Source organism: Microplitis mediator, chromosome 2 (genome assembly GCF_029852145.1).
Source record: "Microplitis mediator isolate UGA2020A chromosome 2, iyMicMedi2.1, whole genome shotgun sequence".
NCBI lineage: Eukaryota > Metazoa > Arthropoda > Insecta > Hymenoptera > Braconidae > Microplitis > Microplitis mediator.
In genome coordinates, this window is record NC_079970.1 from 15,162,908 (window position 1) to 15,284,990 (window position 122,083).

Here is a 122,083-nt window from a genome sequence, read left to right on the forward strand (position 1 = left end):
ACAAAAATTTGAAACACTGTTTACTTATTAACTAATAAAATTTTTCAAAGTCAAAACAATAAAAAAACTATTTTGAACTCGAAAATACTACGCTCGATGGCAGTGTGGTTTTGGCATCGACCCGCAGAATCAACCGTTTTCCAGAATTTTTTTTTCACTTAAACTCCAGTTGAATCTAGATATCCTCAGCTTAGGGTTTTCGAATGTATATAGATCCATCTCAGTGTTTACCTTTGTTACATCTGATGATACTCGAAATCCGATTTCACAAATTAAATATTACTATGTCATGATATTAATTTCAATTAAAAATTCGTGGATAAATTATCATTGATTGAGTAACAAATTAACTGGGGAACATACGATTTTATTTTATCAATCTAAACAAATAATAAAAAGTCGTGTAAAGAAATAAGTATTTTTCTACAGCAGTTAATTTATTCTGTTGATTATAAGGTTAATCAATTATTTTTCTTTGAACTTGCAATATATAAAGTATCGACCTATCTCATCACATTATGTTGTATATAAGACTACATTTTCACGGTCGAGTACCGACAACATCCAGTCGTGCGTACACCAATAGCACATCTCCATCATGACGTAATCCATTCATTCATTCATTCATTCATTCATTAAAGTTGAACCGATATTTACAGGAGTGAGCGTGAATAAGTGGCGTTAAGTATTAAATGGGCTCTAAAGAGTCTAGAAACATGACTGACGTCTTACATTCTCCTAAATTCTTTTACCTTAACCCTATGGCTATTTGCCAAAACATTTTAATCTTGTTTATTTTTTTTCTCAGTTTTTTTGTCTTTCTGCTTGCTCTTATGAAAAATTTCATCAAACCAAACTTTTTTACAGACGTACAAGACAATAAATAAAAAAAATGCTAAATAGGTCTTAAAAAAAAAATTTTTGTAGAGACCCCTCGTTGACCTTTTCAGAATTAGGTAGTTGAGTTTGTACTGTACATCGGCTGCCGCCATACTATGAAAAGAATTAGTGGCGTTGTAAAATGTCGAGCGCTAAACCTGATTTCGGGATGTGGACCAATCATCGGTTCTTCAAGAATTTAGTCGGGAGGGGCCTTTTCTTATCCCTCTGTTTCTGATCCTTCTTTGCCCAACAGTGTCTGTATGATCACTAATTGCACAGACTCTTTTATTTTTTTTTTAAATTTCATTAATTTAATAAATAATTTATTTTTATATATTCTTCATCAGAAAAATCTGCAACCAAATGTTCTTCAAGTTTTTTTTAACAGTTTCAACGATAAAATAAAATTAGCTTAGAAAATTGTCAATCAAGTTTGAACATCAGAGCTTCAGTTAATTGAAAGAAACTTGATTGATGCTTTAAAGAATAAATGTTGAAAATTAATTTTGGAAAAAATTATTTCTATCAACACTTTTTATTTTCTCGTTTAATAATAGTCACTATTGATATTAATTTTTTAATTGTACTAACATATGCGTTTAGAACTAATCAAAATAAACATATATTATATTCTATTTACTATATTTTATAAAAATACATAATAGATTGTTGTTGAAACCGGTTCATCCGTTCAAAAGTTACAGAATAGGTACTACGTACGTACATACACACATACATACACTTGGACATCATCTTGAAATTAGTCAGAATAGATTCATAGGACCTCAAAACGCCAAGATTTGATAGAAATTCGATTTTCGAAAATCGAACCGAAACCAATAACTTCTCGAATTTTTGAAAATTTTTAATTTTCTTAGCGGGAAGTTAAAAAAGTTTGGGTAACTTTATTTAATGAAAAGAAAAAAAAAACATCAAAAATAAAACATTTGAAAATTTTTTAATATTTCTACGGAGTATATTAAAATACGTGAATGTAAGTTTTGTCATAGTTCTGGGAGAAAGGAAATCCAGGTATATTCTAGGCACTAGCAAACGCCGCTAAATTATGTGATTATTCAAACTCATTGCGGATGGCTTTTATATACTTTCGTGACTAGACTAACATCAATTATATTGAATTGTCGGAAGAAGACGTAACGCCACAACTCTGTAATTTTGTATGTGTATACAGTCATAAAAAATATGTTTGTTAATATTCACACATTATCTCTTCAAGTTTTTTTTTTTCATATAAAGTTATTTAAAAAATATATACACATATATATCGTTATGAAAGAAAGAGCGACGACATTCAAGGCTATTCTACATGACTATACGTACTGTTTCCTGCCAATTTTTAATTTGTAGATTTATTTTAGTGTTACTTTCGCGCCATTCGAACATGTTGATATGAATTCTCATTGAAAGTATTTTTAATTTTTCGTTGTAAAAATAAATATTTTTCATCAAAAAAGAAATTCAATTATTTTTTATCTTTTTTTTAAACTTCGTTGAAGAAACGGCATTCAAGAAGATTCACCAAGACTTGAACCTAATTAGCTTTTAAAATTAATTTCTTAAGTTATCTTTTGATCCAATTAATTATAAATTTTACTCAGATATGAGTGTTGACTAATCTTATCAACTACTTCAAGATTCATTTAGATTAAATTAATAGTTTACGAAATGTTTCAGACATTTTTTTTTTAATAAAATTAAAAAAAAAAAAAAAAAAATCTGAAAACGGTTGACCCTGTGAGCCAACCTCAACCTCAATCACAATAAAAACCAAGCAACTAAGATGTAAAATAAAAAAAAAGTTAATTTATTTTTGAAAATATGCAAAGCAAAAAAAATTGAATAACTGGGATGTTGTCAAATTGAAAAACGAATTTTTTGATAATATTGAAAAATGAAAATAAAATTATTGAACTTACTTGGAGTGCGCTATTGAGATCTTAAAAGATCTGAACCGATAAAATAATATATTTTTTTCGTTCAATGATTTTCTTTTCATTTTTCAATATTATCGAAAAAATTTGATTTTAATTTGACAATATCCCAGTTACCCAATTTTTCATGCTTTCCATATTTTTAAAAATAATTTTTTTTAACATATGGTGCATGGCCAATAGCTTCCTCGGACCTCGAAACATTGGGATCTGAAAAAATTCGATTTCCTAAAATCGGACTAAAACCAATAACTTTTATTTTTTTGAAAATTTTGAATTTTTATAGCGGAAAGTCAAATAATTCTGTAAAATCTTGTGATTAGCACAAGAATACCGTGGATAAGAAGTAAACTAAAATTATTTTTTATTCATTCATTATTACGAGCAACCTGTAATCATTACGTGACTGCCTAAATATCACTACTAAATTTATAAAATACTCAGAAAAAAAGGATTTCTTGCCGCAATAAAATTTCAATTTGCACCATGAAATTTTATGCATTATAAATTAAATACAAAAATTGTCTTGGGGCAAGAAAAGATCTTTTGGGTCAAGAAATAATTTCTTGCACCAAGTAATTTTTTCTAGTTCTAAATAAATTTTTGTTTTCAATTCACGATGCAAAGTATTTCTTGGGGTAAGTAAAAATTTCTTTAGGCGAGTAAAGATTTTTTGTGTCAATGAATCCTTTTTTTTTTCTATGCACACTTTTTTGGCATTGAGAAGCTTCCTAAAACCAGAAAGAAGCATAAAAATCTGTCATTTTGAAGCTATATATATTCAATAACATTCAGTCATATTTAGTGACAGAATAATTAAAGTATTAATTTATTAAAAGAAAATAAATACGATCGTCTTTTTTCTCGCGTAATTTAAATGTTTAATCGAATGATATAGATAAATCTATTTATTTCAATACTTAGCAAGTAAAAAGAGTTTAAACTATGAAAAGGCACAAATTCAAGTGAAGACCTATCTAATGATACCAATTTCAATAACATTAACTAATTCTATCATATAGATATGGCGGGAACAAAATTTTCCTTATTCTCCTAATAATATAGATTATGTTGATATTCAAGAATTTAAAAATGACAAATTCATAAAAATTACTTTTGAGCACGAAAATTTGTTCATCCAATCACTTGTTAATGAAATTAACCGTTCAGTGTAGTAAATCCAACTCCACGTATAAAGTAACGTTAATAATAAAAAAAAAATTGTTTCTGTTTTAGATGAAGAAATTGATGTTGTTACGTTCGAGAAGCCAGCAGCTTTACCTACTCTTCCAAGTACAGTAGATCACAAAGTCTTTCAGTCAACAGTGAATACTGTTCTGAATGACAAACCTGTGCCAAGACCACGAGGTAGACCACCGAATGTCAATCGTAAACGTCCGGCACAAAGTCAGGCACAAGAGCAAAGACCCGCAAAACGGATAGCAGTGCAAAGATCGTGTCAAAAGAAACCTCTGAAAGTATCCAAAAATAGCCCTCTACCCTCAACATCTACAGATATAGTGAAGTATACACCACCATCGATAGGTACCTCTGATGACGATGAACCTGACACTGATAAAAGAAATCTTCATAACAACATGGAACGGCAAAGAAGAATAGAACTGAGAAATGCATTTGATGATTTAAGATGTTTAGTACCAGAGCTTAAAATTAAAGAAAAAGCACCAAAAGTTGCAATTTTACGTCAAGGAGGGAAATTTTGTATTAAAATAAGAGAACTCGAAGAAGAATTGATTGCAGAAAAAATAGAGTTGAAAAAACGTCAAGACAAATTACGGACAAAATTAAGTTATTTAAGAAGATGTTTAGCAAAGAAACGTTAAAAATTTAGTACTGTAAAATATTTTCAATGGTTGATAAATATCTATAACGATAAATATTTAAATTAATTACTTGGTATTTATAGTAGTTAACATCAATTTAAAATTTTGATAGAAAAGTAGGGTTGAAAGAATTTAAAAACTTTCATATCCGATCTTAGTTCTTTGGTACTTTACTGGTTTTTGGTAACTTTTTAAATCTTATCATAAAGTTTTTAAATATAAAAGAACCGATAACAAATACGCTTTTGAAATATAATTTTTTTTAAATTTATAAAATAGTAATAACGATTCTGATAATTTTTCTTGGAATTGTTATACTATATTTTTAAACTCAGGGATCCAAAGACTCTATTAATGAAAGCGAGCTCGGATCAACGATTAATTGGCTATCATTGTTAACATAAGTAACTTTTGGTATACGAGCATTTATTGTGGTTGTACAGTGTAAAAATATTCTATTTAGATGAGTGTTTTAAATTGATAGGTAGTTTTTTTGTCGTAACTATCAATTTTTCAGGTCTGTTATAACTTAATAATAATGAATAGCTCAAAATTGGGGGTTTATATGCCACATATAATTAAGATCATAAAACTAATTTACAACTTAGTAAGATAAATCTCAATTTATGTCCTCCAATTGATAAAAAATGTTATTTAGATTTTTACAAACCTTTTATAATCCAAAAATTATAAGAATATAATTATTTGCGACTGATTTGAAGTATGAAATGTTTACTTTTTTTTATTAATAATTAAAAAGGGACACTTTGTAAAACCCCAATATATGAAACGATTAATTATATTTATAGTTAAAAATAAAATGTGGTTGAGCCACCTTTTATAATAGTTAGATATTTCATACATTTTTGTTTTCTTTTTCTGTTTATTCATTAAACGACAGTCGCTGTGCGATGTTGTGGCAGCGAATGGTAGTTAGATATTGACAGGCTAGCCAATAATATATATTTTATATGAAACAAAATACTACGCTTTGAATATCAGAATTTATTTTTTTCTATAAATGGAAATGAATGAAAAAAGAAAGTGGTCAAAGAGTTTTTAAAAAGTAAACTCAACAATGAGTTAATTTTTGTCTTGTTAATCTCGGTCTCTTGTTATTAATTTTTTTTATTTTTTATATACTATATATATATATGTATATATATATATATATATATATATATATATATATATATATATATAATCACATATATCATGGCCATATTTTTTAGTTTTTCTTCTTTTCTATTAAAGCTTTATTTGTTTTTAAAATATTTCACTGTTTTTAAAATTCAAATAAAATTTAATCTTAAGATTATTACATAAATTAATTAATCTAAGTACAATTGTCTGGTTAATTCAGTTTTAAACATTCACAAATCGACTTTCTCTAATTATTTTTGATAATTGAACTGGAAAGTGTGAAATATTAAAAAAGAGTTTTCAGTTCAGTCTACTTTTATAATGTTTGATTGCCTATAGCAAAATAAGTCACTAATCATTAATTTTTCACAATTTCCATCTATTTTTCATATATGACTCAACGCATTGTCTTATTAGTATAAAGTTTCATAAATATGTGAGAAAATTTTCTGATGAACCCTTATATGACCTCATATTAATCGTCCATATCTGGTTTAATATAAAAATTTGCCAGATCTGGTCTTAAACGGACCATATACGAGCATAAATTATATGGGCACATTGGAAAATTTTTTTACAGCAACAGATTTACACAATAAGATCTTTACTGAATAACTATCGGTAGAATTGACTTAGCAATTTTATAATCATTGCTATGTTACAACATTTTATTCCTCATTTTTTTAGTTTTATAATTTTATATTATTATTATTATTATTATTATTATTATTATTATTATTATTATTATTATTATTATTATTATTATTATTATTGTTATTATTATTATCCTTATTTTTAATAATATTATTGTCTTTATTGATGTTATTATTATGGCATTTATTCATATGCAAAGTTCATTTATTGCAATATACTAGCAATTGACTAATATTTATAAACACTAAATTTTGTTTTGAGATTTTTATAAAATTATTATTTTATATTGATTTCTTTAACTTAATTTTGATATATTTTTATATACATACATCTATATATATTTCAATTTTGCTTTTAATTATAATTATATAAGTAAAAAATAATTGGTAGATATTAGGACGAAAGAAAAAAATAAAAATGTGTTCAAAAAATTTTGATTTAGCAGTATTCACTTTTAATATACTTTTAAATTGTTGAAAAAGTTCCTATAGAATTTGAAGATTACAAATTAATTATATATACATATATATATATATATATATATATATATATATATATATATATAATTATTTTAAAAAAATAATAACAGAAAATGGAAAAACTTATTATGTGAATGACGAACTGAAAATTTTTTTTCAATACTATATTTAATTGAAATCAATAGATCAATAACTGGAAATATGTGTGAGAAGTCTGCATTGTATAAACAAGTGAGAAATGTAATTTATAGTGATAATAAGTGTTTATATGAAATAAGTTAGATAGTTTTTAAGAATGTTTGAATATAATAAAAGCGTAATTTCTATTACCATTATAGTGGAGTAAACTATAAGATAATTAATAAAGAATTAAATAATACTAGAAAACCTGAATTTAAACTTATGTGCTTCACATACAATTAGTATTCACTGGATGAAATGTAGATTGTTATTGAATTTACAAAATTTAATTTGTAGGTATGTCAACTATTTTATATTCAAAACTTAATGGAAATTGTATGAAAGTCACAAAAATTCTTTAATACTAAGTCTACGTAAGAAGAATGTGCTTTTTTCTCATTATTATTATTATTATTATTATTATTATTATTATCATTATTATATTTATATATAGTTGAAAAGTATTTCGAAAATCCTATATTTATGATTTTTTACTTGATAAAAAGATCGATACTGATATAAAGCTCATTAATACTGTAATCACACCTTGTCAATACCCTAAAGTAATGGTATCCCTTGCTGATACGAATTACGGTACATTAGGGTAATTACCGTAATTTACGGTGTTCTACGGTAAAAGTACGGTATTTCCCAGCAAAATTCTGGTACTTTTTCCGTAAAATTGCCTTAAGAAAACGGTAATTTACCTGAAAATTACAGCATGCCTGTGGCATTTCACCGTAAAGTAAAGTATTGCACTGTTAAAACTACACGAAGAGAAATTTATGGTAACCGTTCCTAGTACGTTTATGAAATATCATTCCATACCGTTATGGTAATGATTACTTGAAATTATGGGATATCGGCCCATTCTTCTAGGAAAAGTTTCCATAAGTATGGAAACAATTCTCATCATTATGGTAACAGTTCTCATTTCGCATGTGAAAGAATTATGGTAATGATTATCATAATATTATAGTAATGATAACTATAATATATATGGGTGCCGTTCCTATAATCAACATTAAAAAAAAACCGGTTACCATGCATTATGGGAACCATTCCAATAATATATTTTAATTGTTACCATAAATTTCTTTCCGTGTATAAATAAAAAAACATACGGTACTTACGGTAAAAATGCCGCAAATTACAGTGAATTGCCGTATTTTTTATCGCAATTCACTGTAAAATACAGTATATTACTGTAAATTGCGGCAAATTTGCCATAGAAATATCGTATTTTACGGTAAATTACGGTGAAATTCGGTAAGTTACCGTAATTCGGATTCACCAGGGATACTTTAAACTTATTTTATTTTTACAGTATGAGTTGATAAATTGATAACTTTTCAACCTTGTGCCTTGTATAATAATCACGCTGATATATTTTTGAAACTTTTTAAAACTTCGCGGGAGTTTTTAATTTTACTGGTTTGTTTGATTGTGCCAACAAATAGTTAAGAGAAAGAGAACAAGACTTCACATACTTAATTTTCTTATTATGTCGATTTATATGTTTGATCGTGTATGTGTAAGACCACTAATCTTTTTTCTTTATTCAATCATCATATAAATTTTATTAAATTTTACATAGTCGCGACAAGATGATTATTTTTTAAAAATTTATAATGTTCAAGCTAAACTTTGTTTGGTTAACAATCATAATTAATATTTTTAGTTTTACTTTTATATTAAAATTAAATATTTTTACTTTCACATTTTTTATTATCATAAGCTGAAATTCGTTAATTACATCGATAGCTAAGCCACATAATGGTCATGAAAATAGAAAGATTTTTAAAATTTAACTGATAAGAATTTCAATTAGATGTAAAGGACGAGGCGCTGTTCCTTTTCTTTTGAGAGTGCAAACGTACCTGTATAGCCACATAGACATGAATATTATTCATAATTATTACATAAATTATAACGTACTATGAATTAATAAAAATAAATAATTGATAATGATTTACTCAAAAGCAAAATCACGACCATTTTTTAGCTTACAACGCAAAGTTTTTTATTATATTATTGTTATACATAAGGACTTATAATCATTTAATTAATCAGCTAAGAAATAATATACATGATAGAAGCGGGTAAAGTAAATAATTAAATATTATAAATTGTTACAGTTTTTAAGATTTTGCGTTATGACTTTGTGATTTTGTCTATAAATATTTTTTTTTTTTTTCTTTTAAATAAAAATTTCATAATTATTGAGTTGTAAATATTATAGGCATTTAGGAAACAAAGTTTGGATTAAATATATAACATTAATGTTTTTTTTTTTCAATTTTTTGACTAAAAATTTCATTATACTCAATTCATTATTTGGTTCATACGTAAGATGAACCACATAAATGATTTGAAAAATTTTTATAAAATATAATTATCTTAAGTTTTGCAAACTCCAATTAGATAACAATTTATATATTTAATGAATAGAAATTGAATTGCTTAAATCTATTAATAGATCGTTAATATTTATCTATATACACATGATATATTCCATGATAATTAAAAAATTCTGTTATTAAAAGCGAATCCATATTTTTATTATTATATACAGTATAGAAATAAATGATAAAAAAGTGACAATCGCTTCATTAAAAAGTGACACTATTTCATTTATAATTTTTTTACATCGAAATATTGTAATTTTTTAATAAGTGAATCAAATTGTAGAGACAGCTTTAAAAAGAAAAGTTAAAATAAGATGCCTAATGACTATATATGTAAATATAAATACATATATATTTATAAACCATTTTTCATTTTGATCTTTACCGAATACTTGATGAGTTTTCAAATCAATCAGTAAACTCCCTAAATTTATTATACATAGAAGTGCATAGTAGACTATCTTGACGATTATGAAAATTAAACTGTGTTTTGACAATTCGAAAATAAAATTCATATTATATATTTCAATTTTTTTACACTTTGAAAGCTTTGATAAACGTGCTTATAAATTTTAACTATATTTATAAGAAATTTAATTCGTGTTTCTTATTTAAAATTAGTTATTATTTTTTCGATAAATTTTTTCATTGGAAATTATATTATTGTATGTGTGCATTTTCTTTTGCCATTAAATAGTATATTTTACACCGAGGGCAGTTAAGTAAGAAATGTCTCAGGTCAACAAACATGTGATCTGAGGCTTTCTAATTTACTGCCCAAGGTGTCAATACTATTTTTCTCCTCGACGGAGGCGGAAAGCGGAAACTTTGTTTCGCACAGCGGGAGAAAAGTTGACGCTTTTCGCCCGGAGGGGAGACAAATACATATTTTACTGATTTGAAAATATTTACTTTTTTTCTTTCAAAAATTATACGGAAAATATTGTTCGAGATGACGAAAAAAAATACTGTCAAAGTTTGAGTTCTCAATAGTAACGACCGCCTCATAAAAATTTCCGATTTCCCCTTTGAATAACATGGGAAATATTTTTTTTAAAGTTTGGAATTTTATCACTCATTAGCGAATCAAAGCATCGGAAAAATCAATAGACATTTTTGTTGAAAATTGAACGCTCTACAAAAAAGGTCGTTATCTTTTTTCGAAAAATTTAATTTTTCCAAAGTTGTTCAAGGTCAAAGTTGGATTCATAGTAAATTTTAGTATTATTCGACTTTGTCGGCAAAACTATCAAACTTATCTTGAAGTGTTATAAGACTTTTTTTGTAGATTATTTCATTTCCTACAAATCATTTTATACAAAGTTTTCTAAATTCCTGAAAGCCCTTTAGTTATTTGCATTTAAATGTCAAATTGTTCGAAAAAATCGTATTCTGTTGGATTTTATTTGCTTGCTTTCAAACGCAAATAACTAAAGAACTTTCGAAAACTTAGTTATAGATAATTAGTGGGAAATAAAATGGTCTACAATAAAGGTCCTATAATATTTTACGATAAGTCTGATAATTTCGTCGGAAAAGTCAAATAATACTAAAATTTACTATGAATTGAACTTTGTCCTTGAATCCTTGGTGGAAATTTTTCGGAATTTTCTCTGAAAAACTCAGTTCTAAAGTTCTAAAGACTTTTTCAGAGAAAAGTCCGAAAAATTTCCACCAGGGATAATCTTTGAAAAATCAAATTTTCGAAAAATAATAAAAGACCTTCTTTGTAGAGTGTTTAATTTTCAACAAGAATACCTCTTGTTTTTTCTATAACACTGATTCTCTGGTGAATGATAAAATGCCAAACTTTTAAAAAAATTTTCCCCATGTTGATGAATTGGAAAATCGAAAATTGTGATAAGGTTCTTATTAATATTAATATTAAGAGCTCAAACGTTTACATTATTTTTTTTATTTTTCGTTATCTCAAACAATATTTTCCGTACAATTTAAAAAAAAAAAATAGTCGATTTTTTGTAATCAGCCCAATATATATATATATATATACACTAATGCAAAAAATTAAAGGAGCAGAAAAATTTTATAAATTTTTTAGTGATTTTTGGAAGGCTGTAACTTGGTGAAAAAAAATCGTATCGAAAATTTAAAAAAAGCATTTTATAGCTTGAAATCTCTAGTTTAGGTGTATTTTTTTCAAAATTTTTTAAAAGCTCCGATTATTGCGCAAACATGAGAAATACCGCGAGCCAAAAAATTTCTAAATTTTTTTTTTTTTTCCGAAGAGCCTACGGACCGCGGAAAAATTCTTTCAACTAAACGAATGCATACATCGTTTAGCAAATTTATTCAGCTTCAATTTGGTTTTTTTTTTAACCTCGTAGGACGATTTGTCGCAGAGATATCAGCCTTCAAACAGAAAATGATCCTTTTGGCTTTGATCTTCGATATTTCAGGTACCAATGATCGCACAGAAAGTTGAAGGGCGGCGTTGAAAACTTGAATAAATTCCCTACAAGACCCTGTCATCATTTTTTAAAAAAAAAAATTTTTTTTATTTTTAATATCCATTAGAAGAAAGTACAGAAAAATGACTTTTTCTGGTTTTTTAGTAAATCAACCGCTACTCTGCAAATATCGATAAAAAAAATAATGTTGCCAGGGACTTTTTTAGCTTAATGTACCCCCAAGACCCCTGTAAATTTTTAAATTGATCTATCGAACCGTTTTTTGGGAATCATCGATCAAAGTTTAGCTAAACAATTAAAGGAGCAAGTTTTGTTCCTTTAATTGTGTAATCATAATCAAAATGAAAAAATTTTTTTTTTTCGACTTTTCTCAAATTTTTGCGTTGGTAACTCAGCAAATGCAAGGAAATGACAAAAAAAATAAAAAATTTCCAAAAAATGTCAAAAAAAATCAAAGAAAAAAAAAAATTGAAACTCGTTTTTTGTGTTCTAAATTTTTTTTTTGACATTTTTTGGAAATTTTCTATTTTTTTTGTCATTTCCTTGCATTTGCTGAGTTACCAACGCAAAAATTTGAGAAAAGTCGAAAAAAAAAAATTTTTTCATTTTGATTATGATTACACAATTAAAGGAACAAAACTTGCTCCTTTAATTGTTTAGCTAAACTTTGATCGATGATTCCCAAAAAACGGTTCGATAGATCAATTTAAAAATTTACAGGGGTCTTGGGGGTACATTAAGCTAAAAAAGTCCCTGGCAACATTATTTTTTTTATCGATATTTGCAGAGTAGCGGTTGATTTACTAAAAAACCAGAAAAAGTCATTTTTCTGTACTTTCTTCTAATGGATATTAAAAATAAAAAAAATTTTTTTTTTTAAAAAATGATGACAGGGTCTTGTAGGGAATTTATTCAAGTTTTCAACGCCGCCCTTCAACTTTCTGTGCGATCATTGGTACCTGAAATATCGAAGATCAAAGCCAAAAGGATCATTTTCTGTTTGAAGGCTGATATCTCTGCGACAAATCGTCCTACGAGGTTAAAAAAAAAACCAAATTGAAGCTGAATAAATTTGCTAAACGATGTATGCATTCGTTTAGTTGAAAGAATTTTTCCGCGGTCCGTAGGCTCTTCGGAAAAAAAAAAAAAATTTAGAAATTTTTTGGCTCGCGGTATTTCTCATGTTTGCGCAATAATCGGAGCTTTTAAAAAATTTTGAAAAAAATACACCTAAACTAGAGATTTCAAGCTATAAAATGCTTTTTTTAAATTTTCGATACGATTTTTTTTCACCAAGTTACAGCCTTCCAAAAATCACTAAAAAATTTATAAAATTTTTCTGCTCCTTTAATTTTTTGCATTAGTGTATATATATATATATATATATATATATATATTAGGGTGCTTCGTTTGAACCGACTATTTTTTTCTTTTCGCTCCCATCCCGAAATTTTGTTGGAAGTACTCCAAAAAAAATTTCCTGAGAGTTTGAGCCCTTAAAATTGATATTAAGTACTTGAACACAGCGTGTGAAGATTTCCCATTTAAAATACACGTAAACTTTGGTTTTCATTTTTTAAACTTCTATAATTCCGCGGCATTTTATGATATCATCTCGCCCAAAGTCGGGATTTTCTCAGAATTAAATGTACTACAAAAGTGCCCAGTGTCGCGAATTCGTAACTTATACGAGTGGGGAGTACGGACCGCTAAACCGAATTTTTTCATAGAATTCTTGTTTTTTCTCTCATTATCTCATAAACAACAAGACCTACAGAAAAAATGCAAATGACAATTTTATAGGAAATTCAATTTCCTACAAAAAAAGGTCTTTAGCACCGAATCACTCAGATTGATATTTTCTGAGATATTAGTCAAATAAAAAATCAATATTTTCTAAGATTTGATTTGACATTTTATGGGAATTCAATGCTACTTAAACTTCAATAATTAACATCTCAGAAAATATCAATCTGAGTGATTCGGTGCTAAGGACTTTTTTTGTAGGAAATTGAATTTCCTATAAAATTGTCATTTGTATTTTTTCTGTAGGTCTTGTTGTTTATGAGATAATGAGAGAAAAAACAAGAATTCTATGAAAAAATTCGGTTTAGCGGTCCGTACTCCCCACTCGTATAAGTTACGAATTCGCGACACTGGGCACTTTTGTAGTACATTTAATTCTGAGAAAATCCCGACTTTGGGTGAGATGATATCAGAAAATGCCGCGGAATTATAGAAGTTTAAAAAATGAAAACCAAAGTTTACGTGTATTTTAAATGGGAAATCTTCACACGCTGTGTTCAAGTACTTAATATTAATTTTAAGGGCTCAAACTCTCAGGGAATTTTTTTTGGAGTACTTCCAACAAAATTTCGGGATGGGAGCGAAAAAAAAAATAGTCGGTTCAAACGAAGCACCCTAATATATATATATATAAATATATATATATATATATATATCCTCATTTAATTCAAAATAATACAGATAAAATCTGATGTAAGATGTATGAATGATGAACGCTTTTTATTATGAAATTTTTAAGAGTGTAACTTTTTGCAACCAAGTCGTAGTATAATTGTGTATGTACGATATAAGTGTATGAAAAAAAATATATATATATTGTAAAAGGATAATTCATTTTATTGCTTGCCGAGCACATAAAAATCTAAAAAAGAACTAAAATAGAGTGAATATTGAAAAATAAACCAATAACTTTTTTTACTGTACTTAACGTATTGTGCATCACTACAAATCAATAACAATATAAAATTACATGTAAAACTAAATTGTCATGACGAATTGTGGTTTTGAGTTTTTTTTTTTATAAGTAAATAAATATCGATCATTTTTCTAGTAATGAAGAAAAAATAATTTTTCTTTACATTTATATTTAAAAGTATCATAATAAAATTTTACTGCACTAAACCGGTATACTTATTCCTCCTACTGCAATACACTTTACTACCTAGATATTTAATAATATTATTTTAAGTACTCTGAAACTTTGTTATTTACATTGCAATAAAGCAATAAATTTATCAATATGTAGTGACGAAGCGTTTTTCAATTTCATGTGCAAATTTTTAATTACATTAAAATTTTTAAGTACATTGAAATTTTTTTTATTTAATTTTTTTTTGGACATTTTATGAAAATGTTTTCCATGATTTTAAATGATATTTTGCGTACTTGGTATTTTTTTGGTTTGATTTTTATTTTTATTTTGTAAAAATAATTTTTTTTACTTGTAAAAAGTTTTAAGTGTGTACTTTTGGCACGATTTTATGGAGAGAATATGTTTTTAGTAGGATGTGATTTCTTTTCTTTTGTATTAATACAAATATTACATATTATAATATTTCAGAAAATCGCACCTATATTTTTTTAAATTTTCTAATCGTGTATATTTTTAGTTTTTCAAATTAAATTGTTGAAAAAATAAAAAAAATCCGAAAATTTTGAATTGTCTGCTAACTCCAGGATCATGCTAAATCGACCACTTAGTCTCGAAAGTTTAAAAATCGAAAAATAAGAAAATACGCGTGTAAGTTTCGAAAAATGTTAAATACATGGAGCAGCTTTTTATTTTTGTATTAATCTATAACGAAAAAAATAAATGATTGAATTAATAATTTTCAAATTATAACTCAAAAATATATATTTTTTTATAACTGAAAATTTACTCGTTTAAATTACTGAACTTTCAGCTCGTGTAACTGTTGACTACAAGTTGTCTACAAGTTGCTCAGAAACTTTGCGACAGATTGCGGCAGTAGATTGTCGCCAAGTTTCTGAGCAACTTGTGGCCAACTTGTAGTCAACAGTTACACAAGCTGAAAGTTGTCGACAACTTATCGTCAAGTTGGTCGCAACTCATGTACACCAACTTTCTGATCAAAAACTCTGGCTATCAGGGTTGAAAAGAAAAATTTGCGGTTAATTTTTCATCAATTTAGAAGTAACTTATTTTTACGATAAAAAAAAGTCGGTAATGTTCTTTCTTACCATTTCAGAAGGTAAGCAACTTTATACATAAAAATGTCAACTATTTGACGGTAAAAAAATACTTTACAATTTTTCAAGTCAAATTAACAATAAATTGATGTAAAAATTTGCCCGAAAATTCACGAAAATTTTTTTCTAGTCAACTGTTGAAGCGAATTTGCATTCTAATTCGGGTAGTAAATTAACGTTAAATTTTATAGCAAGTTGTACATAAATTGTCGTCAAAAACGGAAAAGTCCGAAGTTGACCGACATTTGATGAAAAATTCAAGGAAACTTTTGCTAAAGCAAACTGTGCTATTAGGGTCCCTAATAGATTGATTTCCTGCAGTTTTACGGCGGATTAGCCGTATTCTACAGTGGATTTACCTGTTGTCTTATGATGGTTTTTTTATATTTCACACTGGATTTCCCAACTGTTTTATGGTCGATTTACCATATTCTGCGGTGAATTTGTTGTATTTTACGAGTTTTGACGGTTTAAATTTTGCAGTGAATCCACGGTAAACTTTACTAAAAACAGGTAAATTGCCGTACATGTGCGGTAAATTAGGTCCGCTAGGGTGATTGCGTTGAAAATACGCCCTAATAGCACAGTTTGATTTAGCAAAAGTTTCCTTGAATTTTTCGTCAAATTTCCGTCAACTTTAGGCTTTACCGTTTTTGACAACAATTTGTATGCAACTTGCTATTGAATTTGACGTAAATTTACTGCCTGAATTAGAATGCAAATTCACTTCAAAAGTTGACGAGAAAAAAGTTGTCTTTATTTTTCAGGCAAATTTAATGTCAATCTATCGTTAATTTAACTTGATAAATTGTTAAGTATATTTTTACCCTCAAATTGTAGACAATTTTAAGTATAAATTTGCTTACCTTCTGAAATGGTAAGAATGAACATTACCGACTGTTTTTTTTCGTAAAAAGTTACCTTCAAATTAAAGAAAAGTTAACCGCTAATTTTTATTTTCAACTTTTGCTGTGAAATTGTTTTCAAATTTGGGCAGCCGATTTCAGGTAATTTCAACATCAAATTACCGTCAATTTCAAGTAAAGTGGCTATTAGGGTGCTTACCTTCTGAAATGGTAAGAAAGAACATTACCGACTTTTTTTTATCGTAAAAAGTTCCCTCTAAATTGAAGAAATATTAACCGCAAATTTTTCTTATCAACTTGTGCTGTGAAATTGTCGGCAAATTCGGGCAGCATATTTCAGGCAATTTCAACATCAAATTACTGTTAATTTCAAGCTAAAGTGGCTATTAGGGGAACTTAAAACATGCGTCGTTGAGCTTATATGTATATATATATATAGTGGCGCATGCTCCACACTGTTCTTTTTCTCATGTCTCAGTAAGTCAGTACATTTTTCGTATACCGTATTTTTATGAAATAATAGCAAACATTTAAGTTTTTGACATGTCGCGAGTGCCTATTCTCGTTATTTTAGGTTCAACGGGTACGGGAAAATCCCGTTTGAGTATAGAATTAGCCCAAAAATTTTCTGGGGAAATTATTTCTGCAGATAGTATGCAGGTAAGATGCTAAGCAATTGCTAAATTTAAAAAATATCCATGTGCTTCAGTTTTAAGGTTAAAGGTTATAATTCAGTAATGCGTTACTGTAGATATTTATTTACTTTTTTTGTTTACAAATATAAAAACATTAATGTATTTTATAAATTAAATATTAACAACCTTGATTGTAGTTGATCTAAAATTAAATTAGAATGTTTATTGTGCTTAAAGAGACATCACGTGTTTCTGATGTTGTTTGTTTTTGTTATTTTATTTCTGAGTGTGAATGTGGCAGACATCAGACAAATATAAAATTATAAATAAATGGAGTAAATAATTAATAAAATACAATTTTGAAAAAATGCGCACTTAAAAAATTTAAAAATTAATAAGAGCATAATTAATAAAAATATTTTTTTTTAAATTATTTACTTTATTTATTTATAATTTTAAATTTGTCTGATGGCTACTACATTCACGCTCGTAATTTATTTGAATACTCGAAAAAATATCATTTATTCAATTCATAATTAAAATATGCTAGTGAATTTGATCAAAAATATTTAAGGTAGTACTACCGTTACCACAGGTGTCAAATTAGTGCTATGTGTAATTTGGCTAGAGTAGTATTTTTATTTGGCAACGCCGCATAAAAACTAAAGAGACAGAAATACATTCTGTTTCACTCAACATATGAGTTTATGCGAGGAAATCTATTGCGCATACATTTGTTTATTTTTACACTAATTATCAGTTGCGTATGTTTATTATCAAAAATGTCGGAGTTAAATTTAATAAACTGCACAAAAAAAGTATTTCGTTGGAAAGGTAAAAGAGTTACCGCAAAGGTATATAAAAAAAAAAAATTATCATATGTTTTTTAAAAATCTGTATAACACTGATATTCTCACATACCGCATTGGTGCATGTTTGAATTTCGCGCGCGTCCTAACCTTTTCTGCGGCGTTGCCACATTTAAGTCGACTAGTACTTTTTTCTCAATCATTTATTAATTGTTCTTATCACAGGCTCTGAGTTTATGGTTTTATTTGCACATAATATTCAATAAATTTTTCTCTTTCTATTGATACCAAAATTATAGAAATCTCAACGTCCAGTTTTGTGAAATAAAATAAAGTCTGTGATTTCCCATAAGGATCAATGTTAAACGCAAAAATTTGTAAATATTAATATCTTTTTTTCAGTGCTCTGTAGGCCTCCAAAAATTTAACTGCTTAATTATGATATTATAAAGTACCAATATGCCAAGTTTCATTAAATTCTGAACGTCAATTCTAAAACCGGTAGTACTACCTTAACAATGCTTCAGATTGTTCGTAATATGTAATTTATTGTACGAACGTTTACTGAGTATTTAAATAGAAATTAAAATTAAATGTCATTGTGATATTATGGGCTTGACGTCATAAAATAAACAAATTTGTTGTGAGACCCCATGAAAAAAAATTATAAAAGAATATATGTTAAAATATTTACAAAATGTATGAATTATGTATGAAAAATATATTTTTAATAGCTAACTTTTGACCGATTTTCGTATATATTTTAAATATACTTAAAGTATATCTTAGAATACATAAAAAATACATTTCTGAAAATAAAAAAAAAAAAGTTAGGAAAATCCAAAAGTGCACACCTCGAACGCTCATGTTGCAATGAAATATATAAATTATTAATTTTCTTTTTAATTACAAAATTTTTTAATAAATATCTAGAAAGAAATTCGTCGTTTTTTTTTTTAATTTAGTTAATTATATGACAGTTGGTAATAAAAAAAAAAATTATTTGATGGTAAAGTAGAACCTTATGATATCAGCAAAGTTCGATGATAAAAAAAAAATTCCCGATAAAATAAAAAAATGGCACTGTAGTGTGTGTTTGTTTACATGGAATAGTGCCGGTTTTAACAGAAATGATCTATTTAAAAAAAAACGAGAGGGTCTACAGTAGCGATTTCCATTTTGTCAAGCCGTTCACGAAATATCCGTGCCACAGACTTTTTTTGGACTGCAGACTAACTGACGTCCACGATACATATTTCTTATTGAACTTTTTTTTATTATAATACGTATCGGATAACTTAATGAAAGTATCAGTCTTATTAATTAGTGTTTCCTCTTTAGGTTTATGTGCTTTTTATAACGTGTGAGTGTGACATAAAAATAATATATACAGTTTAATGAGGAAAAGTCGAGTGACAGGTCCGTTATAAAGCACAACCTCGCCGCTTCGCGTTCGAGGCGTGCAAAATATATTTTTATTTTATTTTACATTTTTTTCTGTCATACCGATATATTTTTCATAATCTTACGTGTAATTTTAATGTATTTTTAGAAATATTTTTTATACATATTTTATATAAGGTAAAAGACCCAGTTATTGACCCTGGCCCAGTTTCTGAACTTTTCAACTTTTGCATGCCTTAAGCGCGAGCGTAGGTATGCTCTACTCTCGCCTAAAAATTAAAAACTGGGTTCCGTCAGAGTTTTTTTCAAATAAATAATAATAAAGTGGTTAAAGTAGGTCAGCCTTCATACCACAATTAAAGAAAACATCAATGGTCATTTTTCTAAACAATAAACAGCTGGTCCAACCCACAATTTAGATAAAAAATGAATTTTTTAGAAAAAAATCCTGTAAAATACATGTAACACTCTTCTTGTAATCACCATAACTTTCGAAAAACAAAACGAATTCTTTCAAATTTTATTTCAATATATCCGTAAATTCATTGTGACAAACTGATTAAAAATCCACATCTCTATCATTATTCGTTTAATTATAAAATAATAAAATGTGCACTGTCGAAGCTTAAAAATTTACATCTCAGGCTGCCATATATAAAAAAAATATATAAACAGAGTTAGTGAAGACCTGCTTCTTCTATCGGAGCGTGCTAGATGGCGTTAGCAAAGATTTCCATTCTATCCGCGGGAATTTTTTAATATTTTCTATAATAATTTTCTATTATAATAAATTAGTTTAATAGTTCCTAAAATGTAAGCAAAAAAAAAAAAAAGAAAAAAATAGGAGTCTTTATGAAAAAATTAACAAATCGTAACGTAAACATTTAATCTAAATAATTCGTGTATGACACGACCGCTTAAGGCATGCTCATTTGGATTTTCCAAACTTTTTTCTTACTTACTTGAAAAACTATAATTAAAAAAAAAAATCAATTTTTTCTTAATTTATTGTAATTTATTCTGAGCCTAATTAATGGCAATTTAAAAAACATCGAAAATATTAACTGAATAAAAACATATAATTTAGCCATAAGTGGCTGAGGAAGCCATTTTTTAAGTAGAGTCTAAACAGTTTACGTTAGGAGGTACGGCGATTGACTGTACACTAATTATCATGTAAGTAAAAGAACTGAACTTGAAATAGATGGATACACTGTAAAAAATTCGCGGAGTGAATGCGGATTAAATCCGGAGTGAATGCGGAGTGAATGAATTTTTAATTATTCACTCCCCTCGGAGTGAAATTCACTCCGCAGGGGAGTTTTCGCGGAGTAGATAATTTTTTATTAATTTAATCCCTCCGGAGTGAAATTCACTCCGGAGCGGAGTTTTGTAAATATTATTAATAAAAAATAACTCCACTCAATAAAATCGAAGTAAAAACTCACGTATTACATAATTGATCAGCTGATACGCACACACATATTTAGACACACACGCGCACACACACACACACACACACACATGCACGCACACATTTGCATACATACACACATTTGTACATACACGCACACATTTGCACACACGCCCACATTTGCACACACGCACACATTTGCCCACACGCACACACACACATTTACACACATGCACACATTTGCACACACGCGGACACACGCAGATATTTGCACACATCTGAACACACACACTCGCACACACACACACACACACACACATTGTTTAGCAGTTTAATATAAATTTATTTAAGTATCAAAACTCCGGACCGGAGTGAATTGGGAGTGAAATAAAATCCGCGTCACTCCGCAATCACTCCGCGAAAAAAACTCCCAATTCACTCCGCATGCGGAGTGATTTTTTTTAGAACTCCGGAACTCCGAGTGGCGGAGTGAATGCGGAGTGAATTCGGATTTTATTTCACTCCCAATTCACTCCGGATTTTTTACAGTGTAGATCAATATTTAATTGAAATTTATAAACCATATCAAAATGAGTTTTGTTGTTGAAATTTGGGGACCAATAACTAGGCTCAATGTTAAAGGTATGGTGGGGTTGTTGGTCCTAAAATTATAACTTACTGCGAGCGAGGTAATCTGTTTAATTATACATGTTTATAAAATGTAAAAATAACAATATTTATGATTTTTTAAAATTATTTTCTACTATTATTCAAAACACAGTGATAAATTAACATTTAATATTCATTTTTTAAAATAAAAGATCATAATTAGATCTTGAAAGTACATATTCTTGGAGTGATAAAATTATCGTAAAAATAATGTCAATTTCGATAGTATTTAAATTGTTATTATGACTATTTTAGTTGAACAATATTTTTATTATGACAAAATTCATTTTTTTATTGTTTTTTTATTCAGGAGTTTAAAAAAAGACAACGAGCTACGATTAAAAATAATGATAACAGGCGCTAGCTAAAGTGAATTTAATTATTTATATTTTAAATGATGAAAAATTATGTTTTTGTCATAACAAATATTTAATTTATTTATCTGAATAATAGTTTTAGTTTATTGAAATTTGGTAAGTACTTCATAACCGAATCATGGTCTGTGTAATTTTAATGTCAGAAACTGCGACCTGAAAAATTCTGAGGGTCAGAAACTAAGTCTCAGAATGTCAATTTTTAAAACGTTAATTTAAATTATAAATTCAATTCCAATAATTATTTTACACCCGGGACTTTATTTGACAAATCATAAACTAGTTAATAGAATTATTATTTTTCTCATTAAATTGTATCTTACACTAATTATATTATTATACTATAACCCCAACTGGCACTCTAAAAAGGTCAGAAACTGGACCTCTTACCTTATGTTTATATATTTTTTATATTTGAACACATTTTTTAAATAAATTTTTATCATGGGTAGAGTTTCTAACAATGGTAAAATACAATTTGTACTTAAAATTATTACCATGTCTTTGACAAGTAAGTTAGTGCATTTAACAATTAGTCATGATACTTATTTGTTCTATTTGTAGAATAGAGAAGTTGCATGTTTTTTAATTAAATTTTTTTTTGAAAATTAATGCAAGTTGTCAAAAAAAACTGAGAGAAAAGTTTTGTAGTAAATGATTTCTCGATTCATTTTTAAATTAAAAAATGTTTTTTAAAAATGTAAATTCAAACGCTAGTGACGTCATTATATCGGTTCCGACGCGCCATCGCACGGAGAGATGAAAAAATATCCTTGTTTACCCCATACAGAAGCTTCCTTGAAAGCTTTTGAAACGTTTCAAAGCTTTTTACGTGTTCTCATAAGTTTTTTTTCTAATTCCTTAATTTTGTTTATTAACTCGATGATTTTTTTATTGCTTTGAGTACATGATTTTGAACCAGAATCAGTAAAAGATGATGATGGTACTTCAAGTTGAGATATTTCAGAAGGATCTGCAATTGTTGTTGAATCAGAAGTAGATGGTTGTAGCGCTGAATGAAGTGCACTATTATTTGGAGAGATAATAGTCCTTTCGCCGCTATTCTTATGGCCGTATGCAAAATCAGGTCGATAAGATTTTTCAACGAGTATTTATGTAATTTGACACGAGGAAACCGATTTTGACACTTGAAAAGTTCTACGGTGGTTTAGTTTTTTGTTATAAACAATTTAATTGTTTAAACTTAAATTACAAGAAAACTATAATTGATAACTCTTCAATAATGACAAAATTAGGTTTTTGGCATCAAAATACACAAATAATGCTTGAATCATCTTTCGTCTATCTCTATTATTTATTAAGATATAGCGTTTTAAAAATTACAAATTTTTTGCCAGCTCCGTTTAGGTAAAAATTGTGCGCACATCCACAGCGAGTGAAGCGCGCATGCGTCTAAATTCAACTGTCGTCCACTCTGCTTACGTTTATTATTTGAATAAAGTGTAAAATCCTTCCATTAAATAATAATATTAGTAGTAAATAATAACAATAACAATAATAATAATAATAATAAAAATGGGTAATACTGATGATATCAATTTGATTTTTACTCACCACATAAATTATAAATATTCAAAATTTTTAAATTTAACATCAGTTAGATTTATTTAGAAGATTTAAAAATTTTATTGTAATAATTACATAAAATATTTCTAAAAATCAACTTTAATATTCTCTTACACAAAGGTAATTCTGCAAAGGTAATAATTTGAATGAAATATCAATGCAATAAATATATTAAAAAATATAAAGAAAAATCAAAATCATATTTAAAACCTCGACATAATTTACTTCGGGTTCCACGAATTTTTACAAGTATTAGTTTTTTGGCATGTACAACAACTAGTACAAGATAAATTATATTTAAAACAACGACAATCTTTAGTACTGCATTTCAGACAATTACAACACGGTACAAGTTCATCAATCGGAGGATATAAATTTTGGATTTTTTTAGGGACTAAAATGTTGTCAATCATTTTATACCCGAAAAGCAAAGGATTTAATTTTTCTCCATCAAATTCGTCAACTAAATGAGTTTGTTCATATGTAACGTCCATGCCCGTAAAATGTGTTGGCGTATTGTCGCACTTGTTGGTGGTAAGTCGGACGCATTAAAAGTACTGCCGTGATGGTATTCTTGGTACCTGAGTTGATTGAAAGTTTCGCAAGTAGTACTTTTTTTCACTACTTTAACTAAAAAAACTTCTGCATTGGCGATTGCGGTAGTTAATTCAATATCTAAATTAACAATTGCATTAATAACAGAATATATTTCACGAGAAAAAATTAACTGCTTACCGCTACCAAAAGTTGAGAGATATTTTTTTGGGTTATTATTTAAAGCCGCTTGTTTTGTGCCGATTTTACTCGTAAAAATTGAACCGGTCAAATTGCGCATGGATGGTATAACTTGAAGTAATGCGTCATCATAATATTTAGCTAGAACATGAATTGCAACGATTTTGTTGACGACTCCACTAGGGTATTCGAACCATAATTCCTATAAAACAAAAATGAAATTTCAATTTAACGCTTTACATTGATACTTCATGATATTGATGCTTTTGAAGAAGTTAAAATGACAGGTGAATAAAACGTTGTAGTAGACAAATCACACTGAAAAAAAAACTTTGCTACCGTAACAAAAGTTAAGATTACGCAGCTATTTGTTAAGAAAACAAATTCATCTTGGTCAACGCAACGAAGTGATATTTGTTGTGGCAAGTTAAGTGAAGTTGCCGTTGTAATAAATGACATGTGTTGAGCAAAATGTTATTTATTTGTTCACAATTCTTATCTGGAAAATAACTGTCTGTTTAAATTAAGCTAAGTATCACGTTTACAACTATGACCAATACTGACTATCAGCCTTAGCAATGTATTAGATGAAAAAAATTCTATGCGTATTCGAAAAGTTTTCCTCAACACATATTATTTGTTAAAACAGCAACTTCACTTTACTCAGCACAACAAATGTCACTTCGTTGCGTTAACCAAGATAGTTTTGTTATCATAACATCTGAATATTCTTCAGCATGACATCGATGAACTTTATAACTGGTGCGTAACGAATAAGCTTAACCTAAACAGGAATAAATGTGTCACACTATGTCTTTCTCGCTCAAACCTCCAGCACCCACCAAAATATAATCTCGATCATCACCAACTAACAGAAGTTTCTTCAGCGAAAGATCTCGTTGTAGTTGTCGATAACAAATTTAACTTTACTGAGCATATAAGTAAAATAACATCAAAAGCGTTTAAATCGCTTGGATTTATACTGAGAACAGGTCGGGAATTCAGCGATGTACGCACAATTCTCCACCTATCTGCCTCCCTTGTTCGCCCTATCCTGGAGTACTGCAGCATAATATGGTCACCTCATACCCAGGCACAAGTTGATAGAGTGGAAAAAATCCAAAGGAAATTTTGTAAATTTATAACGTACTATATGTACACACAGGGTTCTCATATGAGTACCGAAGATGTCTACAATCACTTCAAAATTGATAGTCTACTCTGTCGGCGCCAAGTTGCTGATATAACATTCTTTTATAAAGTAATTAACGGCCTAATACTATCACCAGAAATAAATGAACAATTTATGTTCAACAAACCAAGGCTAGGGTTAAGAAACACCAGGCTCTTAGTCACAGCTAATATTTCTAAGAGCTATGTCCACCATGGGCCTAAAAATAGAATCTCCAATCTAGTCAACGATCACTGCTCTGTTATCAACTTCTTAGAGGACTCTCTGCAAACTTTCAACTCGAAACTTAAAAATATAAAATTAAATAATTAACACAAACATAATCACCAAATCACCACTAGTATTTATTGTCTCTAAATCTTATTCATTACCCTGTGGAAAAATCCTGATAGATCCAAATAAAATACGATGTTCGATTGGAAGTTATGATAAACTATTGTGTTTTTGAAACAGCAATTCCGGATACTTACAGATTGACGAAAAAAATCATGGATTCATTGGATTCTATCTGGTACAGGAACAACAAATTGGATTGTATCAGTATTTCCAATTAATTATGATCCAGAATTGCGATACTAGAATTTACTGATAGAGTTATCGAAGTTGTATCAGCAAATTACAAATGTTTGTTGTATAGTTTTCCATGGGATTATGATGAGAAAAATGGATAGAAAAGCAAACTAAAGTATTGGCAGTTCCGACTTATTGTTTAGATAAAGAGATTACTGATAGGTCCATAACGTTTTTTATGAGAATTTATCAGTTAAATATGCATTATGTACTTTTCAGTATTTTTCCATTCTGACAGTATATCAAACTCTATCGGATAATCCGAATCAGAAGACGATCAGATTGTATGGGGTTGATCGAAATACAGATTTTTCATTCGCGTGTACAGTTTACAAACAGCAATTGCGGATAAAGTTAATCATTTTTTAATATTTATATATAGGTTTTATTAAATAGAAAATAACGTAGTTTATAAAAATCTACGAGAACCTATTAGCAATATCTGGTAAGTCTTTTAATGTACTATTCTATTTTAATATTACATTAGAGTTTTTCAGGCAATTGATAGTAGAAAACGATCAGATTGAATGAGCTTGATCCAAATACATTTTTTATATCCACGTACTGTTTATAAACAGTAATTACGGATAATTTTTATCTTTTTTTAATGTTTATTTATATGTATTTTCCTAAACCAAAAATATTACAGCTTATAAAAATTTATGAGAAAGTATCAGCAATATCTGTATAGCATTTTAACGCATTATTCCATTTCAGTATTAGAGTAAAATTGATCAGATAATCCAAATAAGAAAACGATCATATTGTATGGGGTTGATCCCAATACATTTTCTTCAGTAACATACTGTGTGAAAACAGTATTTGCGAATAAATTTTATCTTTTGTATAGTTATATATATGTATTTCACCAAATAAAAAATTAATATTGTTGATAAGAATTTATAAGAATATATTAGCAATGTTATAATAGTCTTTGAATGTACTGTTCCATCTTGACGTTGAATTAAAATTTATCAGATATTCCAAATTAGAAAATGATCAGATGGTATGGGGTTGATCACAATACATCTTCTTCATTCACTTACTATTCGGAAACAGTAAATTAGAATAAATTTGATCTTTTTTTAAATAATTACTTATATGTATCATACTTAAACCAAAATACTAAAACTTCAAGGAATGTATAAAAATTTATTTTCGATAGTATCTTTAGTTAACAGTCATCAACATAATTAGCAATAAATTTTATTAGCAATAATTGTACTCTGTTATATTACTTGACTATATTTATTATTCCAAAAATTAAGGATAGATAAAAAAAAGTTTAGTTATCGCCATTTTTATCGCTACTAGTTTCACTTTCAAAATTGGTACTTTCTTCACCAGAACTGCTATTGGCACTGCTACTGTCACCGGAGCTAGAAACTTCTATCTGTTTCATACCTTTTCCCTTTTTCATTGTTCCATTACTCTCTTTTACTACTTTATCAGACTTTCCCTCAGTTTCTATAACATACGAACATTGATGTACTGAAAATTAAATTTGAGGCAGTAAAATGTTTAGATTTAATTTTCATCTAAAAAATGTCACTCATACATGCTCACGGGACTCTACGATTTGCGCTCTCCCCATTAGTCTCACACGGAGACGTTTCGAGATCCTCTGACTCTAAAGGGTTAAAAACTCAGATTGAAATCAATAAATCCCGATTGAATCCGATTGGTTCCGATTGAAATCCGATAGACTTTCAATCGGAATTCATTGGTTTCAAACGGAGTTTTTAATCAGGGTTATGCTGATTTTATAGGTATATTTTCAGAATCCATTAAAATTATAATTGGTAATTGATTGTTGGCAGACAATAATATAATAAAAAGAAAAACAAACCCACCCAAACATATAGCTTATAACTTTTTAATGGAATCTACGGGATTCTATTTATAAAACTGGAGATTCCGATACAATCCTATCAATCACGACACTTGTTCAAACAAATTTATCATCTCAGTTATAAACTCTCTTATTATCTCTTTAATCAATAATTAAATTATTGGTTCAATCGTAAGTGAAACAAATAATTCAAAACATCTCTTAAATATTGATGCGCATTAAAAAAATCACTTGGTAATTTTTTACAATGTAAGCTGAAATTTAAAATTGCTTTGCAATGTTTCAAGTAAACACTGCAGTGCCTAATGTTTGAAAAACACTGACAAAGTTAAACAATAATTATTAAAAAGTTAAAAATTGATTATTAAATTAAGAAGTTTTTAATTATCCAAGATTATTTTTATAAATTATCAATGCGATCATATTTAGTTTTTCGAAAAACTAAAATTAAGAACAAAATTAAAAATAGAAGTCTTTCGAAACTAATCAACTTTATCTTATTTCTTATAAAATCAATAAAATCAAAATTAAATAATCAGTACTTACATAGTCTGGTGTAGATGGATTATTGGGGGTTATATTTGGTAAACACAGAACGCACATACAATGTCACTAAGATTTTTGTCGATATAGCACGATTAACGGCCAAGAAACAACTGACAGACAACGTGACTACCCTGTGGAAAAATCCTGATAGATCCAAATAAAATACGATGTTCGATTGGAAGTTATGATAAACTATTGTGTTTTTGAAACAGCAATTCCGGATACTTACAGATTGACGAAAAAAATCATGGATTCATTGGATTCTATCTGGTACAGGAACAACAAATTGGATTGTATCAGTATTTCCAATTAATTATGATCCAGAATTGCGATACTAGAATTTACTGATAGAGTTATCGAAGTTGTATCAGCAAATTACAAATGTTTGTTGTATAGTTTTCCATGGGATTATGATGAGAAAAATGGATAGAAAAGCAAACTAAAGTATTGGCAGTTCCGACTTATTGTTTAGATAAAGAGATTACTGATAGGTCCATAACGTTTTTTATGAGAATTTATCAGTTAAATATGCATTATGTACTTTTCAGTATTTTTCCATTCTGACAGTATATCAAACTCTATCGGATAATCCGAATCAGAAGACGATCAGATTGTATGGGGTTGATCGAAATACAGATTTTTCATTCGCGTGTACAGTTTACAAACAGCAATTGCGGATAAAGTTAATCATTTTTTAATATTTATATATAGGTTTTATTAAATAGAAAATAACGTAGTTTATAAAAATCTACGAGAACCTATTAGCAATATCTGGTAAGTCTTTTAATGTACTATTCTATTTTAATATTACATTAGAGTTTTTCAGGCAATTGATAGTAGAAAACGATCAGATTGAATGAGCTTGATCCAAATACATTTTTTATATCCACGTACTGTTTATAAACAGTAATTACGGATAATTTTTATCTTTTTTTAATGTTTATTTATATGTATTTTCCTAAACCAAAAATATTACAGCTTATAAAAATTTATGAGAAAGTATCAGCAATATCTGTATAGCATTTTAACGCATTATTCCATTTCAGTATTAGAGTAAAATTGATCAGATAATCCAAATAAGAAAACGATCATATTGTATGGGGTTGATCCCAATACATTTTCTTCAGTAACATACTGTGTGAAAACAGTATTTGCGAATAAATTTTATCTTTTGTATAGTTATATATATGTATTTCACCAAATAAAAAATTAATATTGTTGATAAGAATTTATAAGAATATATTAGCAATGTTATAATAGTCTTTGAATGTACTGTTCCATCTTGACGTTGAATTAAAATTTATCAGATATTCCAAATTAGAAAATGATCAGATGGTATGGGGTTGATCACAATACATCTTCTTCATTCACTTACTATTCGGAAACAGTAAATTAGAATAAATTTGATCTTTTTTTAAATAATTACTTATATGTATCATACTTAAACCAAAATACTAAAACTTCAAGGAATGTATAAAAATTTATTTTCGATAGTATCTTTAGTTAACAGTCATCAACATAATTAGCAATAAATTTTATTAGCAATAATTGTACTCTGTTATATTACTTGACTATATTTATTATTCCAAAAATTAAGGATAGATAAAAAAAAGTTTAGTTATCGCCATTTTTATCGCTACTAGTTTCACTTTCAAAATTGGTACTTTCTTCACCAGAACTGCTATTGGCACTGCTACTGTCACCGGAGCTAGAAACTTCTATCTGTTTCATACCTTTTCCCTTTTTCATTGTTCCATTACTCTCTTTTACTACTTTATCAGACTTTCCCTCAGTTTCTATAACATACGAACATTGATGTACTGAAAATTAAATTTGAGGCAGTAAAATGTTTAGATTTAATTTTCATCTAAAAAATGTCACTCATACATGCTCACGGGACTCTACGATTTGCGCTCTCCCCATTAGTCTCACACGGAGACGTTTCGAGATCCTCTGACTCTAAAGGGTTAAAAACTCAGATTGAAATCAATAAATCCCGATTGAATCCGATTGGTTCCGATTGAAATCCGATAGACTTTCAATCGGAATTCATTGGTTTCAAACGGAGTTTTTAATCAGGGTTATGCTGATTTTATAGGTATATTTTCAGAATCCATTAAAATTATAATTGGTAATTGATTGTTGGCAGACAATAATATAATAAAAAGAAAAACAAACCCACCCAAACATATAGCTTATAACTTTTTAATGGAATCTACGGGATTCTATTTATAAAACTGGAGATTCCGATACAATCCTATCAATCACGACACTTGTTCAAACAAATTTATCATCTCAGTTATAAACTCTCTTATTATCTCTTTAATCAATAATTAAATTATTGGTTCAATCGTAAGTGAAACAAATAATTCAAAACATCTCTTAAATATTGATGCGCATTAAAAAAATCACTTGGTAATTTTTTACAATGTAAGCTGAAATTTAAAATTGCTTTGCAATGTTTCAAGTAAACACTGCAGTGCCTAATGTTTGAAAAACACTGACAAAGTTAAACAATAATTATTAAAAAGTTAAAAATTGATTATTAAATTAAGAAGTTTTTAATTATCCAAGATTATTTTTATAAATTATCAATGCGATCATATTTAGTTTTTCGAAAAACTAAAATTAAGAACAAAATTAAAAATAGAAGTCTTTCGAAACTAATCAACTTTATCTTATTTCTTATAAAATCAATAAAATCAAAATTAAATAATCAGTACTTACATAGTCTGGTGTAGATGGATTATTGGGGGTTATATTTGGTAAACACAGAACGCACATACAATGTCACTAAGATTTTTGTCGATATAGCACGATTAACGGCCAAGAAACAACTGACAGACAACGTGACTACCGGCTTAACTTCGGCGGGCTCTAGTTATATATTTACAATGTGTCTAACTAATTCTTTACCCCTACCACCAGCATCGTCCACTACACACAATTTCCAATACAATACATTAACATATTTCACACACTATTGAAGAATATTTTCCACGAATTATTTTTCAGTATGCAAATACTCATTCTCCTGGTACTCGTCCTGTTTGTGAACGGATACTTTTAAAACATTGAACTAAAGTTTTATAATATTAAGAAACCACCACGATTATGTAATTTTGATGCTTAAAAATAGAGAAATGAAATGTTATTTTCTCATAGTAAATTAAAATGTGGATTATTAATGTAAGTTATTCTCGTTTTTTCAAATTATAAAACAAAATACAATTTCTCTAAAATGTCTAGTAACTTAAAAACAAAAATTTTTTTTTTCAAACGATTTTGAAGTATATTTAATTATTTGTTACAGTCATAACACTTAGTTTGATTTCGTTATTATTTTCCGATTTGAACCGATTCATTCCGATCAAAAATTTTGAATGGGATTCAATTGGTTTCAATCAGAAAATAATATATTTTTCGGAAATTTCCGATTCATTTCAATGGGATTCAATCGAAAATTCTCGATCAAATCCTATTGAAGTGAATTGGATTTTTCAATCAGGCATGTAAATCCCTATACGATCTGTTTAATGATAAAGATTTGTAACTGTTTTAATTCAACCGTAATTAGAATTAGAAAATTTATTTCTATACTTCAGTTAGAAATTATTAGAAAAGTTTTAAACGAATTGTAGCAATTGGTAAAGTGAAGAAAGTTAGGTGAAAATTTTTTCTTAATGGAATTAAGTATATTCTATTAGTACAACTGGAAATACATACAGTATCCTTTTTAATCCGATATTTTTCAACTGATAAAAACGTAGCTGTGATTAAAATAAAAATATATTATAAACATTTCATGAAATACCTCAATGCAAACAAATGACATGTAATTCTTAATTTGTAAAAATAATTAATTTAAAAATCAAAATCTTCTAAAACGTTGATGCCGAATAAAACAATTTATTTTTATTATTAGTTGTTATAAATAGCTGACTCAATCGGTACGGAAAAATTCGCGATAATAAGTAGGTTCAATCAGATTTATATTTTTAGTGAATCAAATCTTACGAAAAATATAGTCTTCTATAAATATGACCATAATGAAGATTTATAACTGTGTATTACATATAGAAAATCAAAAAACTATTGCCGTGATATCCGATAGAGATTGATTCTTACTACACAGAAAATTCTTATACCAACTTATGAATATCGAAATAACGTGTTAATTGTAACTACTACAAAAAAAAAAAAAAAAAAACTGCAATTGCTTGTAGTTACAATTACAATGCATTTAATGGAATGTCAGATTCAGTTATTGGAATCTAATGTGTTTTTGAAACAGAATTTTCTTATAAAAGTTCACAAAATAATCACATTTTTGTATTGTAAATACATTATTCTTAACGATAAAGATAAAAAAATTAGATGAACAATTACTGTTAGCTTCTGATAGGAAAATTGAGTTGATCATCCAGTGTAATACGGACACATTTATTAGCAGGAAAACCTGATACATATATAGCTTGTACAGCCTAAATGTATGTGCAGATAAAAAAATATAGCTTCTAGTAACTGCGTATACTTATAAGTTCAGTATTTTGATCTGGCCGTATTTAATCCAATAAATACTCTACCCGGTTATCTGAGTAAAATCCAATCAATGTAAAAAATAAAACAATCCTATAGATTACCATATGGAAAACACGTATAGATTTCAATTTTCGGTATCAACGGATAAGTTATGATAGAATTTCTATCTGCACATTTTTCGATCCAGATAGGCCTATCTGGAATTTTATTGGAACTTAACATTTTCTATCAGACTTTTTCCACAGGGTATGTACCTGGCCCACTTTCACTTTCTTTTAATACTCTTATAGTGCAATATCCATAATAATTAATGTATATTGACTTAGAGTCCCCATCAGCAATAGTTTATTATATTAATACATAATCATAATAATGTAAATAGCCGATTGGCGTTTGTCTATTAAATAAATAAATAAATAAATAACACATAGCTGCGTAATCTTGACTTTTGTTACGGTTGCAAATTTTTTTTTTCACTGCAATTATTGAAATTACCTGGAATCCAAATTGTTTTCGAATTCTCCAATAGAATAGCATCATTGCTATAAGATCACAGTTACCACCGATCGTTTTAATAATCAAATAATTCTTTTTTACGCAGTCGTCGATATGAATAATCTTCTTTTGATCTATTTGATAATTTTGATAGTTACCTGTTGCACTACCATCTCAATATCAGGTTTTATTAAATCGTTATTACTTATAATAAAATTGACGAGGTAGGATTGGAGTAATAAGCAATTTGCTGTCGATGACCAAAACTTTTTATCTTGCATTGGTAAATCTGTATCGTCTGTGATTTTATATAACAGAATAGATTCAGCTTCCAATCTACAAGTTGAAAAATTATAAAAACATGAAGATGAAATTATTTAAGCACGCGCATTATTAATAAGTCGGTGAATAATGGATTGCTAAATGTGAGTTCAAAAGAAAATAATAATTCTAAATTATACTTACGTTCTCTCGCTAAATCAATCATTCTTTGCGCGGATTTTCCTAATTTTAAATTCGAGTCAGACTTGTGTGTGGCCTGTGACTTTTTTGGCTTATCTACCAAACTTAATTTAACCTGTTTCATTGGCTCCGACAAACTTTTTCTATTTTTTTTTGGTGAAAAAACGCTCGTGACAAAAAGTTTTATACAATGCACAGCCTGTATCAAACACACAATTTACTGCAACCACTGTTTCGGACGGATATAACTCTTTGGTACAAATATTAATTAGTACATTCTCTCCTGGAGTGAATGAATTAACTTTGTCATTAAGAAATTTAATCATTTTTTCAAATAAATTTTCATTTTGATTCGTGATTGAAACAGACATTTCATGGTGCATATGTAACTCGTAGTTATCTTCGCGCAGGAATGTTACTTCTCTCAAAAAATTATCTTGGGAAGGAATGTCTTGTATTTCGTTAACTTTTGATAACTTTTCAGGTACTTTTGATATATCCATTCGACATAAAGCCCAGGTGAAATCTTCAATAGATATTTTATTATAATTATTATCACCAGAGCAAGGAAGTTTGCCCTGCTAAAAATAGCGCTAAATAAATTTTTATAACGACAATTTTTATTGGCTCATTTAATTTTTAAATTAAATCTAATTTAAAGAGAAAACAAAAGAACGATCTACATTGAAAACAGTTTTAAATATTAATAGTATATTTATAAGAGTTTTTATTTTATGTTTATTTTATAGGGAAAACCAGTGGACTCGGTCCAAGTATGACAGCTCGACCTCTTGGTACTCCAGCTTGTTCGTCCAACTACTCCAATTTTTTTTTGTTTTTTTTTTTTTTGGAGGAAAAACCAGTCTTGCTCGCGATCTTGTTAGCAATCTTGCTCGTGATCTTGCTCACAGTCTTGCTCGCGATCTTGTTGACAGTCTCGCTCGCGACTTTGCTGGCAACCTTGCTCGTGATCTTGCTGGCAATCGTGTTCGTGATCTTGCTCGTAATCTTGCTCGCAACTTGCTGGCGAGATTGCCGGCAAGATCGCGAGTGAGACTGTCAGCCAGATCGCGAGCAAAACTGTCAGCCAGATCGCGAGCAAAACTGTCAGCAAGATCACGAGCAAGGTTGTCAGCAAGATCACGAGCACGATTGCGGGCAAGATTGCTAGCAAGATCGCCAGCAAGACTGGTTCTTCCTCCAAATAAAAAAAAAATCATAAAGAAAAATTGGTGTAGTTGGACGGACAAGCTGGAGTACCAAGAGGTCGAGCTGTGAAACTAAGACCTAGTCAGCTTTTTTTTCAATAAAAAAAATTCTGTTCTTCGTTTTTTATTCCTTGCTGAGATTCATATTCAATCGTGATTTATCTAGTTTTTTTTTCTATAAAAAATAAATGGGTTTCCCTTGTACTTTATATTTGACTAGAAGAATTTTAAGTTATTTCTTATAAATATACTATTAATATTTAAAATTGTTTTTAGTGTAGATCGTTCTTTTGTTTTCTCTTTGAATTCGATTTAATTCGAAAATTAAATAAGCCAATCAAATTTGTCGTTATAGAAATTTTTTTAGCGCTATTTTTAGCAGGGCAAACTTCCTGGCTCTAATTATCACTAATGTCTGCTGCAGCATGATGTACTTTAAAATTATCAGGAATAGTAATTGGTCCATCTTGATGCTTATACTTCAGTAAATTTTGACAGCGTAAAATATTATTAAATGTTCTGTCACGCCTGGGCACTTCAGTTTCAGATATTTTTGGCTTTTTGAGTATTTCTGATGATTTTTCCTGAAATAGAACAACTACTGTGTCATGTACGTCATCTAAGTCCGACGCCGTTGTTCCATTGTGATCAAAATTGTCAAAAGCTCCTAAAGTGAAAATTTTTTTATTAAAATGAATCGGCAGAGAAACATTATTGTTATTATTGAAAATAACAAAATTAGCCAGACGAGTTTGACTTCTTTGAATTTCGTCGTAAGATATGCTCATCTCAAGACGATTTAATTTTTAACTTCCCGCGAAGAAAATTGTAAATTTTCAAAAATTCGGGAAGTTATTGGTTTCGGTCCGATTTACGAAAATCGAATTTCCATCAGATGTCGACGTTTCGAGGTCCTAGGAAGCTATCCTGACTAATTTCACGATGATGTCCGAGTGTATGTATGTGTGTACGTACGTACGTACGTATGTATGTATGTAAATATTCATAACTCTTGAACGGATGAACCGATTTTGATCGTTGAGGTGTCATTCGACGCGGCTTGTTAATGTCTTGAGGCCGTAAAAATTTGAACTTAATAGGTAGGGTGCGTTCAGAGATATTTCAAAAATAAAATTGTTTCGAAAATGTTTTATTTGGATAACTTTTAATTTGCTCGATGGATTGATTCCAAAATCTAATCAGCTCTAAAACTCTATAAGCCGCGTCGAATGCCACCTCAACCATCAAAATCGGTTCATTCGTTCAAGAGAAACCGTTGACGAAAGAATTCAAAAAAAATTTTTTCCTTGGTTTTTTTGAAATTTCTCAAAAACGGCTAAATAAATCAATTTCAAAATTTGATTAGCTTCAGAACTTGATAAAACGCGTCGATTGCCACTTCAACCATCAAAATCGGATAATTCGTTCGCGAGATATCGTGGGAGAAGGAAATGCTAAAAAATGGTTTTTTACAAAACAATGGCATACAAAAGTATTTGCGAGCTCGAAGAGCTCGAAAATGTATTCACAGTAATGTTTTCGAGCTCAACGAGCTCGAAAACAGCAGGAAGTTTTGGGGCTGGCCCGCAGGGTCAACTGACAGACCGATTTTTTTACAAGTGATGAGCTCTTGCATGTAGGCTGTACCGATGATCCAATCATCACTTGGTGTTTTTTTTTTACCCTTGGTCAGGCGGCGAGCACTGCTGACCCCCACCATACCCAATTTTGTCAGAGCCGGTAAGGTTTAGTTCGTCAACTTGACAAAGTGAAATTTCAAAATTAATACCGTGTAGTTGGCAGCTCTATGACTTACTAGCGCTATATTGTTGTTGTTGCTATTTATATGCATATATGTGTGGTCGTATATCTGTCAAATATAAAAATAAAATTTTATGCAATATCGATTTGTGTCATAATAAAATCGGTCTATCGGTTGACCCTGCGGGCCAGCTCTAAAACTTCCCGCTATTTTCGAGTTCCTTGAGCTCGAAAACATCGTTGTGAATACATTTTCGAGCTCGAAAATACTTTTGTATGCCGTTGTTTTCGAAAAAAACCGTTTCTAACCATTTTTTCTCCAACGATATCTCAATCGAATAGACCGATTGAGACGGTTGAGGTGGCGATCGACGCGTTTTAGCAAGTTCTAAAGCTGATCGAATTTTGAAATTGATTTATCGAGTCGTTTTTTGAGAAATTTCAAAAAAACTAAAAAAAAATTTTTTTAATTCTTCCGTTAACGGTTTCTTTTGAACGAGTGAACCGATTTTGATGGCTGGGGCAATCAACGCGTTTTATTGAATTCTAGTGCTGACTAGATTTTGGAATTGATCGATCGCGCCATTTCTGAAAACACACACACACACACACACACACACACACACACACACACACACACACACACACACACACACACATACATACAGACACTCGGAATAATTAAATAATTTATTAATGTTATAATTGGTTTAACCAACAAGTTCTAGATTGTATTTAAATGCATTTTATATTCTGAATAAATAAATTTTTTTGCTTTTGTATTATTGTTGTTGTTTATGGTTATTGATAAGGTTATTATCAGTGGTTTTTTACCCAATAATGACAATTATATAATATTTTCAACATATTAGTTTATTTACAATTATTAAATACAATACGCATTTCTTTTTTTAATTTCTGATTTTCTATTTTTAAAAATTGCCGCTATCACGCTGTTTTAGCGACCGACCGACTGAGGGCGCTGATATCTTGTCGGCAGTGTTGTCTCCCTAACAGCTTTAATATGAAATTACTTCTAATGTTGGTATTAAAAAACTCGACCCGCTGACGGAATTCGGTCCCATCTAAAAGCATTGAGTGCTCGCCTCCTGGTCTTGGGGACGAGCCTCTTAAATTAGCGCGCCCGGCGACAAATCGATGAAATAGTAATGCATATGGGGTATTCAGAGTAATTAATCAACCGCGGGAAATCAGGTTGATTTAAATTCGAAAATTTTAATTTTTACCCCGTTACAGGTTTAATGCCGTGTTCGTTGATTGAATAACCGAGGAATTTGACTCCGGTTTTGCCTAGCTGGCACTTCGGAACGTTTATCACTAGTCCGTAATCACGAAGACGTTGAAATAATATCTTGAGGTGTTTTAAATGTTCCTCTTCGTCTTTGGATGTGACTAGTATATCGTCGATGTATGGAAATACGAAATCCAGATTAGGGGTGATTTCGTCGATAAATTTTTGGAACGTCTGTGCTGCATTTTTGAGTCCAAAAGTCTTGCATGAAAACTCAAATAAGCCAAACGGACTGATAATAGCTGTTTTCTCGACATTTTTTGGAGCTACTCGAAGTTGGAGGAAAGCTTTGGTAAAATCGACGACAGAAAAGATTCGTTTCAATGATTATAGCAGTATAATTATAATTTTGAAGACTTTATAAATTTTATTTATGTTTTTATAATAAAAATAATGTCAGTAATGACAATGTTAAACACCACTGATTCTGAATAATAATATGTCACATGTAACTATCAATATTAATACTAGAAACACCTAAAATATTTTTGACAACAGAACGATTTGGATAATTACTGACTATAGCCAAACACGACGCTGGATTGTAATGGTACTACATCTTGCTTTCGTGCGCATGCGTAGCCACGAATTTTATTTTTTCATAAAAGTGATAGTGAATTCAAAATTTTTAATTCATGGGAATTTTTTTCCAATAACAGTTAAATCTCCTCTTTTCAATTATTTTCACAGACCCAAAAAAATCGTTAAAATAAGATATTTTCGGCAATAAATAATAAATATGGATGTAAATAATGATAATTTTTTGTTAAAAAAAAAAAAAAAAAATTATTTTTAGTTCAACTTTGACCTTGAATAACTTTGACGGAAGTGATTTTTTTGAAAAATTTCAGAAAAACTTTTTGTAGAACGTTCAATTTCCTACAAAAATAATTCGGTGCCGCAGCAATGTATCAACTGGCTTCGCAAAGAAAAAATTAATTGCAAAAAGTACGAAAACCCCATGTTATTTAAATGGGAAATAAATCGTGTTTGCGGCACGGGTTATTATCAATATTAAGAGCTCATATGGGTTTCATAATTTTTTTTAGGGCATTTACTAAAAATTTTGAGGGCGCTGCAGACTCAAAAATCAATTTGGGAAATAACGGACACCCTAATGTGCAATGCTATCGGAAAGTTCGAATTAAATATCATAAATCAATGTAATATAAAGAATTTCAATATTTGTAAAAATTCAGGTATAAATTTACGGAAATAAGACGAAAGGCCTGTAAATTGTCTCAGCTGAGTGAGGATGCAGGTAGCTCTGTTACAGTCGACTCTGTCTAAAGGTTCTCTGCCTAAAGGTTCCAGGATACATTGCTTAAAGGTTCCCGGATATTCCCTCACCCGCTTTCTCGAGTGACGAATCACAATTCAGTTTTCGAGCGCTAACTTTGAATGTACATTTTTTTGAGGTTATGTTTACTGCGCAATGTGTTCGTTTTAGCGTGCGCCTCGGCGCTCGGGGGGAACACATTGTAGGGGAAGTGCTGATGGTGGGGAGGGAACCTTTAGGCAATGGTCCTGTCCCGACGTGGAACCTTTAGACAGAGTCGACTGCAGCGCTAAAATTTTATAAGGGTTTGGTCGGACTTCATCGGCCTTAATCTCATACCTGAGATAATGAACAGGGATCTTGAAAAATGAATATTTCGAAAAATTAGAGCAAACTTCAGCACAATAAATGATGCCATTCAAAACCTTCAATCCAAAACACATCTAGTGCAACAATTTGAAAACTTCATTCAAAACAATTTTCTTAATCGAAAAAAACCAAGTTTGTTTAAAGAGATTTTAATCTTTCTTTTTTCTTTTTGTGTTTTCAATGTACGTATTGTAAGTATTCATAAGTATTCATTCATTTAGTACTAACCGATTAGATCTGTATCTACGTTATTTAAATCGATTTTATCATTTAATTCCGATTTATAGAATACACAAATAGTTTTACTCTTAAAAAATTGCAAAGTAATCTAGAATTATGTTAACGTCAAATCTTTGATTAAAAGTTCTACGACCAATCATGACGTCGCTCTTTAAATAACCATCTTATACAACATGAAAAAAAAATCTCTATTGTCTGACCATTTGTGGTTAGAGTAGATAACATTTGTATCATACAATTTGAAATAGCGGTTTCTATCACCTTTAAAATTATTAATTTATGTTCTCTTTTCCCTGAGAATCAAATAGCAATGCTCTCTTTTAATTAATGAACAATCTGTCCAAGAATCGAAACAAAATGAAAACGACTCACTAAGTCGTCTTAAAGATTCTGATGGAGCTGCCACAGTGCAACTATTTAAACAACGTTCATTGTAGTTAGTATTCTCGTTTCCAATTGGAGATGGACACTTTAAAGCGATATGACCACGCATGCTATACTTAAAACATAAACGAGCACAATTGACACAGCGACTTCTTCGCAGCTAGATTTTTCATTTCGGTGTAAGCGATGACAAAATTCCATTTAAAAATACAGCTAAATATTTACTAATAAGCGCACTACCTTCCAACAAACATTTAGCTAAACACATATTCACTATTGAATACCGAGATTAATTTCACAAGATTCCGATTTTGAATTTCTAACAGATAACTAAACTGTTCCGCAGAAATTCCTGTTGACGATTCAGATCCCACTTCTGATGTCGGAAAGTCATTACAAGCTTGAGCGTTATCCCGAGTATTGGTCTCAATATTAATTTCTCTCAATTTTATTTAAAATATAAACGAATAATAATTATGCACAGTGATTTAATATTAAAAGTATTGTTCACAAATAATGATACTTAGACAAGTAATATAATGAAAATAGTGTCGCACAAATATTAAAATACACTAAATACTAATTAATGCAATAATTGATTACACAGGAAATTATAATAATTGTAATACACGACAGTCCCACAATATTCGAATAAATCCCGATCAAATTATTTACAAATACTACGGCAAACTAGGCTCGAGAACGAATCCACGGTCGACAGGACAACTTGAACTCGCACAACGAATGCTCGATCAGAACTGACCGACTCAACTAGTCCAAAAACTCTGTACTCTTCATTAAAAACCTTTGAGTCAAAATATTCAAAGAAGGACAACAATCTCATTATCTTACTACCTTGTCCTCTGTGTCTTACTATCCCCATCCTGTGACCGTGGCTACGCTTGGTGAACAGATGTCACAGCGAGCCTAAGCCTCCCGCAATAAAAATAATCTACTTAAGTTGTAAACAACTAGACCTTAAATTTTATTTAATTGTTATTCTAAACTAGTCTTGACTGTAGGAAATTTCCCGTCCCATTGGAAAACCCCATTTTATTCTTTCATCTCCGACATATATTATATATATATATATATATAGGTGTATGTATATAGATGTATATTATTTGAGAATGCTCATGAACTATATACTATATGAAGCCCCGGATTATATATACTCAACTATACATTTACTCATTTCGGTATACTACTAGACCCACATAGGCATTCATACATGTTTACACATACACACGAATAGATACCTTCACGTATACGAGTTACAAGAAAGATTCACGTTACAAGACAAGGAGTTACAAAAATTTTTCCCTACCGTGCCTAAAGAAGTTTCACTTCAAAAACTCAACTCCCTTCTCACTTTCTCAAAGCTATTGTTAAGAATACCTTAACAATATTATAAATTACCTCAATTGTACATTTCACAATTCTCCAAGTATCTCTTTATTCATTGAATAAAACAGATTTGGATAATATATTTAATATTATATAAAAATAACGAGTTCATTACAACCACCAACTGGTGGCTGTTCAACCCATATAAATTATTATTTATAATTATATGTAAATTTACATTACGTCAATTTTAAATCAACCGCCGAATCACGCTAGCGCCGAAACATCAACCAGGGCGTAACAAACGTTTCGTAACTAGTGAAGTTCATCTAGCGAATCTCCTTACTTATATAATATTAATAAAAATAACAGTTGATTAAAACAATTTTATTTTTTTTTTGTTTCAGGTCTATAGAGGTTTAGATATTATTACAGCCAAAGTGACTGAAGAAGAGAGATTGTTAGCTCCTCATCATATGTTAGATTTTGTTGATCCGCTTCATAATTATTGCGTTCTTGACTTTCAGAAGAAAGCTCTACCAATTGTATCCTTTCATGAAAATTACAATAGTCAATTAATTGTAAAGAATTTGGCATGAAATTAGTTTGGCATTATAAAATACGAATTGCGAAAATCATCGAGTACTTTTTATTATTTTCTGATGTAACAAATAGTTGACCATTTATCGGTAAAATGGAATAAGTATTTTAGGGGACACCACTAGTGTGACCGCCTGCAAAAAAAATGACTTCCAGGATTTTTTTTAAAGAAAACTACTGCATGGAATGTTTTAATGTTTCAAGGATATATTTGTAGATATATAATAAATATATGATAAAACTTTTGAACTAAAAAAATGAAAATTCAACGAGTTATTTACAATCTACCAAGGCTAAAAAAGTCTCTCCACTGCTGCAGTGATAGCGACCTTCACAGTGGATGAAATCAAAAAAACCAAAAAGTTTCTTGAACTAGAAGGTATTGTCCATACTATGACCCTCGATTGAATAAAAAATTGAAATTTAACAAAATGACAGTTTTTAAAAAGAGTTTTAAATTTCGCGCGAAAATTTGATGATATTCGGCCTGCCAAAACTATATTTCCTATTTGATCGGAAAACCGGAGGTTCATGGTCGGAGAAATATATATAAAAAATGTGCAACAATAATCAAATCGATCAGATGATTTGTCTTTGAGGTATAACTGCAGCAAATTTTGAAAAATGTAGTTTCGAGAACTGATAAGTGATTGCTCTTTAGATAGACAGGGAGCATGGTGGTCTAAATGATCTGAAGATATTTGGCAAACTTGAGTTTCGGGAAGCCGTAATAGATACATTATTAAAAACATAATTATCCAATAAATTTACTCACTTCAAACTTTAAAGAACTATTTTTTCTATTTCACGGATGAAGATTTATATTTTAAGATATTGCCCTCAGTTTCATTTTAGTATAATTTGAGTTTAAATCGAACTAAGACATCGTTTAAACTCCAGTAGCCAGCAATAAAATAAAAATAATAAATTGGCTAGATCTGGTGACCAGTGTCCCATAAAGCAGTTTTTTTAAAGGCTTGCACGAGCCTGCACTCGTTCCATAGTTGCTAGCGTCACCATTCACCTATGGCTCTTGCTCCAGATATTTAGGGCCGATTTGAATTGCAAGTCTTATGCTAGCCTTACACAAGAGTTTTGGTAAAGTTATTATTTAATTTTAAGGAAAAATCGGTGCCAGAAGAATGTTGAATCTACCTTGCGCATGGTTTGCTGAAGCTTTGCTCAAGTTAAAACTAGCGGGGGAAGGAATAGTCTAGAGAGTATCGCGCGCCATGAGTAAATCTTTATCAAGACATGGCAAGTATCTACTGCAAGCTCTTTGGGCTAGAAATGCATTAAAAACATTTGGCTGCACCATGTTAGAAATACCTTCAATATTCTTGCCTACAATACTTTGAGCAAATTATGCACAATTTTCAAGTCAATTCCTTGCTACGCAATCTTGCGCAAGGCACATACGTAGAAAGAGACACTAATAACTATGAGCCTTGCACAAAGCTCTCATCCAAGAGTATTTGCTTAAGTACGTGTTACTTGAAAACTGCCTACCAGTCCCCACGCTACAATGATTCGCAGAATTTGTCACTAAGGTGCAGTCATAGAATTTATTGCTGGTTGTAGCTAACATTAAAAAGGTCAGAAAGCCGACAACAAAACAAAAACTACTAATCGGTTTAGTTTAGCGATCTGTAACTATTGGCTAGAATCCATGCTACCATGTCACTCGGTTTTAATCGACGAGATGCAGTTATAAATTTGATTGCTGGTCAGGAATGACACCTGCGATGCTTCGAGAGCCATGAATTAACTCCTTGTAAGTTTTTCAGATTTTTATACAGCTGCCGAGAATTTTCATATCAATAATTTTCTACATGGAAAAAAAATTCCAGTTAAATTTATGATGCTAACATCGTAATTTTTCCTAATAGTTATTGAAGTGGTGGACTAAACTTTTAAGTTCATAGTTTTTACGATGTATCATTGTAGGTTTCATTTGAAATAATATTACCTACCAATCACTCAAAGTCTTAAGTTCTTTAGTACAAATTTCGATGTGAACATCGTAAAATTTGAGAATTCGGTGCAATAGAAATTTTAAATAAAAGTATAAAATAATAAACGTTTGGGTGATGGATTCGAACCCGAGACCTTTCGATTGCTAATTAAATGACGCCTTAGACCACTCGGCCACAGAAAGACACACAAGTCTCAATTGTTTTTAACATTCATATAAACGATATAAATAAACAGTTATAAGTCACGAGAACGACTATTACAGTGGACACAATTACTATTTACAAATTACAATGTAGCATCGTAACTTTTATAACATAAGTAGTATTATAACAGAGGCAGCACTGTAATATTCATTTTATTCAAAAGTTAATAGAAAGTTGTAATGGGTGCACTTATTATATTAATTTGTGATTGTGGTCTCCATACAATAAGTGTCCCACACATGTGCAAAACTTAAGGTGTCTTGCAAACCTGTCTAGCTGAACTCAGTATCTCCAGGTGAGGGTAAGCCCCTTACTGGACCACACAGTATTAAAATATGAAGAGAGAATTCTTATAACTACCTTGTCAGGAAGGTTGTGATAAATTAAATTTATATGTCCAATTTAAATATAAAACAATGGCATTTATTTGACGAAGCCGCTTTACAGATAATTAATGAGATGAACAATAACCAAAATGACGGATGACACTGACTCGACTAATTTTATAAACAGCAATGTGACTCTACTGACTCTAATAAATTGACTCGACTACTTTAACAAATAACGACTCCTCAATTAATAAAATATTATTTAACAAATGAATAGTTAACCTGACAATAAGACAAACGAGTTCACTTACTCCAACAATCTCCAACCTTAACCAGTCCTTCTTATTCCAACTATCCTTTTCCTCCAAGACCAAAACCAGACCCAGTCCTTCCTTCCAAGTCCACCAAACCGTTCCAATCCTTTCCCATCGACCAGATCTAATCCACAATAATTATTATATAAATAACCGTTAAATAAACTCAAATTAATTTAATAAAAGAAATAAGCTTCCACGAGTCGTGGGCTTATATGCTCTTGGCCCAATTTGAATGATGACTAGCAGCACGTGTAGTAGTAGTAGTAGTAGTAGTAGTAGATACTTGTGGAAACCAAGATGTTAGTGGTAGTTGATAGAAAGGCACGTCCGTCCACGGCGGTTGCTGCGAGCCAAGAGACCGATCGCTCGTCGTCTCTGGCCCTCGTACCTCTCCACTCAGGTTGGCCAACCCCTAAAACCAAAAGTCGGGACTCGACCGTAGCGACCCCGGCGCATCAGTGACTGTATTTTCTTCAGTTGTTGACAGTTGTTGAAGAAGGAGGGCGGATCTTTTGGCGCGAGTCGAGATTATATTTAAATTGTAATGTGGGAGCATTCCACCCCGTTACAAAGTTGAATATAGGAATGAATATAGTTTTTGAATTGTAATTTTTATTTTACTCCTTTTACGATGTTAACATTGTAATTTTTGAAATATTTTTTAATCCAAAAATTCTATGTTAAAATTACGATGCTGAATAGTAAAAAATGTATCCTACATAGTTGATTTTACAATAAAACATTTGAAAATTGAACCATCAAGCGAGGTCGCCAAAGGCGGCTGAAGCTCGATAATAATTATACGAATGTTTCGCCCGAAAGATTACAGATGTAGTACAGCTACTTCATGTCCACAAATCACACGTTCAGAGCCTAAAAAGATTTTAAAATCTCCGCCTGGTCGCTCCTGGCGTCACCAGGCGTTTATTTTCGTCTTTTTGTTCAAAGTTTGTGTCCTCTAATCAATGTAAAGAAAAATTTTGAATACTGTACTGAGAGATTGGGTTGGGAAAATATAGTTAATTAATTAACTTTTTTTTTAGTTTTTTAACGTTGTTTGAAAAATTAATAACATTTAATTGTATGTAAATACCACATATCTTATTTTGTTTTGATGCAAAGAGATCAATGTTTAGGGTGCCGAATTTTTTTATTATTCTTTTGTATGCTTAGTTTGCAAGATGTCATTCTGTATCACGGTTCGATATCCACGACAGCGAGTTTGCTTCCACGTCATCTTTAGATGCAATGTAGGATGCGTGCACCCACAAGGCGTGACTTTCGAACCAGTCCCACAACTCTCTGGATGTCATGTAAGCCTTCGGATCTTGTCCCTCTAATAGTATTTCAGCGGAGTGAAGATTTTTTGCAAATAGTTTTAGTGCTAAAAGGGTTGCTTTTAGCTCTAAATAATTAATGTGGAAAGATTTTTCGGCTTGGGACCATTCTCCGTGAGCCCCCTCGCCGTTGCGAAAGGCACCCCACCCTGTTAAGCTGGCATCAGAAAAAATTTCTCTTTGATATTTAAAATTTCTAATTTTCCTAACCCCTGTGGGTAGTTTGTTACGCGACTGATTCAGGTCATCAGCAACGTAGTTTAGGATGTTCATGTTTTTGTCATAGTTCATCCTACTAAGTTCTAAGGCTTCTATCTTGGCTTTTTCCTACATCTTACAGTGGAGCATCTCATAATACACTCCTGGGCAACTAGCTACTACCGCACCTATTATCTGGCCAAATTTTCTTATTTTGCAACTTTTCCTACCTATTAAGAAGAGTACATGTGTGATAAGAGAATTTCTCTTTTCACCTGGGAGCTCTACTAACATTTCTTTCGAATTTAGCACGAGTCCTAGGTATTTACATTATTGACTTGGTGATAATTTTGATTTAGCTCTATTTACTATAAAGCCAAATCATTCTAGTAAATTAATTGTTCTTACAAGGAAAGTATCCCGAGTGTCCCTCTCCGATTTCGATGAAACTGAGATTTGTTATTCTCCGTCAAAATCTAAGGGACACGTATTTTTTTTTAGCTGCCTGATTCTCAAGGCTGGGTATGTGGTAATACGTGCAACTGATTGCGAATGATGAAGCTCGGCCTGAATTTTTGCTGCATCCCAGATAGTGCTTAATATCTATTTTAAATGTACCTTCTCATTTTCTAAGGGCAAGGTGATCAACGGGGCGAGAGCTGATAAACTGGATCCCGCTAACTTTTGTGTAGCGCAGAAATATTTATCTCTTTTCAGCGCTGAGTCGTTTCGAGCGAATTCTATTTTGGCGTTAAGCTTCAGTGCTTCTAGGAGACAAGGCTGCAACAGTGCGCTTTTATTTTCGACTCAAAAATCGTGCGCGAGTATTTAAGGTCATCTCTTATGATAATTTGATGTTCATTGACACTCTTCAGTCACCTGGGGCCATGACAGAGGCCCCCTAGATCGAATTCTACTTGAGTTACAGACAGCAGTAGGGTAGTTCCACGTCACAAAAATTCACCTATGAAAGGGCCAGCAAGCACTTGCTCGGAGACTTAGGCTCTGGCTACCACCCAGAGTGGACCATTAGGGTAGTGGACTCATGACGCTTGGCGAGGTCCCTACTCTATAACCAGAGCTCAGTACAATTTACTTGAGCCGGCCTAACGATAAGTCTAGCCATATCTAGTCATTTAGTCTCAGTAATCAGTTTTATTTTAATTGTGCAATTGACTTGAGTTTGGTCGTCCGTTATTGATATAGCTGCAGTGACTATTTTAAACTATTTATTTGAAGAATGCTTCAATTGGCCATATAAATATATTTTGAGTCAAATTTCTACACGCAGTCATTTAGTGTGATAGTTAAAATTAAACTGAGTTGTGCCGATAAAATTTGAGAGTGTTGCTGCATCGTTGCTGTTCATTTCCTGGGGTTTTTCACCATCGAAGATTGGGCCTACATCGTGCTGCCTACGCTTCTTAAGGGTCATTTTCCACCTACATCTACAGGGATTAAACACGCAGTAAGGTACACCATAAGTGGGATTTCGTTCTTCCCAATCTAAAATTATACTTGGTCTCCTGCCGCATAAATTAAAATATTAAAACTTATATACTAAATTTGATTTATATTAATTCAATAAAATAAAATTAGGGAATTCTTATATGTAACAAATTGGGAAAAAATTGATTAAATGAAATATTTTCCTTGAAAATAATGTAAAATCAAATCTTTACTGAATAAACCATCAGGTTCGTTTCCTTTCATAATTGATAAGCGCTGATTTCAGAGGAACAAGGCGAGTCCGCCCCCCCCCCCCCAGCTCACGAAATAAATTAATTTACGTTAATTATAAGTAGCCTTAGGTCAGGACAAGAGCTAGCTCAGTGACTTGGCCATCGGTTATAAGGCCCACTTCGAGGGTATTTTTTAAGTATCTCGTCCTTCCCTTCTTTTTTCAGACCAGTTTTTAGCCATGCGTTCCACCGAATTGAATATCCGAATGGATTTTTTGAAAAGTTTCTTCTTTTCCTGATGCCTGACCAATCATTTTTATAATTTCTTCATCGAGGACTAGCGCTTGTTCTGAATTCGTGTTCTTCGATTGGTTTCCTGTTGCCCTCAGCGTTGACGGTGCTGCGATTTCTTGTGTATTTTCCCGAGCCGGTGGACCGCTTCCCGATAAGTCGATTGGATCATTTTGAGTCTGTGACTCCTGAGCTGGTGGTATTTCCGGAGTTTTCCAGTTAGTGTCTCCCGTCTGAACGCCGTTGTCACTTCTCGGATTGTCTGCAACAGATCCAAACGAACCTTATTTTTAGTCTTAATCCTGCCTCTTGTGCAGGCTTAACCGAATTGTTAGGATTAGACTCGTCTCTCGTACGAGCTCTCCTATTACGCTTTTTATGTGCTGAATATGATCGAGTAAAATATATTTACTTTTATCAATGCTGTTATTATTATCGTTCGCGTTCATGTTGGTTTGGTTGTGTATAGTCTGGGTGGACAAGCACTTCATAACCAGCTCCTTTAAATCGCTCATCTCTCGCCGTAACTTTTAGGTTTCTTCGTCTCTATCTTCACTATGTAAACGTCCTTATGTTTTCCCATTTGTCTAATTTGATACTATCTGTGTTCACTGAAAATATAAAATTAGATGAGGACGTTTGCTCAAACATGTAATTTGCGTTGACACACAAATAAGTAATGACGAAAATGAACACCTGGTGGCGCCAGGAGCGACCAGGCGGAGATTTAAAAATTTTTTTAGGCTCTAAACGTGTGGTTTGTAGGCATAAAGTAGCTGTACTACATCTGTAATCTCAAAGGGCGAGACATGAAGTATAACTGATGCTAATGAAAGGATAGTCCACGATTACGATGTTAACATCGTAGACATTAGTAGAACTTTCTTTCCGTGTACACCTTTTTTCCTCCTTCTTCACCCAATACCGAGGCTCTTTCCATTTCCACATCTTAGCCTCGCTATCGCCTTCTTCTCTACAGCTTTCCATCTAGCCCTCTATTCCTAGTATTTCGGCTCTTCTTTTAATACTAACTGTTCATACATATTGTTGATCTCTGACTTGCCTATGCTACGGCTTTTTTCCTTTTTTGTATATCTCTATCCCTTTTCTATTTTTGAAATATTGACTTCAATAGTATGAATTTACATGCATATGAAGATGATAGTGTTGGCACATTAATTAATTCGATTACTGTTCACACTAAACTCACAAATAACTCAATTAACCCTGCATCGTATAAGTAATTAACTTGAATAGACGTAGGGCCCTCACTTCGTAACTCACAGGCAATGATGTTGACTTAGATCATAGCCAAGCACTGGATTTTTCATCATGTACACAGACAGTTGATTACGGAGACGTATTTCTTTATAAAGTCCAGTCCCATCAGTGGTTAGGATCCAAGTCCCCGAGCGTACTGTATGCACCCCTTCTATAGTGAAAATGTTTGTGACGTAAAAATTATTAAGCTACTATCTATAGCTTCATTAGGATAGAAACTATCGGGATTCTTTCAGTGCCCGAATTAACCGAAGAGAAAGAAAATGTGTAAATAGCACGATAATTAGCTATAGGGCTATTTTCAATTTATGCACCTCACTTGTAAGTCAAAATCGAAGTCATTTGTTACAAATTCACTCTTTGATCTAGTAGTATTCTAATATTATTTTAAGTAAATTCTTTCTGAAACTCAAATGAAAAAATTTCTATGAATAAATCGTCTGAAAAAAGGCATATGTTTACTAAATGGAGAATTATTGAAATTATGTTTGAATTTCTTATACACTGGTCACAAAAATCAAGGGATAGAAAAAAAATTCGAAATTTTTGGGTGATTTTCAACATGCTGTAACTCGGCGAAAAATGGTCGTAGAAAAAAAAGCAAATTATAGCCTCAAGTTTCTAGTTTTCAGATCTGGACTTCAAATTTTTTTACCATGCATGTTTCCGGAGTAATCCTAAGAAAACCGACGAAAAAAAAATTTTCAACATTTTTGCTCGTCTTCCAACAACTCTACGGGCTTCAATAAATTTTTTTGAATAATCTGACCTTATGACTCTTTCAGGAAATTTTATGCCCATTAATTTGCCGGCCTCAAAAAGTCTCTACGACGATTTGACGCCGAGTTATCATTAATCAAAGCAAAAAAGTCCATTTTGGTTTTGATGATCAATAACTCCGGACGTACTGGTCGTACAGAGAATGAAAGTAGGGTTTTGAAAACTGTAAAACATTCTCTATTGGGCAAAATTAGTGGCTTTTGATGGAAAAATTTTTTTTGAAGCGATAATGTTTATTAAAAAACAGGTAAGAATTCGCGTATTTAAGGATATTCGGAAATCTTGGTATAACTTTGGATATAACGGATGAACAAAGGATACCGTCGTTTTTTTTTCAACCTCAGTGTCCTGAAAAAACTCTGCAAATTTTAAAGCGAGCAATTTTTCTTTCTCAGTGTCCCGAAGCTTTAAATTTATCGATTTTACCAAAAATCATCATAATTGGTAGTTTCTCGGTTTTTGTTTATTCTTTAGATTTCAAAATGTTTTTTTCACCGATAATCTTAATTTCTTTGATCGAAAAGATTGATTATCGACAAAAATTAAAAAAAAACAATTGGAAATTTTTTTTTTAAAAAATTTTTTTTTTTTTCAACATCTTTTTTTTTCAAAATTTTTCTTTTGTTATATTTGCAATGATTTAACATTGTTAAAAAAAAATTCCCCAATTTTTTTTACCGACGGCATTAGCGTTACCCAAAGCGTACTACGTGGAGATTGCTCGGTCGGATTTACGCTTGCCGGCAGTAGTAAAATATTGAGGAATTTTTTTCGACAATACTATTTGCTTTTTTTTCTACGACCATTTTTCACCGAGTTACAGCATGCTGAAAATCACCCAAAAATTTAGAATTTTTTTTCTATCTCTTAATTTTTGCGACCAGTGTACATTAATTTATTTATAAAATGAGCCTTTAAGTCTGCACTTCGGTATTTTCAAAAGTTATGGTTTTGTCATGAATAGGTTTTGAATCTTATATATTTAGGTTCAAATCCAGGTGTTCGTAGCATTGCAACAAATGTTATTCCGACTAAGATATGAATTTTGTGTCAAATAGATGATTTTTTTTAATAAAACAAGAGAATAACGATCTAAAATAAAATTTATTAGATATATTATTGGTGAGTTCTTATATTTTTAGCCCGTAATGATTTTTTCCTCAATTGATTCAGATAAGTGATATAGTAGCTAAGCGGAAGATGCCAATCATTGTCGGAGGCACAAACTATTACATTGAGTCACTACTCTGGCAGGTTCTAGTTGAGGATCCCGACGCGTCTGGAAATTCCATACAGACACATGATGGTTTGGTGCTTGAAAATTACAATGTTAAATGTGAGCAAATGACTGAAACCATGCAAAAGGGTAAAATAACTGTATCAGCAACTACGGAGTTCGAGTTAAATCGAAAATTGGAAGAAGAAAAACTTGTGACCTCGAAAAAAATGAAATACGATGACAATGAACAATCAAATGAGGATTTACATCTTAAATTAACTCAAGTGGATCCAGAAATGGCTCGACGTTTACATCCTAACAATAGAAGAAAGATTATCAGGTGAGTTTTCCATAACTATAGATTTTGAATCAAAATAAAAAAGCGTTCTTTAAGTTTTTTTTCGCACACCTCAAACGCAAAGCGTAGATGTTTGGCTTACTGTCAACATGTCGAATCCCCGTAATTCACTCACATCGAATTGCGTTTATTATTTTAAAACGTACTGACGTGATATTAAATTCATATTACTATTAAAAAATCTGGGCAAAGGTTGGCCCTATGGGCCAACCCCAAAACTTTCCGCTGTTTTCGAGTTCAAGGGGTTCGCTAACATTACTATAAATACATTTTCGAGCTCGAAAATACTTTAGACATAACACTTTTTTGACTTCCCGCTGACAAAATTGAAAATTTTCAAAAATTCGGGAAGTTATTGGTTTCGGTCCGATTTACGAAAATCGAATTTTCGTCAGATGTCGACGTTTTGAGGTCCTAGGAAGCTATTCTGACTAATTTCAAGATGATGTCCGAGTGTATGTATGTATGTATGTTAGGGTGGGCCGAAAATCCACTTTTTTTGAATTTTCATTATTAATACCAAAAATATTTTTCTTTGTACAAAAAAAAAATTTTTCCGAAAACAAAAAAATTTTAGGTCGATATCTTAGGCTCGCCAAATCCCGCTAAAGTTAGAAGTTGTTTAAAAATTTTTTTCCAACTTATTTTGATCGGAAATTTAATTCCCTACAAAAAAGGTCCCATGAGAAAATTACGTGAAGTTGGTAGTTACTGAGATAATTGCAATTTTGCTCTAAAAAATGAAATTTTTCAAGATATTATCACTTTTTCAAGGTAAAAAATAAATTTTATCATAAAAATTTCATAGGAAATTCAATTTTCTACAAAACAGACCTAACAAAAATTTATTCAAAGTTGATAGTTACAAAGATACTAGCAATTCTTGGTGAAAGCCGCCAAATAACGAGAAATGTGACTATCTAAACATAAAACTGCCAGTTTTTGATTAACTATAAATTTCAAGTTTTTACCGAAAGGCCAATTTTGTAAGAAATTTGATTTTCCATGAAATTTATATGCTAAAATTCATATTTTACCCTGAAGAAGTGATAATATCTTGAAAAATTATATTTTTTACAACAAAATTGCAATTATCTGAGTAACTATCAACTTTACGTAATTTTATTATTGGACCATTTTTGTAGAGAATTAAATTTCCGATCAAAATAAGTTGGAAAAAAATTTTAAACAACTTCTAACTTTAGCGGGATTTCGCGAGCCTAAGATATCGACCTAAAATTTTTTTTGTTTTCCGAAAAATTTTTTTTTTGTACAAAGAAGAATATTTTTGGTATTAATAATAAAAATTCAAAAAAAGCGAATTTTCGGCCCACCCTAATGTATGTATGTATGTATGTACGTATGTAAATACCTGTATCTTTTGAACGGATGAACCGATTTTGAACTTTAAGGTGTCATTCGACACGGCTTGTCAATATCTTGAAGCTGTAAGAAAATTGAGCTTGATCGGTAGGGCTCGTTTAGAGATATTCCAAAAATAAAATTTTTTCAAAAATGTTTTTTTTGGATAACTTTTAATGTGCTCGATGGATTGATTCCAAAATCGACTGGGCTCTGAAGCTTTATAAACCGCGTCGAATGTCACCTCAACCATCAAAATTGGTCCATTCGTTCAAGAGAAACCGTTATCGAAAGAATGAAAAAAAAAATTTTTTTTTTTAATTTCTCAAAAACGACTCAATAAATTAAATTCAAAATTTGATCAGCTTTAAAACTTGATAAAACGCGTCGATTGCTTCCTTAACCGTCTTAATCGATCAATTCGTTTGAGAGATATCGTTGGAGAAAAAATGGTGAAAAACGTTTTTTTTTCGAAAACAACAGCATACAAGAGTATTTTCGAGCTCGAAGAACTCGAAAATGTATTCACAATAATGTTTTCGAGGTTCTTAAGCTCGAAAACAGCGGGAAGTTTTAGGGCTGGCCCGCAGGGTCAACTGATGGACCGATGTTTTTTTTGTGTTCGAAATTTTTTTTTTTTACATTTTCTTGCATTTGGTGAGTAATCAACGCAAAAATTTACCAAAAATCGAAAAAAAAAACTATTTTTTTATTTTGATTATGATCACACAATTAAAGAAACAAAACTTGTTCCTTCAATTGTTTAGCAAAACTTTGATCGATCATTCCCAAAAAAAGGTTGGATAAATCAATTGGAAAATATACAGGATTATTGGGGCTACATTAACCTAAAAAAGTCCCTGGCAACATTATTTTTTTTATCGATATTTGCAGAGTAGCGATATACTAAAAAACCATAAAAAGCCATTTTTTTGCAGTTACTTGTAATGGATGTTGAAAATAAAAATTTTTTTTTTTCTCAAAAAATGATGAGAGGATCTTTTAGGGAATTTATTCAAGTTTTTACCACCACCCTTCAATTTACTGTGTGATCATTGGTACCTGAAATATCGATGATCAAAGCCAAACGGATCATTTTTTGTTTGAAGGCTGATATCTCTGCGACAAATCATCTACGAGGTTGAAAAAATGCCAAATTGAAGCTGAATAAATTTGCTAAATGACCTATGCATTGGTTTAGTTGAAAGAATTTTTCCACGGTCCGTGGGCTCTTCGCAAAAAGAAACAATTTAGAAATTTTTTATCTCGCGGTATTTCTCGTGTTTGCGCGATACCCGGAGCTCTTAAAAAATATTGAAAAAAATTCACCGAAACTAGAAATTTCAAGGTATAAAATGCTTCTTTTCAAATCTCGATACGATTATTTTTCACCACGTTACGGCCTTTTAAAAAATCGCTAAAAAATTTATAAAATGTTCCTGTTCCTTAAATTTTTTGTGTAAGTGTATATATTTTGTGCATAAAGTGCATAAAAAAATAGTCTTCTGACCGATTTTAAGAGCTTGACATTAAAATAAAAATAACTAGAAAACAATGCGGAATTCGAAAAAACTTTATGAGAAATAACTTTTAGGGAATAGAATTGTCTACAAAAAATGTCTGATGATATTTTGTAATAAGTCTGATAGTTTCGCCGGAAAAGTAGAAAATCTCAAAATTTAATACGAATTCGACTTCAACCTCAAATAACTTTGGAACAAATAGATTCCTCAAAAAATGATAAGAATCTTTTTTTGTAGAGCATTCAATTCCCTACAAAAACATGCCTGCCATTTATTCCTATGACGCATCGTTAGCTACTTATAAAAATCAGAAGACGTAAAAAAAATTTTTCCCATGTTATTCTTATGGGAAATAGAAAAGTGCGATGAGGAACCTCTTAATGTTAATATTAAGAGCTCTAATTTTCACAGGCGTCTTTTTTTTATCTAAATGAAACTTTTGAACCTGTTTGGAAGAAAAAAAAAAACGTTTGTTATTTTTTTGGATCACCCTAATATATATATATATATTAGGGTTCTCCGTTTGAGATAACTATTTTTAACTTCCCACTAGGAAAATTGAAAATTTTCAAACATTCGGGAAGTTATTGGTTTCAGTCCGATTCTCGAAAACCGAATTTCTATCAGATCTTGACGTTTTGAGGTTCTAGGAAGCTATTCTGACTAATTTCAAGATGATGTCCGAGTGTATGTATGTGTGTACACAGAAAAAAAAGTTAACTTGATTCAAGTGAAATATTCTTAAATCAAGAATACTAGTTTTAAAAATACCATTTTTTTTGCTTCAAGAATTTATTTCTTGGCTCAACGAGTCTCAGGATTCTCAAATCAAGATTTGTATATGCTTGGTTCTAAAGTACATTTTTTTCCACACAATAAATTTAACTCTCAGACCAAGTAACAGATTTACTTGGGTGAAGTGAACATTTTGACGCCAGGTGTCGCCTCGATGGGGACATCGTACTTGCTTGATTTTCTTGGTCAGTTATAGATAATTTTGAATTGTAAGTTCACAATTTGAAAATCAAAACATAAATCTCGCTGTTGATGATTATTTTTGTTTAATGTAAATAATTACTGTGTTCAAACTATAAAGATTTTCACAGTAAATGTATTTAATTGTCAATGCTTATTTACTTGTGTAACCTAAAATTTTCTATTATTGAAAATGTGGCCATTAAACAAAAATATTATTTAAATTTTTAGTACAAATGAATTTTTTTTATAATAAAAATATGCATTAAACTTCCAAATCAAAAATTAGTATGAGTAACCATTGTAGTAATAAACTGATTAATAATTTAAAAAAATATATTTGTATATTTCTGAATCGAGTAAAATAACATCCTGATTAAAAAAATGCGCCATACTCTAACTAATTCGGTATCATCCTGAGTCAATATTATCGGCCTCAAACCAAGAGAAAAAAATTCTTGGGAGAAATAAATATGCATCTTGTTTGAAAACAAAAAATTCTTCTTTCAAGAGTAAAATTTTTAAAAGAAAAATTTTTACTCTCTATTGAAGAGTAAGGTACCCGCGGGTAATAAGGCCTGTCGGGTAATAAGGCCTAAGTGACAGAAACGATATTTAGAATAACCGCCTCCACTAAAGGCCACTTCAGTAGAAGGGTCTTGTACAGAGATGCTACGACAAGTTGATAGTCCCGATACTACGTTCCCTGTCTTCTATATTTCATCATCCGTCATATGATGTCGTAGCGCAGAAGAAATCATAAAAAACAATCTAGTCTTCTGACTTTTAGAAAGGATACTGATAGTTTTAAGTACTGTTTAGCAAAGCAATCTAGTCTTCTGTCTTTAAAAAAGTATTGTTGCTAAATTTAAGTGATGATTCATCTCAAATACCAATTTTATTAAGTATAATTAAACTATTCCAGTTTGATGAACCCGTAGGCCATATTATCCTACCGTCGTAAAATAAGGCCTATTCGTATGGTTTTTGTAAAAGTTTGATTTTTTGTTCGTTTGTAGTATAAATTACCATTATTTCATTATATTTTATGGCTAATGTATTGAAATAAAGATTAATGATACATTTCGATAATTAAATGCAATACTTTCGATTCTATTCAAAATCTCCCTTAGCTCGGCCTTATTACCCGCTGGTATCTTAATAATTTATTCATTCAAGATTGAACTTTTTTTAATTGAGAAGTTTAGATGTTTTGAAACAAGAAGATATTTTGGAGAAAATAATTTACTTGAACCAAGTTAATTTTTTCTCTGTGTATGTATGTACGTACGTACGTATGTAAATATTCAAAGTAAAAACTGTTGTAACGTATTGTATATTGAGTAGGAAGAGCTTTTGACCCTCGTGTGTTAGCAGCAATCACCTAACGGCTCGTGAACCAATCGAACTCGTTGTCAAAAGCACTTTCTACTCAATTCGTTAATATACTATTACTATTATTAAAATAAAATTGTTTATGAGAACCACAACTTATTACGAAGTATGAATTAAATTTCATTTTTTGCTAGGATTATATTTTTTATGTTGTTTTTTTAGTTTATGATTTATAACAGGGTGTATCTCAACCTTGCCAAGTTTGGCCCCTTTATTAATTGATTTTAATAAGGGCGCCACTGGAAGATAAGACTCGGCCTTCCAGAACCGGAGATGTTAATATTATAAATCAGGGTCGTTGAAAATATATAAGAGTGAGGAGATTGAGGGATTAAATTAATTTTTACACACAATTTTAATCGATATAATTTTAGATTTTATTCACCAAATCACAATTATGCCCACCGGGCTTTTATTTTACTTAGAACTATTTTTCACACGTTTGTCCACCGGACTTTTATTCTTAACAACTAATAACTAAAATTTTGTCCACCGGACTTTTATTAATTATACGAATTAGTCCCCTGGACTTTTACACGAAATGGCCACCGGTCTGATCCCCTGGATCTTTTATTATATACGACGAATGAGTCCCCTGGACTTTTATACGAATTGGCCACCGGCCTGATCCCCTGGATCTTAATTGAACGACGACGAGTCCCCTGGACTTTTTATAACGAAATGGCCACCGGCCTGATCCCCTGGATCTTAATTAAAATTAGTCCCCTGGACTTTATACGAAAATGGCCACCGGCCTGATCCCCTGGATCAAATTAAAATAAATTTAGTCCCCTGGACTTTCACGAAATTGGCCACCGGCCTGATCCCCTGGATCAAATTTTATATAAAACGAATTGGCAACTTGCCAGATCCCCAGGATCTATTATTTAAAACCGTTTCCACAGGAAACTTAATTTTCTCTCACACACACACACGTTTTTACATTCGAGTCCCCAGGACTTATTCACACTCACACACACGTTTACAATGTATTATTTTCCCGATTATTTTACACGCACAATTTTATTTAATCTCGATTTTATTTATGTGTCCACTGGACTAAATTTCTATCCGTAATTTTTAATGATTCTACAATTTTATAACGACACTTTATCAACATGACAATTTTATATACTTTCAGTTTTTCGAATATCAAGTTGTTGAGTAAGAATTTACTGACACCGAAAAACTGCCGCCGACGACTGACGCTATCTCTCTTTTATCCATTTACAACTAGTCTTCACGTTAATAACAAATTTGTACAACAAGAACTGATTTCCATTATTAATAAATTTAATTACTTATATCCTTATTCTTTTATCACTAATTTCACTGCACTTTTAATTTTCCTTTAATTTTCGGTTTTGTAAATTTTATATTTTTCTTATTAAATAAAATTGATTAATTTATAGTATAACAATTCCTTAATGACTAGATTTATTATTTATAATTTCTGGCCCTCCTGCCGAGAAATTATCAGACGGACCGCGTGTAAATTTATTTTGAATACTGTTCTTCTTGCCGACAATTTATTTTTTAATCAAATTGGAAATGGCGACTGCTCACGAATTATTTAATTATTATTAATTAATTAGTTACTTAATAATTTGTGGCAACCGGCCGACAATTTATTTACCTCTCCTTAAATTTCTCCAGCGATCGTGGCGTCCCTTTTTATAACAGTCTTCCTGCCGATTTCCGTTGACTTGGTTCTTTCCTCCAACTTTTCTTGCTGTTCACGTGTGGTCACTCGTCCGTGTCTTCTGCCGGTCCGTCCGACTGTGTCCGTTTTCACTCTTGTCACTCACTTATCAAATCTAAGTTCGCGATCATTCGGCCCTTATCGGAAAATCCACCACTCCAACTTATTTCCTTATTGGGTCTTGGGGACGAGCCCCTTAAATTAGCGCGCCCGGCGACAAGTCGATAAAATAGTAACGCATATGGGGTACTATGGGTAATTAATCAACCGCGGGAAATTAGGTTGATTTAAAGTTGTAATTTTAAATTTTTACCCCGTTACAGATTCTCACATTTAATGAATTTCATCTGCAGTCAAATATATATTGAAAATTCCAACATGATCAATGTCACTTTTAATCTGGTTATTAGCTCATAAACATTCAAATGTATCTTATAATTACTATGACACTTGTTATTTAGAAAATTAACTCCATATTAAAAAATCTGGGAACCGGTTGACCATTCGGTGATACTTTCGAGTCCTTTAATATTTGCAAGCTCTTTAAGCTTGAAAAAATTCAGGCTTTGTATTAATCTCCGAGAATTCAAGAAATTGAAAATAGTTAATGAGGATCGTTTTTTAACGTTTTGCTCACGATCATTCTTGATTAATTCAATGTTTTTTGACAGAAGTTAATAGAAATGATGAAACTAAAGGGTTTCGTAAACTTCGAATAAAACCAACAAGTTCGTATGTGAAACAATTGAAAAAATCTATAAAACGGTTGACCCTGCGGGCCAGCTCCAAAACTTCCAGCATTGTTCGAGCTCTTTGAATTCGTAGCTTTTTTAGGGTTGGGTAAAAAAATCTGAAAAAATTCAGAAAAATGTCTTTGGAAGGATAAAAAATGATAAAAAAGTTTCAGCGAAATCGAAGGGGGTCGGGTCAAAACCTCGGTGATTTGACATGGAATGCCCCATATATAAAGAATCAGAATTCCATATATCTGCCCAATCGTATTTGTCGTAATCTTATATAATTAAGATTGAAATTTCATAGAATTAAATATATAGTTTTTATATTTCTATCTTAAAAATGATTTAATTTGTGAATTTTATTTCATTTCTTGCTATTTTTTATTGCAATAATACTTTTTTTTTTACTTTGCTTAAGGTCTTTAGAAGTTTTTGAAACTCATGGAGCAAAGCATTCAGAAATTTTGAGACATCAGCAAGTAGCTGGAGGTTCAGGCTTGGGAGGCCCTCTACGGTTTCCAAATTCATTGATTCTTTGGCTTAAATGCGATCAGGCAAGTTATTTATATAGCAATAAATCATTGTTGATATTACGATTATAACATAATAAGCAATGCGAATCAAATTTTGTATTTTATGGATTGAATACTTTCATGCTGTATTATCATCATTGATGTTTTTATCAATCATTGAATGGATATTTCCAATTAGATTTATGATCATTTAATCCCACAGGTTTATTAATAAATGTATTTGTCAACTGAATTTTTACAGTGTTTTCATAGTATCTTAGATAATTAGTGTCATCGAGCATAACACTCGAGTACGGAACTTGGGAGCATGAGCGTCAGTGAGTGATATCAAGTAAACAAGAGTATTATACTCAATGTCACAAGTTGTCTGCGATATTGCACGCCTCGAACGCGAAGCGCAGAGGTTGCGCTTTATAGCCGATTCGTTAAGGTCGCGCGATTTCCTCACAATAAACTGTACACATTATTTTTATATCACACTTACACATTATGAAAAGCACATCAATATAAAGAGGGAACAGTTATGAATAAGCTTGATGCTTTTTTTAAGTTGTCCGATACGTATTAATATAAAAATAATTTATCGTGGACATTAGTCTGTGCTTCAAAAAAAGTATGTAGCACGGATATCTCGAGAACGACTCGACTAAACAACTTAATTTTTTTTTTTTCACAATCTTCAGAATTATGCAGAGAAGGTTATTCTCGAAAATCACTACTCTAGTTCTTCTCGTTTTTTTATAATAAATTATTACTATTCAAACCGGTAATTTTACATGTGAACAAACTCACAATACAGTCATTTTATTTAGGAATGTTCTCCTTATCTTACTTTTTTCGTTGATTTTTATTAACATATATTTACCATGGAAATTTGTACGAAAAAAACGTGGGTGATTCAAACTTTTTGGAGAAATTTTTAAAACATAACATTAGCGTTCGAGGTGTGCACTTTTGGATTTTCCAAATCTCTTTTATACTCTAATAAATGCACAAAATTACGACGTTGCTAAATTTCTAGAGTCAACGTCATGATAATACAAATATTCTGACAATTCGTATTTACAACGTGAGAAACTTTTGGTGAGAAAATGGTCTCTGAGGACTGTACACGGCGTCCTCGGTGTGAATTGATGTTGGAAAATTTTTCTGGTGTGAACCATTAAGTGGTGTACTTTTAACAAAGTGCGAGTGTTATCTTTCACACCGTTCGAGACAATTGGCCCAAAACCCATGCATTATCCAACCATATAATCTGTGGTTAAAAATGACCCAAGAACTGTTTTTAGGTAGATTTTTCTAAAATCTAACTATTGTATTTGTCCTCATGATTGATTTTTCAAGGAATTTTGTCACAACCTATCATAATTAGTTGAGTAGGGTACGAAAATACCATCCGTTAAAAAATTAATATATGTATGTATATATAATATATACATTATTATACAAGTATATATTATATATTTATATATATGGGACATAACGCAGTTTTGAGGACACGATTACGCCTACAATTCTTATCAGATCTTAAAGAAATTTTTCACACATTCTATGGGCGATTATCACGGTTAAGTTCGAAGATGGGCAAAATCGGTTGATTAGTTTAGAAGTTATGGCTTTTTGAAATTTCCATGATTTTTTGGAAAAATTAATTTTTTTCCACATTCAAGTTCATATAATTTTAAAACTAATACTCATAGACAATTTCCGTAAAAAGTATCTGAAAGCTTGTCTAATAAGCTTTAATTTATGACCTTAAACTTTATATTTCGACCATTTCATCCTATAATTTGATGGCCTTGAAAATTTTAATGGAATCAAAAAATGTTGAAAATATGGGTTTCATTCCACATAACTTATGAATTTCCTATTATAATCCGGTTTCGTCAGTTGTATTTTATTGTGCACGAAATACCCTGTAAATTTCACAGCTATTTTATATTTTAAAAGTATTTCTTTTATTACTTATGATGTATCAAATGTACCTCTACTCCCTATGATTATCACTGGTCTTGTCATTACGATAGCACCTACAGTTCTTATCGGGTCTTAATGAAATTTTTCACACTTATTCTATAGGCGATTATCTTGATCAAGTTCAAAGATGGGCTCCCGATGAAAAAAGATTTTGTCTAATCATATATGATCATGCATAATTGTCTATATATGATCAGATCCAAAAATTGGCCAGGTCTGATCATACATAACTTGATCTGTTTATATATGAACAGATATGTTCATATATGATCATGCATGAACGAATATAGTCATTTTTAGAATCTCATTTAGAATATCTGTAAATTATTAATTAAGTAGTTCAATTAGGATTTATTGTCTTCATCAATATAAATGTCGGTTAAAATGAAATAAAAAAAATAAAAAAAAATTATTAACCATTGACTATTATTTTACTACGAGGTCACCCGTCCAATTAATGTCCCACCTCGATGCTGCTTAATTTTGGTAATCGATGGTTTGTAGTCTGATCCTCTAGTCTGTGATACACTTACAATTGAGAAACGTTTATGGCATTACTTAACTCGAATAATCAAATTGATACATCCTACGTAAATAATGCACCTAATGATAAATTTGGTTTTGTACATAAAATACAATAGAATTCATCAGATACATATAATCAAATCTATTTATCTACCAACTTATAAATATTCGTATATCAATCGATTTCGATTAATACTTTTAAATTGCTGCCGGAACCTTTGAATATTTTTTAAGTATTGGAGATTTAAGTTTGATTGATAGTTGACAGAATAAAAATTTAATAACATTGATATTAAAAAATTGCCATATTATTTAATATATATATATATATATATATATATATATATATATATATATATATATATATATATATATATATATATATATATATATTTAAATATTTATGGTTTCATATCAATGAAGTCTGATCAGATTTAATCACACATAGACATATATAACTACCCGATGAAAAAAGATTTTGTCTAATCATATATGATTATATATGTTCATATATATGATCATATATGATTATATATAATCATATATGAAGTTATATATAATCATGCATGATTATATATGGGGTCATATATAATTATATATAATTATATGTAATTATATATGACCCCATACATAATTAGATCTGATCATACCTGGCTGTTATAATCCCATAAATAAGTCTATATATAATTAGATCTGATCAGATCTGATTATATATGAGTCTATGTATAATTAGATATGATCATATCTGGCTGTTATAACCCCATATATAATCATACATAAGTATATATATGATCAGATCTATTTATATATAAGTCTATATATAGTTAGATCTGATCATATCTGGCTGGTATGACCCCATATATAATCATATACAAGTCTATATATGATCAGATCTGATCATATATGAGTCTATATATAATTAGATATAATCATACCTGGCTGTTATAAACGTATATATGATCATATATAAGTCTATACATAATTAGATCTGATCAGACATGATTGATACAAATCCATATATAATTAGATATAAGCCTATATATAATTAGATCTGATCAGACATGACTGATATAAACTTATATGTAGTTATATATGTCTATGTGTGATTAAATCTGATCAGAATTCATTGATATGAAACCATAAATATTTAAATGTATATATATATATTAAATAATATTGCAATTTTTTAATATCAATGTTATTAAATTTTTATTCTGTCAACTATCAATCAAACTTAAATCTCCAATACTTAAAAAATATTCAAAGGTTCCGGCAGCAATTTAAAAGTATTAATCGAAATCGATTGATATACGAATATTTATAAGTTGATAGATAATTAGATTTGATTATATGTATCTGATGAATTCTATTGTATTTTATGTACAAAACCAAATTTATCATTAGGTGCATTATTTACGTAGGATGTAGATAGACTTGTATATGATTATATATGGGGTCATAACAGCCAGGTATGATCAGATCTAATTATGTATGGGGTCATATATAATTTCATATAATTATATATAATTATATATGACCCTATATATAATCATGCATGATTATATATAACTTCATATATGATCATATATATGAACATATATAATCATATATGATTAGACAACATCTTTTTTCATCGGGCTGAATCGTTCGAATAGTTTTGAAGTTATGGCTGTTTAAAATTTTCACGATTTTTCGAAAAAATCCGTTTTTATTCACTTTTAGAGTTTATATAACTTTAAAACTGAAACTCATAGATAATTTCTGTAAAAAGTATTTTAAAGCTTGACTAATAAGCTTCAATTTATGACCTTAAGCTTTATGTTTCGACTATTTCATCCAATAATTTGATAGCCTTGAAATTTTTAATGAAATCAAAAAAAGTTGAAAATGTGGTTTTCATTCCACATAACTTATGTATTTTCCATTATAATACAATTTTGTCAGTTGTACTTTATTGTGAACAAAATAACCTGCAAATTTTACAGCTATTTTATATTCTAAAAGTATTTCTTTTAATGTTTATGATGTTTCAATCGTACCTGTAGTCCTATAAGTATATCTGATCTTGCCATCGTAATAGCAATTACAATTATGATCTCATACTAATTAAATTTTCTATACTTTTTTACGTGAAGGTTAGTTTGGTAGGTTATCTATATAATGTTTTGTCAAATCAACTATCTGAAGTTCTCTATCGAAAATAGTCGTCGTCTTTTTTTACCCTCACTCTAAGAAAACGAGCCTAATTTCATATCATGACTATACACTAACATGTATCACAAGATATGTGTGTATTAAACTTTTTATATCGATCAATTCGAAAATCTACCTTCCATTTCGGCTGCCGAATGGCCTTTTTTATATTGAAATTAATTGGTTTAACTTTAACTTCAAAAATTATCAATTCAATTTCTATAATGAGGATTTAAAAAAAAAAAACAATTCATAACTGAACCAATAAAAAAATATAATGTCAAGTATTTTCAATTGAAAAAATCACTCATTACAAGTTGTTAAGTGTGCGAATGATCTGTGGGATTCTAGTATAAGGTGTGGTAAAATTTAATAACTAAAGATTACACAAAATTAATGATAAATCATTTAGATGTTTTATTTACACTTTATACTATTTAAACTGTGAGAATTAAAAATTAGAGCAAATGCGACTAGAGTATGAGCGAATGCAACGATGTAAAAACTCACGTATAACTAGTGACACGTGGTCTGAGCAGTAGTCGAACACACGGTAAATTAATTACGTTGATTTATACGCGAACAGTTCAATATACTCAATAATTAGTCGCCTTACTTTACGAGCTAAATATTGACAATATTATAGGAATAATCGAGCAGAATTGAAACTCAAAAGTAATTAGTAACAACTCAAATATAATTCAAAGCGGTTTAACAGCACGAGACGAAGCGGTTGAACACAAGATAGCGAATGAACGTGATGGCGGCGTCTTCTTTCTTCGTTGCCGCTCGATGGTGACGTGTGCAGCGTGGCTGCACTAGCAAATTTTCCTATTGGTGTAAAAGCGCGCTAATGAGTAGTAGTTAGCCGCCAATTTCTCAGATTGGCCGGCTGGTAGCGGGGCTCTCATGCTAGCTTGACACGGCCATGAGCAAAAAATTATATGTGCCGAGCCCAAATAGCGAGTGACCCGAAACTATTCTGACCTTAGTCAGTTGCGAGTTCGGGTGCTTCTGGAAGTAGCGAAATTACGCGAAGCTTATCGAACTATTAACCTCGTGACTGAACACAGGTAGTATTGTATTCGTTAATCAAATGTTCATTAATTACTAGCTATGTACAATATATGGGGTATTCCACGCCAAATCGAACGGTTTCAAAAATTGATTTTTCTTCATACCCGGACGAAAGTACGTACTTTTGGCCTCGAGTTTACGGCAGAAAGTCTAACATTTTTGCTGTGCTGGGATTACTCGCACGCCATCTATAACAGCGGGTGGAAAGAAAGTAACAGCGGGACGAACGAGTTTTTCGTGCACACTCTTACCCGTTTATACGTACACTACCGTCACTTCGAGGAGATTTGCTGACACTCTCGCTCGTATTTATAACCTCACAACTTGTCTAAAATTAATTCGAAATTTTATAGGTCTGTGTTTTTGGAAAAGTAAAATTTACTAAAGATTAATAAAAACACAAAAAATTATTTTTAATAAATTTAGTACTTAGAAAAAAATTAGAAATTATTTATGATACTGAAGTCAGCTGATGTCTACTAAATTTTTTATTTTTTTTTTAAACGATAAACTATAAATTAAAAAATTATTAAAAAAATTATGCTTACAGTTTTTTTTAAATTTTCTACAAGTGCATATTTTTAGTTTTTATTTTTTTGTAATGGATTTAAAAAAAAAAAAAGTAAAATCCGAAAATTGTTAATTGTCTGTTACCGAAAGGATCATAATTATAATTATTTCTTTTAACAATGTGTAATGATCATTTTTTTTGTAGATATATTTGATGCCTGCCCCCCGACCAGCAGCACTCGCTTCGCTCGTGCCGCAAATGTCGGGGCAGGCATCAATACATGCTAAAACGTGGTTATATAATTTATACATCTTTGATTTGTCAACGTACTTTCGTCCGGGTATAAAGAAAAATAGTATACACTACACGGACAGAAAGTTGGAGAGCCCTAAACTGCGCGTCTGATGCCCTCGGCTTCGCCTCGGGCATCATGACGCACAGTGCAGGAATCTCCAACTTTCTGCCCTTGTAAAGTAATATACTATTTCTGATTTTCTTAATTTTTTGATATTTTTTAGTACCCCTTAAAAGAGGCTTCCTAGTAAATTTTGAGATTTTTTTGATCAATAGTTAAAAAAATATCGAATTTAAAAAAAAACCGCTCTTTTTATGGTTTTTTGATTATAACTTTCGTAATAATGGTCGAAATTCAATGGTTTTTGTTCAAAATTTTCGTTTTTAGATGGCCTTTACAGCAAAAGATCCAAAACGAACATACGAAATGTTTTTAATCGAGATTTTTGAATTTTAAGTTTTCAACCGTGTTTTTAAAAAAAGATGTATCCTTCGATTTTCTTGAAAATTTTCTATCTTAAACTTCTATCCATTCTGCAACTTTTAAGCTCGGTCCGGTAGTGGGGCTTCCATAATTACTATTTGTTTTTGATTTTTAAAAATTGGAAAAATTTTTTTTTCGCTATAAATTATTGTCAGTACCGATTTTTGACACTGTATACTTGTTTCTGTTGCATATTATAAATTGATTTCAATATTTTTTTGTTCTGAGTAAGGATTTGAAAGCAGTAAGTAAAAGTTGATGCTACTTATAAGCAGTTATAATAAATGTTTTTATTTAATAAGAAGCAACTATTTTGAAGCAAAAGAAACATTAGATTTGCTATACAATACAGCTATGACCATAACAGGAGCTCAAAAATTCCATATAATTGTTCGAAAAAGCGACGAAACTGTATTACAAACGTTTTTAATTATTTCCGTGTTCTTTCGAAAATTTTACATTAACGATTGTTTTGCTTGATGGATTGATTCCAAAATGGACTGGGCTCTAGAGCTTTATAAGCCGCATCGAATACCACCTCAACCATCAAAATCCGTTCATTCGTTCAAGAGAAACCGCTGTCGAAAGAATTAAAAAAAAAAAATTTTTTAATTTTTTTCGAAATATCTCAAAAACGACTTGATAAATCGAATCCAAAAGTCAATCAGCTTTAGAACTTGATAAAACGCGTCGATTGCCACCTCAACCGTCTCAATCGGTTGATTCGTTTGAGAGATATCGTTTGAGAAAAAATGGTAAAAAACTATTTTTTTCGAAACTGTGGTGGGTGTGATCTGGTCGGCCCGCAGGGTCAACCGATAGACAGATTTTTTTATCTGTTATCACCTCTGGTGCATTGCTGGGCATCTTATGGACGTTATGCTGCATCAGTATTAATTCGAGGGACCATTAGTGCAAATCGAGTTGTGAGAAAAGTGTCCGTGAACTGTTGTAAAAAATTGTTAATTAATTTTTAGTGCAGTGTCGCGTATAACTTTTTTTCCGTTGCCGGAAATACCATCGAGGATTAAGTCGATTCGCCGGCTGCACATTCCTGAGTCGTGCGTCATCGATAATCTTTCGGTAGCACAGTACCGAATTAAAGACATCTTTGGTAGGTGATATCAGGCCCGGAAATCGACGGTGACAAGAAAGTAAAATCCGAGTCATCTGACGAAGACACATTTAAATCTCAATCATCGGGATCGTCGTCTACGTCAATAAAATTAAATACGGCCGTGATTATCAAAGCACCCCAGTTCAACACGGAGAATCCGAAACTGTGGTTTGCGCAGGTTGAGGCGCAGTTTGCAACATATCAGGTAGCAATAGAGCGCGCCAAATTTAACCTGGTGATACCGCTGCTTGAAACCCGCATCGCTGCTTAAGTACACCATCGTCCATCCTCCAGCAAACACCCCGTACAGTGATTTAAAAGCCGCTCTGATAAAATGCTTCACGAGATCCGAAGAAGCACGGATTACTCAGCTCCTTGACAGAGAGAGACTTGGCGATCGGACTCCTTCGCAACATCTACGTCATCTGCGTACACTAGTTTCCGGCATTGATGACGCTATAATTAACGGACGATGGTTCTTGCATATGTCGAATGAGATTCAAGTATGTCTTGAAGCTATCAACGACTCAACTCTTGATAAACTCGCCGAGTCAGCTGACGGTATGGTTGAGCGTATATCGCTCAAACCCCAAGTTGCCGCTGCTGCAGCAACTTCATCATCATTAACCGCCGAGCCTGGCGAAATTGCCGCACTGCGCAGAGAAATTGCGCAACTGACGAATCAAGTGAAAAACTTGAAAGTTAAACGCGGTTGATCGAGATCTGTACCGAAAAAATTTGACTATTGCTGGTACCACTACAAGCATAGTAAAAATGCCCGATCATGCGCTCCTGGCTGTGAATGGCAGAGAAACTCAAACGAGAATCAGCAGAGGCGGCTAACGATTCTCAATCGATTTCTCGCCGCCTGTTTATCCGAGACCGAACTACAGGAACGGAATATCTTGTCGATTCCGGCTCCGATTTGTCCATCTTTCCACGTGGCTGGCTGAAATCAATCAGTACACCCATAGGTTACCAATTGTATGCCGCAAACGGCTCGATAATTCAAACCTATGGTTTAAAATCGATTACATTGAACCTTGGACTTCGTCGTGACTTCTCATGGAATTTTATCATTGCTGATGTCACTAAACCGATTATAGGTGCAGACTTCCTAAGTCATTATGACTTACTAGTCGACCTAAAACGAAAATGCCTTCGTGATGGCATCACCGGTTTATTGACACCCGGAAATTCTCACACGACATCGGCAGAAACAAATATTAAAGCAGTCGATGGTAATTCTGCGTATATGGAATTATTGAGAGAAATTACCGATATTACATGATCTGATGCTACTCAGCGTCAAACAAATAAACATTCAACCGTGCATCATATCTGAACGTCATCTGGACCGCCAGTTTCGTGCAGAGCAAGACGCCTGGCTCCAGATTAGTTGAAAATTGCACAAGCCGAGTTTCGAAAAATGATCGAGGAAGGTATTTGCAGACCATCCAACAGCGCCTGGGCTTCACCACTTCATTTAGCGCAGAAGAAGTCCGGAGAATGGAAGCCGTGCGGTGATTACCGTCCACTCAACGATCGAACCCTAATCGACGAATGCTCGCTGCGTTATCTTGACGACTTTGCCGCATTTCTACACGGTAAAAATATATTTTCAGTCGTCGATTTTGCAAAGGCATTTTTGCAAATACCCGTTGCACTGGAAGACGTGCCGAAAACGGCGATCATTACACCGTTCGGACCATTCGAGTTCCGGTTTATGACGTTTGGGCTTAAAAACGCGGCTCAAACGTTTCAACGATTCATTGACGAGGTCACTCGTGACCTTGATTTCGTCTTTCCATACATTGACGACATCTTAATCGCATCTAACGACGAAAAACAACACATGGAGCATCTGAAAATTTTATTCGAGCGTCTCCGTGAATACAGATTGGTTATATAATGTACCAAAATGCCAATTTGGTCTACCGGCAGTAAAATTTCTCGGCCACCTCATCACTAAAGATGGAATCAAGCCGTTACCGGAAAAAGTAGAGGCTATTGTCAATTTTGAGCTTCGTACCACCGTAAAAGCTCTTCGTCAATTTCTCAGGACAGTGAATTTCTACAGAAAGTTCATCAAGAACGCTGCAGAAATTCTAGCACCGTTAAACAAATTTTTGGAAGGACCCAAAGTCAAAGGCTCTCACCCAGTCAACTGGACAACAGAACTTCAAGAGTCTTTCAAGTCAACTAAACGAGCTCTCGCGGATGCTACTTTGTTGGTACACCCTAAAATCAATGCTGACTGGGCAATATTCACCGACGCATCCAAAATCGGTATTGGAGCTGTTTCACAACAAAAAGTGGATAACAACTGGCGGAAGCACGACTTGTAATCCGCGGATAAAATATCCGCGACAACATATCCGGAGACATTTTATCCGATAGACAAAATATCCCCGCACTAAACACTCAAGAGACAAAAAATCCGTGACAAAATATCCTGTCGATAAATCTTATTCAGAAAAATATATTTTAAGTGAAAAAATAATTAATGGTTTTCGATAAACGGGTACTGTACCATTCCAAACATATATGTTGACCTATTTCCAAAATAATACCCACCCAAAATCTGTGAAAAAAGGGCACAGTACGATTTCAAGCATATGTGTTGATTTTATCTATCGAGTACTTAGTCCGGGGATATTTTGTCTATCGGATAATAAGTGACGGTACCCAACTGGCAACCACTGGCATGTTTCAGTCGAAAAGTGTCCCCGTCGATTCAAAAAATTGTCGACATACGACCGCGAGTTAAACGCCATCTACGAGGCTATAAAATACTTTCGGCATATTTTCAAAGGCCAGCATGTTACAATCTACACCGATCACAAGCCGCTTCAGCACGCTTACAAACAGCGCACCGAAAGAAAATCGCCTTGGCAATTTCGTCGATTCGATTTCATCGGTCAATTCACCAACGATATTCGACATGTGTCAGGTATCGACAATATTGTCGCTGACACATTGTCACGTGTCGAAGCAGTATCTACTGCTATCACGTCGCAAGAACTCGCCGACGCTCAACAAACCGACGATGAACTTCAGCAGTTGTAACGTCAAACAACTGCTTTAAATTTGAAGACGATACAACTCGATAATGGACCTGCACTGTATTGTGACACTGCATCAGGATCTATATGTTCCAGAGCCGCTGAAAAAGGTGTTTAATTCACTGCAGTCACTAGCTCATTCCGGAATTAAAGGATTACTTAAGTTGGTCTCTAAACGATACGTCTGGCCGTCGATTAATAAAGATTTCTAAGAATGGGCGAAATCTTGCATCGATTGCTAGAAGAATAAAATTCAAAGACACGTGTCGCCGATCGCCAGTTTCGAATCTCCAACTGAACGATTCGAGCACATTCATATCGACCTAATGTTTTTAAAAACGTCAAGAGGCTTTAATCAATGCTTGACTATCATCGACGATTGGAGTTTACTCCTTCAGACCGACTGTCTAAATAGGCACAGAATTAAAGGCTTACTAGTCTAAGAAAAAGATTAATACCATATCAAATGGTAAATAAACGAATCAATGAAGATACCTAAATAATGTATTTTTATTCTATTTTAGTCTAGTCGAAAGGTGAGTTCCTGCGAAAAATAGTTACAGGTCTCCTTAAAATGTAGTTGATGGCTTAAACGATCCGGAATGGCGTCTAGAAAAAGACGTTTTTTGGATTTATTTTGGAAAAATAAAATTACAATTGTTATGAACAAAAAACCGTTAAAAAAATTAGCCGTCCAGCTTTTTGGCAAAATCTCAAAAAGTATAAGTGATATCTCAAATATTAAAAAAGTTTCTGAAAGAGCAGAAAATTTGAGTAAAAAAGTTCTTGACTCCCCGAATCGTAGCTCCAATATTTATAACTTCAATTTAACATTGAAAATCAGCTTTTGCGCGGCAGTTTCGGCATGCGCGCGCCGCCATTCTAGTGAGCGTAGTTTTTAAATAATTTTTTTTTGCAATTCAATATCAATTGATAAATTTGAGAACATTCTGGTGTCATCTAGACACTTCAAAGAATATGATTTCGCTGTAATAAAAGTTGCATCACCATTTTTCAAAAAGTTATTTAATTGTTAATCAACATTTTTTTTACGGGTTTGTGTTGTCACAAAAGGCGGTATAAAAGTTTAAATAATTAATCTATAAATTTTTTGTTTCTTGGAATCCTTTCTATATACATACTCAACAAGATGACAGTATGAAAGTTTATACAATATTTTGGTTTCATTAATTATTAATTTTTGAACTACGAAAAAATTAAAAATTGAAATAATGTATGTTAAATAATTTTTTTTTAAATTTTAAGCTATTACTAATTGTTAGGCATTATATGATTACTTTTTAAATTTTTTCTTGCCATTTGTTTATAAATTTTTATAAACAAATGGATTAATTAAACACTTTTGAAAATTTTTTTTTCATTATATCGTTAGCGTAAGGAAATAATGATTTAAAAAAAAAAAATTTTCTTCAAAACAATATCTTATCGTTTATAATCGTTTTTTTTTTAAATTTTGATTATTTAAATAAATCATTAAGGAATCGTTTTTCTTTTAAATCATAAGTTGCATTTATAAATATAATGGCAAAAAAAATTTTTTTTGTCAACAATTTATTCATTTGTATGTTTAACAATATTTTATTTTATTTTATTTTAATTTTTTTTAGAACACAAAAAAATTACGAAAAATGCAACCTGCAACAATATGGCAAATAAAAATTTTTTCTATTTTTTTAAAAACATCTGGATTTTGGAGTACGACAAAGTCCAAACACTGACTCAATTTGTCAACAAACAAATTGCTGTAACTTTGCAACTATTGCAGATACAGTTTTCGACCTTCGAGTCGTTTTTATACAGTATGAGTTAAGCTTTCTTATAAATTTTAAACCCAACGTTTATCTGTTATAGTTCTCTAACAACACGCATTTATTTATAAAAATTATAAATGCGTTTTTAAGAAAAAATTTTTTTTTTTTTTAATTATTATTTCCTCACGCTAACAACATGGTGAACAAAAATTTTTCAAAAATATTTAATTAATCCATTTGTTTATAAAAAGATTATAAAGTTAATAAAATGGCATGAAAAAATTTGACAAGTAATCATATAATGCCTAACAAGAATATGAAATCAGTAATAGCTTAAAATTAAAAAAAACACTTGAGAATACAAAATAATAATGCTCACTGTACGTATCATTAGAGTATGACTGATATACTATATATATATATTTATCATTTAAAGACGCCGTAGAGTATATATTATATACCTATATATATTATATATGTATATATAGGTATATACATACAATGCATTCGTACGCTGCCCCGTAGGATACCCTATACTCTCACGCCTGAAAAGTGAAAGGTGCGCAGACTAAGCTGCGCACCAAACGCGTGACGGAAAATTCCATCAGTAGATTTTACACCTCATATTTTTTCCATACCGGGCTCCTTATATGAAAATCGATTCTTAAGAAGAAATACGGTGAAAGTATGAGCTCTTAATATTAATATTAACTTTTCTTAAATAATCGAAATTTTGTTGCTTAAAATTAATTTTATTAAATTTTCAGTTAATTGCAAATAACTCACGACTTGTGGGAAATATCGCGAATTTTCTATAAGATAAGTTATAGGAAATAAAATGCTCTACAAAAAATGTTCTATAAAATTTTCCGATAAGTTGATGGTTGCGTCAAAAAATTCAAAAAATGTAAAAATTTATCGTCAATCTAACTTTAACTTCGAATAACTTTTAAAGAAATACAAATATCGAAAAATTACAAGCGACTTTTTCTGTAGAAAATCCTATGGATGAGTCACCCTTATTACTTATCACTAATTGTGGATAATATATATATATATATATATATATATAGAGGAACCATTTAAATATAGTGGAAACCTAAACATGCAAACATGCAAATAACCTTCTCAATAAGACAATTTATAGATAAATTGAGAAAAATATAGATAGCCCGAACTGGGAATCGAACCCAGACCATGTCGGTATCGCGCCGAGTGCTCTACCAGTTGAGCTATCCGGCACTATACTATATTCCATTCAATTTGATCTATAACTATATATGGCTGTTAACTACTTCCGGTTGGCGCGCAATTAAGCCAATGGGAAAATTCGTCTTATGCAGCAATGCTACCACGTCAGCACCGAGTGAAAACGCCGGCTCAACACCAGCAAGCCAGGATCGATTTCGTAGTTCGATCAGTACAAAGACAGCAATCCATCTAACCGCTTCGCTCAATATAATATATCTCTAGTGTGATATAAGTCTGAACCGCTCCGCTAAATCTCTGCTTAAATAATCTTAATAATTAGCTAGTATATCAAGGCTACTGATTATTGAGTTTATATTGATTTGTTGCTCGCGTGTTATTAATGATAAATTAATTATCGCGTCATTAACCGCTATCGACCACGTGTCGAATTTATACAGTCGCATTCGCTATCGCGTATCTTTTAGTTACATTTGCTATTTAGCATTTTTCTCACGGTTTTTTAGTGTACATATTGTTAAATAAAGATCTATTCTATTATCTGTAATTTTGTGTTAATTGTTAGTTATTGAATTAACCACACCTACACCAGAATCCCAAAGTATATTCGCTCATTTTACATCAAGTATACAGTAGAGGAAAAATGCTTGGATGTGTGTATGCAATCCAACGGTCTATTACTTCTTGTCTCCACCAATGTGGTAGAGATGGATAAATGAAAAAATCGATGTTCAACGGAAACTGTCGAATTTTATCGACCGCGTCACCAAGTAGCAAAGCTCCATATATATATATATATATATATATATATATATATATATTTATATATATTTGGTGACGATACTTCAGGATTAGATTGCAATAATCACTGCCTCCGTCGCCAACTACCAAAGAGTGAAACGTTGTGAGAGAGGATGAGAAAAGGAGAGATAGAAAAATGAATTTGTGGGGAGAGAGGCGTTTCGTCTAAGTATTCGATAGCTGAGACTTCTCAGTTAGGTGTGTCTATCGTATACCCCACCTAAGACGCTGAGTTGGAAGTAACATGTTGGAAATGTTATATTTTGAAATAGGTGTGGGGACGAGATACTGCGAGAGGTGCGAGTTTTAGATGCCATCTCGCGGAGTGAAGCCGAACCACCACATATATATTAGACTGGGCCAAATAAATCGACTATTTTTTTTTTCGATACTGTGAAAATATTATTCCTGATGACAAAAAAAAAATTATTGTGCAAGTTTGAGCCCTTAATATTGATATTAAGAGGTTTATCGTTACGACTTTTAGTTTTTTGACCGAAATTTTATTTTTTACCCAAAACTTGTAAATCATCTATCTGAAAAATTTGAGCAATGTATATTCTTAAAGGAAATTGAATTCCCTACAAAAAATCTCTCTTAGTAAATTGACGTAAAACGAGCCGTTTTCTTGTAACCACGCCTTAAACATTTATTTGTTTTTTAAATTGTTTTTTTCTATTTTGGATTTTTGTAACTACTAGAAATATTAAAATTTTTTTTAGTCAAGATACATATTCTTGAAGGAAATTTAATGTTCTATAAAAAAGGTCCATTAACATTTGTTGCTAAATTCACTCCTTCGAAAGTTTTTCACGGTTGAAGTTGAGTCGAAACGACTTTAATAACCTGAATAACTACCCCCATGGAAATAGTATATATTCAGAATATACAAAGAATATATTCTGGAATATATACAAGAAATATAAAGAATACAAAAATAATATGTAAGGAATATAAAATAATATAATTAAGATATATACTTGATGTATTCTAGATACAAACAGAATATATTTTTTAAATATCTTTTTTGCCGTTTTAAATATATTCCGAATATAGATTGAATACATGTAATATATATCAGGAATATGCGAGAAATATATATAAGAAAAATTCAGAATACGACAATAATATTTTAATAAAAATATATACGAGATGTATACAGAATATATCTTGCCAGGCAGCTGTCTGGCCCTGCAGTACTTGCTCTGACACTAGAATCCTACTGGAGAATTTTTTTTTTTGCAAGATATATTCTGTATATCTATTCTATATATACATCTCGTACATATCTATCTATGAATAACTAAAATCGATTAGAAGACTTTTTTTTTTATGAGCTTGACATTAAAATTAGAATAACTAGAAAACAATGCGGAATTCGAAAAAACTTTATTCTAAATAACTTCTAGGGAATGAAATTATCTACAAAAAAGGTCCAATAATATTTTGAAATAGGTCTGATAATTCCACCGAAAAAGTAAGAAAATCTCAAAATTTAATATGAATTCGACTTCAACCTCAAATAACTTTTGAACAAATGGATTTATCAGAAAATGATAGGAAACTTTTTTTGTAGAGCATTTAATTACCTACAAAAATATGCCTGCCAATTATTCCTATGACGCATCGTTAGCAACTACATGATAAAAATCAGAAGACGCAAAAAAAAATTTTTCTGTTTTTCTTATGGAAAATAGAAAAGTGCAATGTGGAACCTCTTAATGTTAATATTAAGAGCTCAAACTATCACAGTATTTTTTTTTTCGTCATTTCCAACAATATTTTCGGTATAATGAAGAAAAAAAAAATTTGTCTATCGGTTGACCCTGCGGGCCAGCCCCAAAACTTCCCGCTGTTTTCGAGCTCTTTGAGCTCAAGGAGCTCGAAAATACTTTTGTATGTCATTTTTTTCTAAAAAACCGTTTTTTAGCATTTCTTTCTCCCACGATATCTCATGAACGAATTGACCGATTTTGATGTTTGAGGCGGCAATCGACGTATTTTATTGAGTTCTACAGCTCATAAGATTTTGAAATTGATCGGATAAGTCACTTCAAAGATAATCGGAATAAACCGTTTTTTACCATTTCTTTCTCCAACGATATCTCTCGAACAAATCAACCGATTGAGATGGTTGGGGTTGCATTAGACGCGGCTTGTAAAGTTCTAGAGCTGACTAGATTTTGAAGTCGATCGTTCAACTCGTTTCTGAGAAATCACTAAAAAACTAAAAAAATAAAAATTTTTTTTTTTCGTAATTCACCAATATTTTCGAGTCTACTTGATTAAATGATCTGAAATTTCCAGGGAAGTTGACGGCCGACAAGCTCTTTCGATTGCCACCTTAATCGACCAAATCGGTTCATTAGTTAAAAAGTTACAAAGAGTTTGCACACTAAGACACACACACACACACACACACATACATACACACACTCGGACATCATTCTAAAAATAGTCAGGATAGCTTCGTGGGACCTCAAAACGCCGACATCTGATGAAAACTCAATTTTTGAAAATCGGGGTGAAAACAATAACTTCCCGAATTTTTTGAAAATTATTGATTTTCTTAACGGAAAGTTAAAAATAGTCGATTTCTTTGATACAGCCTAATATAGATATATATATATATATATATATATATATATATATATATATATATATATATATATATATATATGTATATTAGGGTGAGCCAAAAAAACCAACCTATCGAATTTACGTCTTCAAAAGGACCTATATATCGAGAAAAAATTCTCGTGAGACAAAGTTTCGGATCTAGAATATTCTTTTAGGGCATTAAATATCTTAAAAGAAATATTCAGTTTACAAATTGGACTCCCAGGAATTTTTTTAAAGAAATTTAATGTCATACAAGAATATTTTCGAGCCGAATTTTTATCTCACCCGGTTTAAAAGTTATAATATTTCTAATCAAAAAAAATTTTTTTGCATGTTACTTAAATGGGAAATTTCAAATGGCTACCGACACCTTTTAAAATTGAGCTAAAAATTTTGCCCAATGGGAGAATTTTTTTCTCGATATATAGGTCTTTTTTAAGACATAATTTCGATAGGTTGGTGTTTTTGGCTCACCCTAATGTATATGGGGCATTCCACGCCAAATCAACCACTTTTGAACTCAACCCCTTTAATTTGGCTGAAAATTTTTTCTCTTTTTCTACCCTATCAAACACGTTTCTCATAATTTTTTCAAATTTTTTCACTCAACCGAGATAAAGTTATAAATTTTTGAAAAAAATGGCTTTTTTTATTTTAAATAGCTATAACTTTTTCAAAATTCGACTGATTGGGACGTTTTTTTTTTCAAAATTTTTGTTTTTAAACGTACTTTTTGAAGAAAAATACAAAAAAATTATTGCAACCTATCTTCATTGTTTTTTTGTAGATTTTTAGAAAAAATCAGAAATTTTTCGATGTTTACCATTTTTGATTTTTGATTTTTTTTTTTTATATGAAACTTTGACATTTTCTGCAGATCCTCAAATTTTTTCAGAGTGATGTTTTTTTGATTTATATTTTTTTTTTTCCAATCGAAAAAAAAAATTTTTTACAACTAGCCTTATTTTTCATGACACCATGCTTAAAATTTTTGAGAGTGCTCAGAAAATTTTCAAATTTGAAAAAAAAAATAAAAACAATAAATTTAAATGGTAATGTTCGAAATAATTTGAATTTTGTTCGAAAAATCAAGTTTAAAAATAAAAGGACCTTCTAAATAATTTTTTGGTATTTTTTTCTGAAAACTACATTTGAAAACGAAGAAAATAAAAAAAAAAGTTTTCATTTGGTCCATTTTTGGACAGATGCTGGCAATTCAACAAAATTCCTTCTACACTCATTGTTTTATGGTTGAAAGAATTTTGTTTTTGAATTGCCAGCATCTGTCCAAAAATGGACCAAATGAAAACTTTTTTTTTTATTTTCTTCGTTTTCAAATGTAGTTTTCAGAAAAAAATACCAAAAAATTATTCAGAAGGTCCTTTTATTTTTAAACTTGATTTTTCGAACAAAATTCAAATTATTTCGAACATTACCATTTAAATTTATTGTTTTTATTTTTTTTTTCAAATTTGAAAATTTTCTGAGCACTCTCAAAAATTTTAAGCATGGTGTCATGAAAAATAAGGCTAGTTGTAAAAAATTTTTTTTTTCGATTGGAAAAAAAAAATATAAATCAAAAAAACATCACTCTGAAAAAATTTGAGGATCTGCAGAAAATGTCAAAGTTTCATATAAAAAAAAAAAATCAAAAATCAAAAATGGTAAACATCGAAAAATTTTTGATTTTTTCTAAAAATCTACAAAAAAACAATGAAGATAGGTTGCAATAATTTTTTTGTATTTTTCTTCAAAAAGTACGTTTAAAAACAAAAATTTTGAAAAAAAAAACGTCCCAATCAATCGAATTTTGAAAAAGTTATAGCTATTTAAAATAAAAAAAGCCATTTTTTTCAAAAATTTATAACTTTATCTCGGTTGAGTGAAAAAATTTGAAAAAATTATGAGAAACGTGTTCGATAGGGTAGAAAAAGAGAAAAAATTTTCAGCCAAATTAAAGGGGTCGAGTTCAAAAGTGGTTGATTTGGCGTGGAATGCCCCATATATAGGGTGATTCGTTTTGAACGACTATTTTTTTTCCACTCCCACTTGAAAATATTGTTATAGACATTGAAAAAAAAATTCCTTGCAAGTTTCAGCCCTTAATTTCAATTTTAAGTATTTTATATTTGATTTTGAAGTTTTCCGATTCAAAATACATAGGAAAGTTGGGATTTTTTTTTTTAATTCTCTATAACTCAGCCGCATTTCAAGTTATCGGATCACCATTTGCGGCATTTTGTAGGTAATTTGATACTCTTCAAAAGTCTCTTTAATAGTTTTACTCGGACTCTGATTCTTTTTTTTGTATTGGTTCTGAAAATAGTTTTCTTAATAATAATTTGGGTTTTTAGTTGATATTAACTAAATAACGGAATTTTCAGAAAAAGTGCAGATAACGATTTTTTAGGAAAATTAATTCGCTACAAAAAAGAACTTCTTAGTTAAGTGGCTCAAGTTCTTTGTTCACGTGATATAGGGATTTTAGTAATTTTGTAAATAAAATATTTGTCAATTAAAAAATTGGCAGGATTATTGAGGGTATATTGAGCTTCAAAAGTACCTGGCAACATTATTTTTTTATCGATATTTACAAAGTAGCAGTTGATTTACTGAAAAACCAAAGAAAGTCACTTTTTTGTACTCACTTCATATGGATGTTAAGGATAAAAAAAATTTTTTCTCATAAAAAATAATGAAAAGGTCTTGTAGGGAATTTATTCAAGTTTTCAACGCCGCCCTCAAATTTACTGTGTGATCATTGGTACCTAAAATATCGATGATCGAACCCAAAAGGATCATTTTCCGTTTGAAGACTGATATCTCAGCGACAATTTTTCGTACGAATCTCAAAAAAATGAAAATTAAAGCCGATTAAATTCGCTAACCGACCTATGCATTGGTTTAGCTGACAAAAATTTTTTGCAGTCCGTGGACTCTTTCAAACAAATGAAAAAATTTTTTTTTCGCGGTATTTCTGATGTTTGCGCAATGGCTAAAGGTTTAAAAAAAATTTGATTAAAATGCGTCGAAACTAGAGATTTTAAGCTGCAAAATGCTTTTTTTTTCGATACGATTATTTTTTGCGAAGTTACAGCCTTGCAAAAATCTCTAAAAAATTTCTAATACTTTTTCATTCCTTTAATTTATGGCATGACTGTATATATAAAAGCCGTAAATTATACTGGTAACAGCTAGTGAATATCGATAGTTACATAATTAGATGTAATCTTATATAATCTCATATATAGTATAGTATAGTATAGTAATCAGTATAGCGTGGTTTTAGAAGCTCTCTGTTTATTATATATTTATCTATAGATTTAATTCTCAAAAAATTTTTGTTTTGCATTCAATTTATAGAGCTAGTTTTATTGATCAGTGTAATCTGCAAATTGGCTATCAATTGTTTGTTAAATATTTTTTACATTGATTTAAAATATTGTATCTTGACTTTCAATCACAAGTTAAAAATTTATATAGATACTAGTGCGGTCTACAAGGCCGAATTATCAACGATTTCAAGTGTCACCTATATTTATTTTGAATCAAGCTTGATAATATTGTGTAGCCAACGGGTTACACTGCGCTCTCTATGACCACCTTATAGAAAAATGAAATAAAACGATTATATTTATACGTGGGAATTTTTGAATACCCTATATGTGTAAATACAAATAAATAACTAGATATAAAATAGATATATTGATATAGTAGTTATAAAATAAAATATTTAAATAAGAATATAATTATTGTAATGGTCACTTAGAATATAAAATAAATGAACATTTTGGGAAAACCCATGAGGATTTTTGCCAGACGTTTAATTCCATATTTTTATGACTATAATCCTCTTGTTGGCAAAACTTTCCCAAAATGTTCAAAAACCCCAATTAAGGGATTATTTTGCTGGGACTAAGCTGCGGAAAATATGGCGAGACTTCATGGCAGCGACAGTCCGGGGAAATTGAAGCTACTGTGACGTCAAAGTCCACACGGACTCACTCATTTTGAGAGGGGGTAAAAGCTAGTGATGGTGGGACTCAACAGCAGCACTCAAAAACACCCTCACTACTCATGTTTACCCCCTCTCTTAAAAAAGGATCGCTAGAGAAGACGGAGGACAAGCTGATTCAATATTCGGATATCAGAATCATTCGGAGCGTGGTAACCAACTTGAACGTTGGTAATTTAGAAACTTACGATATTTTATAAAGTTCGTCTTTTATTTTTTTAATAAAATATATGAATAAATAATACAGTTTTACTTAAATTGGATGAGTTAATTTTATTTATATAAAATATTAACTACGTTTAAAATATTAAAACCTAATTCAAATTTAAATAGTAATATCGCGCGCTTTTAAATCCTATACGTTTTTCCGCGAGGTGAACGCCTCCAAGTTCCGAAGGGCTAATTAAAAGAATACATTCACGCTATAGTCAACCTGGCGGCTATACAGTTATCACTGGAGCTCCTTGTAAACATCAATTCCACTCTGTATGTGTCAAAGTTAGACACTGTTTACAATCACGTTCGCTAGTTAAAGATTTTATTATGCATAAATGCCCAGTTTGTCCAGATAACAACTCTTCTATTTTAGATGAGATACATAAAAAGTTAGATAAAGTGGCAAAGATGGATGAAAAATTAGAGGATGTCTATGCAAAAGTCACTAAAATGTCAGCTGACTTCGATATCTTGCGTGGATCTGTTGCTGCATTAGAGATAAGTGTTAGTAAGCTCGAAACAGGTGTTGACCACTATATTGGTGATGGTGCAACTGATGCTATTGTTAGTAAACTAGAAGAACGCATAAGTAAATCTGTCAATACAAAGGCAATTGAAGAAATTGAGGTTCGTCAGTTGCTTATGGAATCTCAATTCTTAAGCGATCAAATTGTTGTTTCAGCCTTACCTGAATCGGACTTTGAAAATTTACTGACAACTGTTGAAAAGCTGGGCGAACTGTTGGAAGTAGCTAATGTAAGTTTGGAGGGATTTATTTCTGCTGAACGTGTCAGAATGAAATGAAATAGGCGTACATGTCGAGATATTTTTGTTAAATGCAAAACTTCGCAGACTGTTAATAATTTTATTGATGGAAAAAGACGTAAACAAAATCTAACAGCAAATATGCTCATAAATTCTGCGCCTAAAGCGCCGATTTATGTTAACAGAAAATACCCGCCTGTGTTATACAAGTTAAAGCAGAAATTAACCAAAAACTACCCACGACTTAAAAGAAGAACTTGGATTTCAGGGGGTGCAGTTTACATTAGACTTCAAGATGACTCAGAGCCCATTAAAATACTACCCTCAACGGATCTAGATAATATTCCTGGTTTATCTAATTAATATTTACAGGTAAACTCCATGCAAGTTTTAAGGCCAATTTCTTCCAAAGTTATTCAAATTTGTCACCTAAATGCTCAATCTTTATTATCTCATATTGATGAATTTCTTGAATATTTTAGAGTTACTGTTTTTGATATAATTGCTGTCTCGGAAACATGGTTGACAGTTCATGTTGTTGATGCTCAGATTCACTTGCCCGGTTTTCACATTCACAGAAATGATCGCTCATGTCGTCACGGAGGAGGTGTTGCAATTTTTGTTAGAGATACTTTATTATCACGAGTGTTATCATGTTCAATTTATAGTGAAGGATGTCCGGAATACTTGATGGCAGAAATCTTATTATCAAATAAAGATAAGATTTTCTTTTCGGTCATATATAGACCACCAAAGTCAGCGTTGTTGAATCAATTTGAAGAGGAATTCATTGATATGTTACCATTATATAATAATCAGTTATAACTGGTGATTTAAATATTAATTTAATGAGCAATTTGAGAGACTCAGTATATCTTTGATACTTTTGTACCAGTCATGACTTGCATATAGTGCAATTTAATGCTACGCATCACACTGCTACATCACATACTTGGCTTGATCATTTCTTTATTAACAGTTCTCTAAACTTGAAGGCTTATGATCAATCGGTCGTGCCATTTCTTTCTGGACATGACCTTATTTATGTGACTTTAGATTGTAAAGTAGGAAGGCAACCTACTAGAACAGTTAAATATCGTGATTGGAATAGGATCACGGATGAAGCTGTTGAATCAAGAATTCGTGTAAATGGTAATCTTAACATAAATGAAGATCTTGCACCAAATGAATTTCTGGATATTTTAAATAACAATATTCTTAACACTATTAATGCTCTTGCACCAGAAAAATCTATAAAAGTTATTAGGCCTCCTGCCCCATGGATTAATTATGATATACGAGAACTACAGCGGAGACGTAATCGATTATATCGTATTTTCAAGAGAATTGGCTTTGCTTATACTGAGTACAGCAATGTCCGTCTTCTAGTTAAACATCGTATTACTACAGCAAAGAAGAATTTTTTTCAAGATAGATTTGAGAGAGTTCGAAACTCGAGAGTTATCTGGAATTATTTTCGACGACTTGGTTTATTAAAGGTAAATTTAAATGGCTGCTCTCACGATATTGATATCGATGGACTCAATGAATATTTTGTCTCAGTTTGTAAAGAGGTCTCTGACGATAATGAGTTGAAGCTGGCATGTATAAATAATAGTGGGAGACCTATTCAATTCTGCTTTCAAAACATCTCTGCTGAAACTGTTAAAAAAAACATTATCAGAATCACTTCGAGTGCTGTTAGGCCTGATGGCTTATCAATAAAATATTACAAGATTTTACTTGAATATTACCTATCGCAAATGACTAATTTGTTTAACTCATCTTTGACATCGGGGATATTTCCTACACAATGGAAGAATTCGTACATCAAGGCTTTGTCGAAGATTAAATCACCGCAAGAATATAGTGATTATAGATCGATTGCCATTTTGTGTTCATTATCAAAAGCCTTTGAACGTTGTGTTCATGAGCAAATTGTAAAATTTGTATCGGAACATGAATTAAGGGATAGATTTCAAACTGGTTTCCAGGAGGGTGCAGGTACTCAAACTGCCGTCTTGCGTTTATGCGAAGACATTCGGCTACGTATTGAAGAACATATGGTGACAGTTGCTGTATTCTTCGATTTTTCTAAAGCCTTTGATTCAGTAAATCATCTATTACTAATAAAAAAGCTCAACGGTATGAACTTTTCGACGGAAGTGCTACAATGGTTTCATTCCTATCTAACGGGTAGAAGTCAATCAGTTAGCTACGAAGGTGTTCAGTCAGCATGGAGGAAAGTGACTAGTGGTGTACCTCAAGGAAGTGTGTTAGGGCCCTTATTATATGCATTATTTGTTTCAGACTTAGGTCAGCTCATTACGTGTAATTATCTATTTTATGCTGATGATTTGGTCATCTACCTAAAGTGTTCTATGTCACAGTTACAGATTTGTATTAATAGCCTAAATAGAACTATACATAACATTGTTGCTTGGTGTGAAAGAAATTTTATTAAACTAAATCCTAGGAAAACAAGAGCTCCAATTTTTGGATCACCACAGCATGTCAGTAATGAAATAAGTATTGATGCGCCTAGAATAGTTGTAAATGGTGACATTATAGAATATGTTACTTCATTGAAATATCTAGGTATTATATTAGATAACGTTTTATCTTGTGATAAGCAAACTGTATCAGTATGTAAACGTGCAATGAGTTGTTTAGCAAGACTAAAAATGAATGACAATATTTTTAATATGACTATACGTAAAAATCTAGTACGGGCACTTATCTTTCCGATATTTGATTACTGTGCTGCACTGTACACTAGGGTGTCCGTTATTTCCCAAATCGATTTTCATGTACTGATCGCCCCCTGAATCTTTAGTTTATGACCTAAAAAAAAATATCCAACACAATGAGGCTCTTAATATTCACATTAAACCGTGCCCAAATCATTTTATATTTCCCATTTAAATAACATGGGATTTTTAGACTTCTGACTCTTAATTTTTTTTCTCAGAAACAAATGAGAGTAAAAATTTGATCGAAACATATCCTGATAGGAAATTGAATGTTCTACAAAAAAGTTCTCTTATGAATTTTCGATAAAATAACTCCTTCAAAAGTTATTTAACGTTAAACTTGTGTTTGTTATCAATCCTATAATATTTTTAATTCTATTTTCTTTTTTACCGTTTTTGGCTATAAAATCGTTGAAATAAAAGATAGTTGTTATTATCACTAGAGTACCGATGATCATTTATGTAGATTTCATGGCCTAAACAGAAAATTAAGGGAAAAAAAAACATTGTTTTATGAGAAATAATAGAAATAACATACCTTTCCTCATACAGACGAACTGTAAAATGAATTAATGGAAAGTGATGAAATAAAAATGTAATAACTTCTTTGTCTATAATATTATAAGCAGATATATTATCATTTTTGCTTTCTTTCGAAAGCCTTCTAAATAGTCGTTATTGCCCGCCCACGTTTCACATCTAATTTCAAAAAATTTCTATCAATGTTAAATCTTTCAAAAAATTGTAAGGATTCCAAATTTACTTGCGAATTGTTAACAATTTACAAGTCATCAATGATCTCACCGAAAGAGCAATTAAATCAACTTAAGAGTATATCAACATTTTAACAACACGAGAAGACCAAAAACAATATTTGATTTAAGTTGTAAATGAGTACATAACAAAATATCCTAATGCGACCATAGCTTTCTTAACAAAAAATTATAGAGAAAGCAAGGTTGATAATAAATCTGCTTATAATATTATAAACAAAGAAGTTATTACATTTTTATTTCATCACTTTCCATTAATTCATTTTAAAGTTCGTCTGTATGAGGAAAGGTATGTTATTTCTATTATTTCTCATAAAACAATGTTTTTTTTCCCTTAATTTTCTGTTTAGGCCATGAAATCTACATAAATGATCATCGGTACTCTAGTGATAATAACAACTATCTTTTATTTCAACGATTTTATAGCCAAAAACGGTAAAAATGAAAATAGAATTAAAAATATTATAGGATTGATAACAAACACAAGTTTAACGTTAAATAACTTTTGAAGGAGTTATTTTATCGAAAATTCATAAGAGAACTTTTTTGTAGAACGTTCAATTTCCTATCAGGATATGTTTCGATCAAATTTTTACTCTCATTTGTTTCTGAGAAAAAAAATTAAGAGTCAGAAGTCTAAAAATCCCATGTTATTTAAATGGGAAATATAAAATGATTTGGGCACGGTCTAATGTGAAAATTAAGAGCCTCATTGTGTTGGATATTTTTTTTTAGGTCATAAACTAAAGATTCAGGGGGCGATCGGTAAATAAAAATCCATTTGGGAAATAACGGACACCCTACTGTACACAAATATGCTACAAAGAAAGTTAAATGCCTGTATTAGATATATTTTCCATGTTTGCAGATACGAGCATATTACTCCGTACAGAATAAGCCTAGGTTGGTTGGAACTTTGTAATAGACGTGAGTTCTTTTTAGCATGTATTACGTATAAAATCTTACGAATGAATTCCGATAAAATATTGCGAAAGAATTTCTATATCTTGAATACGGTGCGTGCACGTGCACATCGTCAAATTTATGTCCTGTACCAATCAACCTGTCGTACATTTACTTATGAACATTCATTTTTACTGTCTGCTATCCGAGTATGGAATGATCTGCCCTCATCTATTATGTCTATTACAACTTGTAAAGAATTTAGATCAGAGTGTTATAATTATTTTATACAGAAAGAAGAATTGTTGACTAATGGTTAAATATGTACTTATGTACTATTATCATATAATTGGAGTCTACCGACTTGTTGACTAATGGTTAAATATGTACTTATATGCTATTATTATATAATTGGAGTCTACCGACTTACCTACCTAGCTATCTATCTTATAAAATGATTAATTCAATTCATTTAATTTACTAAATTTATTTTAATTTTTGTATGTTTATATTTGAATATTATCATTATACTATACTTTGTAATACTTTTGTATTTTGCGGCCCTTAGGGAATCTCGATTCCAGGGTCGAAAAATTATTAATAAATAAATAAATAAATAATCCTACACGGAGAAAAAAGAACAGTAACCATTACTGCGCAGAACAGTAATCCAGTCAATTGAATAAATATAAGTATAGTAAAATATGCTTTTACTATACATAATCTTTCGCCCAAATACGCTCATTGACTGGATTACTGTTCTGCGCACCAATGGTTACTGTTTTTGTCTCCGTGCCCGGGAAAAAAGATTTTATATGATCATATATGTTTATATACAATTTATATATGATCATATAAAAAATATATAAAAATTATATATGATTGCATAAAAGCTTAAATGATCTTATACAGTTCTTATAAGAATTAATAGACTCTTGTGAGGACTTTATAAAAAATGATATGATTTTATATAAAGTTATATAAAACTTTATAAAATTACTAGATAAAGTTTTATATGCTTATATATAATTATATATGATCATATAAAAGTTCATATGATCTTATAAAAATCTTTTAAGAATTTATATAGTCATAAGGATTTTATAAAAATTGATGTGATTTTATATAAATCCGGGAAAAATTCTTATAGAATCACATATGAACATTAGACCGGTTCAAAAAAATCGACTTTTTTTTTTTTCAAAACCCGCAGTGAAATATCTTTCTAGTCATGAAAAAAGAAGCCTTTGAAAACAGGAGCTCTTAATATCAATTTTGAAAGGTCGCTCATCGTAAATTTCTATTTTACATTTAAATAACATGGGTAAAAAAATTTTTTAACTTTGGAATTTTACAACTCATTTTGGAATCAACATGTCGGGGTAAGAGATACATATTTTTGGAGGAAATTGAACGCTCTAAATAAATTGTCTCTTATGTTTTTTCTTTAAGTCTACTCCTTTAAAAGTTATTCGAGTTTAAAGTTCAACATGTAATTAACTTAACCTTTTTTTCTTAAGTGTTCTTAAATATTTCATGATTATTATTGAAAAAAAAAATTAGTCTTAAAATATTAAATTATCAAGTTTAACGTCGTTGACAAAGTAGATCTTTATTGTTCTACTATGAGGAATAAATGACTTCTTAATTTAGAAAATCTGAAATGAATTCTCTCTTTGAAGTTTAAAAAAAATTTGAATTGTATGTACATAATTTTTCGGAAAAACGACCAACTGTGGTTTGTAGGAAATGTAATGCACTTTTTCACCGGTGAAATAGAGATGTGCCGCATTATCAACTTACTTTTTTGGTACTGCTGCTTAATTATTGTTCAAGATCCTAGCTGTTTGTTATATTTGCGATTTTAATGTATAATTATTTAAAGATATTTCACTTTTTAAAAATTGTATTATTTTATTATCAATAATAAAAAAAAATGTATACTTATTAAGTATACATTCCGAATAAATTATGTACATACAATTCAAATTTCTTTTAAACTTCAAAGAGAGAATTAATTTCATTTTTTTTAAATTAAAATGTCATTTATTCCTCATAGTAGAACAATAAAGATTTACTTTGTCAACGACGTTAAACTTGATAATTTAATATTTCAAGACAAATTTTTTTTTTCAATAATAATCATGAAACATTTTAGACGATTAAGAAAAAAAGGTTAAATTAATTACATGTTGAACTTTAAACTCGAATAACTTTTAAAGGAGTAGACTTAGAGAAAAAACATAAGAGACAATTTATTTAGAGCGTTCAATTTCCTTCGAAAATATTTATCTCTCACCTCGACATGTTAATTCCGAAATGAGTTGTAGAATTCCAAAGTTAAAATATTTTTTTTCCATGTTATTGAAACGTAAAACAGAAATTTACGATGCGCTCATCGTAAATTTCTAGTTTAGCGACCTTTCAAAATTGATATTAAGAGCTTCCGTTTTTAAAGGCTTCTTTTTTCATGACTAGGAAGATATTTCACTGCGGGTTTGAAAAAAAAAATAGTCGATTTTTTTGAACCGGTCTAATGAACATATGTGTTTATGTATGATTATATGAAAGCTTACATAATCTTATAAGGATTCATATGATCTTATAAGAATTTTATAACAATTGATGTGATTTTATTTAAAGTCATATATAACTTTATAACAGTACCAGGTAAAGTTTCCTATGCTTATATATAATCATATATGATCATATAAAAGCTCATACGATCTTAAAAAATTCTTATAAGAATTTATATAATTTTATAAAGATTTTAGAATAGTTGATATGATTTTTTATAAAGTTATATATGAGTTGATAACATTACCAGATAAAATGTTATAAATTATATGCAGTCATATATGATTATATAAAAATTCATATGATCTTATAAAATTCTTATGATAATTCGTATAATCTTATAAAATTCTATGTAACTTCATATAAGGTTATATATAACATTATGAAATTACAAGAGCACGTATTATATGGTCATACATAATCATATATGATCATATAAAATTTTATATGACCTTATAAAATTCTTCTAAGAATTCAGATAATTAATAAAAATTTATGTGATTTTCTATGAAGTTATAAATAAATTTGTATGATTACAAAAGAGTTTAATACGGGTATATAAAATCATATATGATTATATAAAAGTTTTTATAGTTTTATGATTCTTATATATAAATTTTTATGGTCTTATAAGCAGGTTATCTTAAAGAAACTATAATTTTATATAAAACATAAATGTGATAAAATTTGATCATATCATTTGTGCATTATTTATGTAGGATGTACCAATTTGATCATTTGATTTGAGTAATGCTATAGATTGTTAAATACTTATAATGGTAAAGCAGACTAGAGAAGCAGACGGCAATCAAGCGATCATTAAAGTTGAGCAGCATTGAGGTAGCACATTAGTTGGATGGGTGACCCCTTGGCATAATAGCAGTTACACGGAAAAAAATCGGTCTGTCAGTTGACCCTGCGGGCCAGCCCCAAAACTTCCCGCTGTTTTCGAGCTCAAGAACCTCGAAAACATTATTGTGAATACATTTTTAAGCTCTTCGAGCTCGAAAATACGTTTGCATGCTGTTGTTTTCGAAAAAAAACGTTTTTCACCATTTTTTCTCCAACGATATCTCTCCAACTAATAAACCGATTGAGACGGTTGATGTGGCAATCGACGCGTTTTATCAATTTCTAAAGCTGATCAAATTTTGAATTCGATTTATCGGGTCGTTTTGAGATATTTCAGAAAAAACAAAAAATGTTTTTTTTTAATTCTTTCGACAATGGTTTCTCTCGAACGAATAAACCGATTTTGATGGTTGAGGTGGCATTCGACGCGGCTTATAAAGCTCTAGAGCCCAGTCCATTTTGGAATAAATCCATCGAGCACATTAAAAGTTATCAAAAAAAAACATTTTTGGGAAAACTTTATTTTTGGAATATCTCTGAACGAGCCCTACTGATCAAGCTCAATTTTCTCACGGCTTCAAGATATTGACAATCCGCTTCGAATGACACCTCAAAGTTCGAAATCGGTTCATCCGTTCAAAAGATACAGGTATTTACATACGTACGTACGTACATACACTCGGACATCATCTTGAAATTAGTCAGAATAGCTTCCTAGGACCTCAAAACCTCGACATCTGATGGAAATTCGATTTTCGTAAATCGGACCGAAACCAATAACTTCCCGAATTTTTGAAAATTTACAATTTTGTTAGCGGGAAGTTAACAATAAATATTAAATGCAACATGATGCAGTCTTGGTAAATACACATGATAAAATCATGTGGCATCCACATGATAAAATCATGTGGCATCCACATGATTTGTCATGTTTCGGCTACATGATAATCATATTGCGGTAACATGAGAAAACCATGTGGCAGCAACATGATTTGTTACTTTTCGGCTACATGAAAATTATTTTGCAGTAGCATGAGAAAAATCATGTAGCAGCAACATGATTTTCAAGTAGGCTTAATAGCATAAAATTAAGCTTCAACAACTAAATATTTATCCTTCAGAAAAACTATTTATCATCAAGCAACTAGATTTTTATGATTTATAATATTACAGATGAAAATTAGAGTAAATTATCAAATTAAATCATTCGTAAATGATATTTTTGCTTAAGGGATTAGGGATAGTCAGGATTTTCAAAAAATCAATTTTTTGCTTGATTGTTGCTTGATGACAAATATTATTTTTGAAGCATAAATATTTGGTTGTTGCAGCTTAATTTTATGCTATTAAGCCTACATGAAAATCATGTTGCTGCTACATGATTTTTCTCATGCTACCGCAACATGATTGTCATGTAGCCGAAACATGACAAATCATGTTGCTGCCACATGATTTTCTCATGTTACCGCAACATGATTATCATGTAGCCGAAACATGACAAATCATGTGGATGCAACATGATTTCATCATGTGTATTTACCAAGACTGCACCATGTTGCATTTACTATTTATTTTTTTTCGTGTAACCGATAGATTTTTTTTTTGTTCATGCATGATTATATATAATTGTATATCATCAGATCTTGCCAATTTTGAGATCTAATCATATATAAGTTATTGTATATATGATTAGGTAAAATCATTTTTTCCCGGGTATATATAACTTTATATGATTATATAAGATTTTATAAAGTCATATAAGTTTTTATAGGACCAATTTCACTATGAAACTTTATGAGTCACTTTTATATGATCATATAAGAACTTTTTTTCACGGGATGTATATAATTATATATGATTATATGTGATTATATGTCATTTTTTTATCGTGTACAGATTTTACATTTCTCAAAATCATAGCCTACTTCATACTATAAGGCTTATTCATTTTAAAAATCATTATTATCAGAGTTTATATGAACTATAAAAAAAGCTTTTTCTTATTTTTATTAAATGAAATAAATATAATTTAGCTGACAGAATCATATTTTCTTCAATTTTTCAGGAAATTTTGGACAAAAGATTAGATCAACGAGTAGATACAATGCTCGAAGCTGGCTTAGTAGAAGAGCTTCTAGGTTTTCATGAACGATACAATCAAGAACGAATAAATATGAATGCGTAAGTTTATGAATTTTAGTTAATTTTCCTAAATTGGTTTTTGATAGGTTATGGACAGAAAAAAACTATCTGGTAGCTAGAAAGAACCTAGATTTCTGCAAAGCAGTAAAAGTCATTATAAACTGAAAAATTAAAACTATAGAAAAACAAAGCAATAGACTCGCCATAAAAATACTATCAGCATATAACGCTGACTATACACTGAGACCAATCGCTTTTTGTCTTTGCAATTTTCACCAGCAGCCACCAGAATTCACGGGTTGAACCCTGGCTTAAGCTGGCCTCTAACAAATTTTTATTTTACCTGGACAGAGCAGTGGGCTGGGGTTCTTGCATAGCAAAGACCCGCACTTATTCAAACACGGCAACGTATGTTAAAAACTCAATAACTTACCTCACGGCTTATGACTTATAGATTATTCTTATTGATGGTCGAATTATTATTTATAACTTAATTGATAATTCTTTTGTTTAACAACTATTCAAGGATCTTACCAGTAAAATCGGATATAAATAGAATGAACAATGATAGATAGAGTCAAGGAATTAATTAGAAAAGTACAGATATATTGCCAATTATAATAAGATTCAGTTACTTACAATAAACGTTATCCGCAAAATACAATGCAGGAGTGATCCTGATATACGCTGGATATACAGTACTCATCCACGTGGAACAACGCAGTTTTGGTACATTGAATTTATTATTTGACTTGCAGATTGTTTATGACGCAAGTTATTGGTTTTACCCCGATTTTCGAAAATCGGGTTTTCATCATATGTCGACGTTTGAAGGTGCTAGGACTGCTGTTCTGACATTTTCAGAGCGATGTCTGTATGTGTGTGTGTGTGTGTGTGTGTGTGTGTGTGTGTGTGTGTGTGTGTGTGTGGATGTAAACCTCTCATATCTTTTTGATGAATGAACCGATTTATATGGTTTTTGCGGCATTCGAAAGATATCTTCTGAACTCAGATTTTCAAAAAAATTTAGATCATTTAGTTAAATAGATCCTGAGATATTTAAAAAATACGAAAAAAAAAATTTTTTTTCGTTTTTTTTGATATTTTGAAAACTGTTAGATCGATCAATTCCAAAATCTAATCAGCTCTAAAACTCGATAAAAGCTTTCGATTGCTGTCAAGAACTTCTCAATCAGATAATCTGTTCGAAAGATATCGTTGACGAAAGAAATAGTAATTAATTAATGTAACGTGGACCTAAGTCCGCTTCCGCCAACCGGAAGCCGAGGCCTCGCCCTTTTGGGCATACTCGCGTTGCGTAATCCCATCTCTTCCACCCAGACGACACTCTCAGTCGAAACCAAGAGTGGACATTTACCGGGGGTATAATCAAAAATCCCCATTGCGTGAGGTATCTAACCACAGCCACCACGAGTCCTACCTCACTCGGCCCCCCATTCCTTTCATCCCAGGAAATGAAGAGACTCTGGCCGAAATGGGGCTTGGAACGGGGCCCCCATGGTACCAATTCCCTGTATTGGTCTACAGGCTGCAGATAAGTGGTGAGTTGCAGCATAACTCATTACCCTAAAAGGGTTTCTTCCACATTATCCCACTTGGATCGCAGGACGGCAACTAATAAAGATTGCCCTCTACCGTCATCCCCAAGTGATTATCACTTGCTAACTATAGCTTGTGATAGTATTCTGTACGGGCTTGTATACCTTAGAAGTTTAAGACAGTCAAAAGGGTAGGTCTCACCCGCGCAGAGGTACCTATTGGCTTCCTGCAACCACGGAGTTGCCACATGTTACAAGGTGCAAAACAAGTGGGCACCGCTAACGGTTGGAGTAATAGTCTCAGAACCCGCGAAAAGGGTGGTACTTGCTTGGTCTGACGCCCCCTAGAGGGCGCCAAAACCTCTTCTGAGGAAAGAAATAGTAGAAAATGGTTCTTTGCAAATATCGTCGAAACGACTGAACCAATCATTCACAAAATTCTATCAGCTTATGGCCTCAATAAAACGCGCCGATTACCACCTCAACCATCTCAATCGGATAATCCGTTCGAGAGATATCGTCGACGAAAGAATGGAAAAAAATCTTTTTTTTTCATTTTTCGTGAATATTTCGGAAACTATCAAATCGATCAATTTCAAAATCTAACCAGCTCTAGAACTCGATAAAATCATTCGATTGCTGCCAATAACGTCCCAATCAGATAATCCGTTCGAGAGATATCGTCGACGGAATAATAAATGTTAAATCAATATCTGCTTTTTTCATTGAATAACATAATAATTACTGAACAAAATTACTCAAAACTAATATGTTCTTCTATATATAAGTCATTAGAAGTGATTGCCTAAAAATCGTCATGTTCGCTCGTATCAGGTTATACTTACACGATATAGATACAACGTACTACGTAAATACTTATTTTTGAGCTAATTATTGAACATAATTGTGAACAAATATAAAAAATTCTCATTCATTTATTATTTTACATTCTAAATTTTTGAACTTTCACATAAAACGCAACCCTGTTGAGCTTGAAAAGCTCACAAAAAAGGGAAACAACGGTATCTTCGAGCTCGAAGAGCTCGAAAATATATTGATACTAATGATTTCGAGCTCTAAGAGCTGGAAAAGAGCAGGAAGTTTAAGGGCTGGCCTGCAGGGCCAACCGATGCTCAGATTTTTTTCATAGCTATATCGAAAATATTATTCAGAATGACAAAAAAAAATTTCATGAAAGTTTGAGCCCTCAACATTAATTTTTAGAGGTCTATCATCGCTATTATTAATTTTAATTCATAATTTGATGTTTTACGTCAGAACTGCTAAAACATTGGAATAAAAAAAAGTCATTTTTACTTATTCTCATGTCAAATTAAATTCCGTACAAAAAAGGTCTGATTGAAAATTTTCGTCAGACGAGCCGTTTCCGATTAATTAAGCTTATTAAATTGATATATTTGTCACGTAGCGATTCAAACGTGAATCGCTGCGCGCACTTTCCCATCTCGCCGTGAATTTAACAACACTTCCTAGCTAATAAAGCGCATTTATTTATTATAATATTTTATTATATAAGTATTTACATTATTTTGATTGGTTATTTAATTATGATTTATTCAGGAATTATTGATATTATTGTTTATTATGCTTATGTTTTGATCATTATTTTGAATTTTATGTATTTAATCAGTATTTTCATTTCAGTTAGTAGCACACGTGCGCGTATATATTGTACAAAAATATCGACCGAAGGAAGAGTAAGTCGATATAGTGGGGATAAAAATCAATATACCCCTTTCACCACGTGGTGCACTGAAATGATTATTATTTTATTGTTTAAAGGGTTAATTATTATTATGTTTATGAATATTGATGAATAATATTATTTAATTTATTATTATCATATAACTCAGGTCGGGTAATATGTTTAAATATTATATTTTAATTGATAATTTCGGGTCCGAGGTCATTATAGGGGATAACACGTGAGTGATACCCATCCCTCGGAAAACGGACGCGTGGAAAATAATTAGAGAGGACCGGGCTATTGTAAAGGTAGGACGTGTTGTTGCCCAAGATTTTTAAGTAAAATTATTCTGGCCCAGTTGCCGTAATAAAAGTCAAAGTAAAGAAAGTCAATTTGGTGATAATTACTATTTTGTTAAATGAAATTAAAAGTATACAGTTTATATATTTTCATTTTTAAACAACTCCAGAAGTAAATTATTTTCAACGCCGGTAAGTCATCTGTATAATCATTTGTTGCATCGGATATCGCTGGACCCTCGGTAGAGTTGATCGCGATATTTAATTGTTTAGTAATTGAACCTGAGTTATTGTTGTAATAATAAGTTGAGTATATTCGGCGTATGTCCCAGAGTTTGGTATACGTGCGTAGACGCGTCGAATAAATTCCTTAGTGGATTATAGACAAGGATAGCGTATTTGACTCCTTGTCTTACAATAGTATTTAAAATATTATTTTTCTGGGTAAAATTTATTTTGTAATTTGATGGTCTGCAACCCAGTGTTGCCAAATATATTTTGAGTTCTGTTACATCCCAAAATTTTCTCGGGGTTTATTATAAAAAAAATCTACCAGGCTGGCGACGTTAGGGTGTCGACGGACCCCTGATGCGCCGACTGTTAAGCTCTTTTTAATTACTTTTAAATTTCTTTATATTATTTTAAGTACGTACCTTTAAGGGCCCCATAGGTCACCCCAAACTATTCCCTTCTTCTCTAGCTTCTTAGCCTCTAGCGGTGGATAGTCGTCACTTCCTGTCCGCCGGAAGTGCTCCTCAGAATAATACCCGTATCTAGGGTCACGGAATGGAATGGTTCCTCCCGGGGGTCGGTTTATCGCTGGGAGGTTGATCTCGGTTAGTCCCCAGCCGTCGGTGATTCCTGTCCAGAAGGCTGGTGGACAATCTGCTGGTGGTTCTGCTATGAAATCCAAGGGACCCTCTCCGGGACTTCCTGGAGCTGGGATACTCTTGGACTCGAGTATCGGTGCAGCAGCCTCGTTGATGTGATCGGCACCACGCGGAACGACCAACACTAAACGCGTACCGAGCAACACTTCCTCGGACGCAACGCGCGGACCGTCGGATTGACCGTTTCCTTGGGGCGGAGACCCCGACACCGGGTTAAGCTGACCCTGCAACCGCCAGAATTGCAGACGGCGACCTGCCTTACGACCGCTCCTCTTGCGCATGGAACAGGGATGGTAGCTGCTTTCGCGCGCTTTCGGCTAAGGATGGTGGTGGGAACCGTAGCAGCTTCCACGCGCTCTCGGTTGGAAGTAGAGAGGATGTGACCATATCAGCTTTCTCGCGCTTTCGGTCTTTCTTTTTAAGGAAAGAGTAAAAACTCAAAGGGGTAGAGAATGGATTTTATTGAGAGAATAAGTAGGTCTGTGCTCTGGGCAGTTTGTCAAAAGACTAACTCTCCTACATTATGCACCAGCTTATATAATTAACAAATATGATGACACTGCATCTCGAGTCCATTGTGTGAACAACGTCGTGACTCGGGACTCATACCTTGACGGATGTTATGTCTAGTTCCAAGCCACGACGGCGTTCACAATCTCTTATCTCGGGAGATATCCGTTATCCGCTGTAAGCGACGAGAGCGTTTTTAATCATATTCAATGATTTAAATAAATGTAAACTTTATTGAAATAAATAAATAAATTTTTTATAGATGAAATCAGACGAGAACGTCACACCTTTTTTGTGTGGACCACACCTAATATATATATATATATATATATATATATATATATATATATATATATATATATATATATATATATATATATATATATATATATAAATGTCTATAAATTATAAATAATTCTATTTAATTATATAAAATCGTTTTTACTCAGGATATATTGTTTAAAAGTCATTACTTCAAAATAAATAATTAACTAATATAAAAATTAATAAAAATCAAACAATATCATAAGAAAGAGCTGGTAGTAAAAGAAAAATTAGATTCAAGATGAATTGATCTATAATAAAGAGAATATTCATATTTCAGGTCACCTGATTACACGAAAGGTATCTTCCAGTCAATTGGTTTCAAGGAGTTTCACAATTACTTAATTCTGCCAGAGACAGAGAGAAATAGCGACAAGGTATTGTCAAACTTTCTTACAAATCATTCTACATATTTTTCGTATGGGGGTCAAATCAAAAAGAACGCCACAAGCATCAACGAATTTTATCGTAATGATGAGCATGGTAACTCTAGACTTATAATTTAGATTACAGTAATTAACAATTTTGATACAGATTATGATTTAAGGCAAAGTTTATGAATTGAATATTGAGTAATGTTTGGCTACAGTTATGGGTTTTTACTGAGAAAAATTAGAGTAAAGAATTAGAATAAGAAATATGGGAAATTTAATATGGGTTATGGTTTGCGATTAAAGTTTAAAATGTCATAAAGTTTGAGTTTTGCTTTACAATTTTTGGTATTTTGAGTATGTGGACGAGTCAGTGTTACCGTGGAGCGGGACTTAAATTAGTCACCCGGTATCATCTGATGATAGAACCTGGTTCTATCCCTCTGAGACTTCTTGGTTGATTGCAGAGGTCTAGCTGAGATGTTAGCGCTCCAGTATATACGGAATTTGATGGATGCAGAATGGGATCAGTTTTGGAGTTTTCGTTTGGCAGGCCTCAACAGTAATTTTGTGACCGTTTTATCATTTTCAATTGTTTTACTCTGACAGGCCTCATAGGACAAGCCATGACCACTTGTACCGCTGAGGCCCCCGAGCTGTCCATCTTTGATTCGGCTTGAATAATTAGAGTATATCTCGGCTCGTGAAAGTCGAAAATCTATCAGGGGATGAACAAGCGGATAATGGTCTGTTGGAAACCCGAAAGAAACGAGTGGAGGAAGCTCTTTACATAGGGTATGAGAAGAAGTTGCACCCCATCACATATCCTACGCAACCATGTTGACCAGAGCTGGGAGTCTGGTACCACGGGGGGCCTTTCCAGACCCACTGCGACCAGAGTCTCTTTATTTCCTGAGATGGGAGTAGTGTTTGGCCCGAGAGAGGTAGGACTCGTGGTGGCTGTGGTTAGATACCACACGCAATGAGGATTTTTCATTATAGCTCCAGTTAATGTCCACCTTAGTCGTCACTTGATTATATTTTTCGACTAAGAGTGTCATCTGGGTAGAAGATAGGGATGCTACGCAACGCGTGTATGCCCAAAAGGGCAAGGTATCGGCTTTCGGTCGGCGGAGGTGGACTTAGGTCCAGCCCCAAAACTTCCCGCGGTTTTCGAGCTCGAAAAGCTCGATAACATTGGTGTGAATACATTTTCGAGCTCTTTGACCCGATTTTGATGGTTGAGGTGGCAATCGGCGCGTTTTAATAAATTCTAAGGCTGATCGGATTTTGGAATTGTTCAGTTCAGTTGTTTCAAAGATATGCACAAAAACCGTTTTTTACCATTTCTTTCTCCCACGATAACTCTTGAACGAATTATCTGATTAAGATGGCTAAGGCGGCAATCAACGCGTTTTATCAGGTTCTAGAGCTGATTAGATCTTCAAATTGATTGCATAAGTCGTTTCTGAGGAATCAATAAAAGACTAAAAATAAACCAAATTTTTTTTTCGTAATTCGCCAATATTTTCGAGTCTATTGGATCAAATAATCTGAAATTACTAGAAAAGTTGATGGCCAACAAGCTCTTTCGATTGCCACCTTAACCATTCAAATCGATTCATTAGTTAAAAAGTTATTATAGTCCGTGCCTCTAACTCTTGCAGTGACGGAACAGAAAACATAACCCTCTCTTTCAACTAGTTTGTGCCTCTAACTCTTGCAGTCACGGAATAGAAAATTATCGCCCGGTCTTATAACTAGTCCAGGCCTCTAATTGTTACAGTAACGGAACAAAAAAATACAACCCCTCGAATAACTAGTCCATGCCTCTAACTCTTACAGTCACGGAACAAAAAATTATCGCCCCCTCTTATAACTAGTCCGTGCCTCTAACTCTTGCAGTCACGGAACAAAAAATCACAGCCCCCTCTTTCAACTAGTCCGTGCCTCTAACCCTTGGAGTCACGGAACGGCATACTTCAGCGCCACTATTCGTGTGTTTTGCAGTCCCGGATCTATCCGTAACTGGTGGCTATAGACACTCCGTTCAGAAAATTTACAATTCAACTATCGTAATTTTTGTGACTTGTATTGTAAATACATAGAGGCAGCACTGTAACTTAAGAGAAAGAATAAAAGAATAAATATTATAATTAAATCTCTTTTTTTTTCTTTTACTATTTACGATAGTAACATTGTAATATTTCTTATTGAATTTTATACAACTAACTCTTAATAAAATTACGATGGTGAATAGTAAAAAATCTTTTACAAACTGGAAATTGTCGTATTATATATTTGAAAGTTACAGATAATAAAAGTATAGTCCAGGATTACGATTGTAATATTGGAATTTTTCGTCGAATTTTTTTTCCGTGTACCCATAAAAATTCAATTAAAGAAAAAAGTGATGTCCTAATGTGCAGAAAATATTCTTTCAATTCTGTTACTAGTTTTTAAGAGTTTATGATATGTCAGGAGACCTTATTACGAATTATAAACTGTGCTTGCTCCAAATTAATTAATTAATTAGTTAATTAATCAATAAATAGATAAATTAAATAATTTCTACTACAAGTTGCTGCCCATTGTAGGCAGCTTTCAGATTGTTTGCAATAGGTTCTCCTGACAAATCATAAGCTCTTAAAAACTAGTAACAAAATCGATAAAAACTTTTCTGCACAATTAGAACATCACTTTTTCCTTTGTTTGAATTTTTATAAGTATTTTATTATCAGAAAAAATGTATATTTTTATTAATAAAGTAATAATTTTTGATCAGCAGTTTGAGAATCTCAAAATCACAATTACGAACGATATTCTAATGCAGAAGAAAATTACTAGAACGATTAAATGCGAAAAATGTCCAAACGAAGAAAAAGTATTGTTAGAAATATCGTTAATTTCAATAGTTTGATGTTAGTTTTATTACTACAAGTATGGAAACTATTCTTTAGGATCATAAAGGTTCCTAGAGAAATTAAATTCAATAAGTTTCATACACAGCATCATTGTTTTCTGAGCGTTTAATAATGAATATAAATGTAAATTTTGAAAAAAAATTAGGTTCAAATGGCTGCAGAAAAAAATTGGCTGATGTTTTTCATTCGATCAAAAGTTACTTTTGTAGAGAATTGAATCCCCTACAAAATGGCACCTTGGCCATTTTTTAATCAGTTATATTTAATGAGTTGTAAAATATTAAGTTGGGATAAAAAAAGTTTTATTAGAAAATTATTATTTACGCGAGCGCTAACTGAAAAATAGACATATCGAGCTGAAATTTTTACAGGATTTTTTTTTTTAGTGAGACAACCTAATTTTCGTATGGGACCGAAAAAAAAAAATATCGATTTCATTTGGCACAGTCTAATATACATATATATGTATATATATATACACTAATGGAAAAAATTAAAGGATCAAAAAAAAATTATAAATTTTTAGGCGATTTTCAACAGGCTCTAACTTTGAGAGAAATGGTCGTACAAGAAAAGAAAAAAAAGGAAATTGTAGCTCCAAGTATCTACTTTTTGGATTAGAACTTTAAAATTTTTTAGCGTCAGCAGTATTTGAGTAATCTTAGAAAAACCAACGACAAAAAAATTTTCAAATTTAAAAAATTTTTTTTTTTTGGTCTCCGGGCGTGGAAAAAACTATTTTTGCTCAACCACTATGAGGATCGGATACCTTCATTATTCAGCTTTAGTTTCTTTTTTTATGGACCTTGATACGTCCACTTCTCGCCGAGATATCGGTCTTCAAATGGAAAGGATCCTTTTGTCTTTGATTATCGATATCTCAGAAACCAATGATCGCACAGAAAGTTAATGGTGGGTTTTGAAAACTTGAACAAATTCCCTTCAATGATTAGCCATTGCTATTACGAAAAAAAAATTTTTTCCTATCGTCACATGAATTTAAAAATGAAACAAAAAAAAAGGCTTTTTGTGGTTTTTTGGAGAATCAAGCGCTGAAACGAAAATATTGTGGAAATCGATAATGTTGACTGTGCATTTTACAGTTCAATATGTTCACAAAAACCCTGCAGAAAGCCAGATTAATCCAACCAGCCGTTTTTTTGTTTCACGCGATCAAATTTTTAAAAAAATTAAAGGATCACGTTTTTTGCTCTGAAAAGCTCATAATCTTTAACAAGATGAAAACAAATATTTCTTCGGAGCTTTGTCCACAATTCTATTGCAGACAGTGCTTAAATTTCCAAAAAAGAAAAAACTTTTTTTTCGAAAGAAAATTTTCAAAAAAATTTTTTTTTGGAATAACTTTAGGTAATTTACAAAACCAACACCCAATAATTTTTAACACGTTTATGTTGCTGCATTCCGTGATTTTACTGATCTCTCAGTCATTAGTTAAAAAAAAAATTTATTTTTTAATTAACATCAAACTATTGATATTAACGATATTTCTAACAATACTTTTTCTTCGTTTTGACATTTTTCGCATTTGATCTTTCTAGTAATTTTTTTTTTGCATTAAATTATCATTCGTAATTGTGATTTTGAGTTTTTCATACTGCTGATCAAAAATTATTACTTTATTGATAAAAATATACATTGTTTATGATAATAAAATACTTATAAAAATTCAAATAAAGGAAAAAGTGATGTTCTAATTGTGCAGAAAAGTTTTTATTGATTCTGTTACTAGTTTTGAAGAGTTTATGATATGCAGAGCAAGGAAGTTTGCCCTGCTAAAAATAGCGCTAAAAAAATTTTTATAACGACAATTTATATTGGCTCATTTAATTTTTAAATTAAATCGAATTTAAAGAGAAAACAAAAGAACGATCTACATTGAAAACAATTTTAAATATTGATAGTATATTTATAAGAGTTTTTATTTTATGTTTATTTTATAGGGAAAACCCGTGGACTCGGTCCAAGTATGACAGCTCGACCTCTTGGTACTCCAGCTTGTTCGTCCAACTACTCCAATTTTTTTTGTTTTTTTTTTTTTGGAGGAAAAACCAGTCTTGCTCGCGATCTTATTAGCAATCTTGCTCGTGATCTTGCTGACAGTCTTGCTCGCGATCTTGTTGACAGTCTCGCTCGCGACTTTGCTGGCAACCTTGCTCGTGATCTTGCTCGCGATCTTGCTGGCAATCTTGCTCGTGATTTTGCTGGTGAGATTGCCGGCAAGATCGCGAGTGAGACTGTCAGCCAGGTCGCGAGCAAAACTGTCAGCAAGATTGCCAACAAAATCATGAGCACGATTGCGAGCAAGATTGCTAGCAAGATCGCCAGCAAGATTGCCAGCAAGATCACGAGCACGATTGCGAGCAAGATTGCTAGCAAGATCGCCAGCAAGATCACGAGCAAGATTGCCAGCAAGATCGCAAGCAAGATTGCTAGCAAGATCGCCAGCAAGACTGGTTCTTCCTCCAAATAAAAAAAAAACAGAAAGAAAAATTGGTGTAGTTGGACGGACAAGCTGGAGTACCAAGAGGTCGAGCTGTGAAACTTAGACCTAGTCAGCTTTTTTTTCAATAAAAAAAAATTCTGTTCTTCGTTTTTTATTCCTTGCCGAGATTTATATTCAATCGTGATTTATCTAATTTTTTTTTTATAAAAAATAAATGGGTTTCCCTTGTATTTTATATTTGACTGAAAGAATTTTAAGTTATTTCTTATAAATATACTATTAATATTTCAAATTGTTTTTAATGTAGATCGTTTTTTTGTTTTCTCTTTGAATTCGATTTAATTCGAAAATTAAATAAGCCAATCAAATTTGTCGTTATAAAAATTTTTTTAGCGCTTTTTTTAGCAGGGTAAACTTCCTGGCTCTAATGATATGTCAGGAGACCCTATTGCTAAAATAAACTGTACTTGCTCCAAACTAATTGATTAATTAGTTAATTAATCAATAAATAGATAAATTAAATAATTTCTACTACAAGTTGTTGCTGCCCATTGTAGGCAACTTTGAGATTGTTTGCAATAGGTTCTCCTGACAATTCATAAGCTCTTAAAAACTAGTAACAGAATCGATAAAAACTTTTCTGCACAATTAGAACATCACTTTTTCCTTTATTTGAATTTTTATAAGTATTTTATTATCATAAACAATGTATATTTTTATCAATAAAGTAATAATTTTTGATCAGCAGTCCGTACTCTTCGAAGGTCTCCTTTCGACTTCTCTCTCTCAATTCCAAATTCAAAACCCCAAACTCAATCTTATCGTTATTAATAACTGTCCTCTATATTCTAAATTTCTAAATCAAACTCAATCTTTACTATATCGGTAGCTGAAGGCCAATTCCTCACCAGTTGCTCTCCTGGAACAGACTTCAGCTGGGATCATAAATCTTATAAACTAAATGACCTATGACTTCCTCAGCGGTACAAGTGGTCATGGCTTGTCCTATGAGGCCTGTCAGAGTAAAACAATTGAAAATGATAAAACGGTCACAAAATTACTGTTGAGGCCTGCCAAACGAAAACTCCAAAACTGATCCCATTCTGCATCCGTCAAATTCCGTATATACTGGAGCGCTAGCATCTCAGCTAGACCTCTGCAATCAACCAAGAAGTCTCAGAGGGATAGAACTAGGTTCTATCATTAGATGATACTGGGTGACTAATTAAAGTTCCGCTCCACGGTAACACTGACTTGTTCACGTACTCAAAGTAACAAATCTAAAACTCAAACTTTATCATTTTCCCAACTTAAATCGCAACCCATATTCCATATTCTATTTCCATAATTCTGATTCTCATTCTTTACTATAATTTTTCTTATCAAAAACCTATAACTGTAGCCAAACGTTACTCCATATTTAATTCTTAAACTATAACTTGAATCAAAAATTTGTATCAAAATCGTAAATTACTGTAAACTAAATTATAAGTCTTGAGTTACCATGCTCGTAAATACAATATAATACGTTGGTGCTTGTAACGCTCACTTTGATTTGACCTCCATACGAAAAATAACGTCACAATATGTGTATATATGTGTATATCTATACCCGTGAAAAATGAATCATACATGAATGCTCCATATATGGCCATGTATGAAAATTGGCCAGGCATGGCCATATATGACCATAAATGGCCATGTATGTAAATTGGCCAGGCATGGCCATGTATGACCATACATAGCTTGATACGGCCGTATATGACTTGATATTACTATGTATAGAAACTTTAACTAAATTAAAAAAAAATTTTTTTTTTTTATTTTGGCGACGTAGATATTATCAAATATGCGAATAATTGAATTTCTAATCGAATCGGAAATTTTTAATTCTGAGAAAAAACTCTAGACTTACTACTGACCGCACCCGCTTCAGTAGGATTCGAACCCGGGATCTTCCGTACGAGAGACCGACGCTTTGACGACCAGACTATGCAACCGACAGTTACAACGAAGTTTAATTGTGCTAAGTGAGATAGAGAGAATATAATCACTTTCGAAAAAGCAAAATATAATCATCAATATGTTGTTAGTGATAACAAAAAAATTTACTATTTTTTTCATACTAAATCATCCTGTTTATAAGTAATTGTAATAGTCAGTTTAAATTTTTTATATAAAAAATCTGTATGTCTATATATAGACATAAATGATATATAAGATGGTATAAAAACAGACAGTGCGCTATCAAATGTTATAATAGATAACTACGCGTTAGAAGTATGCAAATAGTTTAAACTTACGAGTTATTTATTTTGCATCGAATCAAGCTATTCATATTTGAAAATCATTCGAAACTTTTAGATGTTATATGCACCCTAAATTTTTTTAAAATTATTATTATTATTAGTAATTGCCGGATTCGACTAAAAAGTAACTCAGCTGATACATCTTTTGTGGAATTTCAAAGAAATCAAGCGACATTTAACAATTTACATTTTGACTTTAAATTTCAGTAATTCGATTTTGCATTTAATAATATGGGAAAATTTTTAACTTCCCGTTAAAAAAATCGATGATTTTCAAAATTTCGGGAAATTATTGTTTTCACCCCGATTTGCGAAAATCGAAATTTCATCAGATGTCGACGTTCTGAGGTCCTAGGAAGCTATTCTGACTATTTTTAGGTTGATATCCGAGTGTATGTATGTGTGTGTGTGTGTGTGTGTGTGTGTGTGTGTGTGTGTGTGTGTGTGTGTGTGTGTGTGTGTGTGTGTGTGTGTGTGTGTGTGTGTGTGTGTGTGTGTGTGTGTGTGTGACCGGTCTATAACTGTTCAACTAATGAACCGATTTGGATGGTTGAGATGGCAATCGAAAGAGCTTGTTAGCTATTAAATTTTCTGAAAATTTCAGATCATTTGATCAAGTAGACTCAAAAATATTGCCGAATTACGAAAAAAAAAATTTTTTTTTTAGTTTTTTTATTGATTTCTCAGAAACGAATTGAACGATCGATTTCAAAATCTAATCAGCTCTAGAACTTTATAAGCCGCGTCGAATGCCACCTCAACCATCTCAATCGGTTAATTTGTTCAAGAAATATCGTTGGAAAAAGAAATGGTAAAAAACGGTTTTCTTCTAGTATCTTTGAAGTGACTCATCCGATCAATTCAAAAATCTAATCAGCTCTAGAACTCAATAAAATACATCGATTGCCGCCTCAACCATCAAAATCGGTTAATTCGTTCGCGAGATATCGTGGGAGAAAGAAATGCTAAAAAACGGTTGTTTTCGAAAACAATGGCATACAAAAGTATTTCCGAGCTCGAAGAGGGTCAACTGATAGACAGATTTTTTTCCGGTTTCAACTTGATTTTTTGGTGTTCAAAAATTCTTTTTGAAAAAAAGTAGCATACAGATTTTGTAGGGCATGAGATTTGCTACATAAAAGTTTATAAGAGTCAAGTGGGTACTACCAATGATACAGATCTTGAAAGGTTGGCCTTAATTATAATTGGCATAAAATCGCCTAAAATTCAGAATTTATCAGTCTACGCAATAAATTTAAACAAAATTTTTGTATATAGTTCATACATACCCATGTATGAACTCTACACGGCTGTATATAGCCATATATGTAATTTATTAATTATGGGCATACATGATCACATATAGTCATACATAACTATGTATGGACATTAGACTGGGCCAAAAAAATTGACTATTTTTTTTTTTCATAGCTATATCGAAAATATTATTCAGAATGACAAAAAAAAAATTTCATGAAAGTTTGAGCCCTTAAAATTAATTTTAAGAGGTCTATCATCGCAATTTTTAATTTTAATTCATAATTTGATGTTTTACGTCAGAACTGCTAAAACATTGGAGTAAAAAAAATTCATTTCCAATTATTCTTATGTAAAATTAAATTCCCTACAAAAAAGGTCTGATTAAAAATTTTCGTCAGACAAGCCGTTTCCGATTAATTAAGCTTAACAAATTGATATATTTTTTCGATTTAACATTTTTACTTTTGAATTTTGTAACTGACAAATCAATAAATATCTAATAAAGACCATGACAGATTTTCGAAAGAAATTTAAGGCTCTACAAAAAAGGCCTCTTAACATATTTTGCTAAATTCATTCCTTCGAAAGTTATTTACGTTATTGAAATCGTTTTGACTCAAATTCAACCTTGAATAACTTTCGAAGGAGTGAATTTAGCAAAAAATGTTAAGAGGCCTTTTTTGTAGAGCATTAAATTTCCTTTAAGAATCTGTCATGATCTTTTTTAGATATTTCTTGATTTGTCAGTTACAAAATTCAAAAGTAAAAATGTTAAATCGAAAAAATATATCAATTTATTAAGCTCAATTAATCGGAAACGGCTTGTCTGACGAAAATTTTCAATCAGACTTTTTTTGTAGGGAATTCAATTTTACATAAGAAAAAGTGGAAATGAATTTTTTTTACTCCAATGTTTTAGCAGTTCTGACGTAAAACATCAAATTATGAATTAAAATTAAAAATTGCGATGATAGACCTCTTAAAATTAATATTAAGGACTCAAACTTTCATGAAATTTTTTTTTTGTCATCCTGAATAATATTTTCGATATAGCTATGAAAAAAAAAATAGTCAATTTTTTTGGCCCAGTCTAATGGACATACATGGCCTTATATGATTCATATATGGGCATGCATAACTTTATTAGAAAGTTGGAATGCCCATGTATGGCTGTATATGAACTATATACGGCCATGCATGGCCATATATGCTTCATTTTTACGGGTAAACATGTCAGGATTGGAGATCTTGATGGGCGTAGGTACGAATTTTCGTATAAAAGTCTGAAATAAGGTACTTACATTGATCAAGGTCCAGTTCGTATGCTCGGTTACCGTTAACCAAATGCTCAATTTGTTCTATTTTATATGTAAATCGCGCCTACACAATATTGTCGAAGACAATATTGATAATAACTCAAAGCGATTCCCCAATCTATGAATGTGACTGATTTAATTTCACAATCAAACGTCGAGCGGTAAACGTAAGATTGTGTACCCCATACTGTGAACTATCTGTCTGAGCGGCTAACCTGGTAGAAAATAAGGGATAAAGGAAGGTGAGATGCTGAAAAGCCTCGTGAAGCTAGTATCTTATTATTAAAGTAATATTATCTGAGAAATAATGTTTTTCAAATGTTTATGTTTACGAGTAATTATTTATTGAGGATCAAACATACTCAATATACAAAAAGAATTACAAATAGTAATATTTAAAATAGTCAATGTAAAATAAAATGTTTCATGCATATGGTTTACAATCAGTTCAAAAATATATAAAAATAATAATAATACCAAATAATGGTTACAATGGTCAAAAACTTACCCTAAATAGGTTTATGTGAGGTGTCAGGACTGTCAGCAGTAACACAAGACACTTTCACAACGCGTTCTCGCGGCTAATTTATGTTATTCTAATTTATTGGTTTATTCAGTTTATTATAATTTGTTCTAATTATTTATGAGTTTTAAAATCTTCGTAGGTTATATAAAATGTAAATTGATTAGAAGTCTTCGCGCTTTCGCGGTAAATAAAATATAAATTTGTTTTTGAAATCTTCGCGTATTTTCACGGTAAAATATCTTGAGTCGAAATTTGAATCGTCAGTCGGACGTAATGAACGTTGTAATCGCAAGTCAGACGTATTGAACGTTGAAATCGTCATCTAGAAATTCAATGTTAAACAAGATAGTCAAAATCAATTTCGTTCGGCTTTTCCGTGGGGGGTTTTAGTGGGTTGAACAATAAATATACTCCCGATTTTACAGTATCCGGTTTACAGACTTGAGTTTTAGCACAAATATTTCCAACAATCTTACAAATCCCACACCATCGGTATTTTTTTCGAGAACTAACTCCGAGGGGGGTTCCAGTGGAGTCAACGATTAAAATACTCTCGTTTTTTAATTTTTGGCTTATAAACTTGAAATTTGGCATAAATATTCCCAACAATCTTACGATTTTCTTACCATCGGTAAATTTTTCGAAAACTGATTCTAATAATGAAAAAAAAAAACGAGAGTATTTTAATGGTTTACTTCACTGAAACTGCCCTCGGAGTTAGTTTTCGGAAAAAATACCACAGGTTGGGAATCTGTAAGATTGTTGGGAATGTTTGTGCCAAAGTTCAAATTTGTAAGTCAGATATGTTTTCTTATCATTCAACCCAGTAGAACCCCTACGGAAAAGCCGAAGGAAATCAATTTGTCTACCTTTTTTAACATTGAATATATAACGAATACCGTGTTAAAATTCGCGACGGAGACGCGAAGATATCTGGTAAACCGTATGCGGTCACCCACGTGTATGAAACAAATTGCAAGTTTGTGAAATAATTACAATAAATACGATTTGAATTAATACCAATTGCCCAATAATATATTTTTAAATAATATATAAATAATAATCGTGTACCTGGACCAGCTCCTCAGGCTGGGTTAGTGCACGTAGGCGCCAGACCGTTAATATAAAACGGACAAAAATAATTTAACAGGGGGAAAATTTGCGAAGAAAGATCCAAGCAAGTAAGTTGTGCTAAGCGGATAATAGTCGAATAAATATATCAAAATAAAAATAAAAAAAAAAAGTAGAAATAAATATGCAGAAAATAAATAATACCAGATGAAAAATAAGAAAATAGAATTAAATCGGCAGGAAAAAGACCCAGGAAAATAAATATTAAATTTTTCCCCGACAGCTGTTGGTATACACTTATTTATATAAAATACCAAAAAAAAAAAAATTCCATTACAATAGTTTAAGTATAAATATAAATTATAATCAGAAATAAACCCCTGAGGGTAGAATCTATATAAATCCAAAAATCCGAAATTTAAAAGTAAATATTTAAATTAATAATAATAATTAATATACCATAATAATTTCATATAAACAAAATAAACAGTTTATTTATCCAAATTAATTAATAAAAAAAATAAATAATCACAATCGTAAACCTTGGATTACCTCTTTACTATTTATAGAGGGAGAAAGATACGGAGATACCCTCACTCTCATTCACAAATTCAAAATTATACTTTAAATAATGTAAATTTCTTTATAGTAATAATCATTGCTCTTTCAATAATTATTTATAACCAAAAACCAAATTATAAGTTAACTGACCGCTGGGGTAAATAATACAAAGAAAAATATATAAATGAAAATTTCACAATTCAAATAATAATGGGTAATTCAAATATCCAAATTTAAGTAATAATGATAATAAATTTAAATATAATAATTTAAAATAATAATAATTCCACATATAATAAGTATTATTATCATCCAGGAATTTTTCGTCTGAACGATGACGTCGAGGTCTTAGGAATTTTCTTTCCCGGACACCGCGTTATGACTATAGATATAGGTACAGCTATATATATATATATATATATATATATATATACAGTAAAGCGCTGTACGCGCGCAATTCCCAATTTCAAATTAAATATTTTATAAAATATGTATTATCATAAATTATACACTCAATTAATATCCTTCATATGTATCATTCAGGATAAGAAACGAAATTAATTAAATAATTCACAGATGTGTGATGCACACCCGTGAATTGTGCGTTGCGGTTACCAACAGCTCTCGGGGAGGTTAACGATGACCGTGCATAGAGAGGATACAGAGTACTTACTCGTTACCGCTTCCAGGATAATCCAAATAAAAAAAATCGATCTACCGGTTAATCCTGTGGGCCAGCCCCAAAACTTCTCGCTTTTGTCGAGCTCGTTGAGCTCGAAAACATTATTGTGAATACATTTTCGAGCTCTTCGAGCTCTAAAATACTTTTGTATGCCATTGTTTTCTAAAAACACATTTTTTAGCATTTCTCTCTCCCACGATATCTCGCGAACGAATTAACCGATTTCGATGGTTGAGGCAGAAATCGATGGGTTTTATTAAGTTCTAGAGCTGATTAGATTTTGAAATCGAATGATTCAATTTTTTTGTAGATATCCGAAAAAAAACGTTGTTCACTATTTTTTTAATCAACGATATCTCGTAAACGAATGGACCGATTAAGACGATTGAGGCAGCAATCGACGTGTTTTATCAAGTTCTAAAGTTGATCAAATTTTGAAATTGATTTATCCAGCCGTTTCTGAGAAATTTCGAAAAAACCAAAAAAAAATTTTTTTTTTGAATTCTTTCGTCAACGGTTTCTGTTGAACGAATCAACCGATTTTGATGGTTGAGGTGGCATTCGATGCGGCTTATGATGTTTTAGAGCTGATTAGATTTTGGAATCAATCCATCGAGCAAAATAAAAGTTATCCAAATAAAACATTTTTGAAAAAGTTTTATTTTTGAAATATCTCCGAACGCACCCTACCGATTAAGCTCAAATTTTTACAGCTTCAAGATATCAACAAGCCGCGTCGAATGACACCTCAAAGATCGAAATCGGTTCATCCGTTCAAGGGTTATGAATATTTACATACGTACGTACGTACACACATACATACACTCGGACATCATCGTGAAATTAGTCAGGATAGCTTTCTAGAACCTCAAAACGTCAAAATCTGATAGAAATTCGGTTCTTGCAAATCGGAGCGAAACCAATAACTTCCCGAATTTTTTAAAATTTTCAATTTTCTTAGCGGGAAGTTAAAAAACTCGAACTAGTAACAACTTCACGACACCCGGTGAATTTTCAACTTTAATTAATCAATAACTATTAAATGAAAATACAAATCAAACGTAGTATCACCGTATTTCCAATTTTCAGTAACGACAGCGTCTACTCGTCACGATTATCCGTACCTTTCTAATTGCTTTTTTGGCCGGCCACTTGTTGGCCACCCACGTGGCGCAACAATCGCCCTTGATTATTATTATCATTATCTAGCCCTGGGCCTATTTTAAATCCAATAAATAAATTATAAAAACATCTTTTCATCACCTGAATGATACATATTAAATTAAATACATTTATCTAGTATTTATTTATGCAAAAATAATAATTTTAGACTATACGGAAAATCAAATAATAATTATTAAAACTCATGTAATCATTGTCGATACCGTAGAGGAAAATATCAATTTTTCCCTACCCTGCGGCCAGTATTTATCAGAACCTCGATACTTGGATATCAAGTTTAATCAAAATAAAATAATAACGATTATTGGGGCATAATGTGACCACACATTATGTCGCCCAGACATTATAAAATTATAAATGTCAACTTATTACTAACAATAATTAATGATAATTATTTTTAAATCATAAATTAAAATATTGGCATACACATGCTCTCATTCACGTTGCGCGCATGCGCCATTTTCCGAGCAAACGCTGTCTCCGCACCGGCGTGGTGTCGAAATGCCCGCGTAACCATTCAAATTTAAACTTAAATACTATATTTTCATTTTTATTACTAATTAATTATAAATTAATTTGAATGGTTATGTGACAAATACCTAGATGACGATTTCAACTTTAATTACGTCCGACTGACGATTACAACGTTCATTTCGTCCGACTGACTATTCAAATTTTGACTCGGGATAATTCAGTATTTTCAAATTCTTCGCGTCTTCAGGGTAAAATAATTCTTTAAAATTTTCGCGTTCTTGCGGCAAAATATTATTCAAAATCTTCGCGGATTTTCGCGGTAAAATAATTCTTCAATCTTCGCTTTTCTCGCAGTTAAATATTCTTTGATTCTTCACGTTTTTCGTGGTACAATTCAATATTAAAATAAAATGAAATTAAATGGATTAAAATAAGATGAAGATAATCAACGCTACCGGTACTTCCGGTTGATATTAATTCACGACTTACGACGATCAAGGTCCGGTTCGTACGCCTAGCTACCGTTGACCGAATAGTGAATTTAATAACACGCCGATTATTCTCCTGAGACTAGTAGAAAGTAATATACCAATTATTCGAGTGCTTACGTCGATCAAAATCCGGTTCGTCTGCCCAGCTACCGTTAACCGAATGCTCAATAGGGATATAATTCCTCTAGCCACGAACACCGTCAAGTGTCCGGAGTTCAGTATGGTTCAGAGTTTGATTTCCAAAAGAACTAATGAGCTAAAGTCCATGGTCTTTTTATATGGTCTTCACATATGGAAAGTGATGGTAACTTGTTTCCCATACGAAAAGACTCGGACTCGCCCGAAAATTCTAGGCCCATGCCCACGTGTGATCCCTGGGAAATAGATTTTGACTAATAAGTGGGCCGATAACCTGGCGCCACTCTGTCACTGAGCAGTGCTTGCGTGGGAAGCCATAAATTTGGTGGTTTCCATTAGCTTTCTCTAATTTCCAAGAATCACATGCAGGTACACATAAGTTGGGTGGTCTATAGTTTTAAGATGAAAAATCAAAGACGAGATTACCGCTCCTATGCATAGATTATTAAATAGGAACGGATACATCAACTTGAAAGTTTTATTAAGTAAATAACTGACGAAATCTACAGATTAAGAGGAACCTATGGTACGTGTATCCCGTTAGTACAATACAACTTAATAGTAAAGCGTTGACAATGCTTAGGTAGATATATTTATCTGGTACGATTGCTGGCGTCAGTAAGTTGGACGTCATGAGAAAGGTCTAAGTGCAAGAGATCTTAGTGTGTACTTATTTGGGAAGAAAAATAAAAAAATTTTTGAATGTAGCAGCCGTGACAAACATATAGTTGAAATTATATTCAATATAGTTTAACAGATTCCCATTTTAACAAATATATATCGTACACGGAAAAAACAATACAGTAATGGCAACTCTCTGGGATAGTGCTGAGTACTTTCTGTCAAAGAAAAATTTCAGACAGTACTGTATTCTATCTAGACTGTATCCACTACTGTCCGGAATAGTACTCAACACTACAGCTATGTATAGCCATACATGTCCATATGTGGACTATAAACGGCTATATATGTTGAATTAATCACGAGTATACATGGTCATATATAGTCATACGTTTCTATGTATGGCCATATATGCTTTATATATGAACTATATATGGCAATACATGGCTATATATGTTTCATTTTTCACGGGTAGATATCTTTATCAGATGCTTAAGGAGTGATTTTTAAAACTTATCTTAGTTGAGTCATTTAATGACTAACATTTTCTTTTTTACCTTGAAATAAATCTAAAATATATGAAATATTATATTTCAGGGAAAAATCCTCTTTCAGCAGGGAGTTTTTGATCTTAAATTGGTAACAAGAAGATACGCCCGACGACAACAACGATGGATATTGAATCGTTTTATAAAACGAATTGATAGACAAGTAAGTTCTTAATAATGGTTCCACAACAATTGATCCCGCGACAATACATCCCGTGACAATACATCCCAAAGACTCCTTCCCAGTTGTTTTGTCTGCGGTAATATTGTCATGGGTTAAAATCCAAACAAGAAATTGATGGTGTACGTATTTATGGAGATGGTGAACATAAAACGCCATTTTTTTATGTAAAACCGGCACGTGTACACTCCAATATTTGGCTTATAACTGGTCAATAATTAGTAGGTGTTTGCATAGTTAAAAATGTGTAATTTGCTACGTCAGTTCACCAACTTATAATGTTTATCGAATTTATGGATTCAATAGACACCGAACAATATTAGGTTTCATCCCAGATGTATTGATGGAATCGTCAGTGAGGCACCTCCAACACATCCTGCCTCATACGTAATACTGAAGTTTCCTAAAAAATTATAAATGGGTTGGCTCTATCACGCCACCGTTCATTTTACGACTTTGAATAAAATTAATCATTAAGTATTTAATTTTTTATTTAATATATTATGAGTTGATAAGTTGACGGTTACACGAAGGTAAATAAACGCCATCAGTGTGTACACAACTGACATATCACTGAATTTATGCCACATCACCATACTACCGCACTTTTGAAACCGTTTTGAATATTATGTTGGCGAGATCAATTATCACTGGGACCAATTATCCGGGATCAATTGTCATGGGACCCTTAGTAATTCATCACACACCTTCTAACGATTCACTTACACTATTTATAAATCTTTAAGTAACAAATAAATTTTTTTGTATTAAGGTACCTCCAATATATGAATTAGATTGTACCAATATTCAAGAATGGGGTTCTAAAGTATTGGAGCCAGCAATAAAAATTATAAATGCAAAGCTCAAAGACGAAATACCTGCACAAAAATCTCTTAATGGGACTAGTCAAGATAAAAATCTTACGGACAGTAATAATCAAGAAAGTCATTGGTGTGAGGTAAAGAACTATTCTAGATTGTACTGCTATCGTCACTATTATATACTTAACTTTAATAAAATATTTTTTTTTTTTTATTATAGACTTGTAAAAAAATATTGATTGGAGAATTGCAATGGAAGTCTCATAGAAATGGCGCGAAACACAGAAAAATGGAAAATAAAAAAAAAAAAATTATGGCTCATCATCTTACTGATAATAAAATTTCTTTAGTTTGCTAAGGTGTTATTATTACTTATTGAATTCAATTATTCATTAAGTAATATTTTTTATGTTGATTGATTATTTTTTTCCCAATTGTTGCATGTAAATACATACTTCTCCTGCAATTTTTGGCAACATTGTGAAATTATTCCGTGAAAATGCAGTCGAAATTCAGTGGAATCACATTTTTTTCTGCAGTCGCATCACTGAATTCGCACTTTGTATCCACCTTATTTAAACTGTCTATTCACGATAGTTTCACTGGGTCTTAACAGTATTTTCACGGCCAGGAAAAAACAATTGTATGAACAGTAATTGAGTTATTATTGTCAAAAAAAAAAATAAAAAATACTATCAATCGGATAGTAACATGGTGAACTAGACTAAGGACGATTTCCAGACCCGATAACAAAATCAATATATAAGATCGAGTTAGAATTTTTTAACTTCCCGCTAAAAAAAATTGTAAATTTTCAAAAATTGGGGTAGTTATTATTCTCATTCAGGTTTTCGAGAATCGAGTTTTCTCAGATGTCGACATTTTTAGGTCCTAGGAATCTATTCTGACTATTTTTAAGGGGATGTCCGAGTGTATGTATGTGTTATGTACGTACGTTTGTATGTAAATATTCTATAATTTTGGAACGGATTAACCGATTTGACTTTTCAAGATAGCATTTGAAGCGACTCATTAATTCTAACGATTTCTGAGAAATTAAGCATAATCAGTATATTACGTTCAGAGATATTTCAAAAGTATAATTGATTCAAAATGTTTTGTTTTTTTATAATTTCTCACTTACTTTATTGATTAATTCCAAAATCTAATCAGCTCTTAAACTCTATGAGCCGCGTGAAATGCTACCTCAATCATCAAAATTGAATCATTTGTTCAACAAATATCCTTGTTGAAATAATCCTATAAATTCTAATAAGAATTAAGTGTATTAGGACCTAATGTGCTTTTGTCGCTGCAAAACCATATACATACCCATAGAAATTTTCAAAGGAAAAAATGGAAAGCTTAATGGAATCTATATGTTTAGAGAATTTCTATCTGGATTCATCAAGATGTACTATAGCTAGTGAACTCTATAAGAAAATCCAGTAACATACGTAATGATAACGATCGTCTTCTATTGGAGTATCCAGTTTCATAATAACATTAATTTAATATATTTTTATGTGTAAATTACAATCAAGAGGGCCTTACATTTACTTATATCAAACGGACTATCCAGATTGGATTTTTAAGCCAGGTTTAATGTTATGTATCTGGATATACTACTCAGGTGTAGTTATGGGCTTCTCTAGGAATATCCTACTGAATAATATAAATAATTGAATGTATTTTTATCTGTAAATAACAATCAAGAGTGCATTAAAACAATGCGATATCTAATGAACTATCCATATTATATTTTTATGTCAGGCCTAATGTTATGCATCTGAATATACCCAACTGTAGCTGTGGGCCTCTATAAGAATATCCAGCATTACATTAAGATCATTTTAAAATATTTTTATTTGTAAATTACAATTAAGAGTGCTTTGAAACTACATGATATCAAATGGACCATCTAGATGAGTATCATATTCCAAGTCTGATGTTATATTTGGGTATATTACTCTGGTGCGCTGTCTGTCAATAGTTTTGATAAGTTGTTCTTCAGTTTTTGAAAAACAAGCCAAGAACGATAACTTTTTAAAGCTATTTCTTACGCAGACGTTTCTTTCAAAGAAACGAAAAATCATTTCAATGAACATCTGATAATTTTTATTTTTCACATCTTGCATTTTAGTAGTAAACTTCATAAACTGCGACAGCAGAAGTCTTTTTGAATTCGCGTCATTACATACAAAGTCATCGATAAGAAGAAGTTATTCAATATTACTATAAAATTTTTGCCTGAGGAAGATTATTTAGATATGCGATAAAGAAATAGGATCTACAATACAAATCAGTGAAATAAATCACAGAATAGAAGCAATTCAGTTCAAATATTTAATGGACAGTGGAAATATGCAACATGAAAAGTATTACCGTTTGACTAATGATCGAATATACAAAAGTTTTGAAGGGTCAATTTATATTAAAAAATACATTGCTGCTGTAGTTTATATAATACAGTAAAACCTGTGTACACTGACCACTTACGGTTCTTGATAAGAGTGGTCATTGTATGCAGGTGGTCATTGTACAGAGAATAGAAGGTAGGGAGAAATGATAAAGCCAAGAATGTAAGGAAAGCTTTAACAACAGAAACAAAAATTTAGTTGGAAATGATATCATTTTTATTCAAATAATTGTCAAGTTTTGTTTGTTTTAATTTATTTAGCTTTTCTTTGATCCAGTCTTCTTCAATCCGATTATATAAATCAAATAGACAATCTAGATGTGGATAATTTTCTTTGCTACATAATTTGATAAAATTTTTAACACACTTCAAAGCGTCTTTAAAACCTAGGTCGTTTTCCACAACTTCCATTTCTTCTTTCTCTTCTCCATCTATCTCCTTTTCACCCTCTATTTCTGCACTACAATTATTGTTCCATATTTTTAAAATAGCATCTTTATTATGACCTATGTTAACCTCCCGTTACACGCGCTTTCTCTAGTGTCTCACTCGTATTCACGCCAACTCTATTAGGTTGAGTAGTATTGTGCGGGGAATCTCCGTGTAGTGTGTGTAACGAAGGGTTAACTACATTACGCTGGCTCACTTTTTGATCTAATAAATTAATAATTTTTTTTATGAGCTTTTCAAACAAGTAACGTTTCAGCTTAGAGTTTGAAAAGTTGAGAATCGAAAATCATTAATGAAGAAGCGGCTTTTAAATATTTGTTTTCAATTATGTTCTCTGAAATATATGTGTTGAGGCAGAAATCAATTTAAGTGATCAAAATCAAGATTTGAATGAGTTTTGACTTAGGTCAAGTTATATGACATTATCTGATGATCGGAAGAGACTATAAAGAGAAAGAGTTGGTATGATTTCAGACACATTTTAGCGCATTATATTTTGATTTATCTGGAAAAAATAACATAAAATGTTATTTTTCCAACTTTTCAGCGCCGATATCTTTTGAACTAATCAACCGATTCTGACGTTTGAGGTGGCAATCGGCGCGTTTTATTGAGTTCTAGAGCTGAATAGATTTTGAAATTGATCGGATGAGTCACTTCAAAGATAATAGAAAAAAACCGTTTTTTATCATTTCTTTCGCCAACGATATCTCTCGAACAAATTAACCGATTGAGATGGTTGAGGTGGCATTCGACGCAGTTTATGAAGTTCTAGAGCTGAGTAGATTTTAAAGCCGATCTTCAAGTCGTTTCTGAGAAATCACTAAAAAAATAAAAAAAAAATTTTTTTTTTTGTAATTCGCCAATATTTTCGAGTCTGCTTGATCAACTGAACTGAAATTTTCAGGAAAGTTGACGGCCAACAAGCTCTTTCGATTGCCACCTCAACCATCCAAATCGATTCATTAGTGAAAAAGTTACAAAGAGTTTACACACACACACACATACATACATACACACACTCGGACATCATTCTGAAAATAGTCAGAATAGCTTCCTAGGACCTCAAAACGTCGACATCTGATGAAAACTCGACTTTCGAAAATCGGGGTGAAAACAATAACGTCCCAATTTTTCGAAAATCGTCGATTTTCTTAGCGGGAAGTTAAAAAATTCTTTGGGCAGAGAACCCACGACCTAACCGATCTGAAATACTTTATATTAAAAAATGACTCACCTTCGACGTCTGTAAAATGAGAGGATAACTAAATGGATCTGGTTTAGGCGTAAGGTTTTTAAACAACTGAAAAATTACACTTGTTTTAATAAAAAATAATTTAGAGATTTATTTACACTTATATACACTTAACACTTTTATATAAAATGCTTAATAGCGAATGCGACCAGTAATACTCGAGAGCGAATGCAACGTAAAACAAACGTATAAAAATTGACACGTGGTTGAGCGTGGTTAGATTCACGGAAATTAATTAAGTTATTAATTATACGCAAATGACAATTAATTTATTCTCAATAAATAGTGGCCTTAATTTACTGACTAAATATTGAGGATAATTAGCGTAGCTGATTAGTATTTTATATCACAAGAGAATTTAATATTATCAAAGCGGTTTTAGCACACGAGATATTCAGTACAAGAGCACGTTATAGAATAGAATGATGAAACGATGGCGTCTTCCTTTGTTCCCGCTTGGAGGTGACGTCGACAGCATGGCTGTCCCAGCGAATTTTCCCATTGGCTTCAAAGCGCGCCATCAGGAAATAGTTAGCCGCTAATTTTTCTGATTGGCCGGTCTGGTAGTGGGTTCTCATGCCGTCTTGACACGGTCATGAGCAAGAAATTGCAAGTGTCGGGCCCAGATAGATAATAGATAGATAGATAATAAATTTTATTCGACCATGAGATCTAGATCTCCTGTGGCCGTTCAAAAACAAAATATTTACATTAGTTTTTACATCGAAAATAAAGCATAATATAAGAAATATAATAATAATGATAAAAATAAAATTAAAAATAAGTTCCATCGTCAAATGATCTTAATTGGAGCTTTCTAGTTCTAGAAAATAATTGTAGGCAGCACTACGAAATTCTATAAATGTAGGGAGAGATGTAAGGCTCGGAGGTAGTGTATTCCAGACACGAATTGCCGATACAATAGATGATTTATCATAAAAAGCAAGATAACAGGTAGGTAGGCGTAAATAGTCCTGCCTTACATCCCCTCTACGCAGCATAGGCTGCAGAAAGACTAATTCATTATTGAATAACTGACTCTGATTCATATAAATTGCTTTATATAATAAGCAAGATTGAAAGAAATTTCGCCTAGTCTTCAAAGTTATCCAGCCTAGTCTGCGGTAATATGGTGTAATGTGCTCAAATCTACTAACTTTAAAAATAAAACGAACGCAAGCGTTAAGCTTTCGTTGTAATTTACATTGTTGATTTTGAGTAATATTAGTGTAGATTGCAGCACAGTA

General features: G+C 31.4%; 2 protein-coding genes across 4 annotated transcripts in view; both read left to right on the forward strand.

The window, feature by feature from the left end:
* Positions 1-5,845, forward strand: part of LOC130663463 (transcriptional regulator Myc-B) — a 16,350-nt gene extending 10,505 nt beyond the window's left edge. For all 3 annotated transcript variants that reach the window (XM_057462704.1, XM_057462705.1, XM_057462706.1), the window contains one exon: positions 4,071-5,845. In XM_057462704.1, coding sequence (XP_057318687.1) covers positions 4,071-4,678 — 608 coding nt within the window. In that variant the 3' untranslated portion in view covers positions 4,679-5,845. The remainder of the gene's footprint in view (positions 1-4,070) is intronic.
* Positions 5,846-17,309: 11,464 nt separating this feature from the next.
* Positions 17,310-120,942, forward strand: LOC130663524 (tRNA dimethylallyltransferase). The gene is made up of 9 exons (XM_057462788.1): positions 17,310-17,514; positions 42,448-42,585; positions 52,209-52,594; positions 60,725-60,860; positions 93,406-93,521; positions 99,053-99,149; positions 115,760-115,873; positions 116,664-116,849; positions 116,933-120,942. Exons 1-9 carry the CDS (start codon positions 17,398-17,400, stop codon positions 117,068-117,070), a joined length of 1,428 nt encoding a protein of 475 aa, XP_057318771.1. The 5' UTR covers positions 17,310-17,397; the 3' UTR covers positions 117,071-120,942.
* Positions 120,943-122,083: the final 1,141 nt, after the last annotated feature.

Coding starts and splice junctions, on each gene's coding strand:
- LOC130663524 (XM_057462788.1), top strand. CDS start 17,398: ATGTCGCGAGTGCCTATTCTCGTTATTTTAGGTTCAACGGGTACGGGA. Junction 52,595..60,724: donor AATAGAAGAAAGATTATCAG/GTGAGTTTTCCA, acceptor ACTTTGCTTAAG/GTCTTTAGAAGTTTTTGAAA. Junction 60,861..93,405: donor TTTGGCTTAAATGCGATCAG/GCAAGTTATTTA, acceptor TCAATTTTTCAG/GAAATTTTGGACAAAAGATT.